The sequence below is a fragment of the Plectropomus leopardus genome, chromosome 21 (genome assembly GCF_026936395.1).
Source record: "Plectropomus leopardus strain MGB_pleo_1.0 chromosome 21, ASM2693639v1, whole genome shotgun sequence".
Lineage (NCBI taxonomy): Eukaryota > Metazoa > Chordata > Actinopteri > Perciformes > Serranidae > Plectropomus > Plectropomus leopardus.
Window position 1 is genome coordinate 26,512,511 of NC_142196.1, and position 141,811 is coordinate 26,654,321.

Genomic DNA, 141,811 nt, shown 5'->3' on the forward strand with positions numbered 1-141,811 from the left:
ACTTTGATTTTATTCTCATATTACCACTTTTTTTCGTAAGATTATGGCCTTTGTCTCAGAATATTGCAACTTAATTCTTCATAAAATTGACTTTTTTTCATAAAATTGTGACTTTATTCTTGTAAAATTAAGACTTTTTCCCGTAAAATTAGGACTTTTTATCTCATAAAACTTTAAGTTTATTCTCATAATATTACCACTTTTTTCGTAAGATTATGGCCTTTGTCTCAGAATATTACGACTTAATTCTTCATAAAATTGACTGTTTTCTTATAAAATTGTAACTTTATTCTCGTGATATTACCACTGTTTTTCTCACAAAAAACCTTATTGTCAAAGTTTAAAAAAAATGTGTTTTCCTAAAACTCCTTCGTACCATCAGGTGTATTTTACATTCCCAGTTTTAATTTGTCTCACCTCCGTGTCAAACGTCCACTTCAGAGATCTCGTGTTTCATCTCCTCTCTCTCTCTCTCTCTCTCTCTCTCTCTTCATTTCCTCCCCCTCTCTCATCAGGAGGAGTTGGTAAGATAACCTCCCTCCCTGCTCCTCCCTCCTCCTCTCACACTGACCCTCTCACATGCACAGCCCTTTTTTACTGCTGATGTCACAGAATTTAAAGCCCCTGACCTTTAACCCCTGACCGTCCTGCACTGATGGACCCTCTTCTCCCTGCACCGCCCCGCTGCTCGCTGCCCCCCCGCTGAGGACGCTCCTCTGTGTGAATATATGAATCAAATATGAAACAGCTTGAAACGTGCCACAAAGACTGAAAAAATCCTTTTTTTCTCTCCTGCTTGATTTTAAAGTTTAATCCACTCTGACACTGAAAAGTGAGGAGAAATGAGCTCGTCAGTCCTGCTGTTAAACCTTAAAACTGCCGTCCAGCGTCTTATTATAAATATATTTCCACTTCTGCTGCTCGTCCAAAATAAATTCGTCATGCTTTAAGTCACATTTATCGTCACACAGATGGATGTGGCTTTGATTAATCATTTTCTGTCGAACCAAATGTTTTTCTCCTTTTTTTATTAAGGTTATTTGTGCACTGTAACCGCAATGAAAAAAAATCTGGTCTTTTATATTTATGTTTTGTTTTGTTGATTTTGCTCATTTGGATAAATACTACTTAAAATATCACAAAACTTAAACTAACTGCAGTTTATTTAAACACTCAGAGGCCTCTTTATTTGGTACACCTGTTCTAATGCAGTCATATACACCAGCTTTATATATATATTTATTATTATTTTTAATTTTCAGCTAATTTTCTTTGACTTTTTTTGTTTTTTTTTTTATTAATTTCTTGTTAATGTTTGGGTCCTTTCTGTTTTCATTGCTCATTACCTTCTTCTCATGTTTCTGAAAGCCAGTTTGCTCAGGTTTCAAAGCCTTAAGATGCTCATAATGTGCAGTTTTTGGTAAGTTAATGTGTAAATGTACACATTAACGTCTGTACATGTAAATTCATGTACAGACGTGAGAATAATAGCGACACATCTGAATAGCAGTTTAGTGCACCATTATCTTTAGGTCGGGCCGCAATACTAAAAAATAATTTTTGAAATCAATACATTATTGGCATAATAAAAGTTGAGTTTATGTGAAAACAGTCGTGTTGCGTTGCATTAGATTATACTGGTGTACCTAATAAAGTGGCCGCTATAGATACTTGTTATATAAAAGCTGAAAAAGCCAGAATGATATTGATTTAACGCCTTCAAGTCACAATAAATAAATACACTTTATTTATAAAGCACTTTTTGAAACAAGGTTACAAAGTGCTTTACATGGTTTACCCCAGGTTTAAAATAATGCAGCATGTGAGCAAATAAATCGGACAATTTCAAGAATTACATATAAAAAAATAACATCAGTGAGGCAGAAAAGCAAATTTGTCAAGAAAGTGTGCAGAATATTTCAGCGTGGTTAATAAATCAGATCAGCAGAGGTAATTTCTCTGAGAAAACCCTTTGAGTTTTCTCTCTCTGACTCTTTCGGGTTTCCTCGCCGTCCTGCAGGACCTGACCGCGCTGGCCAAAGAGCTGCGAGAGCTGCGGCAGGGCGAGGAGACGAGCCGCCCGCCCCTCAAAGTGACGGACTACTCGTCGTCCAGCGAGGACTCTCACAGCAGCGAGGACGAGGAGGGAGAGGGCGGGGCTAACGACGGGACGGTGGCCGTCAGTGACATACCGCGCATCATGTGAGTGATCCCCCACTGGCTTCCCACACACAAACACATACACTCAGTGGCCACATTATTCGGTACTCCTATGCAACACCTGTGCAACACCTGTGCAACACATGTGCAACACCTGTGCTACACCTGTGCTATACCTGTGCTACACCTGTGCTACACCTGTGCTATACCTGTGCTACACCTGTGCTACACCTGTGCTATACCTGTACAACACATGTGCAACACATGTGCAACACCTGTGCTACACCTGTGCTATACCTGTGCTATACCTGTGCTACACCTGTGCTACACCTGTGCTATACCTGTACAACACATGTGCAACACATGTGCTACACCTGTGCTACACCTGTGCAACACCTGTGCTACACCTGTGCTACACCTGTGCAACACATGTGCTACACCTGTGCTACACCTGTGCAACACCTGTGCTACACCTGTGCTACACCTGTGCTATACCTGTACAACACATGTGCAACACATGTGCAACACCTGTGCTACACCTGTGCTACACCTGTACAACACATGTGCAACACATGTGCAACACATGTGCTACACCTGTGCTACACCTGTGCAACACCTGTGCTACACCTGTGCAACACCTGTATCTGCTCGGCACCAAACAGCGGGGGACAGGCTCAGGGGCGTTGTTTTGGCAATGTGACGGGACCTCAGGGACATCTGCTGTTAAAACCTGAACAGACACTGCGGCTCACTTTCATATTTACAGTTTGCTGATGTTTGCATATAATGTGCCACTATGAGAACGCAACAAAAGCACCTTTTATCGTCTATTTTGGTGCATAGTTCACGGACAGAGAGCAGAAATTTGTATCTTTTATTGTCAGAAATAACTTTTTACCTTTATGGCGGTTAAAGGACGTCTTCAGTACAGAAAAACAATGACGCATCTGTCGACAACATAGTGAGTCAGACAGAGCTTTATTTTTACATGAAGCTGTAAGGTTTATATTTTGGTTGCTAAATTATATTAATAAAGTGACAGAAATCTTTCTTTATTAAACAAGGCGTAGATTTACTTTTGGATAAACGGCAGAAAAGCTTTGACATAGAAAAAATATTGAGAAATAAAATAAAGTGGAAATTGAAATAACATCAAATAAAATAAAATAAAAATAAAATAAAATAAAATGCTGGACATTAAAAACTGTTGACTTGTGTCTTTCAGGCCAGCAGCGAGTCAAGGTACCAACGAGTCCTTCGGCGGGATGGGAGGTCACAACGACGCCAACGACGACTCGTACGGAAACAGCTCCCAGGACAGCACCATGATGATGCGTGAGGTGAGCCGCCGCTCAGTTTATGACCTTTGACCTCAGCCTCGCCGACACTCGAGGCTCACTCGCTGCATGCCCAGCTGTTTCCTGTTTTTGAGTGTGAATGACACACACCTCTTTCTATGAAATTTAAAGTTTCACTGTGTTTGCTATAATAATAACAGTTTTTCCATAAAGTCTGCTTTTATTATGGCAATAATGTGTTTATTTCAACAGTATGTTTTAATACTGAGGTCGTTGTTAAAGGTGATGATGCACCAAACTGCATCGTGTTCAGACACAATTTACACATTTCTAAGAAAAAGTCACCAAAAAATGCACATTATGAACTAAACCTTTGAAGCATCCAGTTAATTGGTTTGATTTCTTCCAAAAACAAAATGTCCCACAAATTGCAAGAAAGTTATTCAAAGTGAGCAGATAATGACCTAAAATACTAGCTTAAAAAAAAGAGAGAATCCTTAGAAATGTTTCCAATAACTAAGAAAAAATACCAAGAAAACTGAATTATATTATTATTATTATTATCTATTTATTTTTTAGTGTTTTTAAGATCATTACTTGTTTGGTTTTTTTTTTTTGGTAAGGCTAATTCCAACTTTTTTTTGGTAACTTTTTACTATTTCGTTCTCATTTTAGGGTCTTTTTTTATTGCTTATTGTCTGCTTTTCATGTTTTTGAAAGTTTTAAAGGGTTACGTTAAGCTTTGTTGTTGCCAGGGTTTCAGTGGAAAGTTTTAAGGCCATGTGGGGATTTATTTTTATTTTAGGAGCTTTTCCACTCAAACAGGAAACATGTGCAGGTGGAAACACTGAGGACACTTTGTGAGAAAAAGCCCCAAAAAACCAAAACAGAAAATATTGACTTTATGCAGCTTTAATTAGAAGATAACGGCGTCACTGTCGGTCTGCACGCAGCCTGTCGGTGTGTGTGCTACATGTTGATGATGATGACCTGTGTGAAGAGCGCCCTGCCCCCCCGCTCAAACCCACCTCCACAAAGCAGCCCCCCGCCCATCACCTGACCTGTCAATCACAGCCTCACCAAACAGTAGCCCGCCCCTCTCTTTTTCCAGAAACACGGGAACGGAGGCGGAGCTCTGCCGCCAGCAACTGTTTCCCCGGCAACGCTAATCTGTTCCCCGGCAACACCAATCTCCCTGATTTGGTGCAGCAAAGCACCTCCCCTGGTCTCCCCTGGTGACGCCTCTGGGGCCCAAGTAGGTGGAGAAGCACCCGAATATCGGCCCCCCAAAAATCCTCCCCTCCTGCACCTGAACCTGACAGCCCTGCACTCTGTTCACCTGTTCACCTGTTCACCTGTTCACCTGTTCACCCCGCCCACAAACCTCCACCTGCTCCCTCATCAGGGCGGGAAATTACCTGCAGCCACCAAACAAAAACACACAAAATTTAAAATCTAAAACTGTTTATTTAGCTGCTACGGACATTAACCCTTTTTAACCCTTTGAAACCAAGCTGGCTTAATTTAAAAGACCCCAAAATTAGCAAGAAAAAAAGTTATCAGAAAATTCTAAAAAGAAAAGTAATGATAATAATAATAATAATAATAATAATAATAATAATAATAATAATAATAATAACTTCGTTTTTTCTTTTCTTATTTTTTTCATTGTTATTATTAATATTATTTTGTTTTATTGTTTATGGAATTAATAATAATAATAATAATAATAATAATAATAATAATAATAATAATAATAATAATAATAATAGTCAAACTTTCAGATTGTTACTTAAGCTCACCCAAATCCAAATTATTTTCTAAAATTAGTTCATATTGACGTAAAGCTAAAAGAAAACCCCAGAAATCTTTTGGCATTTAAGAAGCCCTACCAGATTTTTTTTTTTTTTTTACTGTTTTACTATTTTGGCAGTTAATAAAGTAAGAAAATGTTAATTTTGCCAATTAGCTCATCGATCAGCTGATCATTTTGCTTCTTTATTTGGTCTCAACTTATGTTTTGTTTTTTGCATCCCAGAGCAATGTTTATACAAAACGATCCTCTGAGTATGAAAACTACAAATGGCAAAATGTGGCACCTTTAATTTCCCGCCCTGTTTTGTTTGGATCCGTCCCGCTTTGGCTCCAGAGTTTTCCTCACCCATGGATAAACTGGATTTCTTCCCTCCCTCGTTTTATTCCTCCCTCTCTCCAGCCCCCACGAAGTCCTGCACCCCGAGCGCACGATGCAGGTAGCTGATAAAATAAAAGAAACACTGAGAGTAAAAGTGTCACTTGGAATTACGCAGCATGAGGCCAAAAAGGGTTTTTCATTTTTCGTGAAACAAGAAAGAAACAGTAAATACCTGAGAACAAAGAGCGCTGAAGGTGTTTCCTCCACTGAACACACCGTGTTTCCTTTATTCCAACAGTTACCTGTTTCAGTCAGTTTTCCCAAAACTAACAAACCGTCAGACAAACATGTGACTGACGTGTGTGCTGTGTTTTTATGGTCTGCAGTACGGGATGGGAAGCAGCGGAGGCTCCAAGTCTTCCTTCACACCGTTCGTAGATCCGAGGGTGTACGGGACCTCCCCGACTGACGACGACGATAACATCTCTGCCTCAGGTACGTTTCCTTACAGTGTCAAACCTCAAACGCCCAAAATTAATCACAAGCTCAATCTAAAGGGTCTTGAGACAATTACCATAAATAAAGATTGGGCTTCGTGTAATTAGGGGCCGGTTGCACGTGGGTCCAGTCCCATGCCAAAGTTCTTCAGCGACTGTCTAAACTTCAAAAGTTTGCAAATTCGTAATAAATTATTCGTACGTGCTAGAGCTTTGCAACTTACACCAAAGTGTCAGCCCAGCTGAAGAAACTTTGTGCACTTCACTGTGCTACTAATTAAAAAATCCATCCGAATTTTATCTCAGAAACTGAATTTTTGACAGCATTTTGAAATCTGCCCTCATGTCAACTATTGCAGTTTATGGGAAAATGGCATCTTTAAACATCAGTTTTTCACTTAAGGACCAAATCAATCTTTGTAAAAACAAATGATCAACATCTCTCTGCTGTGTAGATGAAGTCTGCAGAGTCTCAGAATTTTGCCTTGATAAGTGAATTTTTGGCAGCAGTTTGAAATCTGCCTTTCCATGCACAGACAGCTGATATCCTGCCCCCTGGTGGTCGGCTCAGTCACAGTGTGATACGAAGCATTTTCATTTTAAAACTTGATAAAATTAGTTGACACTAATTAAGTCCAATAGAAGACGTTTCATACTGAAAAAAGAAATGCTTTACAATATTTTCCAGTGATTTAAAAATTTTAAAATGGGTCAAATTGACTCGCAACATAAGAGGAGGGTTACGAATTCAGGTCATTCATGATAAAATAGTTAATGCAGTCACGGCACAGAAACTTCAGGTGCAGTGAGTTCAGTCGTCCACCAGTTAACGTGTTGTGTTTATGTTTTCTACAGCGCTGTTTGCTGACGAGATGCTGAAGCAGGAGCAGGAGCAGGCGAGGCTCAACGAAGCCCGGAAGATCTCTGTGGTCAACGTCAACCCGACCAACATCAGGCCGCACAGCGACACGCCTGAGATCCGCAAATACAAGAAACGCTTCAACTCTGAGATCCTGTGTGCAGCTCTCTGGGGTGAGACTGTCACCAAAACACCTTCATATCACACTTTATCATACACATATGTGCTTTTTCTAACTTTCAGACTAGTTTTAATACTACTGCTACTAATACTACTACTACTTTTTTGCCTTTTTACTATTTATTCACCTTTGTTTAAGCACCTGCTCCAAGTTTGGATTTGATGTGCATGCATTATTTTGCTTCTGTAAACATAATTGTATAGCCAAAAAATAATGCCCAACTAAGGTCAGACAAAATTTAAAGTACATAACAACAAGAGAGAAACAATTAAAAAACAAAAATAACAATTAAAACCCATACTAATGAGAGCATATACAACTCAAAGAATATTAGCAGTAAATGCGAAATTAAACACAAACAAGATGGAATTAAAAAATATATAAAAAGATAAATTAAAAGAAAAACAAAAATAGATTAATTTAAATAGATGACACCACATAAAAGCAAGCCTATAAAAAATGCGTTTAAAGAAGTGATTTAAAAGAAGTCACTGATTGTAGCATAAGGCACATAGTTTTATATTTTTACACACTTTACACAGTCAGCACATTATACATATTTATAATTTGAAATATTTACATAAGTTCTAATTGTTTTTATTATTACTGAACACTGTGTGTGTGTGTGTGTGTGTGTGTGTGTGTGTGTGTGTGTGTGCGTGCAGGAGTGAATCTGCTGGTGGGGACGGAGAACGGACTGATGCTGCTGGATCGAAGTGGTCAAGGCAAAGTTTACAACCTGATCAATCGACGGCGCTTCCAACAGATGGACGTCCTGGAGGGACTCAACGTCCTGGTCACCATCTCAGGTTGGTACATGAGACACACAAGCAAGCAGGGACAGAGCTCGCTGTCTGATTAGAGAGGCACAGAGAAATGTGCTCCTGGTGTGAACGGTCAGGCGACTGCTGACGGGCGGCTGTGTGATAATTAACATATCAGAACACGTCAGCGTCCGATGTGTACCCGGTGTGAAAGTTACTTTTACTGGGGCTGTAAATTTGATGATAAAATTCAAAATAATAACATTTTATGAAATGGAAGTTTAACATTAACAAACAGTATTAACACTTTGAGACCTGGATTGACATCGCTTTTCTTGTTTTGTGTTCATACGCCTTTTACAAGCTGTTTAACCCTTTGCAACCTGGGCAAATTGGTTTGATTTCTTTCGTTAAATTGTAGGAAAAAAGGCAATGAAAAAAAAGTCCCACAAATCTAAAGAAATTAGTAAAAGGTGCAAAAAGCAAAAAAAAGACTTGAAAATATTTTCTAAAAAAGGGGGGGGGGGGTAAAAAAAAGAAACTATATTCATTATTATTAGAATTATCAATTTAAAATTATGTAAGAAAAAATACCTATATTTATGTCAATTTTCAGCAGTTTTGGGGGTCATTTATTGGTTTTTTTTTACCTTTCTTTTGTTTTGGTTTTTGCTTATTTTCAGGTAATTTTCTTGTATCTTTTTTTGTAAATTTGCTCATTTTTTAAAGGGTTAAGATGCCGTAACGGCAGCCCTTTCTCTGCATTCACAGGACTTTGAGCAACAGCTGAATCCTTGATTTTCTTTGTCTGTCGTTATTGATCACATATTTTAGCCTTTCTTATTGTTTGGTCGTCAGTGTTTCCTGTCTCCCTTGGTTACGCTGAACATGACAGAGATGTTTCTATTTTTGCCAGATTTGACTTTCTTTTTGTGCGTTGCCTTCTTTATGAATAAAACACTCGCTGAGCAGATTTGAATGGAAGCTGCTGCTGATGACGTATAAACTGTTCTTACACTTATGCAATAATAAGTCACATTAGACAAGTTTTATAAATGCCTCACAGAGGTGGTATGTTATCCTTATCCTTAATCACATATTTAAATTGTATTAACGAATTGTTATATTTTTAAAAAGTCGTTTTTCCAAGTCTTGCTTGCCTTGTTTTTAAATGTTTGTTTGTTTGTTTACTTTCTTTTTTTCAGTTTTTTTTAAAAAGTATTATTGTTGTTTTTGGTTGTTTTTGTTTTTAAACAATTTTCATGTAATTTTCTTGTATATTTTTTATAAGTTCTTGCAAATTTTTCCAAAAACAGCAGTAAAAACATTGATAAACAAAGTGTAAATGTAAAATGTAAATGTAAATAGTTACCTTCCATCACTGATGCCTGAGATATGAAACCTGATTTTATAAACAGATTTACTGGTGAGAAAAATATTATTTACATTAATCATTTTATTTTCATAACCAGGAAAGAAGAACAAGTTGCGTGTTTACTACCTGTCCTGGCTGAGGAACAGGATATTACACAACGATCCTGAAGTGGAGAAGAAACAGGGCTGGATCACTGTTGGAGAGCTGGAGGGCTGCGTGCACTACAAAGTCGGTAAGAAAACTGGTTTATGCACATTGTGAGGACACAAACCTATTAACACACCTGTGTTATGGGGACTCACTTGCAAATTGGGGACAAAAAGTTAGTTTGTACAAAGTTAACCATTAAAATGTGAATTATTATTGTAAATAAATTTGGATTCCCTTCTAAATATTAAAGCTTATGGTTAATTGATAAATTATTGATAGATTTTAATATTCTTTATTTCTGAATATAACGATTACAGAGCAAAAAAGCTCAGTTGTGTTTTTTAACTGTAGCTTAAACACAATTTGACATTTTTTCATGCTTTCATTCTGCTTTGCCCCTGCAGTGAAGTACGAGAGGATAAAGTTTCTGGTGATTGCTCTGAAGAACTCAGTGGAGATCTACGCCTGGGCTCCGAAACCTTATCACAAGTTTATGGCCTTCAAGGTAAGCTGAATCACAGTGCGCCTTAGGTGTAAATGAGTTAATGTGGGGAAAAGGAGCTCTTTGTTGTAGAAAACATGTGAGCAAACAAGACAGAAGCAGATGAGCAGCATGATGTGCGTTTATTTTAGATTATTATTGTTCCAGGACAAGGCCTCACTGAGATACAGTGAACCAAAAAGGGACAAAAAAAGACTTTAAAACGTCAATACATTAGGTCACTCAACCAGTAAATCAGCAAAAAAAGAAACTTTTAAAGGCGTAATTTTATTGAATGTAAATACAAATTGAGAAGAATTATGCTTTCTTTAAAGAATCTGATTTAAACTGAAAACAGGTTAAAATTTGATTTTTATTGTTTTAATTTTTTTGCATGAAAACATTTTTACTTTTTTTTTTAAGACTTTAGTCTGGTTGTTATGGTGACAGTTCTTTTTATCCCCAAAATTTTTACTTAAAAAAATTATGAGTTTTTCTTTTCTTTGGTGATGTTTTATTTTGGCAAATTTTTCTTTTTTTTAAACCTTGCACCATTTTTCTTTCCTTTTTTTCTTTTTAAAAGGTGATTTTTTTGTGGCTAATGAATCATTTTTTCTTGACCTCTTTCAGTCGTTCACTGACCTGCAGCATCGCCCTCAGCTTGTTGACCTGACGGTGGAGGAGGGGCAGAGGTTAAAGGTCATCTATGGCTCCAGTGTTGGCTTCCATGTCATCGATGTGGACTCTGGAAACCCCTACGACATCTACATCCCCTCACATGTTAGTCCCTGTGTGTGTGTGTGTGTGTGTGTGTGTGTGTGTGCATTTTACTTTTTTTAAAGAAAAATTGCATTTGATTGCATTGTTTATATTGAGTGACTGTGAGATCATAATTATATAAAGAATGAATGAGTGAGAGTAGATGAACGAGTGAAAGAGAAAAGAAAATATGCGACAGAGCAAAGACGAGAATGAATGATGGAGTAGATTTCTGAATTAGTGAACGGATACGCAGGTGATTGAATGAAGGGATAGCTGAGTGAGTGAGTGAGTCAATACAAAACGCATTGCATGGTTAAGAGGGTGATTTATTTAGGAAATAGCTGCATGAGTGAGTGAACAGTGAGTGAGTGAGTGAATAAATAAATTATTTAATGAAAGGATAAGAGGGTAAATGGATGGAAAGCCTTGTTAGTGAGTGAATAAATAAGTGAGTCGCTTAGTGAATGTATGAATTGATTGCCGAGTGAGTGAGTCATTAAATAGTTTAGTAAATGGATAAGAGTGTGACTGAATGAAGGGCAGTAATGAGTAAATGAGTAAATGAATGAGGCAATAATTAAAAAGTGTGACTGAGTGATGGGATGAATTAATGGTTAACTTTGTTAACGAGTGAGTGAGTAACGAATTAATGATTTAGTGAATAAATGTGTCAATATTTGAATAAATGAATGAATGAATGAATGGATAGCCTTGTTAATGAGTAAATGAGTGAGTGAGTGAGTCAATAATTAAACGAGTGAATGAGTGAGTGAATGAATGAGTGGATCACTTTGTTAATGGGTGAGCGGCTGAGTGGGTGAATCAGCGTCCTCCTCTAACCTTGGTCTGGTTACAGTAAGAGATGTTCGGGGGAGGGAGACGGTAACCACAGCAACCGCCTCACATTGCTTTTGGCAGTCATGAATCACGCTGTGCTCATGTCTGTTTCCATGGCGATTGCGTGGCTGAGGAGGAGCGGGAGACTCCATTGTTGCAGCAGTTTCTTCTCTCTCAGGTTGGGGACGGGGGGTTAGCGGGCGGCGGCGGCGGCGGCGGGGGCGTTCAGACCCCCCTGCAGGCTCACGGCAGCTCCTAACCCCCTGCCCCCACCCCCTCCAACCCCCTCCCGTGTGTCGCCCCGGCAGATTCAGGGTCAGGTGACCCCGCACGCCATTGTGGTTCTCCCCAAGACGGACGGCATGGAGATGCTGCTGTGCTACGAGGACGAGGGCGTCTACGTCAACACCTACGGACGCATCACCAAAGACGTGGTGCTGCAGTGGGGCGAGATGCCCACCTCCGTCGGTACGTCAACCAATCAGCTCGCTTCTCCCTGACCCCCCCCTCTGACCTCTGACCTCTATAAGCGGTCTCAGCAGATCATCTTTCACCCTCACACCTCCTCCGCCCAAGGCAGCACTCCTCTCTCTCCTCCTGCTTTCAGTCACACCTTTAAACAAAGACGCCTCGGCTGTCGTCTCACCTGTTTCATCACCTGCTCACAGGAATACAGCCGGTTTCTGGGGGGTTGAACGCACCGTTCAGCTGTGTTTGGTGAAGTGATGAAAACATCCTGCACACAGCAGGAGCCAAAATCATCCATGTGAAACTGACTGTCGCTTCATGCGAACACTTTCACACCACGCTGAATAACAACCTGCTTGGCACGCTTGTTTTGTTGAGTGAGTGGTGCAAAACAAATTTGGACAAGTGGGAATATTATCACTAGTTTTTGTAAGAATACTTTATGCATTATATCCAAGCGTTTGTACAATCACAAAAGACTTGGAAAAGTCATGGAATTTGCAAATAGCATCGTCCAGGCCTGGGAAATTTTGGAAAACTAAATGTAGCCTGAAAGTTTGGAAAAGTCATGGAAATCTGCTTCACAAACCTTTGATAAAGATCATGATGTGTGCAAGGACCATCAGAAATTTGAAAAAAAACTAAAACAATAATTTACAGTTTCTGGCTTTGATAACTTAGCAATTTGTAAAGAAAAAAAAATGCTAAAATTTTTTCTTCAAAAATAATCAAAATAATTTAAGAAAAAAGAAATTTGCTCCCCCCAAAAATCCATCCCCCTCAAAAAAAGCCCCAAAATGTTCTTCAAAACATTTTTTGTCACAAATTTTTTAAAGAAAGTTTTCTTTCTCTCTTCTCTCTCTTTCTCTTTTTTCAATTTTTTCAATTCAATGAAATATAAATGTTTAAATTGTAGTAATAGGTGATATAATGTCAAAATAAGTCTCAAAAGACAATTTTCACAGTTTATTATTGCTGAAAATGATGGATGTCATGCAGAAAAAAATTGGCAACACTAAAAATCTCTACACAGTCAAAGAATAAATAAATAAAACAGGTTTTGTGATGCACACGCGCTGCTGTAAGGCTCCAGTTTAAATTTTATGGAAACTGATAAATAAATAATAATAATAAAAAATAATAGAAAGTTTTCAGACAAATTAAAGATTTGACCTGATGGTGGTGCCAGAGGACAAAGCAAGAGCTCACAAAGTTAAAAAGTCTCATCAAAATACACAAAAAGACATTTTAGACAGCAACAACTTAAAGCTGTGGTGACAGACAGCTATGAGGTTTTAATTCAGCCTTTAGCTTTTAAATACAGGAAACCAATTTAAACCTGAAAAAAGTGTTCTCATGAGGCACAGTGGTATGGTGATCTACATGGAGGGTTTTGGTGTTTTCATCACTGAACAGATGAGTTGACCAAAGAAAGACAACCCAAAAACTCTGTGTATTTCTTTAATGTCCAGTGTTGAACATCCATCTGCTGCATGAGATGAGGACAACACGTCCTACAGAGCATTACCTCCACCCTCTGCCCCACCACACACACACACACACACACACACACACACACACACACACACACACACACACACACACACACACACACACACACACACTAACCCAGTCGTCAGAAGAAAAAGAAACTGTTGGCATTGTACGTGTCCTTACATTTATTTTACGATTCATTCTTCAAAAGTTCTTTGTATGTGAGCTGACTTTGTCCTCAGGAGGTGGAGGGGATGGGGGATGCAGTGACACCAGCTAATTTTTAGTTCCCATACATGGGTGGCATATAAGGACCCATAGCTGTTTTTCCTGTGGCTTTTTTGTTCCCAAACATGGGTGTTTTTAAAGCACCAGTGACTATCTTCCAGTTGCTTTTCAGCCCCCAAGCAAGGGTATGTTTTAGGGACCCATTGCTGTTGTACCTGTGGCTTTTTAGTTCCCAAACATACCATCAAACAACCCATGAATGTTTTATGCAGCTGATTTGAAGTTCTGAGTGTTTTTAAGACCCATTACTTGTTTCCTACAGCTATTTAGTTCCCTAAAGTGGGTGTTTTTAAATGACACATGACTGTTACTCCAGCTGCTTTTGAGGCCCCAAATATTGGTGTTTTTTAGGGACCATAGCTGTTTTTTCTGCGTCTTTTAAGTTCCCAAACATAGTTGTTTTTAAGTAGCTGCTTTTTAGCACACAAATGTATGTGTTTTAGGGACCCATTACTATTTTTCCTGCGGCTTTTAAGTTCCCAAATGTGGGTATTTTAAGCAAAAAGTTATTGTCTTTGACGGAGACAGTTTTTTTTTTTTGCCAGGATTGTGTCACCAGAGTATTTTAAACTAAAACATGATATTTTCCGAACCATTACCAAATGTTTGTGTCCAAGTTTAACCGCATTATTAAAATGTAATGTAACGTATTTGCAGCATAATAGTGTGCAAATGGTACGTATCGATGGCTTGCAGAAATGTTCAATGCCAACATTTTCTTCTGGCAATTGTGTTGCACACACACTGAACATCTTTTACTTTGAACACTCTCCTTTTTTATACACAGTTTATCTGTTTTTTCTGTGCAGGGGGAAATGCTTGCGTGTTGTTTGTCTTCTGTGTCGAGTTTCTGTCCTCTTGTTCTGTCCGTCTGTTAAATATTTCATTCCTACATTCATCCTTGATTGCATGAGCTCTAAAAACAGCTTTAAAAACAAATTAGTTATTTGTGCGATTCTGCAGACTAAAGGTTTGCAGTGCATCTAAATCAATCTATTATTTATTGGTACACTCAGTCAAACCACACGGAGAGGAAACTCGAGCGCATCAAGGATGGATCTCGGATGTTATGATCCGAGCGGATCAAAGTCTCTGTGGTTTTCCATTCGGCGTTCACTCTCTGAGTCTCAGATGTCAGTGTACAATATCCCGATTGATTAAACATGTATGTTTGACTGATTGTGTCTGTCCTGAAGCACCGGTGGTTACTGTGTGTGTCCTGCGTGTGGACATTGTCTCCCGTTAACGTGTTTGTGTGTATTTTACTGTCAGACCAGAGTTTCTCACAGCCAAGCCCGGACAAAACATAAAAGCTGCATCGTCGTAACGCCGATCTCCTTCCTCAACAACAGAAACAAACAGCTTTATTGCAGGAGGGGAAAAACAAAAAGACCTTCCACTGAACTTTATTTCTGTGACAGAGGACGCTCTCTGCTGACCCCTTTCCTCTGGTTTAGTGTCGCACACTTTAGTCGTGGCTCAGAAACCGTTCTCTATCTGCTTTTCTGTGCTCAGAAGCCCTATAGTGCCAAAACGAAATGCCCACCAGTTTTTAAACCGGTGATACTCAACTTGCAGCACTCGACAGGGTGCCGGGTGTTCTTTAATTCACAATTTAAAAAAGTGATTCACTCTGGAAATTATTTTGTACTTTTAGTATACATAAGGTGCATAAAACAGCAACAAAATAGAGTTTATTTATGAAGGAAGTGCCAGTGGAGAATCCACCACAGCCCCCGACAGAGGTCCCGGCCAAGACCCTAATGTCCTAAAATCCTAGAAATGTTCTGAAAACCTAAAAATGCCCCAAGATCCTAGAAACATCCTAAAATACTGGAAATGTTCTGAATGTCCCAAAACCCTAAAAGCAACTCAATTCTAGAAATGTCCTAATATCCCAGAACTGTCCTTAAAGTCAGAGAAATGTCCTAAATCCTAGAAACGTGCCTTCTGTCATTTTTTTAAAAGGGGCCTCCAGCTAAAGCAAGTTGAGTATCGCTGCTTTAGACAAACTGACTCGATGTTTTTGGTCCTACAGATTAAAAGGAAAGCACACCCTGCACAGCGTTCCTGGTCTTACGCCCATCAAATAGCAGCCTCACTGTTTTTCTGTTGAAAAACTGCGAATGATAACCAAACATTTCCTGCAGCTGATGCTTCACAATAAAGGTTTTCCACTGGAAGGATTTTATTGTGAAGCAGCGACAGAAACGTTGAATTTATCAGTCGTGGTGCTCAGATGATTCTTAATACACAAAAACTGACATCGACATCAATAAAAACCCAGCAGGCATCCTGTAACGCTGTCCTCCGTTATGTGTTGCTCTGACGGCGTCTTTCCTGACGCTCGTGAGGAGCTCAGAGGTCGTGGTCGTTGACATCAGAAACTGCTGCAATAATCTGCTCCCGGAGGTGAGGCTGAGGACGCCTCGCTGTGTGACTGGCTTGGGTGTGAGACTGGTGCTGAGTCTTTTCCTGTTCGATCCCCCTCTGTGTGTGTGTGTGTGTGTGTGTGTGTGTGTGTGTGTGTGTGTGTGTGTGTGTGTGCCCCCTCTCCTGTCCCTGCAGCCTACATCCACTCCAACCAGATCATGGGCTGGGGAGAGAAGGCCATTGAGATCCGCTCCGTGGAGACGGGACACCTCGACGGAGTTTTCATGCACAAGCGAGCTCAGCGACTGAAGTTCCTGTCAGAGAGGAACGACAAGGTGAGTCCGAGGTCACCTGGACGCTTGTGTCCTTCGGGGTTACGTGTTACTGTTATTATCAGTCTGGGATATGTCAGTGATTAGCAGCACGTTGACTGTGACAGGTAGTGATGTGTCTTTCCGTGTCAAGGCTTCGAAGCGTGTGTCGAGTAATTCATGAAGATTTTTGTAAAGCGCGAATCGAGGCTCGTATCGATGACATATGTGGTGACGTATGTGTACCATGTGACTGATTCAGGAAATGGTTTGCGGGTTTGGCGTAGGATTCGAAATACAAGGGGCAACAAAACGCAACAAACCTCCACTGTCCCCTCACATTTTGTTGACTTCGGACTTTATTGTGCATTTGTTTGCAGTCTATTCGAGCTTATTAATGAGTATATTATTGGTTTATTTGCATTATCATTTAAGCACAATTCAGTTCATAGCTTCACGCACCAAAGCCACGGTGTCATTATAATCACTCTGCCTGTTTCACATTTATTGTCCACTTGATGACACAAAAGAGCAAATGAAGCGCCGCGAAGCTTCGGCCGTGAGTGAACCAATTGGATGGAAAGCTTCAACGCTTCATGACACTTCATCTCGCCATCACTGGCGACAGGTCACCTAGTGGAAATAGCATGTATTTCCTCCATATGCCAAATATGGTCAAAATGACCTCATCAGGTGGAAAATAGTCAAAATGACGAATTCAGAGTCAAAAGCCCAGAATGACACCCAGAAATAATACAAGTCCTGTTTTTCTGCTCTGATGGCTGTGGGATCAAAAATGTCAGTTTGAATGGGTTTCAATGGAGCATTTTTGGACCTGAACAGTCTGAATGTAACTATTTAGTTTCCACAGTGTATTTTAGACTTATTGTAGGAGCTGAGCTGCAAATTCACTGATTACACTCAAATACACAATCTGGACTACATTTAGGACACATGCATCAACACACACACAGTTATCAGGAAATGAAGAATGAAAAGCGCCAAACAGTCTCTGAGGGTTAAACTGTAATAAATAAGTGTGACCCAGCAGAGACGGTGTTAACTTTAACCCCGTCCTCTCTGTGTGTTTCCCTCCTGCAGGTTTTCTTCGCCTCGGTGCGATCTGGAGGCAGCAGCCAAGTCTTCTTCATGACCCTGAACAGAAGCTCCATGATGAACTGGTAACCTTTCTCCTTCGACCCAAAACCCTCCTCTTCTTCACTCTGAACATCGCCCGACATCAGGAGAGAGGGATGGCGGGAGGACAGCGTGTGTGTGTGTTTACGATGTGTGTGCGTGTGTGTGTTTGTGGTGGAAAAAGCCGCCGAGTGGACGATCAAGCAACTTGAAGAGTTGACCCACAGGAGTGAGCCACCCCCCGTACGGACAGCGTCCGCCCGTAGGCGGCGCTGCAGGCCCCACGGATGGTGTGACTGCCTGCTGGTCAAAGGTGACTCCGCTCACCGACGGCGGCAGACGCCTTCGCCTTCCCTGTGGACCGTTGGATTGGGCTGATGGTTGCTCTCGAGGTACTTTAAAGGACGCTGACATCATGCCGAGTAGCCTTTGACCTCCCCGTCGGATCGAATGGGGAGCCGCGGAGAAGTTCTCTGTGTAGCACATTAACCATTTCTTACAGGGTGTTCACACTGCGAGTACGACTCGTCGTTCGACTGACGTGTGATGAAGCCAATCAGACGTCTTTTGGTGTTTTCGTGAGTAAGGTAGCATCAACGGAGGGAGAAAACTTGACTTTGCATTGATCAAAAAAGTGGGTGCAACCGTTTTTTTAGAGGAGCTTAAGTGAAAGTTTCTCGAAGTAAAAGCAACCTGGAGCCGACCAAAATGTGCATCCACACTAAACCGGCTAAAGATTTCCCGCCAGTTTGGTCCTGTGTCCACACTAAGCTGTTTTTTCTCTCACAAACATTTTAGCTTTTTGAAAACAAAGTAAATAAACCAATAATCAATCTTTCGCTTTTTGGAAAACAACTTAGCCTGATTAGACAAAGCAGCTTTCCAACACATTATCATTTTTAATTTTTTTTGCACAATTAAAATATCTGCTGCCACAAATAGATTGTCTGTTTTTTGGGGTTAAATTGCTTATTAGGTGCGTTATTGAAATACATACTGTTCAGTTATCCATTACATAAGTGCAGGAGCGCAGAGCGTACGTTAGTGCTTCAGGAGTTTTCTAGTTTCTTTTTGTCATATTTGTGTAGATTTAGTTTACTCTAGAGGGATCCGTTTTCACAAATTGTTAGAAAATGTACACAAACATAGAAATTGTTGATAAATATACAAATGCAGCATGACAAGAGTTAGTGCATTTACATACCTAATACAGACATCGGGATTTTGAAAAAAAAAATTAAAATCTTTAAAAAAAAAGCAACAAAACAAACAACCCACACTACCTAGATACCCAAGACTAAATCAAAGGATCCTACATTCAGATAATGACAAATAAATAAGTAAATAAAATGGCATTACAGTGTTGTTTTCTCCAAATATTGAATAAACTATTTCCATCAAATGATTAAATAATTTGCCCTGCTCATTTCTAATCTCAGAGAGTACTGATAACAAAGCCACTGATAATAATAAAGCCACAATTTAACATTATACAGATGCTTCTATAATTACACAACATTAGCTGACATGAGAAAGTTTTCGTCTTTGAGCAGACGTGAAGTCTGATGTCTCTGAAATATTAAATATAATAGTTTGTGGCTCAGGCTCAATTCTTGAATCGAAAAATTTCTTAAATAATGTGGAAAAAGTTGCATTAATATGTCTGCAGACTGCATATTTAACAGTTGGAATATTTTACACTTACTTATGTTAAATCTGTGCAGATTTAGTGGCTATAAAAGCTGCACCGTGCTTTACATTTGGCCCCTGAGTGTGGACACAGTCTGAATCCGCCTTAAATCACTCTGAGGCCGCTGGTCAAATATTAAATTTAGATAATATACTCGCTGCTCCTTGTTGCTGTTATCATCTAACCCACATCTGATAGTGATGACTGAATCTCAGCGGATGTTTTCTGGACTAACATCTTGTAGCAAAAATCTTAAGCGTGTGCTCTGTGCGGATGTTTTTAGAGAATTTGTCGACCCAGAGCCGACCGTGGCGGGTTTCCATTACAGATTTGTACAAAACTGAAGCGACATTTTCGAATGTGGATAAAACACAACGGCGTTGAACTCCAGTTAGTGATGTTCTTCTCATCCATCGATCTGATCAACAGATTAATCATCCAACCCACGAGTCACAAACTGCAGTCACAAACCTCCAAATTTAGAGAGGGGACACACATGGGCACCTTTTAAAGAAAACAAAAGAAAAGAAAAGTTTGGAGGAATTGTGGATTCAAAACTTCCGGATGATCCGCTCAACTTTTTAGGAGTTATGTGATGCAATAACAGCTCTTTTAGCACCTGCTGCTAGCAGGGAACGTTCCCACAACGTTGTCTAACCTACAAGTTGCAAACATGTTTTAAAGAAAATGTTTTAATCTAACGTTCAAAGAATGATTTAAGGATATTTAGCAATTCGAATAATGTTCCTGTGGCGTTTTAACTATGTTCTGAAGATGTTACAGATCAGTTTCTTTTTTAAAAAAACGTTACAACAATGTTACATGAGAACAAAGAAAGAACGTTTTCAAAGCAACATTCAAATAATGTTATTGAGGACGGAGATTACAGAGCATTTTTTAATGAAAATGTAATGTGATATGTTAAAAAAACACAAAAAACATTTTAAATATTTTTTGATGTTTACAGAAAATGTTACCATAAATTTAAGGAGAATGTTTTAGAGGAAGGTAGATTTATTTTTAAATTTGTCCCTAAATCCTGCTGCATCTTTTGCCGCAGAAGGAGGAGTTTGTGAGTTAGTTTTGGGAACTAAAAGAAAACTTGCAGCTAATAAACGTTACTAAAACATTGCGTTGTACCATTCTCAGAACGTTTTTAAAACCATGGCATCATATCAGCTATTAAAAAGCATTGCAGTTTTGCAGAATTGGCTTTTTGGAATTACCTGAAATACACATGAAAGCTTAACTTTTTTGCGATAAATGGGAGGTTTTTTTTTCTAAATTTACATGTTTCCATTATTTTATTTTCGCAGTTTCAATTTGTGCAATCTGAGGGTTAACGGAAACCCGCCTGCATGTGATCGCCGCTCTCTGGACTTGATGACGGTGTTGCTCGCAGTGTGAACGCTCGTTTTTGAGTGCTGCTGCTGAAATACCTTCTGTGTCTCTTTCCCACAAGGAGAGGAAAAATCCTACGAACACGCAGTGAGCGTCACGGCGGGGAAATGAGACTTTTTCCGCCCGTTGACGCTGCACGGCTGGTTTACTGCGGCTACTTTGTCCTGGTGTACTCTGGTACGGGAAAGGAAGGTTGTAGATATTGTATCATTGCTGCAACAGCAACACAATAACGAAATCTTCACTCCATTTCTCACACGCAGAACTTGGCGTAGAGTAGTTTTCTCTTCTCTCCACCTTTTTCTGTCCCTGCTGTCCTGTGTACTCTGCACCTGTGTAAATACTCACTTCGATGTTAAGGACAGATTTTTGCAAAAGCAGGTGAAGAAAAGAAAAACAGTCTGGCTTTTTTTGTCATTCCTCTGTAAATCTGTCCGTTTGAAATCTGTACTTTCTCTCAGATGGGAGTTGGGGTTTTTTTTCTGAGCGACGAGCCGAGCGAAGGCTTAAAACGAGCGTTTGATTTCTCAGTTTGCTCTTTTTCTCTGTGGTTCATCACTGTTTATTTAGTTGTGCATTTTGCATGGTGGCATAACATGTTTTACCCGTCGTCACTTGTTATGAATTGTAAGTTTTAAAGGCAATACACAGACTGCAGATCCTGAGAGTTTTACGTGAGGCCCCTGGAGCGTTTAATTTCTCTCAGCACTGAGCTGTATATTAAAAAATGTAAGAACTTAGGGCTTTTATCTCATGAGTCAGAGTCAGATAAGTCAAGATTGTACACTGGATAATTACACATTTATCATTACATTTATAATTTAGGCATTTTGTTGACGCCCAGAGGGGCTCTGTTTTTGACCCGCTGATGTTTGTGAGGTTGTGACGAGGCAGCGAGAGAGGCAACTGTTTCACCTTTTACTTGGTATTTCTTTCTTGTTTTTGCTCATTAAAGGATGCGACAGGTTGTAAGCGATGCCGCTTTAAGGCCAGCTGAAGCCTTTTACATGTGCAGGATGTTAGCGTTAATCAACACCCTGTGAATAAAGGTCAGGAGGCAGGGTCGGTATGAGAGACCGTAGATTAAAAAAAAGAAAAAAAAAGATATATATACTGTAAGAATTTTCGTTATGATGATATCTTACTGATCATTTTAGAGAAAGACGAAAAAATATTGTTCACTTATTAAAAGCTTAGTTGTCTTTCTACAGAATATAGAACATAGCTATAAGAATTTCTAAAAGAGAAAAAAATTACAATGTTTTTATTGTGGTATTATTTGTATTTGTATTTCAATTTTTGTACGTATCAAGACTGTGAACGTATGTACGGCTGTCAGCCTGTGAGTGTGTGTGCGCGCGTGTGTGTGTGTGTGTGTGTGTGTTTGAGTGTGTAGGTGAGCAGGTGTGCGCACAGGTGTGTGACATGCATGTGAGTGTATGTTTTCACCTCGTCTGAATCACTGAAATCAGTCAAAAGACGACCTCAATCTGGTAACACACACATCTGTGATGTTGGAAATTCTACAATAAATGTCCTCTCCTTGTACAGCAGCACCGCCGGCTCCGCCCTCTTTCTTTACTCGCACCGTACGCTCTCGTTGACAGGTGCAGAGGTAAAAAAAAGACACCTGAACGTGAAATTTCCTCCTTAAATCCTTAAGACTGTCTGTGTGAAAGAACTGGTAGTTTTAACCCTTTGAAACCTCGAATGAGATCAGTTTTCTTGTGCTACGTTCACACACCTTTGATGTGCATTCAAACCTTTGAGATCTGAGCAAATTGGTTAATTTCTTTTTAAAAATGTGGCTAAAAAGGCAACGAGAAAAATGCCAAAAATGTCCCATAAACTCCTAGAAATTAGGGAAAAGAAATGTGCTTACAGAGGGAGAGAGAAATTATTAGAAGATAACAATATAAAAAAAAAATAGTTGAACATGTCCAGCAAACAAAATTCATAATTGTTACTATTATTAATATTATTAACTATTATTCTATATATTTGTTTGAATTTTTATGTATTTATTTTTTTTATATACTATAGCCCCAGTTACTTTTTTTTTAAGTTCCTAGGATTTTGGGACATTTCTAGTATATATATATATATATATATATATATATATATATATATATATATATATATATGGTGTGTATATATATTTTTTGTGGTGTGGGGGATCTTCCTTGGGTATTTATTTTGATAAACAAGCTTTCTTTTGATGCCAAATACCAAAAGTACAAAAATAATTCCCAGTGTGAATCACTTTAGTTTTTATTGTGAATTATAAGATTGTTGGGGCTGTAAGTTCAGAATCACTGCAATAGAGTAGCCCATTGCTCGTAAAAAAAAAATAAATAAATTATTTAATAAATTAATTAATAATAGATTAGAATAGAAATACTTTATTAATCCTCTGAGGGAAATTGTTTTGTTGCAGCAGCAAATAAGAGAGCAGCGACTGAATGAAATATTCATTAAAAAGGGCAAAATAATGCAAATATATATATACACAAAGGAAGGCACTTAACATAGAATAAATTAAAATAGAAAAGAAAAACAATAATAAGATATGTACAGAAAAATAAGACAAAAAAGTTTTTATTCAATAATTATAATAGTGGTGGGTGCTCCATGAAGCCGCCTCTCTTTTGGCTCCTCTGACCTGCTGAAACCTGACAACCCTTTTTACGTGTTTCACGGATTTTAGGACATTTTTAGGATTGTAGGTACATTTCTAGGTTTGTGGGTGATTTCTAGACCTTATGACATTTCTTGGATTTTAGGCCATTAGTACTTCTGAGTTAGAGTAGGCTTAAAAAATGAAAAAAATACAATAAAAGTAAGATAAAAAGGTTTTATTTTATAGTTGTAATAGTTGTGGGTGCTCCCTGCAGCCCTGCAGAGGCTCCTGCTGGAGCTGCTCCTCCTATGGGTAATTTCTAGACCCATGACATTTCTTTGATTTTAGGCCATTGGGGGTTTAGATAGGACTTTTAAGTTAGCGTAAAGTAAGATCAAAAAAACTTGATTCAATAGTTGTAACAGTGGTGGGTGCTCCCTGCAGCCCTGCAGAGGCTCCTGCTGGGTTGCCAAGTCCGACACAGGTCTGACTGTGTCTTGGATTTTAGGCCATTGGGGGTTTAGGTAGGACTTCTGAGTTAGAGCAGGCTTAAAAAATGAAAAAAAAGTAAAATAATACTTAAATAAGCTTTTATTTTATAGTTGTAACAGTGGTGGGTGCTCCCTGCAGCCCTGCAGAGGCTCCTCCCGGGTTGCCAGGTCTGAGTGTTTTTGAGTGATCGGACCTGGCAACCCTTTCTGCCAGGCTGCCACCGGAAACCCCCCCTCCCCCCTCCTCCCCCCTCCTCCTCCCTCCTCCTCCTTCTTCCTCTACGGATGCTGCAGTAAAGTTGGCCGCGCCTGCGCAGTCTCGGTCCTCTTTTTCTTGGAAGGTAAGTGTGGCATGGCGCGTGTTTCTGCCTTGGGGGGGATAAACGGGGCTATTAACGGTTTTTTAACTCAACCCGCAGCGGATTTGCAGGTAGTAACGGCGCCGTGCGGCGGTGTGAGCACCTGCGGGGGCAGTTTGGTGGTTTCTGGGTGTGTGCGGACGGCGCTGGGTCTGGGTGTGGGAGTCCATGTTCCAGCTAACAGATTGAATCAAAGGGGACATGCGGCCTGCGGCGGCGGCGCGGTCCGCGAGAGCCGCCTGTCACCCCGTTAACGCTTTTACCGATCACAATCCGCGCTAAATTCGGCATCCCGCGTTTTAAAAGTCGATAACAAAAACGCGAAACCCGCATTTTTCGACCGCTGTCGATCCCCGCTTTTTAATCTGAGCCGAGCTGAATGGAGCCGTTAGCATCCCGCTAGCTAACGGTCGGATAACGGTATTTGTGCGGCAGGAGCGGCACGTTGGGCCGGTTAATAAACACCACGGCGGCGTTAGGAGCGACCCAACAAGTGTTGTTATTTTCATAAACGTTATTAGAAACTAAAAATGTAACGTAATTTGAGCTAATGTCGGCGTGCGTGACGTTATAGTCGGTTGGCTCCGTACCGTTATCTCGCGCTGTTGCACTTGTAAACTCCAGGCCGGCTAACCTGCTAGCTAAAATGTGTTTATGTCACATTACTAAAATTACTCCGCGTAATTCACCGTTAACTTCATGTTTATATCTTTAAAATAGCACCAACTCTCAGATTAACTCAGTCGTTAATGTTAGTTTTGATTAGTTTGTAAGTTTACTTTAGATAGTGTTTGTTAATTTAATAAAAATTAGTGTCGGATATAACGGGCGCAGCCGCCCAGCCTCGTGTTGAGCCGGACTAGTTGTCCGTGCGACACTGTTTTAACCCATTTTCATACTTTTTTTTACTGAATTTTGACTTAATTATTCAGAGTGCATTTCATGCAATCTGCGGAACAGATCATGAGGATGCCACTTTTTTCCGCCGAAATCTCGCGATATCGATTTCAACGCACAGTGGGGCCCTGCAAAGGCTGCAGAGCAAAGCCAGGGTAATTAAACTGGTGCTTAACTCGGCAAAACTAGGCCAAATTAAGTCGGTAAAAATAGGTATTTTATTATTCCATTAAGTAAAAATATTTGCATTTATTAAATCCAGCTGCAGTCCCCAAATTGTTTTTCTTTGTACTATCCTTAGGGGTGTTTTATTGCCATTTTCAGGGTTTCCACGTCCATGAGATTTCATGATCACGTTTTGCAGGCCTTGAAAAGTTAGGGAATTACATAAAATCCCTTGAAAGTTTTGAAAAAGGAAATGTATTTTCTGTTTAAAAAATAAGAGTTGTGACAATAATCTTTCATGAGCACCTTTCCAGTTAATGTAACATAATGCCAAATTTATTTTATAAGGCACAAGGTAGGTTTATTGGTCATTAAAAAAAAAAAAGAAAGAATGAAATTAAAGATATCTCCTGTAGCTGTCGACATAACGTAGCTGTAGATGCAGATTCATACTTAATAGTCATCTAAGATGTGTATTTGTTGTTTTTTTTTATAGCTGTTTAGCCGTTCTTCAGTATTTTTTCATGTTTTTTACTGAATTTTGACTTATTTAGAGTGTATTTTAATGAAATCTGTGGAACAGGTCATGTGGATGCCACTTTTCCTTAAATCGTGTGATATTGATTTAAATGCACAGTAGGGCTCTGGAAAGGCTGCAGAATAAAGCCAGGGACAGGGCAATTAATTGGTGTTTAGCCAAATTGTAATGGTTAAAGCATATTTTAATTACATCTTAAAATAATAACACCTGAACCCATCAAACCAAGGACATTTTCTAGTGGTGTTTTAGGTGTGATAATCAGAAATGGTATTTATTTATTTTAGGCTCAGTATGATTTAGTGCATAAATCAAGACACATAACATAAGATTGTTTGTATTTTAGTATGCAAGGATTAACATTTGATGCTTAACAGTAAAAGACATAATATAAAAAGGAACCATTAACAAAAGAGAACATGAAAACCAAAAACATTAGAAATCTGTTAATGTTTAGGAGTAAAGGAGCTGTGTGCCGGGTTCCCTCATTCATGGAAAACCTGGAAAAGTCATGGAATTAGTCAAAATCCCTTAGAAGTTTTGGCAAAAAAATTACTAAAACGATTAATCCAAATAGCTGCCAATTTTCTGTGGGTTGACTTAATTGTTGCAGCTCTAATCAGCATCGAGATGAGGTTTACACATCAGTGTCAGCTCCAGAATAAATCATGTCACGGATAAATTTGATTATTTAAATATTTTCAGCGTTTCAAGGTTATTAATGTGTGAATATGTTTTGCAGCACCCCTGACCCATCGCACCATGGCAGATCCCGATCTTGACTTCACGACTGGCGAGTCTGGCGCCTCCGCCACCTACCCCATGCAGTGCTCTGCGCTGCGTAAGAACGGGTACGTGGTGCTGAAGGGACGTCCCTGCAAAATTGTGGAGATGTCCACCTCCAAGACCGGCAAGCACGGACATGCCAAGGTAAACTTTTCTCCGCAGTCTGGTTATGAAATGAGAGCAGCTGTAAAGGGACATTTTAGAAATAAAAAAGCTCGACTGGTGTCAAAGATGAGCTTGGCGGCGACCTGAGGCTCAGTTTGAGGATCTCAGATTTCACATCGGTCTGATCCGAGCTGCCTCGAGTGTTGGCTGAAGTAAAGCTCCGTCTCCTTATCGTTTTCTTTAAACACCAGGGTGCTCCCACGTGGACTTTGCCCTCCTGTGGGACTCGGTCACGATAAATGGAAATTTGAGCTTCTGGTTGTGCATTTTTTAAGTTGCCTTCAGTTATTTAGTTAGATAAGACAATCCTTTATTTGTCCTACAATGGGGGGAATTTGATCATGACAGCAAAGGGATATCAAAGCGAGGTATGTACAAGATAAATAAAGCAAACAGAACAATATAATCGCTGTTTAACAGTAAATAGTTTAAAAATCGTTAATTTTAAACCTTAAAAATATGCGCAAAGCACCGTGTCTTCTTGATATTGGAATCACATTAAACCTGTTTCCTAAACGGGGAAAACATGGTTTATTTCATGATTCATGATCCGTCCAGAGACCACAGGCGGAAAAAAGCCTTGTGGTGCAGTTACAGCAGCGATAGTTATTTTGCACTGTCCCTGTTCCACAAGTGACCTGGTGTTTTTACAGGAAGTCTGCAGGTCTGAAATTCAGTTTTATTTAGTTAGTGTTTATTTCAAAGGGACACAGCATATGGATGAGCATCAGTATGAGACACAGGTGTAAATGTCAGTTAGCAGAACTGCAATTTTACATCCGTAGTCCCATGGCAAATAAAGAACGATAGAAATACCAAAGAAAAAGGGGCCAAAACGACATATAAAATCTCTGAAGTCATTAAATAGTATTATATTTTAATTTGTGAGGTCTTAATTGCCACAGTTGTTTTATAAAAAAAAATTCTGTCCTAATTTTTTAAAATCCTCCTGAAAAGTGTGAAAGCATTAAGTGTCTGATACCAATAAATAAAAAAAAATTAAAAATGTAAATAAAATTCCTTAATTTTAAATCACATCTTGGTTCAGCTGGAAATGCATCGTCATGATTGTGGTCTAAAGCTTTTCTTTTTCCATGTGTCGCGTGCTGATTTCATGAACACAGTTTCATTGTCTTTGGCTCCCTGCAGACATTTTTCTGCACTAAAACACTGTTTTTAATAAACTGAATGTTCCTCTGCAGGTTAACCTGGTTGGAATCGACATCTTCACCAACAAGAAGCATGAAGATATGTGCCCCTCCACCCACAACATGGATGTCCCCTCCATCAAGAGGATAGACTACCAGGTACGCAAATTATTATTAATTTATTAACAAACGTTTGCGTAACTCTGTAAGAACGGACGTGTGACGGCCGTGTTGGAAACTCGCTTTTCTTCAGCAGCTTCAGACGCTGCAGCCTGTAAATGTGCCACTCAATCTGATCGTGTGTTAAATTATTGCCGATGGCAGGAATATTTGATTATTAATACTAAAAGGAAAACATTTTCCCGTGATGACTGAAATAACGACTTTAATTGTGCCTGTGATCCAGTATGATCTGTCAGTGGAAACAGGAAATATAATGTGTACACAGCACTCTGACTGAGAACTGAGTTAAATTAGGGATGCAAAGTGTAAACATTCTCCTTAATCAGTTATTGGTAAAATTAGCGATTTGATTAATTGTTAATTGGAAAAAACTTTGCTTATTTCAAACAGCAAATGTATTTCTTCCATCATCAAGCTCAGAGCAGCATACTGCGTGGCACAGCCTGTTGATTAATCGATTAAATTCACATATTTGATTAAATTCTTAACGACTAATTCATAGATGGATTAGTTATCATCCCTAATTTAAACATAATTAAGTGAAGTGGAATATGTCAGATTCAGTCAGACATTTTTGCAACACGTGGGAGTGTCTTTCCTGCTCTGCCATTCGAGTTTTGAGGTTGAAAACTGAAAATTATCCGACCAAGCGGCAACTTCGGGTCTGGGAAAAAGAAAAAAACCAAAAAGCCAAAAACTGCAGTTCCTCTGATGTCCTTTTGAGGCCAAAACAGTCGGTCCGAACCCAACGTCCCAATGTTACAGCGCCGAGCCGAAATAAACACGTTTACAGCCTGTAGAGAGAAATGTTTCGGTCTCTATTCCTAATTTCTACGTTCATGATATCAGTTTTTGGTGAGAACTTTTAGATAACTCGCCTGTTTATCAATGATTAAAGTTACGTATATTTTCAGTGACAGGCGAGCGCCGTCTGCTGAGGTAACGAAACCGCGTCACACCCTCAGATTCAGGGCGAAGGCTCGGTTTTCTGTACGTCAGTGTGATTTCAGTTAATTCATATAATTAAAACACTTTAGTCGCCTGAAAAAGTTGTTCTTTGTTTATTTGTACTAAAATTGAATTTTAAGTTTTTCTGGTTATTGAAGTTTGTTTTTATGATTTCTCACCAGTGAAAATGATTTTTAGCATCAACTTTTCTCAACTTATCAGACCGTTCTACTTGTTTTATTATTGTTTGATTTTTATCTACATTACTGATTATTGATCACCTTTTTTTCACCCTTTTGGTCAAATCAGGTCACTTCTTGCTTCATTTTATTTTCTCTGGCAAATAAAAACGTAAAAACGGTGTTTACTGATTTGAAGTTAAAAGTCTGCGCTCGTGTAAACGTCTGTTTCCTAACGTGTCCTCTCGTTCCCAGTTGGTGAACATCAATGACAGCTACATGTCCTTGATGAGCGACAACGGCGACATCAGGGAGGACCTGCGTGTCCCCGAGAGCGAGGTCGGCAAGGAAATCGAGGCAAAGTTCGAAGCCGGCGATGAATTCATGGTACGTGTGAAGTAATTTGTGCAGCGGGTCAAAACAGAGCTACGTTCCCGTGTATGAAACGACTTTTGAGGGTTACGAAATTCTTTGAATCGTGTCTTTTAGTCACGGAGCCGGTAAATTCGGCTCCGTACGGTCAGGACAAGCAGAAGGTTTTGGGAAAGTCATGGAAATCTGTTTCACAAACCTGTAAGGAGTTTTCAAGGACTGTTGAAATACTGAAATTCCAATGATAATTTCTGTTTGTTTTTTTTTAAGTTTCTGGCTGTGAGAAACGGTGTTATTTTGGTGATCTTCTAAAATAACTGTAAATATATACTTATAAATATTGATTTTTTTTTTTTGTTTTTCCAAGACAGTTTTCTCCAACTTTCTTGTCAATAATTTTCTAATAATTTTCTTTCTTTTCTTTCGCCTTTTTGCTCAAAGCTGCTAAAATTTGCATCTGAAAGCACCAGGAAAGAGAAGTTTAAAGAATCCCACTTTTCTTTAAATATTATCACAAGTAGTAGTAAAAATGTTTTATTTTATTTATTTATTTTTGCTTTATCACCCAAAAATGTTAATAATAAAGAGGCCTTTTTTCCCCAAGAAAAACCTCCAGAATTTAAAATTTTCCTCAAAGTTATGGAAATTAAAAGGCAAAAATCACTAAAAATGTATATTTAAAAAAACAAATTGCCCATTTTTTCTGGAATATACACAAAAATATTTGATGAAAAAAACAAATGACTGAAAATTTGGGTTTAGAAGACAAGTTTTCTTAAAGTCGGTAAATGTTTTCTCCTAAAGCCTAAAGTCTGTATCGATGGGCGTTTCAGAGGTTTGATCTTTAAATTTTTCCTCAGTCGTGGAAACTAAAATGTGTAAATGATGATGGTAAATTTTTGACTTTAGCGGCATAAAAAAGCATCTTGAGCCAAAGCTGTTTGTGATTTTTCACTCTGCTGAGCGCGCCGGCTCTCGGTCCTGATTTAGAGCCGAACGTTTTCACACGGCAGTTCGAATGTTCGGGGGTGCGAGCTCCGTGTGTAAAGTTTCAGATGATTGACTCGAGCGTGTGTGTGTGTGTGTGTGTGTGTGTCTGCAGGTCACTGTCATTTCTGCCATGGGGGAGGAATGTGCTGTCGCTACCAAGGTCCTGGCCAGCAAATAGGGAGACGGACTTTGCTGCCCAGGCAACAAGCACCACCCACAACCAGTCTCTTGCATTCTCATTGGTTCAGTCACCAAAGCGTCGGCCTTCACAGACAACCTCAATCATTCTGTTGTGATTTCTCATCATTGATCTTTTTTTTTCTCCCCTTTTCGTTTCTCTTTTCCATCGCTGTTTGGGATAGTTCGGCGTCGGCTCGCCGCGTGGTCCTCCGCCTGATCACTGAGGTTTCGTTTGGTTAACAATCTACTTTATATATAAAAAAACAACTTCAAAAATAATGATCGGTCGCTCATTCCTGCTTATTTTTGCCTTCAAAGTGTTGGTTTTGCCACTCACATTCCTGAATGTTTAAATAACAACGGGATTCAGCTTTTGTATGATTATTTTTTTATATTCTTGAATATAGCGGGTCTAAAGCCTTTTAGAGGGAGGGGGAGGGGAGGGGGGCAGTTTTTTCAGTTAAGCCGTGGGAGGGAGGGGTAGCCCCTGTAGATGCTAAATTCTGGTTTAGGCCGTCCCTCTAGCAGCCATACCGCTTTCCAGCATGGCCTTCGCTCCGGTTCCTGCGTGGACTGGGCGCCACAAGGTCCGATTTTTCCTCCCAACCGCTGGGATTGGTGGTGGCGAGCACTTGTGAGCACTTGAGGTCCACCCCAGCATGTCAAAGCTCTAAAAACCAAGAAAAGAGAAGCGTTTTTTTTTTTTTCTCCCCTCCAAGAACAACAGAAACAAATTTCAGTGATTTAACCCTCGTGATGCCAGTCTCTTGTCTGTGTAGAAGTTTGAGGGGGCGTGAGGGTCCTGTGCGCTCACGCCTCTCGTCCAACCGGGGCGGTCGAGGGCTCGCCCCGCTGCCCCGGCCATCCCCCAATACAAAAGGAGTGTTATATTTTGTTTTGAGAGGCATGAGTGTGTAGCGGTGTGGGCCTCCGAAATGTGGGAGGCGGTTTGCAGTGAGGCGTGTGTTTCTTTTCGAGGGACTCGATCGGGTTGGGGAGGGTGGTAGAGTTGCAAACTTTTTGTTCACTCGAGGCCTTTGTCACCTGACTGGAGATGGCAAAAATAAAACGATGAAACAAATGGACAAAAAACTGCAAACGATGTCTGGTTTTCTGTCTCTAACACACACGATTCACTCGCTCGAGGGAAATTTCTGGAAAACTAAACGCACTTCGGATGTTTTTGAAGTCTGTGAACACATCTTGTGTTATTACACGACGTCAAAAATTTAAGAAATTCAACAATAATTTCTGTTTTTACTGATTGTAGCTTTGATAAATTGTCATTTTGGTGTATTTAGAGGAAAACATGCAGTTTGAAAGGCATGTTATAAAGAAATACAGATATATCTTAACAAAACGGCCAAAATATTTTTTGTTTAAAAAATTGCCCCCCAAAAAAAGCTTTTTTTCTTTAAAAAAAAATGCAGATTTTTTTGTTTTTGTTTAATAATTTGCCAAATATAACAAATGTTTTCTTTAAAACATAAAAACACATATAAAATGTTTAAAAGTCACTCAAAATGTAAAACTGTGTAAATTTTTTTTAAAAAGTTTTTTTTTCAAAAAAAAATGGCAAAAATTCACTTGAATGTTTTGTGAAAATCAATATTTTTTAAGAAAATCTTAAATCTTAAATTTAAAATAAGTTTCCTTTGAAATGACCATATTAAAAAAGAAAACATAAACATCTGCATTCTGAATATCAAAGTGAAGTTTGGTTCGTTCAGTCTTCAGCCGGAGGAACTGAGATCTCTCCAACCTTAAAAACAGCAGCACACAAACCTGATGATTTACAGCCACGCAGTACACGGAAAGAAGGAATAATTCAGATTTGATCCTGTTCAAACATGAATGTGTTCAGAGTAACAAAGATCACAAATGCAGATTTTGTTTTGAATAAAACTTGAGTCACAGAAAACCACAAACAGGTTTGTTCTTGTCTCGTGATCAGTTCCTCCCACAGAAATAAATGCAGTTAGTCATCGATGCGCGCATGCGCTCGCTCTCTCTGGGTTCAGATCCTCAAAATTTTTCGGTCATGTGGCTGCCTGCAAGTTTTCGCAATAGTTTGTTAAAAATGACTCAGCATTTTCACGAGGATATTATGAAGCAGGCTACTTTACACACAACTGAAGCAACCCTGAATACAATCTGTGTTATTTTAATTAGTAATGGGGACGCTTTGGTTCAAAATCAAATATGGTTGATCGTATATTTAGGATGAATATTATTTAGCTCGCCTCTCCAACCATTTTCTAATTTAAACCAGAAAATAAAGTGATTGACACTGAATTGATTTTGTACTTCTAGTATCAAGAAGGCATCAGAGAGCATAAAAGAGCCCCTGACAGAGGTCCTAACTAAGACCCGAATGTCCTAAAATCACAGACACGTCCTAAATGTTCTAAAATCCATGAAATGTCCTAAAATCCTACATTTGATTTAAAGTCCTTGAAACATCCTAAAATCCTGGGAACGTCCTTAAATACTCAATTTGCCCTCAAATCCCAAAAACATCCTAAAATCCGAGAAATATCTCAAATCCTAGAATTATTGTAAACTACATCCTAAACTTCCTAAAATATTAGCTTTGTCCCAGAAATGTCCTCAAAAACTAAAAATGTCCTAAAATCATAGAAACATGTATGGAGCTGCAGTAACTGGCCCCTGGCCCCCTGTCTTTTTGTAAAAGTGGCCCCTGATCAGAGGAAGTTACGTATCCCTGCCATTCACTCTGTTCTCTCTGTAAATGTGATTTCTCTTGTGCGCTGAAGCTTCTTTTGTCGCGTGTTTGCGTTTGAAGTCACGGCAGCAGAGACAGACTCAGACACACCCTGCCTGAGCGTCCCCAGTGGTAATGTAACGATGACTCCTCTCTCGTGCACGTGTGCACACCGAGCCATAAACAGCACCACAATGGAAAGAAGGATGCACGTTAACCATCTGACCAGTTATGGTTTCTCTGAGTCATCAGGACCCATTTTATTTTCTCCCTGTGTGTCTCTGTGCTCAAACAAACACAACTGAATGACCAGGGCTCTGTGTGTGTGTGTGTGTGTGTGTGTGTGTGTAGGCTGTGAATGATTGACCAGGCTCAGCAGGTTTATTATCAGGGTGTGTTTGGGCTGCAGTTGACCTTTGGACCTGCATCATCCCTGCACAAACAAAACTTCACTATAAAATCATTTGTTTTAAGACAAACCTGTGTAATATTTAAATATAGCGGTTGATATTGCGGGTAAAATAAAGTCCAAATAAACATCTGATAGTTATTTAAGAGTTCGGCGTGGTTATCAGTCTCCGTTACTCGTTAATGGCGCTATTTTCCCAAAATAATGTGCTTATATCTGCAGCGACACTAAGGTTACCATATTTGGTAAGGGCGTTCCACGCGGCACGATTTACGTCATTTCTGCGTCACTTCCGGATCTCCCTTTCCCTTCCGATCTCTCAACATGGCGCCGGTAAGTCCCAGCAGCTCCAACGAAATGTGAGCAATTTAATGGAAATTCCTTCGCATTTCCTCCATTTTCTGTCTCGTTATGTACTGAAATAAAACAAAGCTTTGACCGTAAAGCTGCGTGTTAAACATCGAGCGCTTTTCTAGTGAAGAAGACCGAGAGCTAGCAGAGTTAGCATTAGCTCGTCGTAGATTTGACGTTTTCTGACACGTGCTTCATTCATTAGTCCGGGACAGGACGCCAAAGTCCACACAAAAAATGTGGTTTTATCTCATTTCAGTGTTTTTCTTCCGCTTAACTACTAAATCTGATGTGTCAATGTGCTGTATAAATCCCTCATAGCAGTTCGGCATAACTTTGACATTAGTTTTCTTTCTATTAGCCCAAAAAAAGCTTAAATGAAACGATGTTTATATTAATGCTGCTCATTCAAAGATCAGACAGAGCAAATTGGCATCATTGTCTTATCTTAAAAAATTAACGTAACAAAAATGAGCTGAAATTATCAAGACATTGGTAAAAAAAAAAAGAAAAGAAAAAAATTAGCAAACAAAAATGGAAATTATCTGAAAAAGTGTTAAAATAATACATATAATGTTAATATTAAATATGAAAAATAGAGTAAGATTAGTATAAGAAAAGTTTTTATTTGGCAAATATCTGAAGGATTCAGAAACATTCAAATCATTGCGACAGGCGTCTTATATGTTTACCAGCAGGTATAATCAGTTAAAAACTATATTGCTTTCTTTCACAGTAAAGATGATGAGTAATAGCTTGAGTTTTTAGACATAATTCACCAGTCAGCAGTTACAATTCTGTTATGTTTGTTATATTTAACCCTGTGTAATAGTCATCTATTTAAGACATTAATTCTTTATGACACTTTAACTGTGCAACAATTACAGTAATAATCTGTTATTCAGCTGCAGTCTACCTTTAACATGATGCACATATTGTATATATTGCTTATCTCGACTTCTGTATTTATTGTGTTGTATATTTTAGCATATTGCACGTTTTTTGTACTTATTAACATACTTATAAACTTTTACGTATTAATTTGTATGTCGTTATATAGCATGAGGCATATTTTATTGTTTACATACTCAGAATATTAGACATATTTTAAGTGTGTTTCATACTGGTGTGAAATTGAAGCAAAGTGCACATATTTTATTAACATTTTTTACTTATTTTGTTCTTTATTATTTATACTAAATGTGATTTTCTATGCGTTACGTGAGAGCGTCTAACAATTATACATTTTCTCACAGGGTTCAATAAAATATTTGAATTATAACTTTTAAAATGAGCAGAATCAGATGAGATGAGCAGCTAAAACCTGACGTCACTGACTGTGGCTTATTTTTACTTATTTTTAAATTTGGCAGCTCAAACAAAAGAGACCAGCTGTTGGCAAAAAGGCCAAAAAAGGAGCTTCATGGAAGTTCACGCTGGACCTGACGCACCCCGTGGAGGACGGGATCCTGGACTCTGCAAACTTTGTAAGTCTCAGTGCACGCGTCAGCGCCTTTATGGGTTCAGAGACTTTAATTAGAAATTAGGAAAATTTGTCAAAAATCCAGTTAAATGTCTTGCAGGTTATTTATTTCAAAATTAGATCCTGAAAAGGGTTAATGCAGTGATCTCTGCCGGCAGCTAACGTCATGTCTGGACTAGGGTCCTCTTCCCTAGCTCCCGGTATACTAGGGTCCTCTTCCCTAGCTCCCGGTATACTAGGGTCCTCTTCCCTAGTGCGTCACTGTGTTGTGTCCGACAGGAAACCTTCCTCAAAGAGAGGATAAAGGTCAACGGAAAGACGGGGAACCTGGGAAACATCGTGCAGGTCGGCCGCATGAAGAACAAGATCAACGTCACGTCGGAGAAGCAGTTCTCCAAAAGGTGAGCCGGAGAGATGTGCTGCAGAGCGTTTTAAGATTAAATATAACCTGAAAGTTCTGGAAAAGTCACGAAATTCTGTTCAACAAGATTTTATCATTACACAGTGTTTTCAAGGACCGTCAGAAATGTGGAAAATCCAACAATAATTTCTGTTTTTACACGTAATTCAGTGTTTTTAAACAAAAACATGCCTTGAATAAGAGAAAAGCAGCATTATTATTTGCTTTAAAATTGACAAAACCTTTTTTTTTTAAGAAAAAGAGTATTTAAAAATATTGAAAAATGTACCCTCCCAAAAAATAAAGAGAAAATCAACAAATAATTTGAAAGAAAAAGTTACAGTTTTTTTTCAATTTACATTGACAAAACATTTTAAAGAAAAAAATAGCCAACATTTAGAAAAAATAAAAATACAAAAAAACATGCTTTTTAAGGCCCATGAGTTTGAAAGCACATTTCTTTAAAAATAAAATGATGATGATAATAATAATAATAATAATAATAATAATAATAACAATAACAATAATAATAATAATAAATGAAAAAACACCTTTTTTTCCAATAAGGAATATATATATATATATATATATATATATATATATATATATATATATAAAATAAGATACAGTCGTTTTGAAGCTGAACCGCCTCCTCCTCTTACAAATAACAAACAGTCCCTAAGTTGTATTGAAATATTCAGTTCTAATGCTTTTCTGAATTCATTATTTTTTAAAAATAAATATTTAAAAAAGCTTTTATAAAGTCATAAACTGAGTAATAATATTGATGGTTGTTTATTTGGTCTCTAAAATCTGCCTAAAAGTCCTGGAAATTAATTGGTAAAACGCATTATGAACCCTGATTATAATAATTAAAACTCAAATGTTTCATTCATCAAAAACAAAAATGCTGTTGTGTATGTGCACCTTTTTCACGAGAATAATTTGTATTTTATGTAAATTTGTGGGACTAAACGACCCCTCGTCTCCCTCCAGGTATCTGAAGTACTTAACAAAGAAGTACCTGAAGAAGAACAACCTCCGTGATTGGCTGCGAGTGGTGGCGTCCGACAAGGAGACGTATGAGCTGCGGTACTTCCAGATCAGTCAGGACGACGAGGAGTCGGAGGCAGACGAGTAAACAGCTGTCCGTGTGTCAGGAGAATAAATGTGGAAAACGACTTTTCTATCTTGTTTTTTAATTCATTTATTTTTAATTCTGCTGTTTTCTCAAAAATAACCTAAATGTGTGTCAAAAGTGTCGTTTACCGCTGCTGTTTTTAGTAACGTCTCTTTTTACACACATTGTTTCAACTATATGAACTATATATATAGTTAAGGGTTAATTTATTGAAAATCTGCAACAAAGTCAAACCATGAAATACAAGTTTATTCAAAGATGAAAAAAACAAAATATTTTATTTTTATGGAGTACAGCAGATGTCTTTACTGCACAAAATGCCTCCTTCAAAGTCAAGCTTTAAAAAAAATACATCAGTATTTTCTACTTTAATTTATTTTAACCAACATCAGTCCTAATCATAATTATCAAATATTCATTCATTTAAAGATTTTTAACCTTTAAATGCCTTTTTTTATGATGCCACTATGTTTATATATATATAAAGTATATATATGGAAATAGCATGTATTTCCTCCATATGCCAAATATGGTCAAAATGACCTCATCAGGTGGAAAATAGTCAAAATGACAAATTCAGAGTCAAAAGCCCAGAATGACACCCAGAAATAATACAAGTCCTGTTTTTCTGCTCTGATGGCTGTGGGATCAAAAATGTCAGTTTGAATGGGTTTCAATGGAGCATTTTTGGACCTGAACAGTCTGAATGTAACTATTTAGTTTCCACAGTGTATTTTAGACTTATTGTAGGAGCTGAGCTGCAAATTCACTGATTACACTCAAATACACAATCTGGACTACATTTAGGACACATGCATCAACACACACACAGTTATCACAACAGGAAGAGTGAAAAGCACCTAAAATGCACCAAACAGTCTGTAAGGGTTAATGAGAGAATGTAAACATCTTACTGGTGTGATGTTTGCAGGTGTATCTGGAGATGGCTGTGTAGTAGTTCTTTAAATACACACTAGGTGGTGCTACAGATACTTTTTTATCACAAAACTGAATATTATGAAGAGAATAGAGACTCGGCTGGTGCATCGAGGTACCAGATATGTCACATAAGATAAAGTTTAAAGTAATCTGGACTTAAATCTGACATTAAGTCCTTTAAAGTGTGGGTCAAAAACACTGCATCCATAATTCTGTTTCTAAAGTGTCATTCTTTGGCAGATTATTCTTCAAATTTTGGAAATCTCCAAAAGACAAACAGCTGTTATCTCAGGCAGAGCAGCGCTCTTTATGACGTAAGTTTGATGTGTAAAATCAAACATATTAAACAAGTTTAACATCCGCAAACGTAATAAACCACAAATGTAATAAAGAATATTTAAAGTACCAAATATCAGCCCCAATAATCAGCCAGACTGATGATCTGTTGACCTTTAATACAGATGTCTTTTGTGGACATTTGAAGGTAATTTCGTATTACGTTTGTGGGATTATTGCATTAAAAACTGCAGATTTGTATCATATTTATGGTTTATTACGTTTGCGGGTGTTAAAAGACATTTATACAACGTCCAGAAAAGACATCGTTATGACATAACTAGTTATAGATGTCTTTTGTGGACATTTGAAGGTAATTTCGTATTACGTTTGTGGGATTATTGCATTAAAAGCTGCAGATTAAAGTTGCGTTTGCAGGTGTTAAAACAAGTTTGTAAGGTTTAAATGTGTGTGAAAGGCGTCTGAACGCAGCACAAGAAAACTGATGTCGATCCGGGTTCAAAGGGTTAACAGGCAGACGCTCGTTTTTCTGCTTTATAAAGTTGAGTCTGTCCATCTTCTCTCCTGTATGACGCCGCAGGCCGCCAGCGAAAACCTTTATTCCCTTAAACAGAAAAGGATGTTTTGCTGCTCTGTCTGAGTGTGTGTGTGTGTGTGTGTGTGTGTGTGTGTGTGTGTGTCTGGATTCACTCCCGTGTGCTCATCTGTCTCGTATAAAGCACGTATCCTCAGGAATGCGTCCACCTTCAGCGGCTGGTAGCGTCTCAGACCTTTTGTACAGACTCACGGAGAGATTTGGGTTTTTCTAACACGTTGACGCTGAACGTTTGACTGTTAGATTTAAACATTAAAAAACACGGAGGTCCGATCGTTAAATTAGGAGAAAATATGAAGACTAAGATAAAGTCCCCACATCTTACTTACTGGTATTGTGTATTTAGGTATTTTCCGAATCACGGCGTCGGTATTTTTCACTTTAGGTCGTCAGAACCACAAAAACACGAGTTCCCGTGAGGTGTCTCTGATGTTTACATCTCAGGTTGTCATGGGAACCAGCCTCTCGTCCATGAGTAGACGATGTTGGGAGGTTTCATTTGAAAATGTGCAGGGGGACTCAACTGGCTTTGACCGGGGGCCACTTCTGCTAAATGACTGGAGGCCAGGGGCCAGACGCAGCGGCCCCAAATGTGTTTCGAGGATTTAAGGATGTTTCGAGGATTTTAGGCGTTGCTAGGATTTGAGGATGTCTATAGGATTTAAGGATGTTTTCAAAATTTTAGGGCATTTCTAGCATTTTAGAACGTTTCTACAATTTCGAGACAATTCCAGGATCTGGATCTGATTATTACCACCATCAAAGCTCCTCTGAATCTGGCAGTCACATGACGCTGCTCACGTTTGCTGCTGACGCCAAAACACGCTCAGAGTGAGCTGAGACTCGGGGTGGGTTCACTGTTTTCCCCCTCAAACCCTCCTGCAGAGCAGCGTCTGCAGGGAGCAGCTGAGTGTCTCGTTTTGGCTGTTTTGGGCCGGCATGTTGCAGGTCTGCGGCTGTAATCGGACTCTGTGTATCCGATTACACCTGCAGACAACAATACAACACGCACAGCCACACATCATACAGTGTGTGTGTAATGTAGCATGTTTTCTTACTGTGTTGTCATATTTGTGTGTTTTCTTAATGTTAATGTTCACAGTGCAAATGCTGTGCAGGTGTCACAAAACTGATGATGTTTTCTTGATTTGCTTTTTGCTCTTTTGTGTTTTCAAAGGCCGTGGCCTGTTTGCCCCCAAAAAGGGAGTAAACTGCTGACTCACACCCCGACACTGGAACCCTATCCACGCGTTTTATTTATCAGCTTTTATAGGCTGATTATTAAGATTCATGACCGAAAACTGCCCCTGCAGCTAGAAATGTGGAAATAGGAGATAACTTTCCATGACACACACGCACACACACGCACACACACACACACACACACACACACACACACACACACACACCTGGTCAGTTCTCAGCTCTGCATACAAAGAGTAAAGAAACGTCACCTGTGGCAGCTGCAGCACAAACTTAACTCACAGCAGCTATTATATCCTCCGTCCTATGAATGAATGATGACACACACACACACACACACACACACACACACACACACACACACACACACACACCTGTCCAGTCTCAGGTGCTGAATAATGAATCAGCCTGATCACATGGTGTCAGCTCTGCAGCATTAACGCTGTCGTCCCCTCTCGTCTCCTGTCGTCTCTGTCTCCCTGCAGGTCTGCAGAGGACGAGGACTCAGACCTTCTTCAGGAAAACACACAGCCAGTGAGTGTCTCACCTGTCTGCTCAGGTGCTTTTCTTTTACCTGCATGTTTTATCAGCCTAATAGCCAGAAACCGTCTGTGTGTTTGAGTCTCTTGAACCTGTTGATCAGGCGTTGAGTTCAGGTTTGTAAAGTCTGTCTGCGGTTCAGTTTTAGCTCCTAAAGTCGTGTCTTTCCGTCGTGAAAGTGGATCCTCGTTCTTCATGAATGTTTCAGAGCGGGAGTCTCGCTTGAGTGAGTGACGGTGATCATCACCTGCTGCCTCACATCTCACATGCACAGATAAAATATATTGACCTTTTTATCATTTCATTGTTTATGTATCGAAGGATTGTCACGTTTTCTAAAATATGGCATTATAGAATCAGTTTTCCCAAATTATACGAAAACATCATTTTCCTTTTACCTTTTTTTTCGAGCTGATAGTTTCAGTTTTATTTGTTTTATTTTTGGAAGTTTCCACCTCAGAACCAAATCGAAGTCAGTCAGTTGAAGCAGTTAAAAATCATAATAATTTGTTCTACTGAGGACACAAAAATAAGTAAAATCACAGCTGAAAACCGTTTGTATAGTTGTGTGTATAGAATTTTTTTTATTGTATCATTGATTACTTTTACTTTAGTTACTTATCTGAATACTTTTTTCCACAGAGTCCGTGTCCTCCGTCTGGATCTGTGGCTCAAACGTAAAGGATGAGGAGAGCGATGATGAGAGGATGATCGAGGGAGTCACAGAGAGAAGTTAAGAGTCAAAAACACATCAACAGGTGATTAACTATGGAGGACTGAAACCGACAAAATCTAAAATAAATGAATAAATGAATAAAAATGGCAAAATGTATTTACTGTCCTATTTTTTAATCAATATTATCATTTTCATATTTATTTGCTTATTTATCTATGAATTATTTTCGACTCTATTTATTTAATTTACCATTTTATTTTCCATTTTCCACATTAATTTATTCATTTTAAAATGTGTTTATTTGTATAATTATTTATGCATTTATTTATGTATTATTTTCCCCATTTGCCTCCCCCTCCATTTAGTCCTTAAACATATTTACCTTTTCTCTTTTGCACCCACATTCCCACCTCATTAGGCGAATGAGGGCGGCTGGTCTGTGTGCAATGGCGGCGTCAACTTTTCACCTATTGGTTGACAAATTAATAAATCGAATCGCTCAAATAAATTGATAAATAAAATGGATAATTACAAATATTGCCGTTTTTTTGCATTTTCATTTATTTCTTTTTGATTTTGTCGGTTTCAGTCCTCCTTATTCAACAGGTGCGGCGATGGCGGCATGGCTGAGCCGGCTGTCTCTGGGCGACGCCTGGTACAGCATGTACTCCCGCCTGCTGCGGACCAAACCCGTGGGCTCCATGGCTCACAGCACCGACGACCTCACCGAGCTCGGGGAGGGGGCGGCGGTCGGGCTCGCCAAAGTCCTGACCACCGTGGACCTGGTGTCGCTCGGAGTGGGCAGCTGCGTCGGCACGGGGATGTACGTGGTCGCCGGTTTGGTCGCCAAGGCGATGGCTGGACCAGGAGTCATCCTGTCTTTCATTATCGCAGCATTGGCGTCCATACTGTCAGGTGAGACAACAGGAAGTGACACAACAGAGCATTGTTTAAGGGACTATTTTTAGCAGCGGATTTATCCAGGTTTGATGCTTGATTGAGTTGAACTATACGACAGTGTGTGAGTTTTTGGACACTCTACTGCAGTAATACTCAGCTTACAGTCTGGGGACCATTCTGGGCCCTGACAGGGTGCCTGGTGGCCCCCCAACCCATTTATAATATATAAAATATATAAAAATTTAAAAAATCCTAGAAATGTCCCAAAATCCTAAAAACGTCCTAAAATTCTAGAGATGTCCTAAAGTCCTAAAAATGTCTTAAAATTCTAGAAATGTCCTGAAATCCTTAGAAATGTCATAAAGTCACAGAAATGTGCAAAGTCCAAAAAATATCAAAAAATCTGAGAAATGTCCTAAAATCTTAAAAATTTCCTAAAATCTTAAAAATTTCCTAAAATCTTAAAAATTTCCTAAAATCCTAGATATGTCCTAAAATCTGAGGAACGTTCTGAAATTCAAGAAACGTCCTAAAATCCCCAAATCGTCCTAAAATGTTCGAAACATGTATGGGGCTGCTGCCACCGGCCACTGCAGTTCTGTCATTTTGCAAAATTGGTCCCCAAAGAAATCAAGTTGAGGCTCCCTCTTCTATTGTAATCCTAAAAGACGTCCGTTGTCTCACTGTCCTGTGTGTATTTTTGTCTTCAGGTGTGTGTTACGCAGAGTTCGGTGTCCGGGTCCCGAAGACGACCGGCTCGGCCTACACCTACAGCTACGTGACAGTCGGGGAGTTTGTGGCGTTTTTCATCGGCTGGAATCTGATCCTGGAGTACCTGATCGGCACGGCGGCGGGGGCGTCGGCCCTCAGCAGCATGTTCGACTCTCTGGCCAATCACAGCATCAGCAACTACATGATGACGCACCTGGGCACGCTGCGAGGACTCGGTCAGTATGAACAGAAATTCTATTGCCATCAAAGAGTGGGGACATTTTCGTGGACGGACAGAAGGGGCTTTAAAGCTGATGCTGAAGCCAATAATTGCCGCTGTTTGTCTGCGTGTCTCAGGTAAAGGTGAGGACACGTATCCGGACCTGCTGGCCCTGTTCATCGCCCTGCTGGTCACAGTCATCATCGCTCTCGGTGTGCGCAACTCCGTTGGCTTCAACAACGTCCTCAACGTGGTCAACCTGGTGGTCTGGGTCTTCATGATCATCGCCGGACTCTTCTTCCTGTCCGCCAGCAACTGGGAGGGCGGCCAGTTCCTGCCCTACGGCTGGTCGGGGGTGAGATCCTCAACCGCTCTGGTGTTTTAGTCGCTTCTTTAAATCAATAAAACCGACCGTAAAAGTAAAAAATGATCTCTCGTTGCTGATCAGGTGATGCAGGGTGCTGCGACTTGCTTCTACGCTTTCATCGGCTTCGACATCATCGCGACGACGGGAGAGGAGGCGAAGAACCCAAACACCTCCATCCCGTACGCCATCACCGCCTCACTGGTCACCTGCCTCACTGCATACGTGTCGGTCAGTACGCCGTTTCATGTACTTTGGAAAGAAGCCACAAAATCTCTGGCAACAGTTGCGTTTTTTGCTTTCTGTCGCGCCTCTGCTAAAACACGTCAACAAATTTTTTTGCAGCCCACAACTGTCTTCCACATTCTTGCATCGAAGCTGCTACTTAATAGGAATTGTTTGCCATTTTCAGCAGTCAAATGTGACTTTTCTGATGAAAATGTGGCGTGCCCCCTTTATGTCACGTAAAAAAGCACGAATAGTTTCAGTTTCTGAAGTTATTTTGAAGCTTGGAGCCAGAAAATGAAAGAATGGAGCCAGGGCTGAACTGTCATTGGAGGGTCGACCTGTCAATCAAGCAAACGCAGCGTCAGACATTTACAGTTTTATATAAAAGATTATGTATTTTTAAAGTCCAGGTTTAGTCGGACTAACACAATAATTGAAATTTTTTGCATTGACTGTGGATGGTGAAAAAAGATCTCAGGGTGAAAACAGGCCCTTTAATCGATGATCTCTGAAGTTGTTAACCCTTTCCTGTGTGCAGGTGAGTGTGATCCTGACTCTGATGGTTCCCTACAACCTGATCGACGGCTCGGCTCCTCTCATGGAGATGTTCGCGGTGCACGGCTTCCTGTGGGGGAAATACACTGTGGCAGTCGGCTCCATCGCCGGACTCACCGTCTCTCTGCTGGGCTCCTTGTTCCCGATGCCCAGAGTCATCTACGCCATGTCCCGGGATGGCCTGCTGTTCAGGTGAGAAGGCACAAATGTGGGTAAAGTAAGGTAAGGTAAAGGTAAAGGTAAGGTAAGGTTAAAATAAGGTAAGGTAAAGTAAGGTATAGTAAGGTTAAGGTAAGGTAAGGTAAGGTAAAGGTCAGTTAGGTTAGGTAAGGTAAGAGTAAGGTAAGGTAAGGTTAAGATAAAGTAAGGTAAAGTAAGGTATAGTAAGGTTAAGTTAAGGTAAGGTAAAGCAAACAAATGGAGCTTACAGTCGGGTAAGGTAAGCTAAAGGTCAGACAGGTAAGGGTAAGGTAAAGGTAAGGTTACGGTAAGGTAAGGGTAAGGTAAAGGTATGGGTAAGGTAAAGGTAAAGGTAAAGGTAAGGTTAAGGTAAAGCTAAGTGTAAGGTTAAGGTATGGTAAGGGTAATGTAAAGGTAAGGGTAAGGTAAGGTAAGGGTATAGTAAAGGTAAGGGTTATGGAAAGGTAAAGGTAAGGGTAATGTAAGGTTAAGGGTAAGGTAAAGGTAAGGGTAAGGTAACTTTACGTAGGTAGATTTCGTCCACAGCGGGTGAGTTGGACTCCTTTTCACGCTCACCATCAACAGCAAATAAATAATAATAACAAACACAAATAAAAGCCAGATAAAAATAAGAGTGAACCATGAGTCAATAAAAATAGTAATAAAAGCAAGAGAAAAAAAAACACCAATCAGTAAAAACGTGGTAGGTAAAAAACACGACAGGGATAGAAATGGAAAAGTAAAAACAGGGTTTGAAAGTTCAAAGATCAATAAATAGTCAATAAATAATCCTGAATTTGCTCCTGCGTGATCAGAGCGGTGTTGCAGGACGTCGGATGATTTTTCCTCTTGCTTCTGCAGGTTTTTGTCTCACGTGTCTGCGGTCACACACACTCCCACGGTGGCGTGCGTGGTGTCGGGGAGCTTCGCGGCCCTCCTGGCTCTGCTGGTGAGCCTTCGGGACCTGATCGAGATGATGTCCATCGGCACGCTGCTGGCGTACACTCTGGTCAGCGTGTGCGTGCTCTTACTGCGCTACCAGCCGGACGACCAGACCGACGCGCACCAGTACGACGCTGAGGAGGACGTGCCCGGCCTGAAGCTCCAGGACGACGTCGCCGTTCCCACCAAAGACGACCAGATGCTAATCGGAGACCCAGATGGCGACGGATCAGCGTCTTACCACGCGGGCGGGGCTGAGGGCGAGGGGGGCGACTCTGAGTTCCACACAGGCCCCGCCTCACTGCTGAAAAGGCTTCTGGGAGGTCATTACTACACCCTGCGGCTGCGGCTGGGAATGCCCGAAGCGTCGGCCCGGCCCACCCCCGCCACCGGCCGTATCGTGACCCGGTGCACCCTCCTCTTCTTCTTCACGTCCTTCTTCCTCTGGTCCACGGTTTTGTTCGGCGTGGAGCAGGGAAGCGGCGCCGGGGCCGTGTTTTCAGGCCTCATGGCCACGCTGATGGCGGGCTCCTTGGCGAAGCTTTTAATCATGATCCTACAGCAGCCAGAGAGCGGGAGGAAGCTGCCCTACATGGCGCCCTGCGTGCCCTTTGTCCCCGCGGCGGCCATATTGGTCAACAGCTACCTCATGCTTAAACTGTCGTCCCTCACCTGGGCCAGGTTCACCGTGTGGTGCCTCGTCGGTGAGTGCAGTAAAAAAAGTTCTGTCCATTTTCTAACGTCATAACTCATGACTGATCACTGATGTTTCGTGTTTAACCGTCACGTTCGTCCATCCGCAGGTTTGTTGATCTACGGTTGTTACGGAGTGTGGCACAGCACGCTGGAGCTGGACGCCCGGGAGCAGCAGGCGCACGCCAGCTCCTACCAGCGCTACGATGACCACCTCGACGACGACACCTTCTCCCCCGACGACAGCCTTTACCCCGAGGAGAAGGACGACAGGCCGTACCAGGGCTGGTCTGCCCCGGAGGAGAGGGGATACCATCAGCAGCGGGAGTATCAGCGTGATGGAGAGCCGCATCAGAGCCAGTACGAGGACGATGGTGACCAGTACGGATACCAGTCTGGACCGGGAGGCCAGTCTGCGAGCAGAGGCAGAGGAAGGACCAATCATGGCTTTGATGCAGGTGAAGAGGACGACTGAGCGGAGGATGTTTCCGAAATTATCATCCACCGAACAAAACTTTGGAAGTGCCGTCTAAACGAGATCCAAAATCACACCGCAGGATTTTATTTCAATATTTTCCGCTGAATTCCTCATCTGTCCGCTCCGTGTAAACCCGGTCCGGATATCAGAGGAGGAGGTACACGAGGACACGATGGACGCCTCCCATCACAGATGTCTCACCGCGTCAAAGCTGCCGCAGCTGCAAGAGCTTCAGCTGATTTTCGTGTCTTTATTGTAACGGTGAATCTCCTCCAGCATCCGTCCTGGTTTTTACCTTCAGCCTTCAGCGTAAAAAACAGCGTAAACCTTCCCCCCAAAAAAGCGAAGATCTAGTGCTCCTCATCTTCCTCTAAAGTTTTAAACACTGCGCTTTAAATCAGTGGTTACCCACAAATCCATGGCACAATTATGCTGCGTTCAGACCGACTTTAAACGCTTTCTACCTGCAAAAAGTTGGAAAATCCTTCCGTTAGAGTATCGCACACCTCGATCAGCTCTTTAATGAACAGATCTACTCCTCCAAATGGATTTCTTGGATCTGATTTCATCGTCTTATGGGTCCATGAAATAACAGACCTCCGATAGTGTTTTTGACGTGAATATCTTCTTACAGACAGATTGCTTAAAGATCAATATTAACCCTTTAAAACCTGGACCTTGTACTGCAATCAGATGCCTTCCGCAGGCATTCAAACCTTTGAAACAAATTGGTTTGGTTTGTCCCACAAACTGCAAGAAATTTGAGATTAGAGATTAGATTTGCAAAGTTATTATTAAGCATTTTTTGGGTAATTTTAACTTTTTTTTGCTTTTTTTTTCCTGATAACTTTCAGGTAAGTTTCTTTGTACTTTTGTATTATTTTTTTTACTAATTCTGTGCTCATATTTGGGTCATTTCTTCTGAAGTTTCTCACTCTGTTCTTCCCAAGACAGCCAATTTGCTCAGGAATTAAAGGGTTAATCAGGTTAAACAAAAAATGTGATCAAAACACCCACCCTAACTTTTGAACAAGCCCTCCTGGAGCGTTGTGTGATGGATCCATTTGGAAATCTCTCTGTTTGGGTAACAAAAAGTCAGTTTTCCAACATAAATCTGCAGGTAAACGAGAATTTAAATGATGTTTTTTATCTCTGCTTCCTGTGGTCGTCTCACGGGCGTCTGGTCGCCTGTCACGCGGCGTTCGTCGCCTGTCTGGCGGCTCGGTCGTCTCTCACGGGCGTTCGGTCGTCTCTCTACGGCGGCTCTCTGAAGCGCTGAAAGTTGTGTTGGTGTTGTTTTTTCTCGTTGGTGTGAACGGTGTTTACAGTGAAAGACTTTTAGCTCTTTTTAGTGTCTGCAGCTGCAAATCGTGTTAGTGAATAAATGTCTCATTTTGAGTGAAATTATTCATTCTGAGACTCTGAGACTAATTATTGAAAAACTTTTATTCTTTGAAGTACCAGCCAAAAATCTGACAATACAGTTGAAACATATTGGATATATTACACGTCAAGCTTAAAATTGCAAAAGGTTATACAGTTATGGTACATTAAACTATCTAGGATTAAATGAGAGCAGATTATTTTAGTCTTTGCTCAAAACTTTAATTCTCTTGACTTCAGGTGATATTTTGGAAATGTGTTTTTGCTATGAAACTTGCTTGAAACAGGTTTTTCCCTGCTGAGAACAACAGCTGGTTGATGAGTTTAAGGTTTGTTTTCACATCATTTCTGATGGTTTATCTGGTCATTTCAGCTTGTGATGGTCACTAACTGGTTTATCCGTTGAAGTTCCTGTAAAGTTGAAGACAAATCGGTGTTTCGGGTCTGGAAATAACAGGAGACGCAAGGGATGAGAATGAAAAGCAAAAGTACATAAATCAGTTCAATTTCTGTCTTTTGTTATGCATGAAGATAAACGTGTGCAGCTAAACAGGCCGGTCACACCAGCTGTCAAACCATCAAAGACCAGCAAGAACGGTGTCAGGACCATCTCAAACCATCAAAGACCAGCAAGAACGGTGTCAGGACCATCTCAAACCATCAAAGACCAGCAAGAACTGTGTCAGGACCATCTCAAACCATCAAAGACCAGCAAGAACTGTGTCAGGACCATCTCAAACCAGCTTGGGCTGGTAGCTGGTTGAGTTGGTTTCAGCTGCGTAGTGAAAGCGAGCCTTAAAGGGCACCAATCAGATGTTGTCGTTATTCTGAAGTCATTATTGTGCGATCAAAACTTACTTTGTAATGATAACTTAAAGCAAAAAACGTTTCTCTCGTCGTCTTAAAGTCTAAAGTTCTAAAAAAGCAGAAGCTCATCAACATATAAAAAAACAACTTTTGCTAAAAGACAAAAACTCCACCTATGAGATTAAGCTAAATGTAAAAACTGCACATAAAACACGGGCTCCGTCCTCCTCACACCCGTGCGCTCTTGGCGTGGTTGGCGGGGGGGTCGAGCGGCGTGGCGGTGCCCCCCTGCCTGGAGTAGTAGAAGCTGTTGTCTCTTCGCGGGGTGCCGGGGTCGGCGCCGTGGCAACACAAGATGATGACGCCGCCCAGGAGACAGAGAGCGGAGCCCACCCAGCCGGCGTACAGAGAGAAGCCGAACGACATGAGACCCTCCGCTTGGTGAGCGCCGATGGGGAACCAGACGGTCGATATGATGCCACACACAGCTGGAAGAGACGGGAAGACATTTATGAAGACAGACACGTTATAGAAGAGACGTCACGTAAACTTTCTTTGGCCTGAAGTTTTATCTGGATTCACTGTCTAAAGCAGTTTCTGTTTGGTGTCCATGTGGCTGTCCGTCCCTGAGGCTGCTGCGGGAAAGTACCTGTCATGTCTCACAGGAAGGACGCCGGTCTGGCAGAGGAACCCGGTCAGGATGAGGCCCAGTCTGACAGACCCTGACCCTCCTTTGCACCCATCCTCCCTGCTGCAACAGCTGGGAAAGACCCGAATACTCAACATCCTAAAATCACACCCAGGACCTGCTGCCTGCAGGAGCGGTGCTGCTCAGGCGCATCTCAGCTGCGGCACGTCAAGAGAAACAGTCTCGCAAGCAAAAACAGACAGTGAGCGTGCTGTTTAGCACTTTGTACTAAAGTTTCAATCTGTCACAAGGCAGGTTTCCAGTACAGATTTGCGCAAACTGATAACATCCCAGTAACCATGGCGATGGATGTTCAAAACATTAGCAGCTTTATTTCTATTGCAGCCACCAAACTAGCCGTCATTATTTCCAAATCCAAGGCCACATAGGTGTGTTATGGAACCGTGATGGAAAGGCGAGCCCCTTATACGTGGGAGCGGCCATGTATGAGGGTTTTCTGGGAGATGTAGTCCACGATTTCACAGAGGAATTGTGGATTTAAAACTTTCTCAGAGTTATGTGATGCAATAACAGCTCTTGTAGCTCCTGCTGCATCATGAGGGAGCCAGTTCCTACTGACAAGCACATAGACACAGCATCATGTGACCTAGAAAAGACTAAAAAGTGTTTCCACTGCAGTTTTGCAAAACATGTTTTTTCTGAATCGCCTGAAATTCTGTATTTGAATTAAATTAATTAAATCTGTATTTCTGAAGCACAGCATCAATGGGTCCAAAAGACAGGACTTGCATAAACTATAATTGATTGAATATGTTATATGCCATGTCTTTTTGTATTTGTGTGTGTGTGTGTGTGTGTGTGTGGGGGGGGGTCTCCTCTCACCCATGAGGATGAAGAGGACGCCTCCCACGCGGGCGCGGCGCTGTTTGATGGCGGAGTTGTCGTTCTGCAGCCGCACGCACGGCATCGACATGAGCACGAGCAGCATGGCGGGGAGCCCCAGCAGACATGCGCAGATCATCAGGGCACGAGACACCTGCACGTAAGCTGAAAGAGAGAGAGACAGTGTGTGTGTGTGTGTGTTCTTTATAACTGAAACGTGTGTTAGATTGAAATTTTTTGGTAATAACCGACCTGGTATTGTAAAAAATTAGTTTTTAAAAATTAACCTGTAAATGGATTTTCAAAGAGGGGGGTGAGTATCAGTAAATTATCAAAAAAGGGGATATTGTCCAGACAACGATATTTATAACTGTATATGTAAAGTTACATAACAAAAATATATACATGTGTGTTAGTAATCATTTTTTTCAGGTCATTTTCTTGTTTGTTTTTATTTTTTAAGTAAATTATTTGCTTATTTTTAGTTAATTTACTTATTTTTATTTTTAATTCAATTTTTTCTTCTAAATTTCTTTTTTTTTTTTTTACTAATATTCTGTTAGTTGTGGGGCCATATCTTACATTTAAACTCTTTGAAACTTTAACAAAATGCCTCGATTTCTTTCAGAAACATGGCAATGAGCAACCAAAGAAGACATAATCCAAAACATACAATTAAAATGAAAATAAAACCAGATTTTCTAAAAAAAAAAAAAAAAAAGAAAAGAAAACATTACAAATAAGAAGACCAGGGAAAGTGCTTAAAATTATAATTCTGCAACATAATTTAAAATATGTATATCATAATTAGCAATACATGTATTTCCCCCTGAAGATATGTTTTCCTAATTTATTTTTATTTTATTTTTTTAAGTAATACAGTCATTTATGAATGTGAAATTATATTTTATCCCCCGGTCACGCTTCTGTCTGTGTCTCGCTCTCTTACCGGGCAGGGTGAGGATCTGGTTGAGGGCCACGCAGTGATACAGCGCCGGAGAGATGACGCACTCCGCCCACAGGCCCCGGGAGCCCAGCTCGTCCATGCGGACGCAGGTGGCCACGGTGTAGTCGCAGGTCCGGACCCAGTCGTTAGTGGCCGTGGCGACGATGATCCCGACCCAGCCCGCACAGCTGGCCGCGCTGCCGGTGACCTGCCTGCACATGAGCGCCATGGAGCCGTGCGTATTTACGCGCGGAAAAAAATCACTTTTTTTTTAAGTGGGATTACAGTTTACAGTTTTAATATTTTTCTTTTTCTGTTTTCACTTGTATGATTTTTTTTTAAAAGTCGTGTTTATTGTTCAATTTTATTTATAAAAGATGAAAAGTGTAGTCTTCCGAAAGATCTCCGCAGTCCTCACTTGCAACAATTACGATATTGTTAAAAAAATTATATTTCATATAAGAATCCGAGTTAAAAAGTAGAAATGAAAAAGTAATCCTGCGGCGTCCCGTTAACGCGCTCCGGGCTGATCCGCAGAAAAATGCCTCGAATAAGATTTATTACAGGGTGTGGTGAACACATACCCCTCACTCCAAACTTTGAGCCAATCGGAGCGCATGTGAGCTCCTAACCCAAACCAGATACTGAGAGACGGTAAGAAAAACACAAATCCAGGAGAGAAGCATCAGACACAGACTGACCTGGAATATTTGGCACAAATTTGAGGTTTTGGATCTCTGGAAGGAACTTTGTGACATGAATTCAAATCAGTTTATTTTATAAAACACAGATTTCCCCTCATATACACTGTAAAACCTGAAAAACTGATTTTATGTTAAAAAAAATTCCAGGAAACCGATTCCCTTGAAAAAGTAATTATCATTATTAGTCTTAATTTATGTTAACTTCATATCTTAGTGTTAATTACATGTTAAGTACATTTAAGTTTATTTAATTTTGCGAGGTTGTTGAGGCAAAAAATGACAACTTTAATCAAATCAATATTTTTAAGTTTTAGCAACTTCAGTAAACCAAGTTTACTGTGCTATATATTTGTATATTGCTCTTTGCAAACTAGTCAATCATATTTGTATTTTTCCTAAAAAATTAATTAAGTAAACAGAAATGGCAGCTTTCATCACTGAATAAATCCTCTTGATCAAGTTGAGTCAGAATAACTTGGTTTACTAAAATTGCCAAAAAACAAATTAATTTCACTTGACATTTTTAAGTTGCAACAAATTCACTAAATTAAGTAAATACAGCAATAAAAAGAGAAATGATGCAAAAATAAGTAAAAAAAAAATCATAAAGGTAATAACTTGGAAAAAGTCCTTAAAATCTAATAATTTTGGACATTATTTAAATATTTACTTATCATAGATAGCAGTGAATATAGTTTCGCCCTAGCTTTTTTAAGACATATAAAAATACTTGGTTTCCATGTTTTTTAAGATCAGCTTATTTTAGTGCATCGCTCACCTGCTTCACTGCCACCTGCTGGTGTAAAAACGCCTTCTCATTTCAAACAATAACATAAAACAACCGCTTTGATTAATTATTCATTTATTAAATAATTTCAAGCATGATACCATAAAAATGTGACGATTAAAGACACCAGTCTCTACCCTGATAGTGACTCCTTTTTTTTTAATCCACAGACATGTTTTTGTCCAGAATATAGTGATATAAAACATTAAACTTTCATTAATCACTTACAAAGTCTACGTATTATTTTTTTTTTTTTTTACACACACCGGTTATGTTAGCTACTGGATAGATTTGTCGTTGACGTCACGTTCTAAAAAAACTAAATAGACAAATTTTATATATTAAATGTTCAAAATCCTTCATGAAATAGCTCAAATGTACACTCTCCAGCGGCATGTAAAATGTACACAAAGTTACAAAAATCCCCCCGCTCTCCTGCTACAGTCCGAGGGCCCAAAACGGATGAAATTTCCTCTGGACTCTTCACGCTTCTGTTCCTGTCTCCTAAGGCCACACCTCGATTTATAATCTCATAAATTACCATGAAATCTCTTTTTGTGACTTTTTTCTGTCATCCTTGGTGTCAGCTTTTGTTTGTCGTTAAAAAACTCCGTCTTTTTTCTCCTCGGACGTCTTCTATTCCTGTTTTCCAGCATCTTTGTAGTCACTTTTCACGCCCCTTTGTTTTCCTCGGCATCAGTCTGATTTTTCTCTTTTTCTCTCTCATTGGTTTTTCAGTGCGTTGATGTGAGCGCAGATTTTAAGAGCCGGTCCCAGTTTGATGTTCATGCTGGTCATCAGGTGGTCCTCGGTCAGCAGCAGCAGAGCCTGCCCGTCGATCTCCTGCAGGCGGAAAGCCTCGGCCACGTCGCCGCAGCCTGAAACACAAAGATGACGTAAGATGACCTTTTAAAATTGCAAAAAATTTGTAGATTTAGAGAACGATTTTTAAAAAGATAGGGAAAACTTTAAAGGAAATTATTATTATTATAATTATTATTTAACATTTTTATCACATTTTCCAGGTCATTTTTCTTTCTTTTTTTAAAAAAATATTTTTCCAAGTAATTTTCTTCTTTCATGTACAATTTCTTGCTATTTTTTTCAGTCATTTCTTGCAAAAGCAAAGAGAAAAAAGCAGTGAGCAACACGGCAAGAAATGTCTTATAAATTGCAAGAAATTAGTAGATTAGTAGAAAACTGCCAAAAAAACAAGGAAAAAAAAGCATTCAAAGAGCTATGTTTCTAATTATCAAAATTATATATTAAAATTTATTTTTACAAAATTATTATAATTTTTTTAAAGGTCATTTTATTTTTCATTTTTCTGTGTTTTTTAATGCTATTTTTAGTTGTTTTTTTTTTTAATTTCTTGGTAAATTCTTCTTAAAGTGCTTATCGCCTCCTTCCCATGTTTTTGAAATAAAAAAAGCCGATTTGCCCAGATTTCAAAGGGTTAATCAGCTTTGCGTCCGAATGTGCAGATATTGACAGATTTGAGTTTTTCTTCCAGATGTTTGGTGGTGATGTCACTCAGGCTGACAGCTGGGTGGTTTTTGCACGTCACCTCAGTCAGCGGTTAATTTCTGCGTTTTGCGAAACACTTAATTGGCTGAAGCTGCGAACGAGCCTCCGTCATCTGCTCACCATTAACACGCTGCGAGCGTCTCTATAAATCAAACCGACACGTTTAACCGACGCTGGCGGTTCACACGGCGTCGCTCCACATGTGAGTATTTACACGTTTATTTATACTGAGACGCATCCATCAGACAGAGACAGGGGGACACTTTTGACTGTCTTTGTCTGGGGGACACTTTTGACTGTCTTTGTCTGGGGGACACTCGACTGTCTTTGTCTGGGGGACACTTATGAAAAATGACAGGAGGCCAGCGGCCAATCACAGCCCCATACATGTTTCTTGGACTTCAGGATGTTTCTCAGATTTTACAACATTTCTTGGATTTTAGGGCATTTTAGGGATTTTTCAAGGATTTTAGGATGTTTCTAGATTTTAAAACATTTCAAGGATTTGAGAACAATTTTAGGACTTTTCCAGGATTTCAGAACGTTTCTAGGATTGCAGGGTTTTTAGATCTTTTGTAGGATTTTAGGACATTTCTCTCATTTTTAGACATTTCTTGATTTTCGGGGATGTCTGGGGTTTTAGGAAGTTTCTAGACTTTTCGGACTTTTCAAGGATTTTAGGATGTTTCTAGATTTTAAAACATTTCTAGAATTTGAGAACGATTTTAGCACTTTTCTAGGATTTTAGGGTTTTTCTACAATTTTAGGGTATATCTAGAATTTTTGAACATTTGTAGGATTTTAGGACATTTCTCTGATTATCAGACATTTCTTGCATTTTAGGGCATGTCTGGGGTTTTAGGAAATTTCTAGACTTTTAGGACATTTCTAGGATTTTAGGGTGATTTTAGGACATTTCTCGGATTTCAGAACATGTCAAGGGTTTTAGGAAGTTTCTAGACTTTTAGGACTTCTCAAGGATTTCAGGATGTTTCTAGATTTTAAAACATTTCTAGAATTTAACAACGATTTTAGGACTTTTCTCAGATTTCAGAACGATTTTAAAGTTTTTCTACAATTTTAGGGTATATCTAGAATTTTTAAACGTTTGTAGGATTTTAGGACATTTCTCTGATTTTCAGACATTTCTAGGACTTTGGGATGTTTTTTGGATTTTAGGACACTTTTAGGTTTTTTAGACGTTTCTGGGATTTTTGGACATTTCTAGGATCACAGGGCATTTTCTTGAATTTTGCGACTTTTCTTGAGATTTTAGGACATTAGTGTCTTATTTAAGTCCTCTGTCGGGGGTGTGGGGGATCCTCCTCTGGCTCAAGCTCTATTTTGATGCTTTTTTTTTGCACTCTGACGTCTTATGGAGACTAAAAGTACTGAAACAATTCACAGTGTCAGTCACTTTATTTTTTTGGGGAACCGTAAAACGGTTGGGGGGCCACCGAGCACCCTGTCAGGGGCCAGATTTGTCCCACTGGCCACATGTTGAGCATCACTGAGGTTACCTGGCAGCGTGTGAATGAAGGCAGTTACTTCCTCCACACTCCACTGGGACGGCGCCGGTTTGAACGTGGTTGTGGGCGTGGAGGTGGTCAGCGCCGGTGCGGACGCCCTCCTCGCTCTCCGCGCCGCCCTGCGCTCCATCCTGGCTGTCATGGCAACAGCAGGATCCTCCTCCCCGCCATCTTCATCCTCCTCCTCCCCTCCTCCCTCCATGTCCTCCTCCTCCTCCGCGGGCGCTGCCTTCTCCTTCCCCTCCTTCTCTCGCCTCCAGAGGTCGCGAGGCTGCAAGAGGTCGAGAGGAGACGACAGGTGAGGTCATCGGTGACACTTTAACCTTTAACTCTGGCGCCTGGATCGACAGCTGCTCTTTTTCACGAGCATTTAAACACTGCGATGAGCAACTGATGGCAAGAAATTAGGTAAAGGTGATAAAAAAATCCAATTTAAAGAGAGAGAGAGGGAGTTTTTAAAATTAAGTTTTATTCTATTTTATATATTTTTTAAAACTTTTTTAAAAAAATATATATATTTTTAAAACTATTTCAAACTTATTTTGTGCTAATTTTGAGTCATTTCTTGATAAGCTGCTTCCTCACGTTTTTTTAAAGAATTTAAGCCAAATTATTTAAATGGTACACTGATAGTTAATCAAAAAACATTAAATCCGAACTTAAAATAGAGATATTTGCTCAAAATCACTTTTTTAATTTGTCTCTTTTAAAAAATATGTTTTCTTTTTTCTGTAACAGAATTCGTCTGGTTTGATTTTTTATTATAATGCTACCTCTATTTTATTTTATTTTTTATTTATATTTTTTTGCAGCATCATTTCCACTATTGCTGGTAATATCCATCTTTTTTCTTTGTGTATTTATTTCTTAATTTTTTCTGTATAGTTTTCTCATGTTAAATAAAGTTTTAAAAAAATGGCTGCAAGGCCTCAAAACATCCCTCCAAACTCCATTTCCCATAAGCCACTGCTGCTTGTGAAGGCCTGTGTGAGAGGCCTGAGATGTGATTTGTGTGTTTTGGTGAATTTGAGACAGTTTGGAGCGAGCTGAGCGAGCAGGTGGACAGCAGAGACGTGGATTAAACTGCAGGAGACGTTTGAGGACTTTCTGTGGACGTTTTGGGAGCTTTTACTTTGAAAAAAAGGAAGCTAATGTGAGCCGAAGACAAACTGCAAACTTTCTACAGCCGACTTTCCTCAACAGGTGAGTGTTTGACCATCAGGGATACAAGTTAACACGAGACAAACACGACAACATGCTAAACTTTTACACGTTTGCATGTCAGCATTTTAAAATCCACATAAACAATGCTGCTTCACAAGCTAACTGCTACACTTTTAGTATTTTTTTGTTTAATTTCTCGTTTTGTGGCTTTAAATGGAGATCAGGATTAATGCTGGCGTTATAAAACGGATTTTTTTAAAATTAATAATCAATATAAAATTTAACAAATTGTCCTAAAAATATTTACTGAAGGTCAACTTGTTAGTTTTTTTTGTTTTGTTTTTTTTTATATATGTTTTTTAGCTTTTAAAGTATTTTTGAGGTCCTTCTTTATAGTCAATTATTGTTTCTAAAGTCTATAATAACTTTATACCAGCCTCTTTAATGTGAGCATTTGCAGCTTCTGTCTGTCTGATATCATTTTAAACTAAATATTTATGTGTTTTAAAATATTTGTCGGATAAAATGAGCGACTGCTTTGTATCTTAACCCTTTGATATCTGAGCAAATTGGCTTGATTTCTTTGAAAACAAAAATATTGGCAAAAATGTTAAGACTGACAGATTTTTTTTCAGTTTTCAGCTCTTCATTTGGATCATTAATATTATTATCATTATTGACACAGAATTTTTAAACGGGGGGAAATAAAAAAAATAAAAAAGATAAATATATATTTAAAAAAATATTATAATGATATATTTTATATTTAATTTTTGTATTTATTTTTCCCCCCAGTTTTCAGCTCTTTGTTTCAGTCATTTCTTGTTTTTGTTTTTTTCCCCTCTTATGTATTTATTTATTTATTTTCAGGTCCTGTGACTTTTTTTTACTAATGTCTTGCTAATTTTTGGGTCATGTCTTGTTAAGTTGCTCGTTGCCTTCTCCCCATGTTTTTGGGTTATTACAGATATATATTTAAAATTATGTCACAGAAAAAACATATATATTTTCAGTTTTCGGCTCTTAATTTGAACATGTCTTCTTTTTTTCCCCTCATTTTATTTTTTTCTTATTTTCAGGTATTTTCGTGTGCTTTTTTTAAACTAAATTCTTGCAAATTTTTGGGTCACGTCTGATTGAGTTGCTCATTGCTTTCCATGTTTTTGAAAGAAAACGAAACTTAAACTCCAGGTGTTAGTGCAGTGAGGGATTTTAAAGTGTTTCGGGCTGACGGTTAGTTGAGCGTCCCTACCAGTCTCAGTAACAGAGGCTTCCCGGGGACGGACTCGGCCCTGTTCAGGGCGGGGCGGGGCCTCTCTGACCGGCTGCCTGCACTCAGAGCCCGCAGACGCTTCGTCAGACGGACGTTGAAGCTGCCAGAGACACAAAAAGACAGAGGTGTCGATGTCTCCTCTCACTGCTGCTTTGATTCACACTCATATCTGCAGATCACACCTGTGTGTGTCTGCACAGGCCACACACACCACATCCTGTCACAGAAACACACCGCTGCACAACAGAAATAATGTCTGAAGGTCGCAGCTTCAGCTGCTCGCTGTCTGAGCCGCTGGTCTCACCCGCGTGCACAGGAAGTGGAGCAGAAGCGTTTGGACCGCATGAAGTTGTGCGCGTGGCCTCTTTTCCCACAAAACTGGCAGTGCAGCACCGTCCTGTCCCTGTGAGACGACCCTGAGAGACAGAGAGGGACAAACACGGGCGACTTTCAGAGCCGTTAAAGATGCACATTTATTTCTAGAAATACACAAAGTTACCAGGTGCAAAAGTCTAAACCCTTACCAACTGTTTGTTTTACTTTTCATCCTTCATGTTGTGATAATTGTGTGTGCGTTCACGCATATCTCCTAAATGTAGTCCAGATTGTGTATTTTAGTGTAGTGAATTTCCTGCTCAGCTCCTACAATAAGTCTAAAACACACTGTGGAAACAAATACATAAATAAATAAATATCCATCAATTTGATGATGATCCTTTTGGCTCTGATAAACTGGGATTGTCAATTTTAAAGGTTAACCTAAAAAATGCTGAAAAGCTGAATTTTGCTGCCCTCTCTGGTCAACAGTTTAAACTTGTTTCAGGCCTGAAAGTGTTGAGTGTGATCACAGGTGTGCTCTGTACACCTGTGATCTTACAGTGCCGTCACCGGCTCCCACAGTACACCTGTTCGTCTCTGCAGCAAGGTGAGACGTTTAACCACTGGAGCTCAGCAAAGGCCAGATATTCAGGTGTTTTTAGGTTCGATTTTAAAGACTTTTTAACATTTTGTGGATTTATGAAAAACATATTTATTTATAATGAAGTTGTTTTCATGTCATCTTTTGTTTCTCAGAGCTGAAAACCCCTGAAACAGGATGACGGCTGTGCGGTTTAAAACATCGCTCATGAGAGTCTTACTGTTGGCGGGGTCATCGGTGTCTCCGCCCTCGTCCCCCTCTGACTCCGTGGAGTGCTCTGATTGTTTACTTGTGTCCATCACAGGCAACGCCACGCTCCCATTGGTCCCGTTCACTTCCTCTGGTTTGGTCACCTGCTCTGGAACCAGCAGCGATGAGCGGTTCACCTGCACGACGAAAAGGTACGTAAACACAACAACCTTTGGCTGTACATGATTCTGATTCTTCCATTCTGTGTTATAAGTTATTTTAAGTTTTTGAGTTTTGAGTAATGACCAAAAACATGTTTTTTTCAGGTCACAATGACCTTGCCATCAAATTCTAATCAATTTGTCCTTGAGTCCAAGTAGACGTTTGTGCCAAATTTGAAAAAATTCCTTCAAAGCGTTCTTGAGATACATTGTTTACAAGAGTGCCACAGATGAGGTTACAGTGACCGTGACTTTTGACCTTGGACTATGAAAATTATATACAGTTCATCCTGGAGTCCAAGTGGACGTTTGTGCCAAATTTTTAATTCAAATTTCCTCAAGCATTCTTAAGAAATCATGTTTACGAGAATGAGATGGACGAGGTTACAGTGAACTTGACTTTTGACCACCAAATTCTAATCACTTCATTATTGAGATCATGTGGACGTTTGTGCCAAATTTGAAAAAACAAAACAAAAACATGCCCAGCATTTTTGAGCAATAACGTTCACAAGAATGAAACAAATGCAAGGTAACAGCATCATTGTCCTTTGACCCTAAAATTTTATCATATCATAAGTAAATAAGTTTATCCCTGAGTCAAAGTGGACATTTGTGCCAAATAAAAAAAAAAATCCCTCAAGGCCTTCTTGAGACGCTCACAAGAGTGCAATGGACACAGTGACCTTGACCTTTGACTATCAAATTCTCATCAGTTTATCCTTGAATCCAGGTCGATGTTTGTGCCAAATTTTAAAGAAACTGCATCAATACATTCTTGAGATTGCGTTTATGGGAATGCAACAAATGAGGTCACAGTGACCATGATTTCTGACCACTGATCATCAAATTCTCATCACATTTCTGTCAAGTTCAAGTATACGTTTGTGCCAAATTTGAAGAAATTGCATCAATGCATTCTTGAGATACCAGATTCAGGTCACAGTGACTTTTGACCACCAAATTCCGAGCAGTTCACCAATGAGCCCAGGAGGACGTTTGTGCCAAAAAATTCCCTCAAGGCTTTCCAGAGGTATTGCATTCACAGGAATGCAACACACAAGGTCACACTGACCTGGAATTTCGACCACAAACTATTAACTTTTCATCATTTAGTCCAAGTGGACGTTTGTGCCAGATTTAAAAATACAAATAAAACCTCAATGCATTCTGTGCTATTTCGACTTTTACTAGAATAAAATGGTCACTGTGACATTGACTTTTAACCTTTGACCACCAAATTCTGATCATTTAATTTTCAAGTCCAAGTGGACGTTTGTGCCAGATTTAAAGAAAATCCCTCAAAGCTTTTTTTGAGATATCCGTAAATGAGAGTGGGCTGAACGGATGACCCGAAAACATGAAAAAAGGAGACCTACATTAGTATTTTAGGTCTGAATTCAATTTAGATAAATTCAGAATTTCTGTAGAATTTACGGGTTTAAACTGTGATGTTAAACAAATACTGCGTGTTCTTAGTCTGTGTGTGTGTGTGTGTGTGTGTGTGTGTGTGTGTGTGTGTGTGTGTGTGTCCGTACAGGAAACGGTTGGAGCCCCTCCTGGATGACGAATCCCTCCACCAGGTGAGTCAGAACCTGTCGGCCCTCAGGCCACGCCCTCGGCTCCCAGGGGCTGCTCAGCGATTGGCCGAAGCTCTCCGACTCGTCTCCCGATTGGCCGAGGGGCTCCGGCTCCGTTTCAGCCTCGGCCGGCTGCGGCGACTCGGCCGGCTGCGGCAACTCGGCCGGCTGCGGCGACTCGGCCAGCTGCGGCGACTCGCCAAGCGTTTTGTTGTCGGCTTTCTCCGTCTGTGATAGGCTGAGGTCGGTGGGGAGGGCGGTCTGAGCGGGGAGGAGCGGGGGAGGGTTTTCTGCCGAGGGGGTGATGAAGGGCGAGGAGGGGGGAGACTGGGAGGAGAGGCTGGACAACGCTGGGGGACGAAACACAGCGACCGGTTAATTTTGTCAGATACACACATGATGTCCACAACACTTTGCGTCTAAGTTTTTGTCAGCAGTTTGTGTTTGTCTCCTTAATGTGCAATATCTTTAAAATTAAAAATAAATAAAAACGCAAGTTGGTGAGAAATATTCAAGAAATTGTAAAATTGAAATTGAAAGTTGTGGAAAGTTTTTGAAATTTCGTCATGAACGTGTGTGTGTGGGAACCCTGGAATCTGGTGTGTGTGTGTGTGTGTGTGTGTGTGTGTGTGTGTGTGTGTGTGAGTGAGTGTGTGTGTGTGTGTGAGAGTGAGTGTGTGTGTGAAGCTACCTGACTGGTTGTCGGACTGCGTCGACATGTTCTCACAGAAGTCCTCCTGGCCGACCGGCTGCAGCTCCCGCTGAGACTCTGGGAGCCTCTGACTGTGGACAGAGACCTCCGGGACTGGAGCTGGGACTGGGACACTTACCGGGACACTTACTGGGACAGTTAGTGGGACAGTTACTGGGACAGTGAGTGGGACAGTTACTGGGACAGTGAGTGGGGCTGGAGCTGGAATGAGACCCAGGACGGGTTTGGGCTCCAGGCTGGAGTCTTTGCCAGGTGCGGGGACAGGGTCTGTGTTCTGGTTCTGGTGGAGAATCTGACTGGTCAGGCTCTCAGACTGGTCCATGGCGGTCTCTCCTTCCTCCTCCTCCTCCTCCATCCTCTCCTCCTCGCCTCTGTCTGCCCTCTGACCCTCCTCTGTCACCTCCATCTCCTCCTCTCTGCCTGTTTGCGCCTCCTGCTCCCTCTCAGGAGGGAGTCTGTGTTTCTCCTCGTTCACTTTCTCTCTTTGGTCGTCTCTGTCCCCCCTCCCGTCCTTACTCCCCTCCTCTCTGCCTCCCTGTCTCCCCCCTCGTCCTCTGTCCCGCTGCTCCTCGCTCTCCTTCCCGTCTCCTTTCTGCGTCAGAGTTTGAGGACCGGCCTGACTCGGAGGGGACGCTGGGCTCAGGAGGGACGGAGGCGAGGGCAGAGGGGAGGAGTTTTTTGGCAGCGAAGGGTTCAGAGGAGGAGGGAGCGCGTCTTCGCCGCTCAACGTCCTCTTTGATTGGCCGGGCAGCTCGGGCGACTCCACGGCAGGAGGCTGCACGGCGTGGGTGTACGTGCAAGGTTGCGTCTGGCGTCCCGAGGAGAGGGCGATGATTTGCAGCTGCCGGGCTGCAGACGGCGAGCGCTCGAAGTGCGAGGAGGCAGACATGGCGTTGGTCGCGGGTAACGAGCCATGCTGTGATTGGCCGGGCCCCAGCATGGCTTGAGTTAACGGGCAGCTCTTGAGTCCGGCCAGCGGTCTGCTGATGGGGGAGGCCTGGCCGGCGGGGGCGGCAGCGATCGGTTGGAGGGTTGAGGTTTGCCGTGGCGACGCCGCTCTGTGGCCGTTTGGAGAGTGAAGTCTGGGTCTGAGGGGGACGGCTCGGACCGGAGAGTACAGAGCTGAGAGACGGAGAGAAAAAGAGTCAACCAGTGAAGAAACACTGACACACTGTGGTCAAAAAGAAAGTGTTTTACTCAAGGATTTTCGTTTTATTTTTAATTTTCAACTTTTCATTTTAAATTTTCAACTTTTAATTTTTTAATTTTCAACTTTTAATTTTTTAATTTTCAACTTTTAATTTTCAACTTTTAATTCCTAATTTCTATATAGAAATTTTTAATTTTTTAATTTCTAATTTTATTTTAATTGTTTTTACTTTATTCTTCAGCTATCAGAGGTAAATATTTTACATTTACCTCTCTACATTTATCTGATGGCTATTACACAGTAAACTAAGTTACCTGACAGTAAATGAAATAAGTAAATTAACTTTGTCAGTTAGCAATTTTTAATAACATTAAATAATATAAGCTGCTTGCATTAATACTAATGATCAAATGTTACAATATATAAAAACTAACAATGCCTGGCCTGAGGACGCTTCTAGGATCTTAGGACATTTTTTAGGGTTTTAAGACGTTTCTAGAATTTTTGGACGTTTCTTGGATTTTAGGACATTTTTCAGATTTTACAATGTTTCTTTGATTTTAAGACATTTACAGAATTTTAGGGCGTTTCTAAAATTTCAGGATATTTCTAGGATTTTAGGACATTAGTGTCTCAGCTGTGTCCTCTGTCGGGGGTGTGGGGGATCCTCCGCTGGCACTTTTTTTCTTAAACAAGCTCTATTTTGATGCTGTTTTATGCACTCTGACACCTTGTGGACACTAAAAGTACAAAAACAAATGTGAATCTTTTTATTTTTATTGTTGCCACACAGCACCCTCTCAGTGGGCAGATTTGGCCTTTATCATGCTGGACCCTGTTTGTAAAATGTTTAGTGTCTGAGCGACTAATAGAGAGGACAGTTTTTAGACGCTGCGTCAGTATTTGGAGAGAGTGCTGCAGCTGGCAGCGGTTAAACTGGCAGTAAAATAATCCCCGAGAGGAACTGTGCACTGACAGTTCAGGTGCACAAAAAGCGTGTTTGTCGCTGACAGGCTCAGATTGTTATTTTATGTGTCGGACAACATTATGGAAAAGATCCTACGCTGTTTGTTTACATATCTCTGCTTTGCTGTGTTTGTCAGTGTCTTGCTGTGAAAGACCTGCAGGGGAGAAACTCTGATTCAGCACATTGGCATCTCGTCCTGTAACGTTATTCGTGCCTGTCGCTTCATGCTTTTTTCCCAGAGGTTGTTTTTATGAGAATGTTTCTCGGTTCAAAAGAACTAGAAAAGCCAGGAAGTAAAACAGGAGCGATGATAAACGGTGATGATCACACCCAGAGTCAGTCTCACTCTGGGGACCTACTTGGAGGAGGGACGGACAGGTGGCGGTTGGGCGTGGTCGAGGTCTCCGTTGCCGTGCTGCTGGGCTGCGGTCGCGGCCTAAGAGGGGGGAAGAGGGGGGCGTGAGGGGGAGAGAGGGGCGGGGCCGAGGAGGGGGGCTTCAGGCGGAGGGAGGGCGGGATGGTGAGAGCCCCGGGGGGAGGAGGCCTCAGGGTGAGACTCTGGAGCTGCAGAGGAGAGACGCAGAGACAGATCAGTTAGATCCCCAAAACATCACTTTTTTCTTCTAAATCAAGGTTTAAACAGACGGATCCCAAAATAAATTACACTCATTATTCTCTCAGGCTAAAAACATATTTCATTTTTAAGCTTTTAGTAGGTTTAATGCTTAACGGGTCAAACTTTTATTATTCTCAGTATTTTTAGTATCTACAACAGAGGATTAAATAAAAAAAATCTTCAATTTCAAAAATGAAGTCATAACATTACACATTTGGCAAAATTTTGAGAAAAAAAAGTCATTACAAGAATAAAGTCAAAATTTCAAGATAAAAGTCACATAACATTATGAGAATGCAAAAAGGTCATAAAATTACAGGAATAAAGTAGTAATTTTAGGGAAAATCTGTTATTATAAATATTAAATCAAAATTTCAATAAAGTTGTGATGTTACAAGAATAAAAAGTAATAATATTACAAGAATAACATTGTAATTTTAAGAAAAACTTGAATTGTTACATTAAAAAATGTCATAATTTAGCAAAAAAATATATTACGTAATGCATCATTTCTCATAATTTTGAGAAATGACGCATTACTAAAATAAAATACAATTTTCAAAGAAAAACTCATAATACGAGAATAAAGTCATAATATTACAAGAAAGAGACGTGATTTTGAGAAACAAAAACTCATTATACAAGCATCAAGTCAAAATTTCAAGCAGGTAGTCAAAATATTATGACAATAAAATTGTAATTTCGAGAATTAACTCATATTACAAGAATAAAGTACAAATTTAATCAGAATAAAATTTAAGATTATATTATAGCACATATTCTCAAACTCTAAGATTTTTTTTCTGTCCCCAATCCTCTGTTGTAATTATCCACTTTTTAATAATAATAATTATAATGATAATAATAATTATTATAATAATAATAATAATAATAATAATACAGACGTATCTTCTTTTAGCTGTAATATTATATTATCTTTTTATATATTAAATACTTTCTGGTTTGGTCATGCACGTTGAGTCTTGGCCTGTTATAGGTGTTAAAAAAATAAACTTGACTTGACTTGAACCTTTCCCGCAATCAGCAGCCGTCCAATCAGAGCGTAGCGGCTGTTACCGGGCAGAGCAGGTTTGTCAGGCTGCAGAGCTGCAGTCGCAGACGGCCAGCTACACCCAGTTTTGAGGACTGTGTTTTTTGGTTTTTTTGCATTTTCAAACCAAAACCCGGAAGTGAAAAGTGTCAGGACCGAATTTATCTGTGTGTTTTTCTTCTCTGCTGGAAGCTGCAATCATAAACACGTCCGACTAAGGACCAAAAACTGACAAGCCGGCCGGTCGTCATCGTTTGTTCAAGTGCAATTTTTTGGCTGAAATTCGGGGACGTGAGGCAACACGACGGTCGGCCTCCGTCTCTGCTAGTTCTCTAACGTGTTTTTTTGTGTCTGTGCCTTATCTCTCCTCCAGAGAGGAAATAACGAATCTCTGAAGCAAAAGTTTGACATTTCAGATTGAAGAAAACAAATTCATACAGAAGATAAATTCTGGCAAAGCTGGAAAAATCCAGTTGTTTTAAATAAGAAGCTCCTTTTTTTCAGACCACTTGTTTAACCCCTTGAAACCTGAGCATATTGGTTAGATTAGATAAAAATTAGTGAAAAATATAAGAAAAAATTACCTGAAAATAAGCAATAAGCAAAATTATATAAAAATAAATATATAAAATAAATAAATATCATAAATATAGTTTTCAGGACACTGTTCTCTATTAAAAAAAATATCTAATAACCTCCCCATTAATCTGTGCTTGTGTGTCTGTGTATGAAAATGATGGAAAGAAGGCACTGAGCAAATTTACAAGAGATGGCCAAAAATTAGGTAAAAATTATTTTTAAAAAAAGAAAAGACAGAAAATGACCTGACAATAATAAATAATATATATAATAAATAAGCAAACGCACACAAAACAAAACAAAACGAGGTAATGGTGTTAGTAATGTTTTATATGTAAGAAATTATAATTTTTTTTTCTTAGGTTTCAGAGGTTTTAAAGGCGTGCGAAAGGCGTCTGCGCAAGATGTCGATCCAGGTGTTAAAAAAGGGTTAAAAAATAATAAATTTTAATGCCGTCTTTTATCTTTGTAAACTGCTGATGTGCAGCGCCACAACAAAAAGCCTGACAGTCATGCAGCAGCAACTAACAGGTGGGGCTCAGCCAAACAGTCGACATGCAAACACCACAGGGGGGATTTCCTCGGCTGCTCACCTGAGCGGAGGCGGGGTTAGAGGAAGGAGGAGAGGAGGAGGAAGAGGAGGAGGAGGAGGAGGAAGAGGACAGGGCAGGTCGCATAGCAGATGTAAGAATCAGCTGCAGGAGGAAAAGGAGAGGAAACAGGAGGAAATAAAAAGAGGAATATTATTTCACTATGCACCAGTGTGCAGATGCCGCTGTGTGTGTTTTTCTGTTTTTCTGCTCTGTTCATCAAACTTTACGCTTTAACAGAAGACGTGAAACACGTTTCCAAGTGTCCGGCGTTTACTACTTCACCTGAATGTATCGTCACTCTGATATTTGCACTTTCCGTTACTATCTCATTTTAATACTGGTCATCTTTTCTGCAGCTGCACTCTGCTGTACGTACAACTGTGTGTGTGTGTGTGTGTGTGTGTGTGTGTGTGTGTGTGTGTGTTTACCATCTGAGCTCTGAGCAGCACCTGGTCTTGGCCAGACCCTTTGAGACCTTTCCCCAGGAGCAATGTCTGCTGGGAAACCCTCTGCCTGACGGGGGAAGAGCTCTGATTGGCTCGCACAAGACCAGGTGTGCCCACAGGATGAGCCTGGGACACCTGGAACAAAGAGAGGAGGAGAGGAGAGGAGAGGAGGAGAGGAGGAGGGGAGGATGGGAGAGAGGAGGAGAGAGAGGAGAGGAGGGAAGAGGGGAGGAGAGGAGGAGGGGAGCAAATCAGGAGGAGATTTAGAGCGAGAACGTCTTGGTACATTTCCTAAATGAAAGACAGTGGTGTGTGTATGTGTGTGTGTGTGTGTGTGTGTGTTATTACAAGACTCAAACAGACAATGTCACAGTGACCTTGACCTTTCACCACCAAATTCTAACCAGTTTGTGGACGTTTGTGCCAAATTTGACAGAATTCCCTCCAGATGTTCTTGAGCTATTGTGTTAATGTAAATGAGACAGATGCAAGGCCACAGTGACCTTGATCTTTGACCTCCAAATCAGTTCCTTGCTGAGTCCAAGTGGACGTTTGTGCCAAATTTGAGAAACCTTCCTCAAGGTGTTCTAGATATATCGTGTTCACAAAATCAGACAGGCGAGGTCACAGTGACCTTTCACCTGTGACAACCAAAACCAAATTAGTTCAAAAACGTGCCAAATTTAAAGAAGCTTTCTTGGGATATTGTGGCACGGACGGACAACCCAAAAACAAAATGCCGGCGTTGAGGCATAAAAACCTTGTAAAGGAATGAAAAGCACCAGTTTTAATCTTAAACAGCACTTAAATAACTTTATCTGCCAGTAAAATGATCATAATTTCTATTTCAGTGGCGGTAAAACACATAGCAACGCCGGTACACCTGTGTGTGTGTGTGTGTGTGTGTGTGTATTCATGTGGCTGAGGCGGCTCACAGTTCAGCTAAATGTTTATTCACAAAGCAAACAAAGCGAGACACGTGTAACCTGAGGATGTCAAACGAATGAAAGCAAACACAGAGGAAACTGTAACCTCCAACAGTCAGTCAAACACGGACGTAGACTTTATCGTGACAATAATTTATTTGTTTGACATGAGCTAATACGCCCTTATTTTAAACGTAATTATCAAACGTAGTATCTCCGAAAACTCTGACGCGCTTTTTAAGATGCTTTATCGGCCGTCACGTGTTTGTTTACGCTCTGAAAAGTCAGCAGTGAGCAGGATTAAGGTTCAGATAATCTGAATCAGGAGTACTTTTTAAGATTTGTTTCTTGGATTTTAGTACATTTCTAAGATTTAACACGTTTCAGGATTTTAGGGCGTTTGTTGGATTTTAGGATGTTTCTAGGATTTTGAGACATTTCTCTGATTTTAGGACATTTTGAGGATTTGGGGAAATTTCTAGAATTTTAGGACTCTTCTTGGATTTTAAGATGTTTCTACGATTTTAGGACTTTTCAAGGTTTTTTAGGACCTTTCTATGATTTTAGGACATTTTGAGGATTTGGGGACATTTCTAGAATTTTAGGACATTTCTAGGATGTTAGGACATTTTTAAGATTTTAGGACATTTCTAGGTTGTTAGGACATTTTTGGATTTTAAGATGTTTCTTGGATCTTAGGACATTTCTAGGATGTTGGGACAATTGTAAGATTTTAGGACATTCTAAGATTTTAAGACACATCTAGGATTTTTAGAGCATTTTGAGAATTTTGGGACATTTCTAGAATTTTAGGACACTTGGATTTCAAGGGTTTTGGGACATTTAAGGATGTTTCTAAGATTTCAGAACATTTCTAGTATTTTAGATAGTTTCCCTGATTTTTGTATGATTTAAGGATTTTAGGACGCTTTTCAGATTTTAGGACGTTTCTAGAATTTTAGGACATTTCTTGGACTACGATGTCTCCAGGGTTTTTGGACAATTTGGGAATTTTAGGACGTCTTGTATTTTTTTACATTTCTAAGAGTTTATGATGCCTCTATCATTTTAAGACTTTTCTAGGATTTTTGGACATTTCTGAGATTTTACGATCTTTCTAGGATTTTAGGACATTAGGGTCTTATCTAGGACCTCTGTTGGGGGTGTGGGGGATCCTCTATTGGCTCTTTTTGACTAACAAGCTCTATTTTGATGTTGTCTTCTGCACTCTGGCTCTGGACACTAAAACTATAAAAACAATTCACAATGTGAATCACTTTATTTTAATTGTGACTTGATTTGGCCTGCGAGCCGTAGGTTGAGTATCACTTTTATAAAGTGAAATGTGGTGTAGTTGGACGGAGGTCAGTGCGAGTTACCTGTCTGCCAGGTGGACTGGCTGGTGTGTGGAAGGGCGTGATCGGTGTGGAGGTCGGCGTGGATACCGGCCGTGTGTTCCCGTTGGTCAGGCTGGCGGAGGCCTTGGTTGACGGGGTGGTGCTGCTGTGCGTTGCAGAAGCGGAAGAAGAAGAAGAAGAGAGGAGGGGCGAGGTGGTGCTGGCTGCAGAGGAAGAGGAGGAAGAAGAGGTTTGTGTGGTGGGAGATGTTTTGGAGACGCCCGTCGGCGAGGGGAGGATCGGGCGAGAGTACGTGCGGAGGGCGGGGGTGGCAGTGGAGGTGAGTTTCGGGGGAGCGGGGACGAGGATGTGGGGAGAGGCGGCGCCGGCTGTAGTTGCTGCCACCTTGGGGACGTGGGCTGCGGAGATGGAGGGCGCGGGGGTGAGAGGGGAGGAGGGAGGAGGTGGTGGGCGTCAGCGTGGGGGCAGGGGAGTCCAGGAGCATGGGGTTGGGGGTGAGGCGAGGGGGTGGGGTTGTGGGGTGGAGGAGTCGGACGTGGCGGTGGACGTCTGAGGGCTGGTTCCATTGGTGGCCTCGCCGTGCTCCGATTGGCTCTGACGAAGCAGCTCCCGCTCCATCCTTCAACACTTCTGCACACTGTAAGACACAAAACACACACAGTAAATTATTATTTTGCCTGTATGCTGTGTGTCTCCGGTTATGTTGAATCTGCAGCTCCTCTCTGCTTCACAAAGATTTACTCTGAGTTTTTTAGAAAATTGTTATTCAGTTCTTTCCACACCTCTGTTCTGGTTCTGGTTCAAAAAGCCCAGCCCAGTCGCAGTATGTAACATCTGCACCTTTCATACGATATCTCCGTATTGGCTTAGTAAACAAGCTGAGACCACAGTTAATGACCACAGAGACACTCAAAAAGACTACAGCGGGATGCAAAATTGCTTTAAAGCGATGAAAACAATACAAAAATACACAATATGATTACAAGAAGACACAAAATATTCTTTCCAAGAAACTGAAAATGACTACAAAGGGATGCAAAATTTCAACCACAAAATGTCTCAAAATGACTACAGTGGGACAATATTCCTTCAAAGAGACAGAAAGCAACTACAGAGAGATTCAAAATGACTACAAAAACACGAAAGACAAACACAAAGACACTCAAAACAACAACAGTGAGACAAAAAGCACCCACAAGGATGCTCAAAGGGGATGCAAAATTGCTTCAGAGAGATAGAAAGCACTTAGAGACTCAAAACGACGAAAGAGAAGTAAAGAAAGCTGGACTTTGTCTCTGCAAAATCAACAGAAAAATGAAGTTTTGGAGCCCCCCCCGCAGAAGGAGGGCCACCTTTTATCACTACACTGTAATTTACTGAAGCTAGGGTGCACGCACATAACAGCGGGTGCAAAATCCCACCAGTCTGGTTTAAGTGGGGTCCCAGTCTGCAAGCCTGAACTCTGCTAACATCCCCACGCGGACAGGTGCCGCTCCACGCGCAGCGGGCAGATGCTGACATCTGGCCCGCAGCCTGTTAACTGTTGCCAGCGTCACTTTCTTTGACTCCCGCAGACGACGCTGCGATAACAGAAATGAGTCACCGCGGTGACAGTTAGGCCAGAGATCATGCATGTGACTATCAAAAAAAAAAGAAAAAAAGATGGAGACAGGCCTTCACAGTGGAGAAGTCTCACGATAATAACATTTTTTGGGAAACGTCCGCGCTCTGCGTAAAGCGCTCCGGTCACCTACCCCCTGAGATCGGCGTCGTCCTGCAGCTTATTCCCGCTGTCGTCCATCCGAAAGTGGCCGCATGTTTGTGAAGTGTGTTGCTGCTGTGTGCTGAGCGGGTCCGGGCTGTTTTAGCAGGGTCGACAGGCTGAAATGGGCGTGTGTGAGGCTTCACTTCCTCGTCTGACAGCGCAGGGGCCGCTGCGAAGTGCGCGTCACCCTCCGCGAGACAATAATTTGAGCAGCCTCACCTCTGCTTTTCTGCCTTCAGCCGCTGCTCAGAGGCCAAAACGCAAAGTTGCACTGCAGACAGGCCCGTTTATCATGTGCACGGGCTTGTGTGTGTGTGTGTGTGTGTGTGTGTGTGTGTGTGTGTGTGTGTGTGTGTGTGTGTGTGTGTGTGTGTGTCGCACTTTGATTAGGATTTCATCACATCCCGGGGCTTTTTCCCGCGGAGCAGTCCGTGAATCCGGCAGCCAGAGGGGATTATGGTGCCCGCCGTCCTCCGGTGAACCGCCGCCGTCACACCTGCCGGGTCTGCGGTGGGAATCAGCCCGGCTCGGGGCCACCGTGTAGCGGCTGCGAGGGGCCTGGTTAGTCCGCTGCTGGAGAAGTGCAATGGAAGGCAGTTTGTAGAGAGCGACGGAGGCGAGACAGCACCACTCAGAGCTCAGGAGGACCGCGGAGACTCCGAGCGTGCAGCAGGCTGCACACTGAAGGACGCACAGCAGCAGTACAAGTACCTCCGCACAAAATACTCCAGTACCATGCACTACTGCGTTAGTAAAAGTGCACACAGGCCGGGTCTGTGCACGGGCACGGGGGGAGCAGTGACCCCCCAAAAATGCTCCTCCTTCCCCCTTAACACCAAACATCTTTAGCCGCCAGATATCTCACTTCGAGGATACTCAGTTTGTCCATATATGTTTGTGGCATTTTAGGACGTTCCTCGGATTTTAGGAAGTAGCTCCGATTTTAGGATATTTCTTGGACTTTGGGACATTTCGAGGATTTTAGTAAATTTCTAAGATTTAAGGACATTTCTTGTATTTTAGGACATTTCCAGCATTTTAGGACGTTCCTCAGATTTTAGGACTTTCTTAGACTTTGGGACATTTCTAAGATTTAAGGATGTTGCTTGTATTTTAGGACATTTCTAAGATTTTAGGACGTTCCTCAGATTTTAGGAAATTTCTTGGACTTTAGAATATTTCTAGGATTTTAGTACATTTCTAAGATTTAAGGAAATTTCTTGTATTTTAGGACATTTTTAGGATTTTAGGACATTTCCAGCATTTTAGGATGTTCCTCAGATTTTAGGACATTTCTTGGACTTTGGGACATTTCTAAGATTTAAGGACGTTGCTTGTATTTTAGGACATTTCTAAGATTTTAGGACGTTCCTCAGATTTTAGGAAATTTCTTGGACTTTAGAATATTTCTAGGATTTTAGTACATTTCTCAGATTGTTGGACATTTCTAGGATTTTAGAACATTTCTAAGAGTAAAGGACATTCCTTGTATTTTAGGACATTTCTAGCATTTTAGGACATTCCTCAGATTTTAGGACATTTCTTGGACATCAGGATATTTCTAGGATTTAAGGACGTTTCTTGGATTTTAGGATGTTTCTCTGATTTTAGGACATTTCTATAATTTTTAGGACATCTCAGATTTTAGGACATTTCTAGGATTTAAGAACATTAGAAGGATTTTAGGATATGTCTAGGATTTTAAGACATTTAGGATTTAAGGACATTTATAGGATTTGAGGACATTTCTTTGATTTTAGGATATTTCCAGGATTTTAGGACATATCTTGGATTTAAGGACATTTCTAGGATTTTAGGACATTAAGAATATTTCTAGGATTTTAGGGTATTTCTAGGATTTTAGGACGTTTCTCTGGTTTTAGGACATTTAGGACGTTTCTCTGGTTCTTGGATTTTAGGACGTTTCTCAGATGTTAGGACATTTCTCGGCCTTTAGGACATGTCTAGGATTTTAGGCAGGATTTGAGGACGTCTTGTGGATTTTAGTACCTGTTTAGTTGTGTACATAGCTTCCAAACATCACAAACAAAAACCTGAGAGCTTAAATCTCTTCTTCGGGTAATTTTAGCGTTGCTTCCTTTTTATTGTAACTTTGAACAATAAAACATAAAGTTTATTATAGTTTGTTTTCGCGTGCTTGCAAAATAAAGTAAATACCCAGGTATATTTAGTCACATATTCTGTGTTGCAGCCTATAATCTGGTTGTATGTGGTCACGTGAGCTGTGCAGAGTCGCGTGTCAGTAATCGGATGAGCCTCGTCGTTGGCACAGTGGACACAGTGGACTTGGCTCAGCGCGCCTCGGACACCCACCGACAACAAAATACTCTGCTGCGTCACCGACTTAAACCTGCAGCTGCGTCAAAACACCACAGACAGGCAGCACCTCACCGGAAACCAGCCCGCACCGCCTTCACAATAAAATGTAGAAAGGCAACCGCTCAATCGACTAAAACTCACTGAAGGCAGAGAAATAATGGCATAAAACACGTGAGTCATGTTGAGTCGGTTCATAGCTTAATCATTCTGCATGTTTAAACGTATGGTGTCATGAATGTTTGCTTTTATGCTGCACTATATATATATTTATAGCTGCTGTGTGTGTCAGAGGCAAAAAAACCCCGTAAAACATTAGAAATTGTCTGAATAACTGATGTAGCCTAAATGTCAATGGACTATATTAAATAGCTAAATAAATAGATAAACAAGTAAATATTTGGATAAAAACATTTGAAATGTTAATGGACTATTTGGGCTGCAGCTAACAATGATTTTGATAATCAGTTAATATTACAAACATTTTCTTGATCGATCATTTGGTCAAAAATATGTTACAAAACAGCTGAAATTATTTCATAAAGCACTTGTTAGAATTTGGAGGCTCTTGCACACCTTCAAATATGTGCAGACAGGTGTGTAGGAGGAAGGCAAAAATAAAAGAAATGTCCCGCATAATATCCTAGAACTTGCAATAAACTTTGTTAAGTTTAAATAAACAATTTTGAATAAATTTTTAAAAAAAAAAACAACAACAACAAAAAAAACCCCAAATACACGGATGGCCATACTGAGTTTTACTCATCTACTTGGCCTATATATTTATATTTTTAGTCTTTTATTGTGAAAGTTCGCTCCAGAACTTCCACGCTGATCTGTGAGTCTTGGCGCTTCAGTTGCTAGGGTGAGAGCTCCATAGCAACCGCACCACTGAGAGGAAAAGTTGAGATTTTTGTATTTTTATCTGAAGGATGCAGAAGATGAAGTTTATTTTCCTTAAAGACGGATCTTTCACATAAAAAATGCCAGCAACAAAAGTGATAAAGCCAGAACCGGTGGAGGCGACGGGAAAGACCCCGGAGAGACCTAAACCGGTGAAGGTACGGACGGTTACCGGAGCGCAAAGTGAGCTCAGAGTGCCCGCTGTGCGTAAAAGCCGCGCGTCGAGCTGCCCGAGGTGTCCGCCGCGGGGCCGCTGTGAGCGGCGCGCCGGCGCGCAGGGAGCCGCTGTCCAGAGGAGCAGCGAGAGGAGGACCAGGTCCAGCTCCACGCACCCCAGGGCCGACCAGGACCACCGGACCGCGATCCACGCTGCTGTGAATCCGAAGTGCCGGGACACGACGAGCAGCTCTCTGAGGGAGCAGAGGGGGGTCCGGACCGAGACGAGCCGCGCGAGCCAGAGGTGAGACAGCAGACAGGTGTGCAGAGCAGGATGAAGAACCTGAGAGCCACACTTTTATAAAAGTACAGATATCTTATCAGAAAATGATTGAGGTTAAAGTCATTTTAAGATTTTGTTACTAAGTTACAGTGGCGTTTTTAGCGTATTTGGCGCCCCGGACGAGCCCCCCCCCCCCCAAAAAAAGCTGCAAAAAATGACATAAATCTAATTTACATTGTGCTAATTTGCCTTCAGTACTGGTACTGTGTTTAACAACCAAATAAATCAATAAATGATAATAAGTTAAATAAAAATTTGCAACAAAAAATCCTACAAATTAACTTAATCAAAAGTCAATGTGATAATGTAAATTAATAATAAGACCAAATTAAAGTAATTTTAGAATATTAATACTAAGCAGTGGCAGTTCTAGCATATTTGGTGCCCCAGATGAGCCCCCACCCCCCAAAACACCTGCAAAAAAAAATCAATAAACAACCTCTCCAACAATAACATTATATGATAATTTGCTTTAGCAATGTGTTTCTAATAATTCAATAATCTAAATAAAACTTGCCAAAAAAAAATAAAAATGAAGTTACGGAACAAAAGTTCCTATGCGATAATTTAAGATAATAATTAAAAGTACAAATTTATTTTATAATTTTATAAAATGATGGGCATGCATCGATGTTAGTCCAGAGTGAAAAGACACAAAAATCAAATATTTAAATATATAAAATATTTTCAGTCTGATTTCACGCTGACGGGCTCCTTCAGCACCTTTAGGGAGCGTTTGCTTTCAGGTAAACTCTGAAGTATCGACGTCCTGCTGCCGCCTGCAGCCATCTGTCGCTGTGGATTAATCCCACACGCTTTACCTCCCACCGACATGACAGACCTGCAGGTGAGCTGCAGCCAGGAGCCACGAGTACTGGAGTACTCTCAACTGTAGTACACCATGTGATAATCAGGTTTTTGCAACAATTTATTTGGGAAACGTAACATGCAACATCGTTTTAACCTCCGTTCATCTGTGCTCCTGAGAGTGAGCTTCGTTTCTGTGGAGCATCTACTGACGCAACGAGGTTCAGAAAATTCCAGCATCGTTTCCAAAATCTCGTTCTGTTATTCCTTAAACAGTTCACTGTTTAATACACGCTACATGGAGAATAAAGTAGTAAAAAATGGTGAAGAAATCGCTGAGTGAAAGCCAAAAAGACACGACCATGGACGGGCCGAGCGTGATGTTTTGACGACGTGTTTTTGTGTGCAACGCACCACAAGGGGTTAAAAAAGTAGCCGTTAGTGGTTAGTGGCTTTTTTTTTTTCAAAATAGAAGAAAATCTGTCATAAATGTCCAAAAATTGGGAAAACAGTAAGCGGGTTTCCGTCACAGATTTGAGCAATATTTTTTAAAATGTCAATAAAACGCAATTGTGAGCTGACTGTTTCCACTGAGTGATGTTGTGCAACTTCTCTAACATCCCAGTAACCATGGCGACGGATGTTCATAACATCAGCAGCTTTATTTCTATTGCAGCCACCAAACTAGCCGTCATTATTTCCAATCCAAGGCCACGTAGGCGTGTTATGGAGCCGTGATGGAAAGGCAAGTCCCTTATACGTGGGAGCGGCCACGTACGAGGGATTTCTGGGAGATGTAGTCCACGATTTCACAGAGGAATTGTGGATTTAAAACTTTCTCAGAGTTATGTGATGCAATAACAGCTCTTGTAGCTCCTGCTGCATCATGAGGGAGCCAGTTCCTACTGACGAGCACATAGACACAGCATCATGTGACCTAGAAAAGACTAAAAAGTGTTTCCACTGCAGTTTTGCTAAATATGGCTTTTTGGAGTCACCTGAAACATCCCCTCGTGTGTATTATTATTCACGTGTGTTTTTTGTGTTTCAGTCACAAAGCTTTCACCATCATCCCGCCGAACCCAAAGAGAAGAAGAGAGATCCAGAGAAGTGAGTCGTCATGATCACGTGGTGTGTGAATCAGATTGATATCGCTGCTTTTTTTGTGTTGAATTAATTATGTGACGTGTGATTGGTGGAGCAGAGGCGGAGGCGGAGCTTGCCGCTTTAGAGGAGCTTCGGCTGAGCAGAGCGATGGCGTACGTCTCCATCAACCCCAGCAGTGTTGGTGAGGAAGAGTTCTCATGTTTAATATTTGTGTTGTTTTACGTGAATCTGATCTGACTGTACGTGTGTGTGTGTGTGTGTGTGTGTGTGTGTGTGTTTACAGGTGGCTGTATGAGTCTGGAGGAAGTGCGCTTGAAGCAGCAGCAGGAAATGATGCAAGCCAAGAGGAAACCCAAAGTGGTCAGACATCTTTCTGCTCACTTACATTCATTTTTAAAAATATTTTTAACATTTTAAATGTTTCAAACATTTCAAGTGTAAAAAAAATGAATAAAAATGACGAGTGCACAACAAGCATTTATTATAGCCACAGTCATTCAGATATTTTTAACAGTTAAGTTAGTTTAGTTTATTTTTTTCACAAAAAATATATAAATGTATATATATATATATATATATATATATAACAGAAGCAGACATACATCTATTTGTTTTATTGGAGCTTTTTTTCCACATTATTTTAAGGAATTTTATAGTTTTAAAGCCCTGATGAGCTTAATTGTACTGACCTAAAGGCACAAGAATTAAGAATTAATATAAATCAGAATTAATATCAAAACATAATTAAAGTACCAAAAGTAAAAGTATTTGAATGCAGAATGATGCATAGTAGTACGAGATATTGCATTTATGTTTTCTTCTCCTTCATGTTAGATAAAGTTCATTTTAATCACTTTATATATTTTGCTTGGTAGTTTAATCTGTGATAATATATAATGTTTCATTTTCTGCTAATGTTGTTCATTCAAAATTTGGATCTATAAAGTAACGGGTGAAATTATGTAGTTTAGTAAAGTAATATATCCTTCAGAAATGTAGTCAAATAGAGTAAAAAGTAGCAAAATATGGAAAGGCTGAAGTATTTGAGTAAATGTGCTGAGTTAGTTTCCACCTCTGAACAAATATTACTGTAACAAGCACACTTTTTTTAAAAAATAATTAAAAATCGAGTGTTTTTCCTTGTTTCAGATGAAGAAGCAGGTGACGGAGCAAACATCGGTCCTGAACTGCTGAGCGTCACTCCTCCGCCCGTCTCTGCCGGCAGCTCCCAAAACACGTGGTTTCAAATATTTCTATACAAAGTGAAGTATATATTTACATTATTTGTACACAGAGCATGATGTATCTATAGCTTTAGTAATACTATATGTTTTCTACATAGTTTTTTAGTATGTCATACATTGTGTATTTTGTATATAAAATGTATCTCATATACAAAGCATACAAATTTCAGAAAAAAACAACATCATTTCAGCTCTTATTTTCTCACTGACCACTTTGAATATCTGGACTTTTTATTTTTCATAAACTGGCAACCGAAATGTTTTTTATTTTTATTTTTGAATTAATGTTTGGAGGCATTGCTAATGCACCGATAAACAAAGCCATTACTTAAATCTTACAAAGCCTTATTATCAGAAAGTGAAACCCTCGTTTGATTTCAGAATTAATTTGAGACTTTAACCCTTTGAAACCTGCATCAACATCACTTTATTTGTGCTGCGTTCAAACGCCTTTCACAAGCTATTTAACCCTTTAAAAACAAGGCAATGACCGACTTGGCAAGACACGTCCCACAAATTGTAAAAAATTAGTCAAAGCTGACAAAAAAAATAAAACTTTTGTTTCTACAAAGGGAGGAGAATTTTTAGAAAGTAAGATAACAAACTAATAAATAAAATAAAGGAAAAAATGCCAGTAATATAGCCACAATATTAAGAATAATTATTATTTTATATGTTACTGAACAAATAAGTAAACATATATTATTTTAAATTTTCATTACTTTTACAAACCATTTTCCTTTTTGTTTATGGCTTAGGGTTTTACTTTTCTATTGCTGTTTTTTGTTTGTGCTCTTTTTTTTTATTTTTAGGCATTTTTCTTGTAACCTTTTACTAATTTCTTGCTCATTTTTGAGCCATGTCTTGTTAAATTGCCCATTGCCTTTCCCCCGTGTTTTTTTTTTTTTTTAAAATAACATAAACCAACTTCCTCTGGTTTCAAAGGGTTAAAGAGATATATATTTAATTATAACCTTAACTCATAATGTTATTTAACCCCTTGGACAGATTTAGATTAAGTTGTCTGTTTTGAGATGTTTGTCTGTTAGATTTCTGTTTCATGGACTCCACACTTCCAGAAATGATATTCTGTTTACTTTAGATCAGAAAAACAATAAATTTGATTCACGTCAGTGGCGTCTGACATCATGTCTGTGGTTGAAGTTTTTGGAGGCTTCTGCAGCTGTTGGTGGGGCTCGTGGGAAATGTTTCGCACCATTTAAAAAACCGAAAAAGAGCAGATTTGCAGCGGCTGAAAATGTATTCAGACATTTAACTTTTTTCCCAACCCTGGTGTGTGTTTGGTGATGCTCAGGAGCCCGCTGGCCCCGCCCTGTCTCACAAACAAACAAACAAAAACATTGGTAGCTATGGGGGGAAATTAAAATATATATATATACACACACACACACACACACACACAAATGTTTACTTACTATATCAAACATAGCTTGTAGATAAATACATATCTATGTGTTTGATATAATAACTATGTAAACAAAACAAAAACAACAGTAACATCAAGTAAGAAAACAACAACAAAGGACGGAGGGGGATTAAAACTGATTTTCTTTACTTTTTCGAATACTTTTGAGTTTTGTGGTTGTTTTTCTAGTTTTTTAATTTTGAGTTTTAGGGGTGGAGTTTTTTTCTTTTCACTAATAATTGTAAGGTTTTGGCATGTTTTGGTTATTTATATATCTATAAATAAATTTTTAAGATAAAATACAACATGGCAACATTTAAAAACAAAATATACAAGTAATAAAATAAAACGGCAGGATCAATACTTTCATGTTATTCATACAACATTTGTTGGCCAAGAAGGACATAAAAACATATTTCTGCTTACCTTTAATAATATTTGTCAGCTTCTCCAGCCCAAAACGTGATGGTGGTCCTACATTTTTCCAACATATTGCAGTAATTTTTTTTGCATGGAGAAGTCCAAATCAATCATTTTTTGTTTGTCTTATTGTTCTGTTAAAGTCCTTGTGGTATTTTCCAAGTATACAAATTTTTAGCCTCAGTGGAATATTAATGCGTGATAAACATTTAACAACATTTATTATCATTATCATTATTATTATTATTATTATGACATTTCAGAAGTGACCCTCTCTGCTCTGGTGTTGGTCCTCATCAGTGACAGTGTTGTGTGTTTGTGTGATTGTGTCACCCGCCAGCAGAGGTCGTTTCCTGCCTGTTGCAGAGGCGCGGAAGGCGCGCGCAGGAACAGAGACGATGAGCACACGGCAGGTTGTGTAAATGATGACTGACGTCTGTTTGGGGAACAGCTGGCTCTCTGCAGGAATGACACATTCAAACGAAATTATGCTTTTACAGTCAGAGCAGAGCGATGCAAAATGCAGAGAGATGAGGTCACATCATTGGACAAATATCTTTGTTTTCATTGGGATGACTCTAAAGATTACAGTCTTTGCACAACACACACACACACACACACACACACACACTAAAGGACGGACAGCTAAATGTCAGCGTCGTGCGTCCGTCTCAGGCATGCATAATTAAAATGTCATATTAGGTGACTGAACATACAACTGCGCATGCGCCAGATAGATATTGCAATATCTGTAGTTGAAGCAGCTGTGATTGTTTTGTGCAGCCATGTTTGTAGTCCAACGGCGACGCCATTCGGTGACGCTGATGATGCGTTCAGGGAGTCCTCGCAAGCTCCGACGTTTCAATACCTGGAGAGGTGGAACTGGTATATTATGGGTTATATATTAAAAATCGCATAGACTATAAATTAAAAAATATTTAAAAAATCAATTTTAGTTTTTCATAATTCAAAATGTTGATTTTTTTCCCTCTTTTTTTCTAAAACAATTTTCAGGGGTTTTTTTGGGGGGTGGTCTTATTTTCTTTTCATTAACCAATGATTTTAAGGTTTGGTGTTGTATTTTTTTTTAGGATTTTTCTGCATTTGGTATACTTTTAATTCTTGAAATATGTTTTCCCAATCATACTTGTTTATTTACTTACTTGGTTTAAGTACTTTTCTATAAGTAAATGATCTGAACACTTCGCCCACCACTGTTTTCATTGTTTTTTGTTTGCTCTGTCTGTAGTGAGGTCTATATTTCTGTTTTTCTTGTGCTCTGTCTGTGGTGAGGTCTGTATTTCTGTTTTTCGTGTGCTCTGTCTGTGGTGAGGTCTGTATTTCTGTTTTTTGTGTGCTCTGTCTGTGGTGAGGTCTATATTTCTGTTTTCTGTGGTGAGGTCTATATTTCTGATTTCTGTGGTGAGGTCTATATTTCTGTTTTTGTGTGCTCTGTCTGTGGTGAGGTCTGTATTTCTGTTTTTGTGTGCTCTGTCTGTGGTGAGGTCTATATTTCTGTTTTTCGTGTGCTCTGTCTGTGGTGAGGTCTATATTTCTGTTTTTGTGTGCTCTGTCTGTGGTGAGGTCTGTATTTCTGTTGTCTGTGGTGAGGTCTGTATTTCTGTTTTCGTGTGCTCTGTCTGTGGTGAGGTCTGTATTTCTGTTGTCTGTGGTGGGGTCTATATTTCGGAGGGGCCCTGAACGCGGCATGATTCGGTGGCTGTGAGCTGATCTTTGTGAGCGGCGGAGCGGTCGCAGTTAGCAACGCAGAGCAAACACACACACACCGAGAGGAGCCGAAGACGGCGGCGGAGACAGCCTCTGGACCCCCCAAAATCACCAATACAGCGACTGAACGGTGACAGCGACAGCATTAAAATGGTAAGAAGACATTTCATAGCTGTGGACGTCACACCGTGGCGCTGTTTTTTAATGACAATCAATCTAGCCAGGAGCTAGCTGGCTAATGCTAAACGGCTAGCGGAGTGTTTTCCTGACTCATTATTGAGCAGCCCGAGAAGCTAGGCTGCCATTTTACACCAACAACACAAGCTGGTAGTCTCCTCCAACCGCTGCTGTTAGCTCAACCGAGGCGGCGTCTATCTTTAATACACTCCCAACACCACATATGTATCTAAACGACTTAAAGAAACGGCCCAAATTGAGGCTGTATTTTGATTCAATCCGCGCAGCGCCAGGTAGCCGAGCTACTTACAAGCTAACAGGCTAATCGAGAAGCTAATGATAGCTAGCAGTGTTGCGTAGCTGTGTTTGACTCCCTTCGCAGCTCAGCGTTGGGAAATCTCAACGTATATTTAAAAAAGCGGCAAATGTGAAGCTGTATTGTATTTATTGGCATGATTTTAGAGTCCCGAACTAGCTGACGGTGCCACGGTTTGTATTTAATCCGAGCAGATCGGCCGTCTGCCGCTGTGGAGCGAAGGGTAGTGATTTCTGACACGGACACAGGGCTCCCACACTCCTGGAATACCTGGAAAATACCTGGTGGACGCCACAATATAGGCCTTAAATAGTCTGATAAATAGGAAGGAAAAAAGGGACAAGTTTTCATCAAACCCAGGGTGATTAGTACCTGTCTGCTGGTGGAAAATATTGTCATTTGCTGGCTGTTTCTCTCATTTCTCTTTGGTTTATTTCGGGAAAACAAACAGTTGACATACCTGGTACAGGGTTCCCACAGTTATGGAAAACCTTGAATAGTTATAGAAGTTCATTAAAAGTCATGGGATTAGTAAATATCACTGGTATTTTTGGAAAAGTCATGACACACTGTTTGAGATTTTACTCCTGAAAATGTGCAGGAACTCTACTGGTATGCCATGGTTGTTATTCATATTTATTGATTTTTGTTAAAGTCCTTAGTAAATGCTTGACATTGTTGTGGAAAGTTGATAAGGTGTGGGAGCCCTGCAACTAATGTTTTATCATTTTTAGTTTTTTTCTTTAACTTTACACCTGTTTTCAATTATGTATCGACAGTTTTCTAAGACAGAGATAGAGTACTTAACAGCCACCTCATAATGTAATTAAGGGCTTGCATTTTAAGTAAGTTAAAAAGAACAGCATAGTGAGAATAGTTTTATACCAACATTGGCTGATTATGATAGATCTGAAACTCAGTTTTGAAACTTGAACAGGGCTCCCACTCTCCTGGAGTACCTGGAAAATACCTGGTGGTCACCAAAATTTAGGCCTTGATTAATAACATAAATGGGAGGGAAAAAAGTTTTTATAAAGCTTAATGATAAGAGTCCACCAGCAGGTGGAAAATATTGTCATTTGCTGACTGTTTCCCTCATTTCTCTTTGATTTTTTTAGGGAAAACAAATGGTTGGCATACCTGGTACAGGGTTCCCACAATCATGGAAAACCTTGAACTATTATAGAATTTCAGGAAAAGTCATGGAAGTAGTAAAATGACTGGAAGTTTTGGAAAAGTCATGGCATTTTTAACAGACAAAACTATTAGAGATTAAGATAAATTGCTGTTAAGTTTTCATACAATACTTAGCATTTGGAGTAAAGTATACAATACTATCTAATCTAATATTGTTGTATACTGCTTGTGCTTTAGTTTCATAGCAACACTGGCTGATAAAAATCATTTTGTGATGTAATTGGCAGTTGATTTAAAAAAGTGAATAAATTGCAATATATCACAGTTTATTATGTTGCAATACTCAGCGTGTTGCTACACTTGCAAACTCACAATAATATTGTATCATAACTTCTGTACAGAAATGATGTCTTATTGTGGGGCCTCCAGTGATTCCCGTCCCTAATGAGAAAATAGAAAATATTGTCGCTTTCTGACTGTTTCTCATTTATTTTTGATTTATATTGGGAAAACTCAGAGCTGGCACACCTGGTTGTTATAGCAATTGTTTTTTGGGGGGCTTTTGTAAATGCTTGACATTGATGCAGCATTTATTGAAAGGTGACATAGTATAGGAGCCCGGCAACTCATTAAAAATTGTGTTTTATCTGATGTTGTGTTTTTCACGTTTTCAATAATGTTTCTTCTTTTTTGTTTCCCTTGAATGATCAGGACTCCTCTTTTGGTTTCGGACTGTCTGTGTTGACAGTTAAGATATTATTTTCCTAAATCTTTTAGAGAAGTAAACAAAACAAACATTGACGGCTGGCATAGGTGGTTGTCTTTCATCGTTGATCAGGTGTAGAAGAAGGAGGCATAATTTAAGTCATTTTTTTAAGTATTTGTGCAGCTTTTTAACACCAAAATGTTGTCATTCTACACTTGTACAGGAAGTAATTGATATCTACGTCCCTATATGCACTGTTTTTAAAGTTGAAAGAAGTTGAAATCTGATATTTTTCAGCAGTATTGCAGATAAAGATACAAGGCCTAATACAAACACTGGCACAAACAATGTGAAACTTTTCAGAAGTTAAGTTTAGCTGATTTGAAGTAACATATTATGTTTCCAGTGTGACTTGTGACACATTACGAGAGGAAAAAAGGTTGCACTATATTTGACAGTCAAACAGAAGTAATTAAAACCAAGCTACAACTCTATAATATTGCTTTTTCAAGCTAATTTAAAGCTAACATTTGAAATTTCCCCCAATGGGGGATCAATAAAGGAATATTCTATTCTATTCTATTCTATTCTATTCTATTCTATTCTATTCTAATGTAACCCAGTATTGATTCAAAGTTGTGAGATCCATCAAATTCTATAATACATTTGGAAATTGTAGGAAAATGAGCATATGGAAACTTTAAATCTTTTAAAGTGAAAGTCAAGCCATTTGAGAAGAAAACTTGTTTTGATCTTCCTCGTTTGGACTAAATGTGACTTATGTTAATATTGTGGCACCTGAAATAGCATCATTTTTTTCCATTTGGCCTTGTCAGCTGCAGTTGCCACTCTTTTTGGAAGTCACACTGTTTATATTGAGATATGAGGTTTAGTTGTACACATGTAGACACGTCTTATCATGTCAAAATCAACCTACTTGATTAGGAATGTCTGTGTGTGTTAATACGCATGTGTGCTGGGTGGGCGAGTGTTGGTATTTAGAGTATTAAAGAACATCTGCTGTCCGATGATAATTTTGCATACATACCATGATAAAACAGCTGCAGACTTGTCCAATCTTGCATAGTTAGTTATTCAGCGGCTTAAAGACAACATTCATATCCTCGTGTAAATTTTCTCTATTATATCTCAGGGAATTTGTCAGTTTGAGGAGAAGCATGCATGTCAACCTTTATAGTGTAAAATAACAAAAAATACCATCTGCACCTCTGGTTGTCTTTTTATGGCAGTTTTATTTATGTGGAGACAAAGGTGTTTTATTTGTCTTGTGGAGTTGAGTAGAATACTGCATTTTTGATTTAGTGGGGAATGTCTCTTTTATTACTTTACTGATGTTTATACTACACGGAGCACATGTTGCACCTGATATGTCCTTTCGCAACAGCTCACTCAACACATGCCCAGTCTAGTAGACGAATCTTTTCTTTGCTCAACATCATACTGGCATGCATCAGTCTGCATTAGTGTTTGGCAGCGTAAAATCACTAGTGCTCCTTCCAGGGCAGCTCTATTGGCAAATCAGCTGTCTGTAAACATGCTGAAACAATGTGGTTGTAGGGCTGCACGATTATAATCCAAATTATTATTCTGATCAATAGTGAGATCACGGTTATTTATCATGATTATTCAAAAGCAAAAATACAAAATATTTTTAGTCAGGGATCCTTAAAAAGTCTTAAAAGTCATTGATTTCAATAATTTACAAATAAGGCCTTAAATTGATATTGAAATGTCTTAAATAAGTCTTTCAATTTTTTTTTAAATTGCTATGAAATGGAAAGTAGATTTTAAAAGATTTTTTAATAGTGTTTTCTGACTTTGCAAATTAAAACCTCACAATAATGTGTCTCTCCTCTTTAAAAAAAAAGAAAAACTGAATGCTTCTAGCAGTAATGCCACACAGATAAGGATAGATTAACCAATATCAGCACTGTCTGCATTCACTGTGAATGACATTAGGAAGTGCATTTTTAACTAAAACTGCCAGTCAAGTCAATATTACAAGGTATACAAGGCTAAGTGTAATTTATGCACACAAAAAAAACTTTGCTATCAGCAAGAAAAATGGCCAACAAATTTCCCAATTCTTTTCAACGGTTTGATGGAGAAAAAAAGTTCTGTTTACATAATAAACATAAGCATATGTCCTTAATCCAGAGTAACTGATATCAGTTGCATTTTGTTTCTTTGCTAAAAAAATTGCCAAAACTTTTAATCTAAAACATGCCTCCCCCCCCAAAATTAGTGGTGAAATAAATTGAAATTACAGTCATTTAAAGTTTTATACCCCTCCCTCAGCGCTTAAAAAATTATTTGACATGAGCTTCCTGAGCTGTATTTAAATATTTAGTTCTAATTCTGTTGTTAATTCATATTTTGATAAAATAAATATATTTTAAAAAGTTATAATGTAGTGATGAAAAAGAATAAGGAGTTTCAGTCATCATGTCAGAGGATGCATGGTCTTTCATGGTCTCTCCTGAGGATTTTAAGTGATATCCGCCATGACCGAGCTGTCCTACCTCCTTCTTTACCTGGTCTGACCCGTCCAGGTCTGTCTGCTTAATATGTGCATGGTGCTTTGATGTGACGGCGCTGAGGGCAGTCATTGTAAAGCCAATCCAACGAGGCAGTGACTCCCTGCTTTGGCTGGTCGTCTGAATGCTGAGCAGAGCGACAGAAATCAAAAGCTGCTTACACTAATGAAATATCCTCCCTCGCTGCCTAACCCGGCACACGATCGCTTTGCGTGCACACACAAACACACGCACACCTTACAAGCATGTCAGTGTTGAAGAAGTGCTTGTGATTCATCTGGAGCTTCATTGTTCCTCGTGACTCACCCTCACAGTTTGATGGTTTTGTTTTGGTCACTAAACTCAGATTGAAGGGATGGAGATCAAAACCAAGGTTTGTGTTTGTGTTTATTTTGCTGCATTCAGGGTTCCCACAGTCATGGAAAACTTGAAAAGTCATGGAACTACCAAAAACCCTTGCAAATTTTGTAAAAATAATGGAAATGTGTAGTCTGTAACACATTGCATAATATAACATAATGATGAAATAATTACATGTGGTTGCCAGTGAAATGTAGCTGTAATATTTTGTCGATGTGTGCCAAGGTTTTGTTTTTAATTATAGTTCCCTCATTTTCTTCCTGTGTCCGTCTCTCCCCTCGTGAATTCCTACTATGCATGTCAAATAATTTTTTAAGCCTTTTTGGCTTTCAGAGAGGTGCACACAACTTTAAATGTCTGTATCTAGTATTTATTTTGCTGTTGATTTTTTTAATAGGCAAATCTTTAGCTTTTTGGGGGCTATTTTTTTTTAATGAAACTTTAAAAATTGAGATTTTCTTTCTCTTTTTAAAAAAATGGGAGATTTCATTTCTTAATTTTTTTTTTGAGAAAACAGGATTCCAAGGAATATTTTCTTTAAAAAATGTTTTTTTTTTTTTTTTAATTTTAGGTGACTTGTTTTCCTTTAAAAAACTTTGCTGATTTTTTAAAAGTAGAACTTAATTAATTTTTTCCCGTAACGTATAAAAGACGCTGTGGGACACTGAAATTATGCTTGAATAGAGTTTGAATCTTATATGTTTGAAAAATGCCGGGAAAATGGTTAAGGGGGAAAAAATCGGGGTCCTTTAAAAGCCTTGGAAAAGTTTTGAAATTTTGTCCATGACCATGTGTGGGAACTCTGTGTGTAATTGTTTTTGTTGTAAATGTAGGGTATTAGGTTGGCGAGTCCGGTCAGGACACACGGTGACCAGGGTAATCAGATTTACCAGGCTGAGCTGCTTTTTTCGCCCACGAGCACCGCTCTCTCTCTCCGTCGCTCTCCGTCTCTCTCCACCACTCCCTGCATCCTTCCCGTGCAGACACACTCTGGTTCCTGAGTCGTAGCAATACCTACTGCACCAAAGCAGGATTCCCACGGTCACGGGAAGCCAGGAAAAATCATAGAAAAATTTTGAAAAATCATTGAAATGTGTGTAATAAATTAAATTACATTAATGTAGAACAACAGTGAATTAAAAAAAATGAAAAGAATTCTTTAAAACGTTAAAAATGATTATATTTCTTATTTTTAACAACAAATTTTTAGTAGAAAAGACATTTGCTTTCTTTTTCCCCCCAATTTTGGCCATTTTTCTAAAGAAAAAATGTATTAAATTTATTAAATAAAATGTGTTTGGGTGTTTTTTTTACCTTCCAATGTTAACTGCTACCAACCTATGTGTTGGTCAAACCAGTAGATTTTTTTAAACCCCTTTTCCATTCTTGTTATTATTTAAATTGCTCTGTAATAATAATAATAAGACCCGTTTATGAGTCACCTGTCACTTCAGAGACTTCAGTTTGTATCATGTACTTGCAAGACTGCCGCCATGCCAAATTTTAACTTGTGCATTCTAGAAAGATACTTATATAAACATGTAATACAAATGAACAAACAGAAAAAGATGAAACTTCAACAGAATGACAATAACAAAAATAGATGATAACCTAAACTCAATGAATAGATTCAAATTAGCAACAAGAATTTGCATCTTACGTGTTCGAAAAGGAGAAGGAGAAGGAGGAAGTATAAACGTATTATTTCCTACTTTTTCTCAGTTAATTTGTGAACTTCATCTCCAACATGCATTCAGGAGAAATGGTCACAAATGCAGTGATTTTGTTAGAGTTCTGTAATGAATGACAAGAAAAAGTATCTAATCTTCACATTTTTGAAGCTAAAAATCTGTGTGAATTGGATTTTTGTTTGAAAAATGAATTAAACCACTTAACAGTCATCAAAATAGTTGCTCTGTCTCAGTGACTGTGTTACTCGTCCAAAGTGTTTCTTAAATATATTCATAATTTCAAGATTTTGTGAAGTTAAAAGAATAAAATAGATGTTTTGCTTCTCCCAGCTAACTGACTCAATCATAAACATAAACAGGTCCATTAGTGTGTCAGCAGCACTTGTTGACAGACACATATAAGCTAGTCGTTCCCCGAAAAGAGCATGTTCCCTGAAATGAGTCACGACCTTTAAACTTTGTCGCCTTCCTGCCGCGTGTGAAGGAGAAACGTGCCGACCATGGCGCCGCTGACGATGAAGACAGGAGTCCTGTTTCACAACAAACTCTCTAGAAACCACTCACCAAGCCTCCCTCTTCATCCTGACTGTAGGTCAGACTCTGTAGTGAGACTCACATCTGAAACCTTGTGGTGTGGGAATCTGAAATCTGATCCCGGTGCTGCCGTGAAGGCCACCTTTCTCCCCCACCAGAGAATAGACACACAGGAGACACAGAGAGTGAACGCCCTACCTTCCCGTAGTCAAACGGCTACTTGCAGGTATTGTCTGCCCCAGTTGCCATGGTAACACCTCAGGTAGGGTTGCCTTTTCTGAGTTTTCTGATGAAGAGGAGCGGAGGCAGGTCTAGAGTCTGGGCCGAGCTGTGTGAGCTCGCTGCTGACAGGTCAGGCATCCTGATACTGATCAAGCCGGTGCGAATGGGTTTAACGTGGCAAGTTTTTTTACCTGAGATTGGAAATTGGTAGTTGGACGATTGTGGAACTGGAAGTTTTGTATGTCCGACTCTCAGCTGTTTATTTACAATAACTTCAGGGTAGAAAACAGCTGCTTTACACACATACATACAATCGAGCGGTGCTGAGCAAACACCAGACTCTACCGCAGCCTCCATCAGCTTCTGTAGGAGGCAAAGAGGAGACAAGATTCAAACAGAGTACACTTGAACTTGAGTTTTATTTAAGGTGGTTAAAATATGTTTTGCTGTGACCTCGTCCACAGCAGGACATCGCTTAGCTTGTGTGCCAGTGTTGTGGGACTGTACTTTATTTATCAGAGGAGTGGGGTGGCTGGGGTGTGACTTTTTTTATTTAAAATAAATATACTACCCTTTTAAGTCATATGTCCCTCACCTAAGCCAAAATTAAAAACTCCAGACCCTCCTCAGTGCTTATATATATATATTTTTTTAAAAATGCCTGACCTGTTTTGCAGCACCCTTTCCCCTCTCATACGTGACGAACTGTTCCTATCTGTAAACAACAATGGAGGCCGGGCGGCGTCTAGGAGCACGCGCAGGGCAGTCCAGTTAAACTGAGGTGTTTATACGACGGAATAGCTCGATTTCCAACTCAATTATCTGGGTGTGTTAGTCTGATTTCGAGATATTTGATTTAGTCCGATTTCAGTCGGACACACATGTTAGTGCGTTTTGAAAGTCCAGTTTTTATCGGACTAACAATAGTTTGACTTTTTCTAACATCATGTAAATGCATTGACTGTGGAGGCCTTGTGGTCTTTAAAGAAAGTGAACTGGTTGCTGATTAGATGTTTAAACTGGCTTGAGATTTTGTGCTCTCCAGTTTCAGCTTGCAGGGAGACCTGTGTGTTGATGTTGCCAAGAACTGCTGTTAGTAGACACATTTGGAAGTCTGGCTTTGGTTAAAAAGTGGCAGATTTCTTTGTAACCAAGACTTTTTTGATTGTGATTGTTGCAGCAGGTGAAGCAGAGATGTAGTTTTGCGTGTTGTAGTTGGTGGAGCACAGTGGCAGCAGGCTGCAGCTGCAGTGATGTGGTCAGTCTGTGGCAGCGGGGGGAAGGGATGCTGGAGACGGAGGCTGGGCGTGGAGAGGACGACAGATTTCAGTGACTGATGAAGGCCCGGTCTAAGTCTTGATGTGCCCGAAGCTTACTGCTGTGTCACGGCTTTCCCTCTGCCTCAGTGCTTCTCTTTATCATCCTGCCCACAGTGTTGCTCGGGGAACTCAAAGTAGAACGTGTGCTGCAGCATTTGATGTGAAAAATCGTACCGTGCAAGAGTTTTTCTACAATGGGTAATCATATTTTGTAGTTTTTGAGAAATAGTTTGGCAAGAAAATGAATGTAGACAATTTTTGTCGTTGAGAAAACAGGAGGGTGCACGGGGATAACATGTCGACTGCTGAAACTAAACTGAGTTTTTTCATAATCGTTTGTCATTTAGTTCCCAAAAATGTCAGACACTCACTGGTTTAATATTTATGCTGGTGACATGCTGATATTATTGTGACAGGGTCGAATGGTGAGCAGCCGGGAAAAAACAATCGATATTAACTGAAATTTTCTCCTTTGGATCACAGGACCCTTTATTGAGTCAAATCACATCATAGCATGGCAGACTTTGTGATATTAAAAAATATCGTACTGTTGTCCAAAGAATCAATATATCATATTATGATGAAAGAAGTGATTCACACCAATATTAAGGAAGATTAGTACGTTTTGTGTTTGGGGAAGATTGTTTGGATAGGACAACAAAAATGGTAGAAAGCAGAGTGGAAATGATTTGATTGATCGATTGGGGAAAAGAATTGAATCAGCAACTACAGTGCTTTGTTGACGAGTTTTTCAATTTGCTCCTTCATATTGCCTCATGATAGTAAATTGTATATCTTCTAAACATTTTGTTCTTACCATTTTTATAATGTTTTTCCTCAAACAAGATCATTGCTAGTTGTGTTTTTTGTTTTTCTGAACATGCCATATGAATATCCAAATATAGTAAAAATGTTATGAGCAACAAACGCACACATTTGCTGTCTTATTTAAAGACCCACATTTCAGTTTCTTGTCTTCCCACGTCTCTATAAGCGGCAGCAGATCTGTAGCTGCCGTATCGGTGAAACCGCTCACACGTCTCAAGTGTTCATTCATTGTGCGGCGTCAACAGGGACAGGAAGTAAACAGAGCAGGTCACTCAGCTTCCTCCCCCTTCCACCAACAGACTATTGCACTTGGGTCACGTCCTGAGTCTCTGGCCCTAATAGCTGTGAACGTCCAGAGACGGGCAGCGCTGCATGCCTGGTGCTTCTAAATATAGCAGCGCTGCCTACATGTACACAGCAGTTTCTACCGCTACACCCTGCCTTCAGATTCTCTGCTTCTTTCAGGCTGTTTTTACACAGCGAGACCTTTGATTTTCTCTTTTTTATGACTGTTCTCAGTTGATCTGGGATATTAAAACAAACTCGCAGTGAAGTTTTAGCTGTGTAATAAAAACAACAGTGTCATATCTCAGTTTGGTACCTGCATGTTTTAAACACAATATGAGCCCTTAAATATTAATGTGTATCTCATTATCAGCAATTTTTTTGTTTTCATGTAGAGAGACCAAAATTATCACAGTTATAAAAGACATAAAGTCTAATTGCTGTCATGGCATCATTGGTTGATTTGAATTGGATTTGCAACTGATGATATTTTTTTTAATCATTATTCATTTCATTAATCAACCTTTACAAATATTTTTTGATTCGAAATAATGTAAGAAAACATCAAAAATATGCCCCATAACTGAAGGTGACAACTTCAAGCAGTCAAAAAACCCACAAACATTCAGTTTTAAATGAACTAAAATAGAGGAAAGCTTGTATGTAAAGATTGTATGTATGGTATGTAAAAGCTGATATGATACAATTACTGTCTCTCTCTGTCCGCTACTTAATTAAGAACAGATTGAAGATTTTTACTTTGAACTTTTAAAGAGTTTACTGACTGTTGATCAGTGTCCAGAAAGCCTAATTGTTTCCACTCTGCTTCAGTTTATTAAAACAATAAAACATGATCAAATACACAGTACCAGATTTTTTATTGGTACTTTGTTCACAAATAAGATATCCCTGCCTGGTGTGAAAGTCTTTTAGTCTTTTCTCTCTCTTTTCACTCTGTGTGTCTCATCTTTCCTCTTTCTCTCTCTGTTGCTTTAAAGATGTCGATGCTTCAAACTGTGGCGTTCATTTACCTTCTCCTCTTGTCTCAACTGCGGGGATGAAATTACAGCTTCAGGTCTTTCAATTGGCCTTAATGATGTGGCTTCCTTAGACTGTCATCAGTGTCACCGGTAAACCGGCTACGTTTACTCTTGTGATTGTGACCAAACGTCACATTCGACGGGTTGGGGGATCAATTCACAAATGAAAAAAAAATATTTTTGTTTATTGTTAAGAAAATCATATTGAAAACAGAATTTAGATGCAAAAGCACCAGGGATTTCCATTCATTCATATATTTGTGGCCGCTTACCATGATCAAAACATCTGCTAATATGTAATTATTTTATATTTTTATTAGGAGCACAATTAGAATATATACATCATTCAGGCATTCTTTGCACCCCACTGTTGGAGCGCAGAGTGTATTCTGGGCACAGATGGAGCAACAGAACGTCAAAGAAAGTGAGAATGAAACAGAGAAACTGGGTGCAAATGTTTGTATTCCATTGATCTGATCAGCAGCTCTGGCTGAATCCACACAGCAGAATTAGAGACTCCAACTGCTGCTGAAGAAAGAGGGTGACCGACTTCTGGTATAAAGCCTCGCTAGCGTGAATGGCGGTCTGAAGTCTTTCTGGGCCCATGGGCATCACATGGCCGACTTGGACGGTGTAATGCCACTGTGTAAAATTTGCATCGGAGCCTGACGCACCTCCTTGGGGCTTGGGACGCATACACAAAGATAAAAACAAACAAACAAAAAAACAGTTAGCTGGAATTTTGAACATGATATCTTAAAGATAACATTTTCATTCATTCAGGTATTTTGTGGCTTGTTTGTAAAGAACACACACTTCAGCTTTTGTTTCTAGATGAGGCTTTTGGACGAATGCGTCAAAGTAAAATTGTCGGTTGGTGTCCAGAATGGAGCTTTGTGGACTGGGCGCCGTCCTGACTGGACTGGTGCAGGCGTTGAAGTGGACTAATCTGTTATTAGCTGGGTGACGTCAGGGTGTGGTCAGCACTTGTGTGGACAGGGATCAGAGCCAGGTGTCAGCACATAAGACCTTAGGAGTGACCTGGCTTCCTGCTGACACACTGCTGAGGAAGCTAAGGATTCCCTGAATTTTGATTCTGGGATTTTAAATAAATCCGATGAATCACGAGTCCTCTTCAAATTTTTATGTAGGTTGTTTCTTTGTTATAAAGGTTTTTAATCAGAATGTGTTTTGTCTCCGTCTTGTTCTGTTGCAGGTCATCTGGTGAGGGGTGCCAAAGCTTTTAGCTGGAGGAGTGGCAGACACCGCCACCCAGGCGTGCAGAGTGGGACTGCATCCCGCCTTGTAACCGACGACCAGCTTCCCGAAGCGCTGCCGCAGCTGCCAGATGGACTGCGCACTCTGAGAGCAGAGCGAGCCAGGTCACCGAAACCAACAGAGGAGAGGAGCCGGGGGGAGCACGCCCACCGGAGCAGGAAAGGGAGGGCATTGTTCGGCAGGGAGAGGAGAGGACGAGGGGCTCCACGATGTCGTCAAACAGGACCCAGAACCCCCACGGACTGAAACAGATAGGCCTGGACCAGATATGGGACGACCTGCGGGCTGGCATCCAGCAGGTCTACACGCGGCAAAGCATGGCTAAGTCACGCTACATGGAACTCTACACGTATCCTGTCAGAGCGGGGAGGTTGACGCTGTGAAGCTGTGATTGTGGGTTTGAATGTTGGGTGGAAGGATTACCTGATGAATCTGATGAAAATACTGTGATTTTTGCGTGCAAAATGCAGAAAATTGTTTTGGTTTGCATGCACAAAATCTGCTATTAAAAAAAGTTAATCAAAACATATCATATCACATCCAGACACGAAAACACAACAGAAGCTACGTTAACCCTTTGAAATATGAGTTTATAGCAACTAGCTGAAAGAGGGCATACCTCCAGCTGCGGTGGTGGAGTCGAACAGACTTCATCCTGTGACATTTTGGATGTGGCACAGCAAGGGGGGCACTTTAAAACATTCATCACCCCACACCGTGGTGACACAGAGCTGGTTGAAAATCGTTAAAGTGTGTCTTTAATAATAATAATAATAATAATAATAATAATCACAAGTAATTTGCCAGTTGTTGAGTCGGTTGCCTCCGTCGCTTCTTGTTGTCGTTTACTTTGTGACACTGGCTCGCTGCTTCCTTCTCTGTAAAACCAAACCTGTTTTATAGTTGTTTGCTCTGATAATGAGTTACAACTAAAGGACACCCAGCAGGCCAGAGTCCTAAATACAGGAAGCAAACCTTTGCTTCAAAGAACCATCTACATAATCACTGATCCCAGAGGGTTTGAGTCTAAAATTTATTTCATTTATAAAAAAAGGGAAGTCAAACTTCTGGATTTTTGAGCTACCAGACTAACATAATCCTCCTGTAAACATGCAGACTGCACAGTGTGCATGATGTGAGTGTAAAGGACATGAACAGATGATTTTCTCTGAGGGCACATTTTGTTGTTTGACAACCTCGCTTCCTGTTACGCACCTTTCCCAGCGCTACAGGATGTCATCATTTCCCTAAAGTACAAAACGCACCCAGCCATATAATCTGAGAACTGTAATCCCATCCCGTCAGGCAGAAAGAACAACGCTCATCTAAACTTTATACAAGCCACAATCTGCGAAGGCAATGATCAACTTGGCAAGAAATGTCCCAGAAATTGCAAGAAATTAGTAAAAGGTGATGCGAAAATTACTTAAAGAGGAGAGAATTATTAGAAGATTCTCCAAAAAATAAAAAAAGACAATGATACATAATAACAGGAAAAAAAAATATTATTATTATGTTTTTATTTTTTATTTTAGTTTTTTTATTAGTTTTAAAAAAGAGTGGGTAGGGGGATATCAGTAAATTATCCCAAAGAGGGAAAAATGTCCATAAAATTATATTTATAAATATAATAATTTTATATTCAAAATTTTTTTACAGAAAAAAATATATGACAAAATATCTAAAATAAAAATGTTTTTTAATTTTTTTTTTAAATTTTAGTTTTTTAATTTTTATTATTTTTATTATTAGAAAATTATCCAAAAAATAGGGAAAGATCTCCATAAAAGCTATATTCATAAGTATAATGTTATATTTTTGAATTATAGTACAGAAAAATTATGAAATACCTAAAATGAATCCTTTTTTCAGCACCTTATTCTGGGACATTTTTGTGTTTGGTTTTAACTTTTTTTTTCTTTTTTGTTCATTTTCAGGTCATTTTCTTGTGACTTTATTTTTTTAAACAAATTTTCTTTTACTCACTTTTGAGCCACGTCGTTTTAAATTGCTCATTTCCTTTTTAAGAAAAGAAAACAATTTGTATCCAAATGTGTAAATGCTCGTGAAAGACATATGAACACCGCAAAAGAAAGCTGATGTGGATGGAGGTTGACCTCAGATTTTTGCAACACGTTAGTGTGATGTGTTACCGTCTCTGTTTATATTCCTTAACCCTCCCTGCAGACATGTATATAACTATTGTACCAGCGTCCACCAGTCCAGCCAGGGCCGGGGCTCCGTGCCTCCAGCCAAGCCCTCCAAAAAGTCCACCACTCCAGGTGGGGCTCAGTTTGTAGGCCTGGAGCTCTACAAGCGACTCAAAGAGTTCCTGAAGAATTACTTGACCAGCCTGCTCAAGGTGAGTCCAAACACTTGAGGAAACTTTAAAACTTCACACTGCATTTGACCAAAAATCTCCTCCTGTCCTTGTTTTGACTTTCTCCTCTGTTTTTCACGTTAGGATGGTGAGGATCTAATGGACGAGTGCGTGTTGAAGTTTTACACCCAGCAGTGGGAGGATTATCGTTTCTCTAGTAAGGTCCTCAACGGGATCTGCGCCTACCTCAACCGCCACTGGGTCAGACGAGAGTGTGATGAGGGACGCAAGGGAATCTATGAGATTTACTCGGTACGTCTAATATCAGCTTCTGCAGGTGCTTTTGAGGTCACAGCACTTTATTTTATGTTGCATTATATGACAAAAATGTAGCAAATATTTACAATACTGCAATAGCTTTTCACAGCAGTGTAAATAAAAAAATACAGAGGGATGGACTGTTAAATATAAATGCAAAAAATGGAATAAAAAAAATTTAAAACATACTTAGGGGATTTCTAAATACCCTGGTATACCGTAATACCACCCAAATCTATGTTACTTAAATCAGGTGATACATATAGACCATCTATACATATATGCAGATACATTTTATGCAGCCTCTTATTTGACCTTTATTTTTTAAGATATCTTGGATGCTTATTTTCAGACAAGGTCACAAAACAGTTATTTTCCAGGTCCATAAAGTAAATGTTTGTATACTACATAAATAATGTCATGGATTTGGGGTTATTTGAAAAAAGTGTTCTAAAATGTAAGAATTTGATGCTTTTATTTGTCATTCATTATAATAAACTGAATAGCTTTGGATTTTTGGTGTGATGGTCTGATAAAACAGACCAGTTGACGTCACTTTGGGCTCTGGGAAATTACTCAGAGTTTTATTGACAAAACAATTAATTGAGAAAATAATGGGCAGATGAATCGATAATGAAAGTAATTGCTAGAAGCAGCACTAATCACAGTGGAGGTTAAGTGAATGCTGGAGGTGAGTTTGGATGTAAACAGGTATTTTTAGCTTCTAATCTGAAGACTTAGACATGCTGTTTAAAAGAAGTGAAATTCATTTTTGTTTTGTTACAGAGCAGGAAAGACGCTAACATCCACCCATAACTGCGTCTCTCTGTATTAGTGTCCAACCAATCTTGTTTTTTGCTTTTTGCATTTATAGTAAAAATGAAAATCTTACTGTTAATATTTAAAATTTGGAATATAACAAACTCCAACACAAAACTTTATTTAAATTCCTTTAGCTAATGTTTTATTAAAACTTAAACTTTCAACATCATATACAACAAATTTAGCAACTTTTTCTTTAATAAAGTCAAGTGAAAATTTAAATTAAAGAATGAATAAATAAAGATAGCTCCCTGAGGTTTTACACTTTCTTTAAACTTTTTAATGAATTAATCTTATCGGTGATCATTAAAACAAAATGCAGATACAGATAATTAGTTGGTTATAATGTGGCAAGCGTGGATTCCCAATAAGTGCAGCCAAATTTCAGCCTCCGAGAGCAAAAATGACATAACTAAAATCTCTGAGGTTGAAACTTAGACTCGTCGACTTGTCTAAAAAATTGAGCACAATGTAATCCTTAAGTTAAATAAACATTGTCTGAAAATAAATTATGAGCCATTTGAATTTAAAACCTATTTCACCAGAATATGATGAAGTTAAAGAGAACAGAAAGAGGCCTTTGTGATTTCTGCTTTTTACCAATAATATGACACAAAGATTCGCCCTGCAGGACCTTAAAAGTCACTTAAAACTCATTTAATTTGGGCTGATATGGATCATGCTGATGAAAGGGAACAGAGACGAGTAAACACGCGGCCTGAAGTCTTGACCTTTTGTTAACCGTCTCATTCTTCTCTCCTCTCCGGCTCTGCTGTTTCCTCCCAGCTGGCACTTGTGACCTGGAGGGAGTGTTTATTTCGACCTCTCAACAAACAGGTGTGTTTAGTTTCTTTTTATAGAAGTGGAGTGAGAAATACCAAAGATTCAGATCACCAAACTGAGTGTTATTTTGTTGTTGTTCAGTTTTGTTTATGTGCTTGAAAGTTGCCTTTAAACCTTTGAAACCTGAGCAAATAGGATTGATTTCTTTCAAAAACATGTGATGAAGGCAGTGAGCAAATTAAGAAGATGACTCCAAAATTAGCAAGAAATTTGGAAAAAAAAATAAAATAAAATAAATAAATAAAGTTAAATAAGTAAAAAAAAAAGTACAAGAAATTTACCTTACAAAAAATAAAAATAAAATAAAGATAGAAATAAAATAATTATGTAATATTTAATATAGAATCATCTCCATAGAAATACACTTTTCTGATTTATCAGATGATTAAGTGAATGCTTTATTTCTTTGGATCATGTCGTTTCTGAAATAAAATATAATGAGGGGAAAAAGGATGATACTTTACTTTAGTAAATCTTTCCCTAGCTTAAGAAAATAAAAAATCTAAATCTACTAATTTCTTGCCATTTGTGGGATATTTCTTGCCAATTTGATCATTGCTTTTCCCCGTGTTTTTGAAAGAAAATCAAACTAATTTGCTCCGTGTTCAAAGGGTTTAAATCCTTGTGAAAGGCGTGTGAACGCAGCACAAGAAAAGTGATCTATCTATCCTGGTTTCAAAGGGTTAAACTTTATTACGGCAGCTAACAGGAGCTAATGGAGTCTCTGTTTCCCAGGTAACAAACGCCGTGCTGAAGCTGATAGAGAGAGAGAGGAATGGGGAGACCATTAACACCAGACTGATCAGCGGTGTGGTCCAGTCTTATGGTAGGTCAACAAGTACAGAGAAGAAATACAGAGAAACGACCAGCTGTCGCTGGCAGACACAAGATAAAGCAGGAAGTCGTAAACTTGTTGCTTAGCTTTCATGTCGGACTCCAGCCGACCGACGTGTAACACGCTGACAATGAAAACGTACCGAATTCACCTGTAAAAACCCAAGATTTTGTTTGGCGAAGCTGTGAGACGACGTTTAACGTGACTTGATCAGCTGAAAATGTATTTTAATACTGAAGTTTGTTTTTACTGTGAAGGTTTTGTGAGATGTTGAATATCACTAAATATTGAAAGTCAGTCAAGGTTTTCCAAAGAAGTTGCGTTTTACTCTCATGACCAATGCAGTTTTTGAAAATATTCAGTTATTCCCCTTGACTATGAAATTATTAGATAGAACCAACTTGAGTGACTGAGGAGGTAACATCACAGAGCTCGTCATTAATACCTGTCCTCCCTCTGCAGTGGAGCTCGGCCTGAACGAGGAGGACGCCTTCGCCAAAGGCCCCACGCTGTCCGTGTACAAAGAGTACTTTGAGTGTCAGTTCCTCACCGACACAGAACGGTTCTACACGCGTGAGAGCACAGAGTTCCTGCAGCAGAACCCCGTCACCGAGTACATGAAGAAGGTAGACGCTCTTTTCACTTCACCTACACGCAGCTACCGGTGAATGAATGAATGATGAATCAGGCTTCCTGTGGATCGTTAAAAAGCCTTTAAAGGCACTGAATTAATTAATGTTAAAAAAAAAGGCCTTAATTTAACTTTATTTAAGTGTCTATAATGTTCTGGTTACATTACGCAAACATACGTACACAATAATAATGACAATAATATCTACAATATTCTGATCTTGCTACATATACTCATATATGCATACATGCACCCACACACACACTTTCATGTGTTATACATACATATTTACACACATGCACGTAATAATAATAATAATAATAGTAGTAATAATATCTAAGTATACTAATAATACATATACCATACACACGCATATATTCATATATACATACAACATTTGCACATCTTGGGTCTTGAATAAGAATTTGATTGGTATTAAAATATGTGAAATTTATCTGTAAAAATGCTAAGACATGGGAGGAAGACCTTTATGAATCGTTTTGTTTTCTGATGTGTTTTAAAATCTCAAAGGTTATCGGTAACATCAAAAAAATATCATATGCCTCCACATCAGTGTCTCCAAAAATCACAATTTATGTTGCAATTCACATTTTACAGTTATGAATGAATGAATCAGAGTTCCTGTGGATTTTTAAAAAGTCTTAAAAGGCATTGAATTCATTAATGTAAAAATAAGGCCTTAATTGGTATAAAAATGTGTTAAATTCATCTGTAAAAAGTCCTAAAAATGCTAAGACATGGGAGGAAGGACTTTTTGAATTTCTGATGTTTTATTGCAAAATCTCAAAGTTATTGGTCAGCTCAAAAAATGCCTCCACATCAACATCCCCAAAAATCCTGATTTATGTTGCAATAAAAACTGCGACAAAATTCTTTCCTACCCTCAGTGATTGATGTCAGTTATGGTTTTTGAAAAATTGGTTTAAAATTTCATTCCGAGTGGCATTAAAAAGTCTTAAAACTCTGAAACTTCACTAATCTGCAGCGACCGTGGAGCGTATGAATGAAACTCAGCAGGGTGGATTTTCTGAGAGAGTTGCTTGCAACATTCAAACTATGAGCGCGGGTGATTATGTTGTCAAATTAAAGATTTTTAACCCTTTAGGCGGAGGCTCGTCTGCTGGAGGAGCAGCGGCGTGTGCAGGTTTACCTCCATGAATCCACTCAGGACGAGCTGGCCAGGAAGTGTGAGCAGGTCCTCATAGAGAAACACCTGGAGATCTTCCACACCGAGTTTCAAAACCTCCTGGATGCCGACAAGAATGAAGGTGCCATTTTTATTTTAGTGTTTGCGTGTCGTCACGTTATTTGTTCCTCAGATTAAACCGTAACATCAAGGCTTCAACTCATGATGACAAACCCTTTGAGACTGAAGCAAACTGGTTTGATTTCTTTCAAAACGTGGGAGGAAGGCAATTAGGAGAAATGACCCAAAACTGATAAGAAATTAGTAAAAAGTGAACATTTAGTAAACCTCTCACTCTGGTTGTCTCACTGTGTCTCTCCTGTCAGACCTGGGCCGGATGTACAACCTGGTGTCGCGGATCACGGACGGTCTGGGCGAACTGAAGAAACTTCTAGAGACTCACATCCACAACCAGGGCCTGGCCGCCATCGAGAAGTGTGGAGAGGCCGCGCTCAACGTACGGACCGCTTTTTTACCTCATGCTCATAGTTTATTTTAAAACCTTTGAAAACTAAGCAAATTCGCTAGCTTTCTGTCCAAAAAAACAGGACAAGAAGAGACGAGCAACTTACCAAGAGGTGGACCAATCAAGAAATTCGTAAAAAGTTGCAAGAAAATTATCAGTAAAAAAAAAAAAAAAAAGCCAAACAATATTTGCATGAGTTTAAAGCGACAAGAAAATTAAAATAAGAGACAAAAACTATATATAAATGTAGTTTTCTGTGGAATTGTCCCTGTCTTTAGATAATATCAAATAATTACCCCAAAATAATTTTCTAGTCAAGTTTTTTTGGTCACCTTTTACATATTTTTCTTGCCAAGTTGCTCATTATATTTGTTTCTCTTTTCTGGTGATTTTAATGTTTTTAATGAATCTGTTTGAGTATTTTTTGAATATCTTCAGACAGCTGTGAGGAAAAGATAATGAAGCAGCAAAAACAAACATGAACTCAGAGTTTTGTCTTCACCAGGCTGATCGCTCTCCAGAGACACAGTGATTTCTTTTTTTTTTATTAAACATTTAAATGTCAGTATGAAATAGATGTGCTGCTGCAGAAAAGACGGTCAGGAAAGAGCTGGGAAAATAAGTTCCCACAAAAGAAATTAATATTATATTATTATGCCATTTGCCATATTATAGGCTGGGAAGGTGCGAGTAGTGAAGGTGTAAAAGGTGATCTTTTTCTTTTAAAATAAAGGAAAATGAAGGGAATTAATACAAATAACAGGGTTGCAACAAGTCCTTAAAAAGTCTTAAAAGGCAATGAGTTCATTAATATATGTTATTAAAAGGCCTTAATTGATATTATTAGTATTTCAGATGCTCAGAAATGGCTAGTATTATTTTATGAGTCATTTTTTAAAAATGTTGAACTGTAAAATTTCAAAATAAATGGTAAAAGCAAATAAATTTATTTATTTTTGAAATAAAATTCACAAAGAAAACTGGGTAACACAAGCCAGATATTTACCAGTTCTGACTTTTTTAGCTGGGCTGGAGTGTTTTCTGGAACAAACATTTGTCAAAATTGTCCTCAACCCAAAGGGAGTTTTTTTTCTTAAATCTTTCGTTACTGTAAAATTGGTTTTAGATTTCATACCTGGTGACATTAAAAGTAATTTTATATATATATATATATATATATATATATGTAAATGTAAAGCCGTGTGTTTTTTTTTCCAGGACCCCAAAGTGTACGTGCAGACCACCCTGGACGTCCATAAGAAGTATAACGCCTTGGTCATGTCTGCCTTCAACAACGACGCCGGCTTCGTGGCGGCACTCGATAAGGTCAGTGATTCCTCTGAGGTCAACTCCTGATCTGTCCACGAGACATCAGACATGTCCAAATATCTGAGGACTTCACTTTACTGCCGAGACGATGAGCTCGTCTGCCAGTTCAGTACCATCACGATGCTGGGGTTCAGTATGTGTTGCAACATATGACGTTTTTATGATGTTTTTTTAAACGACCGTGTTAATTTAATTTTTTTTTTAGACGGCTTATCATGCTGTCCTGTTTTGATGATTATTTTTTGAGCAAGATACTATAGTATGACATTATTCCGATTTTTTTATAACTACATACTATACAATGACTTAAAATTTTTTAAAAATAAATTTAAAAAAGTGAGATACTATACTTTGACTTTTTTAAAAATTATTATTTTTAAAGATATACCATATTATGACTTTGAATGCATTTTTGATGGACATACTAACAACGTTTTTAGAATTTTTTTGACATACTTTAACTTTTTTTTTTTTTTTTAATGAGATACTATCGACATTTTTAGGATTTTGTGAGGGGTGTTTTCCACTGTGATGTTTGTATGATTTATTATCAACATAGTATACTGTTATGATTTTTTTTTCACCGACATACTATACCATGGTGTTTTGAGTTTTTCGATCAGATGGAGGTCTGTCATTGGATCGCCATCTTGCTTCTGCGTTGTTTTTGTTTTTTTTATGACTCCACAATACTGGTTTTCACAATAAAAGCGGCAGCTTATTTTCACCTCTGCATTTAAATTACATCAGCCATTAAAACATTCAGAAAATTGCAATATTTAAGTGAATCAGTTTTCCCATCCCTACCTACAATAGCTGTGTTATTTTTGTCAGATCTTACTCTAACGCGTTGCTCCGTCTTTCACAGGCGTGTGGTCGATTCATCAACAACAACGCCGTCACCAGGATGGCTCAGTCCTCCAGCAAATCTCCCGAGCTGCTGGCCAGATACTGCGATTCTTTACTGAAGAAGAGGTCAGTGACGCGTCCTGTGTGTGTAACGGAAATGTGAATAGGATTTATCTTACAAACAGATGTTTGTGAGGTTTTGTATTGTTGCAGCTGATTATTTATTAATGATTGAAGGGGCTGATTTATCCTGCAGCACTTCTTCTGTCAGTCTGAGCTGTCCGCCCCACCTGAGGCACAGTGAAATATAATAAACTCTGTGCTTTTATTATTCAGCTCTAAAAACCCAGAGGAGGCAGAACTGGAGGACACACTCAACCAAGTGGTGAGATACTTTGACCCGTGTGTTTGCACAAATGTACACATTTAGAGCTGCAGTTGTACTGTTAAAAAACACCATAACCACTGACCCAGATACTCCTGTTTTATTTGTTGCAGGCGTAAAGCTGCAGTAAAGAACAGCTGCTTTTGTTTCATATAAGAGAATCAAACAATTGAAGCAGAAAATCTGTATATAAACTCCATCGTTTTCTTTCATTACTAGTTTTTATTTTATCAGGCTGTATCACTGTAGTTCAATAAGTTTCAGACGGGGACAAAGGTCTCTGGAAGGACTTCTTAATCCTTATTAATGCATCTCTAAATGCACATCCTAGTTTTAAGACAAAAAAAATCTGTACAAAGAAGAGAGCCACATTATAAAGGACAAGTGTGTTAGATTTTAGGACATTTCTAGGATTTCTGGATGTTTCTAGTATGTCAGGACGTTTCTAGGATTTTAGGACATTTCAAGGATTTTAGGTCTGTGGATAAATAAGCTCCTGTTAACCTCCTAAAAAATGAGAATTTGAGGAATTCTAACCCGTTCAGCTGGTTGCAATCTGCAATCTTTATGACTAGATGCTAATAAATCCACCTAAATCTGATACACTGAACCTCTGAATGCATTTTTTTTTGTTAAAATACACAAACATATAGTATGTATGTATAGTATGTGCAGCTTTAGTGCAGTATTCTGGTACAGGTGTATTTTGGTTAGAAACACATTAAGGTGATTTTTTGTCTTTTCTCAGATGGTTGTGTTCAAGTACATTGAGGACAAAGATGTTTTCCAGAAGTTTTATGCTAAGATGCTCGCCAAACGTCTGGTCCACCAGAACAGCGCCAGCGATGACGCAGAGGCCAGCATGATCTCTAAACTCAAGGTGAGACTCGCACCTGTCTGGTGCTGCATGCAGAGCGCCCACACAGCCTGCGTGTGCCCGAAAACATCCTCAATAACACTAAACTGTCGGTTGGAGCATCCTCAGAGCGTCACACTGAATCAGTTTTTTTTCTTGTTGTCGAGCAGCAAGCGTGCGGGTTTGAGTACACGTCCAAACTGCAGCGAATGTTCCAGGACATCGGTGTCAGTAAAGACCTCAACGAACAGTTCAAGAAGCACCTGACCAACTCTGAGCCTCTGGACTGTGAGTCAGCGCGCACACACACACACACACACACACACACACACACACACACACACACACACACACAGAGTTAATCATCATGCCTCTTCAGTGTGTGATTTTAAAAAGTGTGTCAGCCTTGCAGAAGCAAAAGTGGCATAACAGGCGTGATTTTAAACACAACAGCGTCAGTCACTAATGTAGACGCCAGCAGCGCTTTTTAAACAATGACAATGGCAGAACATGATGATAACAATCATATTTTGGTCCAGTTGGCAGTTGATCTCGATTCGTCGCTCTGCGTGTTAGCTGACGCACAGAACAGGTTATGACGTCTTAGTTTGGAAAAGTTAAAATTTTGGATTATTCACGTTGCCTCCAGTCAGCAGTCAGAGGTGTAATACAGCAGTCCTGCAGTAAATCCCCCATCCACGAAGGCTAGTTTCAGCCGAGTGTACCTCATGCACTTGCTGCTAAATATATATTAAGATTTTTCGGATGAATAAACACTGCATTTATAATCAAACTCAAATGATTGTTTGGGATCTCACTTCAGTATTTGTGTGAGTTATGAGAGGATGATTGTGCTTCCAGGGGAATGCACAAAATAAGTTCAGTTTAAAGGAGGGACGCTGGTGTGTTACAGCGCATTAAACCCTCCTGTTTGATTGAAAGTGATGTGATTTTTCTGTTTTTTACAGTGGACTTTAGTATCCAAGTCCTCAGCTCGGGTTCTTGGCCTTTCCAGCAGTCCTGCACCTTCGCGTTGCCCTCTGAGGTAAGACCTTTTCCACGTATAAACACTTTTAACACTGATGTGTTAAATCTATTGTCTGATTTGAAATCCAGAACATGAGGCTTTGTTGTGCTCCTGCTTTGGGAGGAAAATGTGTGGTTGTGGTTCAGTTCAGACGTGTGTGAGCGTTTCGACCTGCTGCAGCTGCTGCAAATGCTCATTGATAACATAGTTAAACCCTCTTCATTATACAGAAGACAGCTGCAGTTTGTTTTTCTCCACAAATCTAAATGACAGTCATAATCTTAAAGCTCACGATGAGTCTCCAGTGGTGATGTTACAGCACTTAAATTTGCAGTCTTATTTTTTGTCCTTGATTTTGATTTTAAAATATGGAGCTATTATCATTGTTTATATGCATATGATATTTATTTTGGGGTGATTCATTGTTATTTGAGTTATTAAAAAAATAGAATATTCAAAAAATTAGTCGTTTAGAAAAATAATTAGATTAATTGAGATAAAAATAATCAGTAGGTGCAGTTTAAACACCTTAAATCCTTCACTTTTCTTCTCCTCTGAATTCTCTTCGTCTGTCTTTGCAGCTGGAGCGAAGCTATCAGCGCTTTACAGCGTTTTACGCCAGCAGACACAGCGGCAGGAAGCTGACCTGGCTCTATCACCTGTCCAAAGGAGAGCTGGTCACCAACTGCTTCAAGAACAGGTGAGTGTGCTGTGACAGTGCGTGCAGGTAGAAGGCGCCGTGTTACAGAGCAGATAGGTAGAGGGCGCTGTTTCACAAAGCACACAGGTAGAGGGCACTGTGTCACAGTGAAAACAGGTAGAGGGCACCGTATCACAAAGTGCACAGATAGAGGGTGCCGTGTCACAGAGTGCACAGATAGAGGGTGCCGTGTCAGAGTGCATAGGTAGAGGGCGCCATGTCAGACTGGACAGGTAGATGGCACCGTGTCAGTGCATAAGTAGAGGCCGCCATGTCAGAGTGCACAGGTAGATGGCGCCGTGTCAGAGTGCACAGGTAGAGGGCGCCATGTCAGAGTGCACAGGTAGAGGGCGCTGTGCCAGAGTGCACAGGTAGAGGGCGCCATGTCAGAGTGCACAGGTAGAGGGCACCGTGCCAGAGTGCACAGGTAGATAGTGCCATGTCAGAGTGCACAAGTAGAGGGCGCTGTGCCAGAGTGCACAGGTAGAGGGCGCTGTGCCAGAGTGCACAGGTAGATAGTGCCATGTCAGACTGCACAAGTAGAGGGTGCTGTGCCAGAGTGCACAGGTAGATAGTGCCATGTCAGAGTGCACAGGTAGATGGCGCTGTGTCAGAGTGCACAAGTAGAGGGCGCCATGTCACAGAGCTCACAGATAGAGGGCGCCGTGTCACCGAGTCTGAACCTGTTGTTGTTTCAGGTACACACTGCAGGCCTCCACCTTCCAAATGGCCATCCTGCTGCAGTACAACACGGAGGACAGTTACACCGTCCAGCAGCTCACCGACAGCACACAGATCAAAACTGTGAGAAAAACATTCAAACACGTTCTACATGTTTTAAATTTCAGTTTTGATTAATAAAATTTAAAAGTAACCTTTTATGACATGTGGAGGCTTGTAATGAAGCTCTCCATCTAATCATCTAAATATGAGATATTTTGAAATGTTTATTTTTTTCTCTCATTGACATTTTCTTTATTTTTTTCAGGACATTTTGGTTCAAGTTCTCCAGATTTTGTTAAAATCAAAGCTGCTGGTGAGTAAAACCGACAGTTAATCTGATCCTGTTTCTGGTCTTCTCCTTCTCTGTCTCTCATGTTTTTCCTGATTTCAGTTTTCAGTTTTCAGCGGTCATAAATCAGTTCAGACAGTACAATATAAAGACATTTAAACTCCCTCAGACACGCACTCCGTTACATCTATCTGATCTGAAGTCATTTCTAAAATGTATTTCCCTTCTCATAACCTTAACGTGTGAAACATTTATTATAGGATTAAAATCACAGATGTCCTTTGTAATTATAACAAATTACTGGCGTTCCCCACAAGAAGAATTATTCATTTATATATATGTATTTTTTTTTAAGGCTAAAAAAAGAGATATGTCATGACAGGTGTTTGTAATGCCAGTTTTGAACACACGAGGGCACCAAATAACAGCTTAATGTGTTTCTGGACAGAAAATTCATCTTTTATTCTCAGAAACTGATGTTTACTTTTCCTCACACTGCTGTCAAAAATAATGTATTCAATCAGCAGCAAAGGTTATAAAATCCCACTTAACCAGCGAGTGTGTTGCTGTGTTTTAGTGAGAATTTTCTTAATTTTTCTTGTCTTTACTTTTTTGTCCGCGGTGTATGAAAGGTGCTCTAGAAAAAAAGCCGAGTTGTTGAAAAAATTAAGTTTTATTTGTAGGACGGAGACAGTTTTTGTGTGTTTTTTTTAAGATATTTCTGATCAAATCACTTACGAGCTCTGTGTGTGTGTGTGTGTGTGTTTGTGTTTGTTTGTTTGTGTGTCCGACAGGTGATGGAGGATGAGAACGCCAACGTGGACGAGGTGGAGTTCAAACCCGACACCGTCATCAAACTTTTCCTCGGATACAAGAAGTGAGAAAATCAGTGCACACGAGCAGAAACTCAAAGACTCACAGGAGACATTCTGATGGAGACAGACGGCGTGTTTGATGGCGTTTTCTTTAACTTGATTTTGTTTGTGCTCGGCAGTAAGAAGCTGAGGGTGAACATCAACGTCCCGATGAAGACGGAGCAGAAACAGGAGCAGGAGACGACTCACAAGAACATCGAGGAGGATCGAAAGCTCCTCATTCAGGTGACTGTTTACACCTGCACACCGAACATGAACCCTCAGGGACTGTTCGGTACATTTTGTTTTCATTCATTCAGATAATTGTGTATTTGAGTGTAATCAGTGAATTTGCAGCTCAGCTCCTACAATAAGTCTAAAATACACTGTGGAAACTAAATAGTTACATTCAGACTGTTCAGGTCCAAAAATGCTCCATTGAAACCCATTCAAACTGACATTTTTGATCCCACAGCCATCAGAGCAGAAAAACAGGACTTGTATTATTTCTGGGTGTCATTCTGGGCTTTTGACTCTGAATTTGTCATTTTGACTATTTTCCACCTGATGAGGTCATTTTGACCATATTTGGCTTATGGAGAAAATACATGCTATTTCCACTAGGTGACCTGTCACAGTCAATGTAGCTGCTGATCACTGACAGATCCCAGACTGTCAGCAGCTAAAAAAAAAAAAAATCATCTTAGTATATAAAATATTGAAAATAATTATTTTTAAAATTTTTTTTTTCTTTCATCTAAAATCATAGTGGCACCATGACTTAAAATTCTGAAAAATATTAAATATTTTCTGTTTATGATTAGGACTGATAATAAAAATAAAAAATTAAATCAAGTCAATGAAAGTAGAAAAGTCATGTTAATGTAAAATATTTTACAGCCTGATTTTGAAAAGCTCATTTTATGTGCAGAGCGGTAGTAGTATTTGACACCGCACAAAAAATAACGTATAGAAATCAATGTTGCTGCTAATTATTGACATATACCAGACTGTGATAATAAAAAATCTACTTAGTGTGTTGTATATTAAAAATAAGACTTTGTTTTCATCTAAAAACATAGTGGCATCATGACAAAAACCTGAAATTTAAAGGGCTAAATTTGGGGGAAAAAATCAATATTTCATATTTATGATCAGGACAGTAATATTAATGCATGTTTTTGGAAGCTGGATTTTGAAAAGTGGATTTTGTGCTCAGTGAGATACGAGTGTGTTATAGTAATGTGGGCTCTGAGTAAGGTAAGGTAACTTTATTTATACCTGTAGGTAGATTCAGTTTACAGTGAGTGAGTCGAACTCCTGTTTACACACAATCAGCAGCACAAGTCGTGGATTTACACGATAAAGTGACGACCCTCAGAGGTTAAAGGTTAAAACTCATCTTCACTCTTCACTCTTGCTGAGTTTACACAGTCAGGATTTTGTAGTGTTGATTTTTGTGGCATCTTTGCCTTTTAATGATGATGATGATTTTGGGTGTGCAGGCTGCCATCGTGAGGATCATGAAGATGAGGAAGGTCCTGAAGCACCAGCAGCTTCTGGCCGAAGTTCTGAACCAGCTGTCGTCCCGATTCAAACCCCGAGTCCCCGTCATCAAGGTTAGACACACACACACACACACACACACACACACAATAATGGTTATGTCTTATATTCAGTATATTTTTTATCGTCAGCAAATACCAAAACCATTTCAGTCATACACATATCAGTGAGATTTTATCCGCATCCTAATTTTAGCCAAAATGGGCCCAAATATCACCGTGTTTGTAGCTGATGATGCGTGTGGTGATGTCAGTTAAGTTAACCTCAGTAAGTGACCTCACGTCCTCCTGACTGCGCTCGCTGCGTGCTGCAGGAGGACGGGCAAAAATGTCCAAAAAAATGCTGAGTATTTCAGAAAGTATAAAAGCTTTGAAAAAGTTGAATACAAGCAGTCATGTCCTAATTGAATATTTTAATGTTTGAATGAAGTTTTTATTTTTTAAAAATGCAGCAGGATAATAATAACAATAAAGACATTTTTCTCAGAAGAACAAAGATGTGAAGCCAGATATTGTAAATGCAAGAAAAGTTTTTAAAAAGATAATGTTTTTAAAACTACATTTTAAAAATCGCTGACTTCTTTTAAATCTTTTGGTTAATTTATTTTTTCAATTAATTCTTTCTGTCTTGAACCTGCTTAATTTAATTATTATTAATTTTCTGTTTACTGCTTTTATTATTTACTCGTATTTACTTTTATTGGAATGAGTTTTTATTTTATTGTTTCTATTACTTTTTATCATCTTTCTTCTTTGAAATGTTTTTGGCTCAGAGCTCGTTAAAATTTTACCCTAATTTCTGTCTGGTCTCAGTTTTGTAGTTTTCGTAGTTATAGTGTAGCTGCAAAATTTCATTGTTCATTGTTCATGAAAGCACTTTTTGAACTTTATCAATAATAATAATAATTACAACTAACTTATAAAAGTCACAGTTACCTCTGAATTTCACCGGGTCCTCTTGTCAGTGCTCATTATTCCACCGGGTGTGTCTCAGCAGCGTCCCAGACGCGTGACTCCCCACTCTGCTCCGTGGAGAATACGCGCCGTGTCCATTTTTTGCTGAACATGGACAGCAACTGTGTGACGCTGCACAGATCAGACCGTACCAGGCAGTCAAGCAGTGCTGCATCCGGTCGATTTTCACAATAAAACGCCGGCCGGACTCGGGATCATGTTTAACTTAACAAACGTTACATCAACAGTATCTGCTCCTTCTCGTCCCAGCAGCCCTCTGAACTCTGTCCAGCAGGAGAATTAAGGCTCCTGCTAACAGCCAATGTGCGTGAAATAGACAGAAAGTAGATCATAAATAACAACAGAACTGTATTTTTTGCCAAAATAAAAAAATAAGTCATAAAAATCAAGAAAAAAACAACCATATAATAAAAAAAAGACCACAAAATCCAAGAAAAAAAAACGAAACAAGCGCAATTTTAGCAAGTCCACAGTATCAGCCGGCAGGACGCTGCGCTTCTGAAACGCTCCCGGTGGGATATAGAGTCGCATGGAGGACGGAGCAAAGCGGTCATCGACATGCTGCCGGTGGAATTGAGGCGTTAGTGTTTAATGGCTTTTTGTCATTGTGAAGTCCTGGTCCTGGTCTCACGTCTGTGTTTTGTCTCCCTCTTGTGGACAGAAATGCATTGACATCCTGATAGAGAAGGAGTACCTGGAGCGAGTGGACGGAGAGAAGGACACGTACAGCTACCTGGCCTGAATGTCGACCTCCCTCCCTCCCGCCCGCCGGCTCTCCTCAGTTTTATTTGTTATCTTCTTTTTTTTTTTTTTTTTAAATTTTATGTCTGAGTAATAAAGTGAGGATCCCTCTGAGCGGCGGACATGTTTGAGTGTGTCGCTGACCGTCCCGATATGACAACGAGAGGCGGGAAGGAGAGGAGGGCGAGAACTTTTCTGCTCTCCCTTCAGCGATGAAGGAACAAAAACACCCCTCCTGTCGAGACTGGGAAACCCCGTCTCCACGCTCGCCTGTCCCGTCCCATCCGTAGGACTCAAAAACACACACACACACACACACACATACACACACACACACACACACACACACACACACATACATACACACACGCACACTTCCTTGTTGTCATTATGTAAATAACAACCACAGACTCTAAGAGGAAAAAAAACAACCCTACTCCCTTCTTTAAATAGCTCAAACGTAATGAATTAGCCTACAGCCAATCAGAGGAGAGCCGCATCCAAAGGTTTCTGCATGCTACTGCCTACCTGCACCACAGTGACCACGAAAAAGATTAAAGAGTAAAAATTAAAGTCGAGTCACTGGGCAGCCGACGCAGTCCACCGTACGATGACGCGAAATCGACGCCGGTCCTGTAATTAACGTCTGCGACTGAACCGGAGGAGAAGGAGGTGGTGAGTTCGGAGCCGCCGCGATGCTTCTTTATCTGCTGAAGTTGTCTCAGTTTTGGTTCGAGGTCGGTTGGGTTCATGCAGGAGGCCTGTTTCATTACTGAACGGTGGACATTTGTATAGTGTGGTTCATTTTCTAAATGTGTGATAAATAAAAACAAGGAAAGATTTCTCTAAACGCTCGCTTCTCCCTGAGCCTCTGTTCAGACCTCAGACACGCACACGCACATTTACACACCTCGCGTCATCTGCCACTTTATTTAAAACGGCGTCCTGCTCAAAAATGAGCTGGTTTTTGGTTAACGAGAGTTGTGATCTGAATTAACGGGAAAGTTCACACAGATCAAAGACACGTTTTTCCTCTTAACTTTACAGCCATTTATCAATCAAATGTGACGTTTTGAGATTATTCACATATAATTTGAAGATAATAATTATTGAAATATTGTGACAGATTTTACAAATGTTCTCATCACAGTTCTTCTGATGCACAATGCTTTGATTTTAAATGGTTTTATGCTTTTTTGAACGACATACTGTAATATGACTTTTTATCGCAATTTTGGACGACATGCCAAAGTAAGACTTTTGTATATGATGTTGGACGACATGCTATGGTGTGACTTTTTTGTTTGGACCACATGCTTTAGACTGACTTAATGGAGAAATTTTGGAACAAATACTATAGTATGACTTTTTTTTTTAAGTTATTTTGGACGCCATGCTATAGTATGGCTTTTTCGGGTGATTTCTTTAGCTTTTTTTCTGACACTGACGAGTACTATTGGTGTTTTTGGCGATTTTTTGCACATGCTAAATTATAAGGTTTTTGGCCTTTATTTCCACTTTATATGTTATATGTCTCTGCAAGCTATAATGAGACCTTTTCAGCCATTTTTTTGACATGTCAGATTTTGACGTTTTTGCCTTACTATAGCCTTAAATTTTGGGCCATTTTTTTTTCAACATACTATATTATGGCGTTTTTGGCTGTTTTTGCAAGTTTCTATGCTATGGCATGTCTCTGCACTTCATTTGAGGTGGTTTTCAACTGTTTTTAGCACTTTTTCGGAGGGGTCAAATTTTGACATTTTCGCCTTGCCTTGCATTTTCTGTCATTTTTTTCGACATGCTATATTATGGTGTTTTTGGCGTCTTTGCAACCTTCTATCCTACGGCTTGTGTTGGCACAGTGTTTTAAGTGGTTTTCAATTGTTTTCAGCAGTTTTTTGGAAGGGTCAAATTTGGACGTTTTTGCCTTACTATAGCCTTGTATTTGGTCATTTTTTCAACATGTTTTATCATGGTATTTTTGGCCATTTTTGCAACTTTCTATGCTATGACGTGTCTCGGCATCCTATTTGAGGTGGTTTTAAACTGTTTTCAGCTGTTTTTGGGAGGGGTCAAATTTTGACGTTTTTGCCTTACTATAGCCTTGCATTTTCGGTCATTTTTTTCGATATGCGATATTATGGTGTTTTTGGCAGTTTTTGCAACTTTCTATGCTATGGCGTGCCTCGGCAAGCTATTTAAAGTGTTTTAAAACTGTTTTCAGCTGTTTTTGGAACAGGTCAAATTTTGACATTTTAGCCTTACTATAGCCTTGCATTTTCGGTCAATTTTTCGACACGTTATATTATGATGTTTTTGGACGTTTCTGCAACTTTCTATGCTATGGCGTGCCTCGGCACGCTATTTGAGGTGGTTTTAAACAGTTTTCAGCTGTTTTTGGGAGGGGTCAAATTTTGACGTTTTTGCCTTACTATAGCCTTGCATTTTTGGTAAATGTTTTGACACGTTATATTATGGTGTTTTTGGCCGTTTTTGCAGCTTTCTGTGCTATGGTGTGTCTCGGCACGCTATTTGAAGTGGTTTTAAAGTGTTTTCAGCTGTTTTTGGGAGGGGTCAAATTTTGACGTTTTTGCCTTACTATAGCCTTGCATTTCGGTCATTTTTTTGACATGCGATATTATGGTGTTTTTGGCCGTTTTTGCAACTTTCTATGCTATAGTGTGTCTTGGCACGCTATTTGAAGTGGTTTTAAACTGTTTTCAGCTGTTTTTGGGAGGGGTCAAATTTTGACGTTTTTGCCTTACTATAGCCTTGCATTTTGGGTCACGTTTTGGACAGGCTATATCATGATGTTTTTGGACGTTTCTGCAACTTTCTATGCTATGGCGTGCCTCGGCACGCTATTTGAGGTGGTTTTAAACAGTTTTCAGCTGTTTTTGGGAGGGGTCAAATTTAGACGTTTTTGCCTTACTATAGCCTTGCATTTTGGGTCATTTTTTTCGACATGCTATATCATGATGTTTTTGGCAGTTTTTGCAACTTTCTATGCTATAGTGTGTCTTGGCACGCTATTTGAAGTGGTTTTAAACTGTTTTCAGCTGTTTTTGGGAGGGGTCAAATTTTGACGTTTTTGCCTTACTATAGCCTTGCATTTTCGTTGATTTTTTTCGATATGTGATATTATGGTGTTTTTGGCCGCTTTTGCAACTTTCTATGCTATGGCGTGCCTCGGCAAGCTATTTAAAGTGGTTTTAAACCGTTTTCAGCTGTTTTTGAGGGGCGTCAAATTTTGATGTTTTTGCCTTACTATAGCCTTGCATTTTGGATCACGTTTTCGACATGCTATATCATGATGATTTTGGACGTTTCTGCAACTTTCTATGCTATGTCGTGCCTCGGCACGCTATTTGAGATGGTTTTAAACTGTTTTCAGCTGTTTTTGGAACGGGTCAAATTTAGACGTTTTTGCCTTACTATAGCCTTGCATTTTCGTTGATTTTTTTCGATATGCGATATTATGGTGTTTTTGGCCGCTTTTGCAACTTTCTATGCTATGGCGTGCCTCGGCAAGCTATTTAAAGTGGTTTTAAACTGTTTTTAGCTGTTTTTGAGGGGGGTCAAATTTTGATGTTTTTGCCTTACTATAGCCTTGCATTTTGGGTCATTTTTTTCGACATGCTATATTATGTTGTTTTTGGCAGTTTTTGCAACCTTCTATGATACGGCTTGTGTTGGCACACTATTTTAGGTGGTTTTCAATTGTTTTCAGCAGTTTTTTGGAAGGGTCAAATTTGGACGTTTTTGCCTTACTATAGCCTTGCATTTTGGGTCACGTTTTCGACATGCTATATCATGATGTTTTTGGACGTTTCTGCAACTTTCTGTGCTATGGTGTGTCTCGGCAAGCTATTTAAAGTGGTTTTAAAATGTTTTCAGCTGTTTTTGGAAGGGTCAAATTTTGACGTTTTTGCCTTACTATAGCCTTGCATTTCGGTCATTTTTTTCGACATGCGATATTATGTTGTTTTTGGCTGTTTTTGCAACTTTCTATGCCATGGCGTGTTTGGGCATGCTATTTGAAGTGGTTTAAAGCTGTTTTCAGCTGTTTTGGGGAGGGGTCAAATTTTGACGTTTTTGCCTTACTATAGCCTTGCGTTTTGGTCATTTTTTCGACATGCGATATTATGGTGTTTTTGGCCGTTTTTGCAACTTTCTATGCTATAGTGTGTCTTGGCACGCTATTTGAGGTGGTTTTAAACTGTTTTCAGCTGTTTTTGGGAGGGGTCAAATTTTGACGTTTTTGCCTTACTATAGCCTTGCATTTTCATTGATTTTTTTCGATATGTGATATTATGGTGTTTTTGGCCGCTTTTGCAACTTTCTATGCTATGGCGTGCCTCGGCAAGCTATTGAAAGTGGTTTTAAACTGTTTTCAGCTGTTTTTGAGGGGCGTCAAATTTTGATGTTTTTGCCTTACTATAGCCTTGCATTTTGGGTCATTTTTTTTGACATGCGATATTATGTTGTTTTTGGCAGTTTTTGCAACCTTCTATCCTACGGCTTGTGTTCGCACACTATTTTAGGTGGTTTTCAACTGTTTTCAGCTGTTTTTGGAACGGGTCAAATTTTGACGTTTTTGCCTTACTATAGCCTTGCATTTTCGGTCATTTTTTTGACATGCGATATTATGGTGTTTTTGGCCGTTTTTGCAACTTTCTATGCTATAGTGTGTCTTGGCACGCTATTTGAAGTGGTTTTAAACTGTTTTCAGCTGTTTTTGGGAGGGGTCAAATTTTGACGTTTTTGCCTTACTATAGCCTTGCATTTTGGGTCACGTTTTCGACATGCTATATCATGATGTTTTTGGACGTTTCTGCAACTGTCTATGCTATGGCGTGCCTCGGCACGCTATTTGAGGTGGTTTTAAACAGTTTTCAGCTGTTTTTGGGAGGGGTCAAATTTTGACGTTTTTGCCTTACTATAGCCTTGCATTTTCGGTCATTTTTTTCGACATGCGATATTATGGTGTTTTTGGCCGTTTTTGCAACTTTCTATGCTATAGTGTGTCTTGGCACGCTATTTGAAGTGGTTTTAAACTGTTTTCAGCTGTTTTTGGGAGGGGTCAAATTTTGACGTTTTTGCCTTTACTATAGCCTTGCATTTTGGGTCATTTTTTCGACATGCTATATCATGATGTTTTTGGACGCTTTTTGCAACTGTTCTATGCTATGGCGTGCCTCGGCACGCTATTTGAGGTGGTTTTAAACTGTTTTCAGCTGTTTTTGGAACGGGTCAAATTTTGACGTTTTTGCCTTACTATAGCCTTGCATTTTGGGTCATTTTTTTCGACATGCTATATCATGATGTTTTTGGCAGTTTTTGCAACTTTCTATGCTATGGCGTGCCTCGGCACGCTATTTGAGGTGGTTTTAAACTGTTTTCAGCTGTTTTTGGAACGGGTCAAATTTTGACGTTTTTGCCTTACTATAGCCTTGCATTTTGGGTCACGTTTTCGACATGCTATATCATGATGTTTTTGGACGTTTCTGCAACTTTCTGTGCTATGGTGTGTCTCGGCAAGCTATTTAAAGTGGTTTTAAACTGTTTTCAGCTGTTTTTGGGAGGGGTCAAATTTTGACGTTTTTGCCTTACTATAGCCTTGCATTTTCATTGATTTTTTTCGATATGTGATATTATGGTGTTTTTGGCCGCTTTTGCAACTTTCTATGCTATGGCGTGCCTCGGCAAGCTATTTAAAGTGGTTTTAAACCGTTTTCAGCTGTTTTTGAGGGGCGTCAAATTTTGATGTTTTTGCCTTACTATAGCCTTGCATTTTGGATCACGTTTTCGACATGCTATATCATGATGTTTTTGGACGTTTCTGCAACTTTCTATGCTATGTCGTGCCTCGGCACGCTATTTGAGGTGGTTTTAAACTGTTTTCAGCTGTTTTTGGAACGGGTCAAATTTTGACGTTTTTGCCTTACTATAGCCTTGCATTTTCGGTCATTTTTTTTACATGCGATATTATGGTGTTTTTGGCCGTTTTTGCAACTTTCTATGCTATGGCGTGCCTCGGCACGCTATTTGAAGTGGTTTTAAACTGTTTTCAGCTGTTTTTGGGAGGGGTCAAATTTTGACGTTTTTGCCTTACTATAGCCTTGCATTTTCATTGATTTTTTTCGATATGTGATATTATGGTGTTTTTGGCCGCTTTTGCAACTTTCTATGCTATGGCGTGCCTCGGCACGCTATTTGAAGTGGTTTTAAACTGTTTTCAGCTGTTTTTGGGAGGGGTCAAATTTTGACGTTTTTGCCTTACTATAGCCTTGCATTTTGGGTCACGTTTTCGACATGCTATATCATGATGTTTTTGGACGTTTCTGCAACTGTCTATGCTATGGCGTGCCTCGGCACGCTATTTGAGGTGGTTTTAAACAGTTTTCAGCTGTTTTTGGGAGGGGTCAAATTTTGACGTTTTTGCCTTACTATAGCCTTGCATTTTCGTTGATTTTTTTCGATATGCGATATTATGGTGTTTTTGGCCGCTTTTGCAACTGTCTATGCTATGGCGTGCCTCGGCAAGCTATTTAAAGTGGTTTTAAACTGTTTTCAGCTGTTTTTGAGGGGGGTCAAATTTTGATGTTTTTGCCTTACTATAGCCTTGCATTTTGGGTCATTTTTTTCGACATGCTATATTATGTTGTTTTTGGCAGTTTTTGCAACCTTCTATGCTACGGCTTGTGTTGGCACACTATTTTAGGTGGTTTTCAATTGTTTTCAGCAGTTTTTTGGAAGGGCCAAATTTAGACGTTTTTGCCTTACTATAGCCTTGCATTTTGGGTCACGTTTTCGACATGCTATATCAGGATGTTTTTGGACATTTCTGCAACTTTCTGTGCTATGGCGTGTCTCGGCAAGCTATTTAAAGTGGTTTTAAAATGTTTTCAGCTGTTTTTGGAACGGGTCAAATTTTGACGTTTTTGCCTTACTATAGCCTTGCATTTTCGGTCATTTTTTTTCAACATGCTATATCATGATGTTTTTGGCAGTTTTTGCAACTTTCTATGCTATGGCGTGCCCCGGCATCCTATTTGAGGAGGTTTTAAACAGTTTTCAGCTGTTTTTGGGAGGGGTCAAATTTTGACGTGTTTGCCTTACTATAGCCTTGCATCTTCATTTATTTTTTTCAACATGCTATATCATGATGTTTTTGGCCATTTTTGCAACTTTTTTATGCTATGGCGTGCCGCGGCAAGCTATTTAAAGTGGTTTTAAACAGTTTTCAGCTGTTTTTGGGAGGGGTCAAATTTTGACGTGTTTGCCTTACCATAGCCTTGCTTTTTCGTTGATTTTTTTCGTCATGCGATATGGTGTTTTTGGGAAGGGTCAAATGTTGACATTTTTGCATTACTAAAATAAGATAAGATAAGATAAAACTTTATTGATCTCATACCGGGGAAATTCACTCGTCACAGCAGTTCAAAAAATAATTTAAAAATATTCACATATACCGAAAATATACAATATAAATTACTAAATACACACAAGACTTTTTATAGTATATACACCCATCACTTGTGCATACATATAGGAGAATTATGGATGTAAATGCACAGAATATTAGCAGCAGATATTGCATAGAAATAAAAAACAGTGTAAACATACAGTATTGCACGAGGTAGGAAAGTAAAGAGTTATACAGCAGACATAACAGTTCTACATCAAGTCATGCTGTTGAAGAGTCTGACAGCTGATGGGATGACAGACCTGCAGTAGCGTTCGCTCTTGTTCTGTGGGTGAAACAGCCTGCTGCTGAACGAGCTGCTCAGTGGGCGCACAGTCTCATGAAGGGGATGAGAGGTGTTGTCCATGATAGATGTAAGCTTGGTTACCATCCTCCTTTCACCCACCTCCTCGATGGTCTTCAGAGGACAAAACAGGACCGAGATGGCCCTCCTCACAGGTTTGTTCAGTCTTTACCTGTCCCTCTCAGTGCTTCCACAGCCCGAGCGGACCAATGCGTAGAGGATGGCAAACGCTACCACAGTGTCATAGAAAGTCCTTGGCCATATCCTACAAATGCCAAAAGATCTCAGTCTCCTCAGCAGGTGAAGACGACTTTTGCCAATTTTGACATTTTTGCCTTACTATAGCCTTGCATTTTCGGTCAATTTTTTGACACGTCATATTATGGTGTTTCTGGCAGTTTTTGCAACTTTCTATGCTATGGCGTGTCTCGGAACGTTATTTCAGGTGGTTTTAAACTGTTTTCACCTGTTTTTGGGAGGGGTCAAATTTTGACGTTTTTGCCTTACTATAGCCTTGCATTTTCGGTCAATTATTCGACGCGTTACATTATGGTGTTTTTGGTCGTTTTTGCAACTTTCTATGCTATGGTGTGTCTCGGGAAGCTGTTTAAAGTGGTTTTAAACTGTTTTCAGCTGTTTTTGGGAGGGGTCAAATTTTGACGTTTTTGCCTTACTATAGCCTTGCATTTTGGGTCACGTTTTCGACATGCTATATCATGATGTTTTTGGACGTTTCTGCAACTTTCTATGCTATGGCGTGCCTCGGCACGCTATTTGAGGTGGTTTTAAACAGTTTTCAGCTGTTTTTGGGAGGGGTCAAATTTTGACGTTTTTGCCTTACTATAGCCTTGCATTTTGGGTCATTTTTTTCGACATGCTATATCATGATGTTTTTGGCAGTTTTTGCAACTTTCTATGCTATGGCGTGTCTCAGCACGCTATTTGAGGTGGTTTTAAACTGTTTTCAGCTGTTTTTGGGAGGGGTCAAATTTTGACGTTTTTGCCTTACTATAGCCTTGCATTTTCGTTGATTTTTTTCGATATGCGATATTATGGTGTTTTTGGCCGCTTTTGCAACTTTCTATGCTATGCCGTGCCTCGGCAAGCTATTTAAAGTGGTTTTAAACTGTTTTCAGCTGTTTTTGGGAGGGGTCAAATTTTGACGTTTTTGCCTTACTATAGCCTTGCATTTTGGGTCATTTTTTTCGACATGCTATATTATGTTGTTTTTGGCAGTTTTTGCAACTGTCTATGCTATGGCGTGTCTAGGCATCCTATTTGAGGCGGTTTTAAACTGTTTTCAGCTGTTTTTGGGAGGGGTCAAATTTTGACGTTTTTGCCTTACTATAGCCTTGCATTTTGGGTCATTTTTTCGACATGCTATATCATGATTTTTTTGGCAGTTTTGCAACTTTCTATGCTATGGTGTGTCTCGGGAAGCTGTTTAAAGTGGTTTAAAACTGTTTTCAGCTGTTTTTGGAACGGGTCAAATTTTGACGTTTTTGCCTTACTATAGCCTTGCATTTTCGGTCATTTCTTCGACGCGTTACATTATGGTGTTTTTGGACGTTTTTGCAACTGTCTATGCTATGGCGTGTCTAGGCATCCTATTTGAGATGGTTTTAAAGTGTTTTCAGCTGTTTTTGGGAGGGGTCAAATTTTGACGTTTTTGCCTTACTATAGCCTTGCATTTTCGGTCAATTCTTCGACACGTTATATTATGGTGTTTCTGGCAGTTTTTGAAACTTTCTATGCTATGGCGTGTCTCGGAACGTTATTTCAGGTGGTTTTAAATTGTTTTCACCTGTTTTTGGGAGGGGTCAAATTTTGACGTTTTTGCCTTACTATAGCCTTGCATTTTCGGTCATTTCTTCGACACGTTACATTATGGTGTTTTTGGTCGTTTTTGCAACTTTCTATGCTATGGCGTGTCTCAGCATGCTATTTAAAGTGGTTTTAAACTGTTTTCAGCTGTTTTTGGGAGGGGTCAAATTTTGACGTTTTTGCCTTACTATAGCCTTGCATTTTGGGTCACGTTTTCGACATGCTATATCATGATGTTTTTGGACGTTTCTGCAACTTTCTATGCTATGGCGTGCCTCGGCACGCTATTTGAGGTGGTTTTAAACAGTTTTCAGCTGTTTTTGGGAGGGGTCAAATTTTGACGTTTTTGCCTTACTATAGCCTTGCATTTTGGGTCATTTTTTTCGACATGCTATATCATGATGTTTTTGGCAGTTTTTGCAACTTTCTATGCTATGGCGTGTCTCAGCACGCTATTTGAGGTGGTTTTAAACTGTTTTCAGCTGTTTTTGGGAGGGGTCAAATTTTGACGTTTTTGCCTTACTATAGCCTTGCATTTTCGTTGATTTTTTCGATATGCGATATTATGGTGTTTTTTGGCCGCTTTTGCAACTTTCTATGCTATGGCGTGCCTCGGCAAGCTATTTAAAGTGGTTTTAAACTGTTTTCAGCTGTTTTTGGAGGGGTCAAATTTTGACGTTTTTGCCTTTACTATAGCCTTGCATTTTGGGTCATTTTTTCGACATGCTATATTATGTTGTTTTTGGCAGTTTTGCAACTGTCTATGCTATGGCGTGTCTAGGCATCCTATTTGAGATGGTTTTAAAGTGTTTTCAGCTGTTTTTCGGAGGGGTCAAATTTTGACGTTTTTGCCTTACTATAGCCTTGCATTTTCGGTCAATTCTTCGACACGTTATATTATGGTGTTTCTGGCAGTTTTTGAAACTTTCCATGCTATGGCTTGTCTCGGACGTTATTTCAGGTGGTTTTAAACTGTTTTCACCTGTTTTTGGGAGGGGTCAAATTTTGACGTTTTTGCCTTACTATAGCCTTGCATTTTCGGTCATTTCTTCGACGCGTTACATTATGGTGTTTTTGGTTGTTTTTGCAACTTTCTATGCTATGGTGTGTCTCGGGAAGCTGTTTAAAGTGGTTTTAAACTGTTTTCAGCTGTTTTTGGGAGGGGTCAAATTTTGACGCTTTTTGCCTTTACTATAGCCTTGCATTTTGGGTCATTTTTGACATGCTATATCATGATTTTTTGGCAGTTTTTGCAACTTTCTATGCTATGGTGTGTCTCGAAGCTGTTTAAAGTGGTTTTAAACTGTTTTCAGCTGTTTTTGGAACGGGTCAAATTTTGACGTTTTGCCTTACTATAGCCTTGCATTTTCGGTCATTTCTTCGACGCGTTACATTATGGTGTTTTTGGACGTTTTTGCAACTGTCTATGCTATGGCGTGTCTAGGCATCCTATTTGAGATGGTTTTAAAGTGTTTTCAGCTGTTTTTGGGAGGGGTCAAATTTTGACGTTTTTGCCTTACTATAGCCTTGCATTTTGGGTCATTTTTTCGACATGCTATATTATGTTGTTTTTGGCAGTTTTTGCAACTGTCTATGCTATGGCGTGTCTAGGCATCCTATTTGAGGCGGTTTTAAAGTGTTTTCAGCTGTTTTTGGGAGGGGTCAAATTTTGACGTTTTTGCCTTACTATAACCTTGCATTTTGGGTCATTTTTTCGACATGCTATATCATGATTTTTTTGGCAGTTTTTGCAACTTTCTATGCTATGGTGTGTCTCGAAGCTGTTTAAAGTGGTTTAAAACTGTTTTCAGCTGTTTTTGAACGGGTCAAATTTTGACGCTTTTTGCCTTTACTATAGCCTTGCATTTTCGGTCATTTCTTCGACGCTACATTATGGTGTTTTTGGACGCTTTTGCAACTGTCTATGCTATGGCGTGTCTAGGCATCCTATTTGAGATGGTTTTAAAGTGTTTTCAGCTGTTTTTGGGAGGGGTCAAATTTTGACGTTTTTGCCTTACTATAGCCTTGCATTTTCGGTCAATTCTTCGACACGTTATATTATGGTGTTTCTGGCAGTTTTTGAAACTTTCTATGCTATGGCGTGTCTCGGAACGTTATTTCAGGTGGTTTTAAATTGTTTTCACCTGTTTTTGGAACGGGTCAAATTTTGACGTTTTGCCTTACTATAGCCTTGCATTTTCGGGTCATTTTTTCGACACGTTACATTATGGTGTTTTTGGTCGTTTTTGCAACTTTCTATGCTATGGCGTGTCTCAGCATGCTATTTAAAGTGGTTTTAAACTGTTTTTGCAACTTTCTATGCTATGGTGTGTCTCGGGAAGCTGTTTAAAGTGGTTTAAAACTGTTTTCAGCTGTTTTTGGAACGGGTCAAATTTTGACGGTTTTGCCTTACTATAGCCTTGCATTTTCGGGTCATTTCTTCGACGCGTTACATTATGGTGTTTTTGGACGTTTTTGCAACTGTCTATGCTATGGCGTGTCTAGGCATCCTATTTGAGATGGTTTTAAAGTGTTTTCAGCTGTTTTTGGGAGGGGTCAAATTTTGACGTTTTGCCTTTACTATAGCCTTTGCATTTTCGGGTCAATTCTTCGACATCGCTATATTATGGTGTTTCTGGCAGTTTTTGAAACTTTCTATGCTATATGGTGTCTCGAACGTTATTTCAGGTGGTTTTAAATTGTTTTCACCTGTTTTTGGAGGGGTCAAATTTTGACGTTTTTGCCTTACTATAGCCTTGCATTTTCGGTCATTTCTTCGACACGTTACATTATGGTGTTTTTGGTCGTTTTTGCAACTTTCTATGCTATGGCGTGTCTCAGCATGCTATTTAAAGTGGTTTTAAACTGTTTTCAGCTGTTTTTGGGAGGGGTCAAATTTTGACGTTTTTGCCTTACTATAGCCTTGCATTTTGGGTCACGTTTTCGACATGCTATATCATGATGTTTTTGGACGTTTCTGCAACTTTCTATGCTATGGCGTGCCTCGGCACGCTATTTGAGGTGGTTTTAAACAGTTTTCAGCTGTTTTTGGGAGGGGTCAAATTTTGACGTTTTTGCCTTACTATAGCCTTGCATTTTGGGTCATTTTTTTCGACATGCTATATCATGATGTTTTTGGCAGTTTTTGCAACTTTCTATGCTATGGCGTGTCTCAGCACGCTATTTGAGGTGGTTTTAAACTGTTTTCAGCTGTTTTGGAGGGGTCAAATTTTGACGTTTTTGCCTTACTATAGCCTTGCATTTTCGGTCATTTTTTTCGACATGCTATATCATGATGTTTTTGGCAGTTTTTGCAACTTTCTATGCTATGGCGTGCCTCGGCAAGCTATTTAAAGTGGTTTTAAACTGTTTTCAGCTGTTTTTGGGAGGGGTCAAATTTTGACGTTTTTGCCTTACTATAGCCTTGCATTTTGGGTCATTTTTTTCGACATGCTATATTATGTTGTTTTTGGCAGTTTTTACAACTGTCTATGCTATGGCGTGTCTAGGCATCCTATTTGATATGGTTTTAAAGTGTTTTCAGCTGTTTTTCGGAGGGGTCAAATTTTGACGTTTTTGCCTTACTATAGCCTTGCATTTTCGGTCAATTCTTCGACACGTTATATTATGGTGTTTCTGGCAGTTTTTGAAACTTTCCATGCTATGGCGTGTCTCGGAACGTTATTTCAGGTGGTTTTAAACTGTTTTCACCTGTTTTTGGGAGGGGTCAAATTTTGACGTTTTTGCCTTACTATAGCCTTGCATTTTCGGTCATTTCTTCGACGCGTTACATTATGGTGTTTTTGGTCGTTTTTGCAACTTTCTATGCTATGGTGTGTCTCGGGAAGCTGTTTAAAGTGGTTTTAAACTGTTTTCAGCTGTTTTTGGGAGGGGTCAAATTTTGACGTTTTTGCCTTACTATAGCCTTGCATTTTGGGTCATTTTTTCGACATGCTATATCATGATTTTTTTGGCAGTTTTTGCAACTTTCTATGCTATGGTGTGTCTCGGGAAGCTGTTTAAAGTGGTTTAAAACTGTTTTCAGCTGTTTTTGGAATGGGTCAAATTTTGACGTTTTTGCCTTACTATAGCCTTGCATTTTCGGTCATTTTTTTCGACATGCTATATTATGTTGTTTTGGACGTTTTTGCAACTGTCTATGCTATGGCGTGTCTAGGCATCCTATTTGAGATGGTTTTAAAGTGTTTTCAGCTGTTTTTGGGAGGGGTCAAATTTTGACGTTTTTGCCTTACTATAGCCTTGCATTTTGGGTCATTTTTTTCGACATGCTATATTATGTTGTTTTTGGCAGTTTTTGCAACTGTCTATGCTATGGCGTGTCTAGGCATCCTATTTGAGATGGTTTTAAAGTGTTTTCAGCTGTTTTTGGGAGGGGTCAAATTTTGACATTTTTGCCTTACTATAGCCTTGCATTTTCGGTCAATTTTTCGACACGTCATATTATGGTGTTTCTGGCCGTTTTTGACACTTTCTATGCTATGGCGTGTCTTGGCACGCTATTTGAGGTGGTTTTAAACTGTTTTCAGCTGTTTTTGGGAGGGGTCAAATTTTGACGTTTTTGCCTTACTATAGCCTTGCATTTTGGGTCATTTTTCGACATGCTATATCATGATTTTTTGGCAGTTTTTGCAACTTTCTATGCTATGGTGTGTCTCAAGCTGTTTAAAGTGGTTTTAAACTGTTTTCAGCTGTTTTTGAACGGGTCAAATTTTGACGCTTTTGCCTTACTATAGCCTTGCATTTTCGGTCAGTTTTTCATTACGCGTTATATGATGGTGTTTCTGGCAGTTTTTGAAACTTTCTATGCTATGGCGTGTCTCGGCATACTATTTGAGGCGGTTTTAAACTGTTTTCAGCTGTTTTTGGAACGGGTCAAATTTTGACGTTTTTGCCTTACTATAGCCTTGCATTTTGGGTCATTTTTTCGACATGCTATATCATGATTTTTTTGGCAGTTTTTGCAACTGTCTATGCTATGGTGTGTCTCGAAGCTATTTAAAGTGGTTTTAAACTGTTTTCAGCTATTTTTGGAACGGGTCAAATTTTGACGTTTTTGCCTTACTATAGCCTTGCATTTTCGGTCATTTCTTCGACGCGTTACATTATGGTGTTTTTGGACTTTTTGCAACTGTCTATGCTATGGCGTGTCTAGGCATCCTATTTGAGATGGTTTTCAAGTGTTTTCAGCTGTTTTTGGGAGGGGTCAAATTTTGACGCTTTTTGCCTTTACTATAGCCTTTGCATTTTCGGGTCAATTCTTCGACATCGCTATATTATGGTGTTTCTGGCAGTTTTTGAAACTTTCTATGCTATGGCGTGTCTCGGAACGTTATTTCAGGTGGTTTTAAATTGTTTTCACCTGTTTTTGGGAGGGGTCAAATTTTGACGTTTTTGCCTTACTATAGCCTTGCATTTTCGGTCATTTCTTCGACGCGTTACATTATGGTGTTTTTGGTCGTTTTTGCAACTTTCTATGCTATGGCGTGTCTCAGCATGCTATTTAAAGTGGTTTTAAACTGTTTTCAGCTGTTTTTGGAGGGGTCAAATTTTGACAGCGTTTTGCCTTTACTATAGCCTTGCATTTTGGGTCACGTTTTCGACATGCTATATCATGATGTTTTTGGACGTTTCTGCAACTTTCTATGCTATGGCGTGCCTCGGCAAGCTATTTGAGGTGGTTTTAAACAGTTTTCAGCTGTTTTTGGGAGGGGTCAAATTTTGACGTTTTTGCCTTACTATAGCCTTGCATTTTGGGTCATTTTTTTCGACATGCTATATCATGATGTTTTTGGCAGTTTTTGCAACTTTCTATGCTATGGCGTGTCTCAGCACGCTATTTGAGGTGGTTTTAAACTGTTTTCAGCTGTTTTTGGGAGGGGTCAAATTTTGACGTTTTTGCCTTACTATAGCCTTGCATTTTCGTTGATTTTTTTCGATATGCGATATTATGGTGTTTTTGGCCGCTTTTGCAACTTTCTATGCTATGGCGTGCCTCGGCAAGCTATTTAAAGTGGTTTTAAACTGTTTTCAGCTGTTTTTGGGAGGGGTCAAATTTTGACGTTTTTGCCTTACTATAGCCTTGCATTTTGGGTCATTTTTTTCGACATGCTATATTATGTTGTTTTTGGCAGTTTTTGCAACTGTCTATGCTATGGCGTGTCTAGGCATCCTATTTGAGATGGTTTTAAAGTGTTTTCAGCTGTTTTTGGGAGGGGTCAAATTTTGACGTTTTTGCCTTACTATAGCCTTGCATTTTCGGTCATTTCTTCGACGCGTTACATTATGGTGTTTTTGGACGTTTTTGCAACTGTCTATGCTATGGCGTGTCTAGGCATCCTATTTGAGATGGTTTTAAAGTGTTTTCAGCTGTTTTTGGGAGGGGTCAAATTTTGACGTTTTTGCCTTACTATAGCCTTGCATTTTGGGTCATTTTTTTCGACATGCTATATTATGTTGTTTTTGGCAGTTTTTGCAACTGTCTATGCTATGGCGTGTCTAGGCATCCTATTTGAGATGGTTTTAAAGTGTTTTCAGCTGTTTTTGGGAGGGGTCAAATTTTGACATTTTTGCCTTACTATAGCCTTGCATTTTCGGTCAATTTTTCGACACGTCATATTATGGTGTTTCTGGCCGTTTTTGACACTTTCTATGCTATGGCGTGTCTCGGCACGCTATTTGAGGTGGTTTGAAACTGTTTTCAGCTGTTTTTGGGAGGGGTCAAATTTTGACGTTTTTGCCTTACTATAGCCTTGCATTTTGGGTCATTTTTTCGACATGCTATATCATGATTTTTTTGGCAGTTTTTGCAACTTTCTATGCTATGGTGTGTCTCGGGAAGCTGTTTAAAGTGGTTTTAAACTGTTTTCAGCTGTTTTTGGAACGGGTCAAATTTTGACGTTTTGCCTTACTATAGCCTTGCATTTTCGGTCAGTTTTTCGACATGCGTTATATTATGGTGTTTCTGGCAGTTTTTGAAACTTTCTATGCTATGGCGTGTCTCAGCTTACTATTTGAGGCGGTTTTAAACTGTTTTCAGCTGTTTTTGGGAGGGGTCAAATTTTGACGTTTTTGCCTTACTATAGCCTTGCATTTTGGGTCATTTTTTCGACATGCTATATCATGATTTTTTTGGCAGTTTTTGCAACTTTCTATGCTATGGTGTGTCTCGGGAAGCTGTTTAAAGTGGTTTAAAACTGTTTTCAGCTATTTTTGGAACGGGTCAAATTTTGACGTTTTTGCCTTACTATAGCCTTGCATTTTCGGTCATTTCTTCGACGCGTTACATTATGGTGTTTTTGGACTTTTTTGCAACTGTCTATGCTATGGCGTGTCTAGGCATCCTATTTGAAATGGTTTTAAAGTGTTTTCAGCTGTTTTTGGGAGGGGTCAAATTTTGACGTTTTTGCCTTACTATAGCCTTGCATTTTCGGTCAATTCTTCGACACGTTATATTATGGTGTTTCTGGCAGTTTTTGAAACTTTCTATGCTATGGCGTGTCTCGGAACGTTATTTCAGGTGGTTTTAAATTGTTTTCACCTGTTTTTGGGAGGGGTCAAATTTTGACGTTTTTGCCTTACTATAGCCTTGCATTTTCGGTCATTTCTTCGACGCATTACATTATGGTGTTTTTGGTCGTTTTTGCAACTTTCTATGCTATGGCGTGTCTCAGCATGCTATTTAAAGTGGTTTTAAACTGTTTTCAGCTGTTTTTGGGAGGGGTCAAATTTTGACGTTTTTGCCTTACTATAGCCTTGCATTTTGGGTCACGTTTTCGACATGCTATATCATGATGTTTTTGGACGTTTCTGCAACTTTCTATGCTATGGCGTGCCTCGGCACGCTATTTGAGGTGGTTTTAAACAGTTTTCAGCTGTTTTTGGGAGGGGTCAAATTTTGACGTTTTTGCCTTACTATAGCCTTGCATTTTGGGTCATTTTTTTCGACATGCTATATCATGATGTTTTTGGCAGTTTTTGCAACTTTCTATGCTATGGCGTGTCTCAGCACGCTATTTGAGGTGGTTTTAAACTGTTTTCAGCTGTTTTTGGGAGGGGTCAAATTTTGACGTTTTTGCCTTACTATAGCCTTGCATTTTCATTGATTTTTTTCGATATGCGATATTATGGTGTTTTTGGCCGCTTTTGCAACTTTCTATGCTATGGCGTGCCTCGGCAAGCTATTTAAAGTGGTTTTAAACTGTTTTCAGCTGTTTTTGGGAGGGGTCAAATTTTGACATTTTTGCCTTACTATAGCCTTGCATTTTGGGTCATTTTTTTCGACATGCTATATTATGTTGTTTTTGGCAGTTTTTGCAACTGTCTATGCTATGGCGTGTCTAGGCATCCTATTTGAGATGGTTTTAAAGTGTTTTCAGCTGTTTTTGGGAGGGGTCAAATTTTGACGTTTTGCCTTACTATAGCCTTGCATTTTCGGTCATTTCTTCGACGCGTTACATTATGGTGTTTTTGGACGTTTTTGCAACTGTCTATGCTATGGCGTGTCTAGGCATCCTATTTGAAATGGTTTTAAAGTGTTTTCAGCTGTTTTTGGGAGGGGTCAAATTTTGACGTTTTTGCCTTACTATAGCCTTGCATTTTCGGTCAATTCTTCGACACGTTATATTATGGTGTTTCTGGCAGTTTTTGAAACTTTCTATGCTATGGCGTGTCTCGGAACGTTATTTCAGGTGGTTTTAAATTGTTTTCACCTGTTTTTGGGAGGGGTCAAATTTTGACGTTTTTGCCTTACTATAGCCTTGCATTTTCGGTCATTTCTTCGACGCGTTACATTATGGTGTTTTTGGTCGTTTTTGCAACTTTCTATGCTATGGCGTGTCTCAGCATGCTATTTAAAGTGGTTTTAAACTGTTTTCAGCTGTTTTTGGGAGGGGTCAAATTTTGACGTTTTTGCCTTACTATAGCCTTGCATTTTGGGTCATTTTTTCGACATGCTATATCATGATTTTTTTGGCAGTTTTTGCAACTTTCTATGCTATGGTGTGTCTCGGGAAGCTGTTTAAAGTGGTTTAAAACTGTTTTCAGCTGTTTTTGGAATGGGTCAAATTTTGACGTTTTTGCCTTACTATAGCCTTGCATTTTCGGTCATTTCTTCGACGCGTTACATTATGGTGTTTTTGGTCGTTTTTGCAACTGTCTATGCTATGGCGTGTCTAGGCATCCTATTTGAGATGGTTTTAAACTGTTTTCAGCTGTTTTTGGGAGGGGTCAAATTTTGACGTTTTGCCTTACTATAGCCTTGCATTTTCGGTCATTTCTTCGACACGTTATATTATGTTGTTTTTGGCAGTTTTTGCAACTGTCTATGCTATGGCGTGTCTAGGCATCCTATTTGAGATGGTTTTAAAGTGTTTTCAGCTGTTTTTGGGAGGGGTCAAATTTTGACATTTTTGCCTTACTATAGCCTTGCATTTTCGGTCAATTCTTCGACACGTTATATTATGGTGTTTCTGGCCGTTTTTGCCACTTTCTATGCTATAGCGTGTCTCGGCATGCTATTTGAGGTGGTTTTAAACTGTTTTCAGCTGTTTTTGGGAGGGGTCAAATTTTGACGTTTTTGCCTTACTATAGCCTTGCATTTTGGGTCATTTTTTCGACATGCTATATCATGATTTTTTTGGCAGTTTTTGCAACTTTCTATGCTATGGTGTGTCTCGGGAAGCTGTTTAAAGTGGTTTTAAACTGTTTTCAGCTGTTTTTGGAACGGGTCAAATTTTGACGTTTTGCCTTACTATAGCCTTGCATTTTCGGTCAGTTTTTCGACATGCGTTATATTATGGCGTTTCTGGCAGGTTTTGAAACTGTCTATGCTATGGCGTGTCTCAGCTTACTATTTGAGGCGGTTTTAAACTGTTTTCAGCTGTTTTTGGGAGGGGTCAAATTTTGACGTTTTTGCCTTACTATAGCCTTGCATTTTCGGTCATTTCTTCGACATGCTATATCATGATTTTTTTGGCAGTTTTTGCAACTTTCTATGCTATGGTGTGTCTCGGGAAGCTGTTTAAAGTGGTTTTAAATTGTTTTCAGCTGTTTTTGGGAGGGGTCAAATTTTGACGTTTTGCCTTACTATAGCCTTGCATTTTCGGTCAATTATATTATGTTTTTTCAGTTTTGCAACTTTCCATGCTATGGTGTCTATTTTGGTTTTAAACTGTTTTTGGGAGGGTCAAATTGCGTTTTTTGCCTTACTATAGCCTTGCATTTTCGGTCAATTTTTGACATGCGTTATATTATGGTGTTTCTGGCAGTTTTGAAACTTTCTATGCTATGGCGTGTCTCAGCTATTTCGGTTTTAAACTGTTTTCAGCTGTTTTTGGAGGGGTCAAATTTTGACGTTTTGCCTTACTATAGCCTTGCATTTTGGGTCATTTTTCGACATGCTATATCATGATTTTTTGGCAGTTTTGCAACTTTCTATGCTATGGTGTGTCTCGGCAAGCTATTTAAAGTGGTTTTAAAATGTTTTCAGCTGTTTTTGGAACGGGTCAAATTTTGACGTTTTTGCCTTACTATAGCCTTGCATTTTCGGTCATTTCTTCGACGCGTTGTATTATGGTGTTTTTGGACGTTTTTGCAACTGTCTATGCTATGGCGTGTCTAGGCATCCTATTTGAGATGGTTTTAAAGTGTTTTCAGCTGTTTTTGGGAGGGGTCAAATTTTGACGTTTTGCCTTACTATAGCCTTGCATTTTCGGTCAATTCTTGACATCGTTATATTATGGTGTTTCTGGCAGTTTTGAAACTTTCTATGCTATGGCGTGTCTCGGAACGTTATTTCAGGTGGTTTTAAATTGTTTTCACCTGTTTTTGGGAGGGGTCAAATTTTGACGTTTTTGCCTTACTATAGCCTTGCATTTTCGGTCATTTCTTCGACGCATTACATTATGGTGTTTTTGGTCGTTTTTGCAACTTTCTATGCTATGGCGTGTCTCAGCATGCTATTTAAAGTGGTTTTAAACTGTTTTCAGCTGTTTTTGGGAGGGGTCAAATTTTGACGTTTTTGCCTTACTATAGCCTTGCATTTTGGGTCACGTTTTCGACATGCTATATCATGATGTTTTTGGACGTTTCTGCAACTTTCTATGCTATGGCGTGCCTCGGCACGCTATTTGAGGTGGTTTTAAACAGTTTTCAGCTGTTTTTGGGAGGGGTCAAATTTTGACGTTTTTGCCTTACTATAGCCTTGCATTTTGGGTCATTTTTTCGACATGCTATATCATGATTTTTTTGGCAGTTTTTGCAACTTTCTATGCTATGGCGTGCCTCGGCACGCTATTTGAGGTGGTTTTAAACTGTTTTCAGCTGTTTTTGGGAGGGGTCAAATTTTGACGTTTTTGCCTTACTATAGCCTTGCATTTTCGGTCAATTCTTCGACACGTTATATTATGGTGTTTCTGGCAGTTTTTGAAACTTTCTATGCTATGGCGTGTCTCGGAACGTTATTTCAGGTGGTTTTAAATTGTTTTCACCTGTTTTTGGAACGGGTCAAATTTTGACGTTTTGCCTTACTATAGCCTTGCATTTTTGGTAAATTTTTCGACATGTTATATTATGGTGTTATTGGCCGTTTTTGACACTTTCTATGCTATGTCGTGTCTTGGTACGCTATTTGAGGTGGTTTGAAACTGTTTTCAGCTGTTTTTGGGAGGGGTCAAATTTTGACGTTTTTGCCTTACTATAGCCTTGCATTTTGGGTCATTTTTTCGACATGCTATATCATGATTTTTTTGGCAGTTTTTGCAACTTTCTATGCTATGGTGTGTCTCGGGAAGCTGTTTAAAGTGGTTTAAAACTGTTTTCAGCTGTTTTTGGAACGGGTCAAATTTTGACGTTTTTGCCTTACTATAGCCTTGCATTTTCGGTCATTTCTTCGACGCGTTACATTATGGTGTTTTTGGACTTTTTTGCAACTGTCTATGCTATGGCGTGTCTAGGCATCCTATTTGAAATGGTTTTAAAGTGTTTTCAGCTGTTTTTGGGAGGGGTCAAATTTTGACGTTTTTGCCTTACTATAGCCTTGCATTTTCGGTCAATTCTTCGACACGTTATATTATGGTGTTTCTGGCAGTTTTTGAAACTTTCTATGCTATGGCGTGTCTCGGAACGTTATTTCAGGTGGTTTTAAATTGTTTTCACCTGTTTTTGGGAGGTCAAATTTTGACGTTTTTGCCTTACTATAGCCCTTGCATTTTCGGTCATTTCTTCGACGCATTACATTATGGTGTTTTTGGTCGTTTTTGCAACTTTCTATGCTATGGCGTGTCTCAGCATGCTATTTAAAGTGGTTTTAAACTGTTTTCAGCTGTTTTTGGGAGGGGTCAAATTTTGACGTTTTTGCCTTACTATAGCCTTGCATTTTGGGTCACGTTTTCGACATGCTATATTTTGATGTTTTTTGGACGTTTCTGCAACTTTCTATGCTATGGCGTGCCTCGGCACGCTATTTGAGGTGGTTTTAAACAGTTTTCAGCTGTTTTTGGGAGGGGTCAAATTTTGACGTTTTTGCCTTACTATAGCCTTGCATTTTGGGTCATTTTTTTCGACATGCTATATCATGATGTTTTTGGCAGTTTTTGCAACTTTCTATGCTATGGCGTGTCTCAGCACGCTATTTGAGGTGGTTTTAAACTGTTTTCAGCTGTTTTTGGGAGGGGTCAAATTTTGACGTTTTTGCCTTACTATAGCCTTGCATTTTCGTTGATTTTTTTCGATATGCGATATTATGGTGTTTTTGGCCGCTTTTGCAACTTTCTATGCTATGCCGTGCCTCGGCAAGCTATTTAAAGTGGTTTTAAACTGTTTTCAGCTGTTTTTGGGAGGGGTCAAATTTTGACGTTTTTGCCTTACTATAGCCTTGCATTTTGGGTCATTTTTTTCGACATGCTATATTATGTTGTTTTTGGCAGTTTTTGCAACTGTCTATGCTATGGCGTGTCTAGGCATCCTATTTGAGATGGTTTTAAAGTGTTTTCAGCTGTTTTTCGGAGGGGTCAAATTTTGACGTTTTTGCCTTACTATAGCCTTGCATTTTCGGTCAATTCTTGACCACGTTATATTATGGTGTTTCTGGCAGTTTTGAAACTTTCCATGCTATGGCGTGTCTCGGAACGTTATTTCAGGTGGTTTTAAATTGTTTTCACCTGTTTTTGGAACGGGTCAAATTTTGACGTTTTGCCTTACTATAGCCTTGCATTTTTGGTAAATTTTTCGACATGTTATATTATGGTGTTATTGGCCGTTTTTGACACTTTCTATGCTATGGCGTGTCTTGGTACACTATTTGAGGTGGTTTGAAACTGTTTTCAGCTGTTTTTGGGAGGGGTCAAATTTTGACGCGTTTTGCCTTACTATAGCCTTTGCATTTTGGGTCATTTTTTCGACATGCTATATCATGATTTTTTGGCAGTTTTGCAACTTTCTATGCTATGGTGTGTCTCGAAGCTGTTTAAAGTGGTTTAAAACTGTTTTCAGCTGTTTTTGGAACGGGTCAAATTTTGACGTTTTTGCCTTACTATAGCCTTGCATTTTCGGTCATTTCTTCGACGCGTTACATTATGGTGTTTTTGGACGTTTTTGCAACTGTCTATGCTATGGCGTGTCTAGGCATCCTATTTGAAATGGTTTTAAAGTGTTTTCAGCTGTTTTTGGAGGGGTCAAATTTTGACGTTTTGCCTTACTATAGCCTTTGCATTTTCGGTCAATTCTTCGACACGTTATATTATGGTGTTTCTGGCAGTTTTTGAAACTTTCTATGCTATGGCGTGTCTCGGAACGTTATTTCAGGTGGTTTTAAATTGTTTTCACCTGTTTTTGGGAGGGGTCAAATTTTGACGTTTTTGCCTTACTATAGCCTTGCATTTTCGGTCATTTCTTCGACGCATTACATTATGGTGTTTTTGGTCGTTTTTGCAACTTTCTATGCTATGGCGTGTCTCAGCATGCTATTTAAAGTGGTTTTAAACTGTTTTCAGCTGTTTTTGGGAGGGGTCAAATTTTGACGTTTTTGCCTTACTATAGCCTTGCATTTTGGGTCACGTTTTCGACATGCTATATCATGATGTTTTTGGACGTTTCTGCAACTTTCTATGCTATGGCGTGCCTCGGCACGCTATTTGAGGTGGTTTTAAACTGTTTTCAGCTGTTTTTGGGAGGGGTCAAATTTTGACGTTTTTGCCTTACTATAGCCTTGCATTTTCGTTGATTTTTTCGATATGCGATATTATGGTGTTTTTGGCGCTTTTGCAACTTTCTATGCTATGGCGTGCCTCGGCAAGCTATTTAAAGTGGTTTTAAACTGTTTTCAGCTGTTTTTGGGAGGGGTCAAATTTTGACATTTTTGCCTTACTATAGCCTTGCATTTTGGGTCATTTTTTTCGACATGCTATATTATGTTGTTTTTGGCAGTTTTTGCAACTGTCTATGCTATGGCGTGTCTAGGCATCCTATTTGAGATGGTTTTAAAGTGTTTTCAGCTGTTTTTCGGAGGGGTCAAATTTTGACGTTTTTGCCTTACTATAGCCTTGCATTTTCGGTCAATTCTTCGACACGTTATATTATGGTGTTTCTGGCAGTTTTTGAAACTTTCCATGCTATGGCGTGTCTCGGAACGTTATTTCAGGTGGTTTTAAATTGTTTTCACCTGTTTTTGGAACGGGTCAAATTTTGACGTTTTGCCTTACTATAGCCTTGCATTTTTGGTAAATTTTTCGACATGTTATATTATGGTGTTATTGGCCGTTTTTGACACTTTCTATGCTATGGCGTGTCTTGGTACACTATTTGAGGTGGTTTGAAACTGTTTTCAGCTGTTTTTGGGAGGGGTCAAATTTTGACGTTTTGCCTTACTATAGCCTTGCATTTTGGGTCATTTTACGACATGCTATATCATGATTTTTTTGGCAGTTTTTGCAACTTTCTATGCTATGGTGTGTCTCGGGAAGCTGTTTAAAGTGGTTTAAAACTGTTTTCAGCTATTTTTGGAACGGGTCAAATTTTGACGTTTTTGCCTTACTATAGCCTTGCATTTTCGGTCATTTCTTCGACGCGTTACATTATGGTGTTTTTGGACTTTTTTGCAACTGTCTATGCTATGGCGTGTCTAGGCATCCTATTTGAGATGGTTTTAAAGTGTTTTCAGCTGTTTTTGGGAGGGGTCAAATTTTGACGTTTTTGCCTTACTATAGCCTTGCATTTTCGGTCAATTCTTCGACACGTTATATTATGGTGTTTCTGGCAGTTTTTGAAACTTTCTATGCTATGGCGTGTCTCGGAACGTTATTTCAGGTGGTTTTAAATTGTTTTCACCTGTTTTTGGGAGGGGTCAAATTTTGACGTTTTTGCCTTACTATAGCCTTGCATTTTCGGTCATTTCTTCGACGCATTACATTATGGTGTTTTTGGTCGTTTTTGCAACTTTCTATGCTATGGCGTGTCTCAGCATGCTATTTAAAGTGGTTTTAAACTGTTTTCAGCTGTTTTTGGGAGGGGTCAAATTTTGACGTTTTTGCCTTACTATAGCCTTGCATTTTGGGTCACGTTTTCGACATGCTATATCATGATGTTTTTGGACGTTTCTGCAACTTTCTATGCTATGGCGTGCCTCGGCACGCTATTTGAGGTGGTTTTAAACAGTTTTCAGCTGTTTTTGGGAGGGGTCAAATTTTGACGTTTTTGCCTTACTATAGCCTTGGATTTTCGGTCATTTTTTCGACATGCTATATCATGATGTTTTTGGCAGTTTTTGCAACTTTCTATGCTATGGCGTGTCTCAGCACGCTATTTGAGGTGGTTTTAAACTGTTTTCAGCTGTTTTTGGGAGGGGTCAAATTTTGACGTTTTTGCCTTACTATAGCCTTGCATTTTCGTTGATTTTTTTCGATATGCGATATTATGGTGTTTTTGGCCGCTTTTGCAACTTTCTATGCTATGGCGTGCCTCGGCAAGCTATTTAAAGTGGTTTTAAACTGTTTTCAGCTGTTTTTGGGAGGGGTCAAATTTTGACATTTTTGCCTTACTATAGCCTTGCATTTTGGGTCATTTTTTTCGACATGCTATATTATGTTGTTTTTGGCAGTTTTTGCAACTTTCTATGCTATGGCGTTTCTCGGCACGCTATTTCAGGTGGTTTTAAAGTGTTTTCACCTGTTTTTGGAACAGGTCAAATTCTGACGTTTTGCCTTACTATAGCCTTGCATTTTCGGTCATTTCTTCGACGCGTTATATTATGGTGTTTTTGGACGTTTTTGCAACTGTCTATGCTATGGCGTGTCTAGGCATCCTATTTGAGATGGTTTTAAAGTGTTTTCAGCTGTTTTTGGGAGGGGTCAAATTTTGACGTTTTTGCCTTACTATAGCCTTTGCATTTTCGGTCATTTCTTCGACGCGTTATATTATGGCGTTTTTGGACGTTTTTGCAACTTTCTATGCTATGGTGTGTCTCGGCAAGCTGTTTAAAGTGGTTTTAAACTGTTTTCAGCTGTTTTTGGGAGGGGTCAAATTTTGACGTTTTTGCCTTACTATAGCCTTGCATTTTTGGTAAATTTTTCGACATGTTATATTATGGTGTTATTGGCCGTTTTTGACACTTTCTATGCTATGGCGTGTATTGGTACGCTATTTGAGGTGGTTTGAAACTGTTTTCAGCTGTTTTTGGGAGGGGTCAAATTTTGACGTTTTTGCCTTACTATAGCCTTGCATTTTCGTTGATTCTTTTCGACACGTTGTATTATGGTGTTTTTGGACGTTTTTGCAACTGTCTATGCTATGGCGTGTCTCAGCTTACTATTTGAGGCGGTTTTAAACTGTTTTCAGCTGTTTTTGGAACGTGTCAAGTTTTGACATTTTTGCCTTACTATAGCCTTGCATTTTCGGTCATTTCTTCGACGCGTTATATTATGGTGTTTTTGGACGTTTCTGCAACTGTCTATGCTATGGCGTGTCTAGGCATCCTTTTTGAGATGGTTTTAAAGTGTTTTCAGCTGTTTTTGGGAGGGGTCAAATTTTGACGTTTTGCCTTTACTATAGCCTTGCATTTTCGGTCAATTCTTGACATGTTGTATTATGGTGTAATTTGCCGTTTTTGACACTTTCTATGCTATGGCGTGTCTCGGAACGTTATTTCAGGTGGTTTTAAAGTGTTTTCAGCTGTTTTTGGGAGGGGTCAAATTTTGACGTTTTTGCCTTACTATAGCCTTGCATTTTCGGTCATTTCTTCGACGCGTTATATTATGGTGTTTTTGGACGTTTTTGCAACTGTCTATGCTATGGCGTGTCTAGGCATCCTATTTGAGATGGTTTTAAAGTGTTTTCAGTTGTTTTTGGGAGGGGTCAAATTTTGACGTTTTTGCCTTACTATAGCCTTGCATTTTCGGTCAATTCTTCGACACGTTATATTATGGTGTTTCTGGCAGTTTTTGAAACTTTCTATGCTGTGGTGTGTCTCGGGAAGCTGTTTAAAGTGGTTTTAAACTGTTTTCAGCTGTTTTTGGAACGGGTCAAATTTTGACGTTTTGCCTTACTATAGCCTTGCATTTTCGGTCAGTTTTTCGACATGCGTTATGGTGTTTTTGGACGTTTTTGCAACTGTCTATGCTATGGCGTGTCTAGGCATCCTATTTGAGATGGTTTTAAAGTGTTTTCAGCTGTTTTTGGAACGGGTCAAATTTTGACGTTTTGCCTTACTATAGCCTTGCATTTTGGGTCATTTTTTCGACATGCTATATCATGATTTTTTTGGCAGTTTTTGCAACTTTCTATGCTATGGTGTGTCTCGGGAAGCTGTTTAAAGTGGTTTTAAAGTGTTTTCAGCTGTTTTTGGGAGGGGTCAAATTTTGACGTTTTTGCCTTACTATAGCCTTGCATTTTCGGTCAATTCTTCGACGCGTTATATTATGGCGTTTTTGGACGTTTTTGCAACTGTCTATGCTATGGTGTGTCTCGGCATGCTATTTAAAGTGGTTTGAAACTGTTTTCAGCTGTTTTTGGGAGGGGTCAAATTTTGACGTTTTTGCCTTACTATAGCCTTGCATTTTGGGTCATTTTTTCGACATGCTATATCATGATTTTTTTGGCAGTTTTTGCAACTTTCTATGCTATGGTGTGTCTCGGGAAGCTGTTTAAAGTGGTTTTAAAGTGTTTTCAGCTGTTTTTGGGAGGGGTCAAATTTTGACGTTTTTGCCTTACTATAGCCTTGCATTTTCGGTCAATTCTTCGACGCGTTATATTATGGCGTTTTTGGACGTTTTTGCAACTGTCTATGCTATGGTGTGTCTCGGCATGCTATTTAAAGTGGTTTGAAACTGTTTTCAGCTGTTTTTGGGAGGGGTCAAATTTTGACGTTTTGCCTTACTATAGCCTTGCATTTTCGGTCATTTCTTCGACGCGTCACATTATGGTGTTTTTGGACGTTTTTGCAACTGTCTATGCTATGGCGTGTCTAGGCATCCTATTTGAGATGGTTTTAAAGTGTTTTCAGCTGTTTTTCGGAGGGGTCAAATTTTGACGTTTTTGCCTTACTATAGCCTTGCATTTTCGGTCAATTCTTCGACACGTTATATTATGGTGTTTCTGGCAGTTTTTGAAACTTTCCATGCTATGGCGTGTCTCGGAACGTTATTTCAGGTGGTTTTAAATTGTTTTCACCTGTTTTTGGAACGGGTCAAATTTTGACGTTTTGCCTTACTATAGCCTTGCATTTTTGGTAAATTTTTCGACATGTTATATTATGGTGTTATTGGCCGTTTTTGACACTTTCTATGCTATGGCGTGTCTTGGTACACTATTTGAGGTGGTTTGAAACTGTTTTCAGCTGTTTTTGGGAGGGGTCAAATTTTGACGTTTTTGCCTTACTATAGCCTTGCATTTTGGGTCATTTTTTCGACATGCTATATCATGATTTTTTTGGCAGTTTTTGCAACTTTCTATGCTATGGTGTGTCTCGGGAAGCTGTTTAAAGTGGTTTAAAACTGTTTTCAGCTATTTTTGGAACAGGTCAAATTTTGACGTTTTTGCCTTACTATAGCCTTGCATTTTCGGTCATTTCTTCGACGCGTTACATTATGGTGTTTTTGGACTTTTTTGCAACTGTCTATGCTATGGCGTGTCTAGGCATCCTATTTGAAATGGTTTTAAAGTGTTTTCAGCTGTTTTTGGGAGGGGTCAAATTTTGACGTTTTTGCCTTACTATAGCCTTGCATTTTCGGTCAATTCTTCGACACGTTATATTACGGTGTTTCTGGCAGTTTTTAAAAAACTTTCTATGCTATGGCGTGTCTCGGAACGTTATTTCAGGTGGTTTTAAATTGTTTTCACCTGTTTTTGGGAGGGGTCAAATTTTGACGTTTTTGCCTTACTATAGCCTTGCATTTTCGGTCATTTCTTCGACGCATTACATTATGGTGTTTTTGGTCGTTTTTGCAACTTTCTATGCTATGGCGTGTCTCAGCATGCTATTTAAAGTGGTTTTAAACTGTTTTCAGCTGTTTTTGGGAGGGTCAAATTTTGACGTTTTTGCCTTACTATAGCCTTGCATTTTGGGTCACGTTTTCGACATGCTATATCATGATGTTTTTGGACGTTTCTGCAACTTTCTATGCTATGGCGTGCCTCGGCACGCTATTTGAGGTGGTTTTAAACTGTTTTCAGCTGTTTTTGGGAGGGGTCAAATTTTGACGTTTTTGCCTTACTATAGCCTTGCATTTTCGTTGATTTTTTTCGATATGCGATATTATGGTGTTTTTGGCCGCTTTTGCAACTTTCTATGCTATGGCGTGCCTCGGCAAGCTATTTAAAGTGGTTTTAAACTGTTTTCAGCTGTTTTTGGGAGGGGTCAAATTTTGACATTTTTGCCTTACTATAGCCTTGCATTTTGGGTCATTTTTTTCGACATGCTATATTATGTTGTTTTTGGCAGTTTTTGCAACTGTCTATGCTATGGCGTGTCTAGGCATCCTATTTGAGATGGTTTTAAAGTGTTTTCAGCTGTTTTCGGAGGGTCAAATTTTGACGTTTTGCCTTACTATAGCCTTGCATTTTCGGGTCAATTCTTGACCACGTTATATTATGGTGTTTCTGGCAGTTTTGAAA

The 141,811-nt window shown here is 39.5% G+C and overlaps 8 protein-coding genes and 1 long non-coding RNA gene across 20 annotated transcripts in view; 6 read left to right on the forward strand and 3 right to left on the reverse strand.

Annotated features, from left to right (window-relative positions):
* The window catches only part of tnikb (TRAF2 and NCK interacting kinase b), a 67,560-nt gene extending 45,347 nt beyond the window's left edge, over positions 1–22,213 (forward strand). For 8 of the 9 annotated variants that reach the window (XM_088071754.1, XM_088071756.1, XM_088071757.1 and 5 more), the window contains 11 exons: positions 2,021–2,202; positions 3,386–3,500; positions 5,979–6,087; positions 6,945–7,121; positions 7,795–7,938; positions 9,366–9,500; positions 9,823–9,923; positions 10,530–10,679; positions 11,807–11,966; positions 16,317–16,456; positions 17,534–22,213. In XM_088071754.1, coding sequence (XP_087927880.1) covers positions 2,021–2,202; positions 3,386–3,500; positions 5,979–6,087; positions 6,945–7,121; positions 7,795–7,938; positions 9,366–9,500; positions 9,823–9,923; positions 10,530–10,679; positions 11,807–11,966; positions 16,317–16,456; positions 17,534–17,617 — 1,497 coding nt within the window. In that variant the 3' untranslated portion in view covers positions 17,618–22,213. The remainder of the gene's footprint in view (positions 1–2,020; positions 2,203–3,385; positions 3,501–5,978; positions 6,088–6,944; positions 7,122–7,794; positions 7,939–9,365; positions 9,501–9,822; positions 9,924–10,529; positions 10,680–11,806; positions 11,967–16,316; positions 16,457–17,533) is intronic. The other variant, XM_088071759.1, reaches the window with a different exon arrangement.
* A 1,807-nt stretch (positions 22,214–24,020) lies between these two features.
* Positions 24,021–31,780, forward strand: LOC121960719 (eukaryotic translation initiation factor 5A-1-like). Its single transcript, XM_042510560.2, has 5 exons — positions 24,021–24,112; positions 26,473–26,660; positions 27,884–27,988; positions 29,395–29,526; positions 30,614–31,780. Exons 2-5 carry the CDS (start codon positions 26,493–26,495, stop codon positions 30,677–30,679), a joined length of 471 nt encoding a protein of 156 aa, XP_042366494.1. The 5' UTR covers positions 24,021–24,112; positions 26,473–26,492; the 3' UTR covers positions 30,680–31,780.
* A 2,202-nt stretch (positions 31,781–33,982) lies between these two features.
* Positions 33,983–37,230, forward strand: rpl22l1 (ribosomal protein L22-like 1). Of its 2 annotated transcripts, none has more exons than XM_088071987.1 (4): positions 33,983–34,174; positions 35,540–35,653; positions 35,929–36,050; positions 37,046–37,230. In XM_088071987.1, the coding sequence occupies exons 1-4, from the start codon at positions 33,998–34,000 to the stop codon at positions 37,188–37,190; spliced, it is 558 nt and encodes a 185-aa protein (XP_087928113.1). In that variant the 5' UTR covers positions 33,983–33,997; the 3' UTR covers positions 37,191–37,230. The 2 variants fall into 2 exon arrangements, with proteins under 2 accessions (XP_087928113.1, XP_042366389.1); XM_042510455.2 differs by having other exon boundaries at positions 34,024–34,148.
* Positions 37,231–37,376: 146 nt separating this feature from the next.
* On the forward strand, positions 37,377–47,887 carry slc7a14b (solute carrier family 7 member 14b). Of its 3 annotated transcripts, none has more exons than XM_088071985.1 (10): positions 37,377–38,613; positions 38,779–40,758; positions 41,407–41,522; positions 42,030–42,355; positions 43,051–43,287; positions 43,409–43,626; positions 43,720–43,866; positions 44,402–44,610; positions 45,460–46,244; positions 46,344–47,887. In XM_088071985.1, exons 4-10 carry the CDS (start codon positions 42,055–42,057, stop codon positions 46,706–46,708), a joined length of 2,262 nt encoding a protein of 753 aa, XP_087928111.1. In that variant the 5' UTR covers positions 37,377–38,613; positions 38,779–40,758; positions 41,407–41,522; positions 42,030–42,054; the 3' UTR covers positions 46,709–47,887. The 3 variants fall into 3 exon arrangements, with proteins under 3 accessions (XP_087928111.1, XP_042366334.1, XP_087928112.1); XM_042510400.2 differs by having other exon boundaries at positions 37,377–38,443; positions 40,710–40,758; XM_088071986.1 differs by having other exon boundaries at positions 37,377–40,783.
* Positions 47,888–48,139: 252 nt separating this feature from the next.
* cldn11b (claudin 11b) lies at positions 48,140–51,940 on the reverse strand. Its single transcript, XM_042481298.2, has 3 exons — positions 51,382–51,940; positions 50,433–50,597; positions 48,140–49,389 (listed from the first exon to the last, which is right to left on the reverse strand). Exons 1-3 carry the CDS (start codon positions 51,605–51,607, stop codon positions 49,130–49,132), a joined length of 651 nt encoding a protein of 216 aa, XP_042337232.1. The 5' UTR covers positions 51,608–51,940; the 3' UTR covers positions 48,140–49,129.
* Positions 51,941–52,927: 987 nt separating this feature from the next.
* Positions 52,928–70,301, reverse strand: phc3b (polyhomeotic homolog 3b). Its single transcript, XM_088071668.1, is given in 13 exon segments — positions 52,928–53,747; positions 55,917–56,196; positions 58,342–58,462; positions 58,667–58,778; positions 59,502–59,667; positions 61,230–61,621; positions 61,963–63,105; positions 64,460–64,664; positions 66,940–67,041; positions 67,368–67,520; positions 69,691–70,108; positions 70,110–70,191; positions 70,194–70,301. Coding segments are annotated over 13 exon segments (3,423 nt in total). The 5' UTR covers positions 70,288–70,301; the 3' UTR covers positions 52,928–53,592.
* LOC121938018 (uncharacterized) lies at positions 59,591–79,245 on the forward strand. The gene is made up of 7 exons (XM_088071669.1): positions 59,591–59,682; positions 61,232–61,274; positions 71,825–75,134; positions 77,032–77,090; positions 77,185–77,268; positions 77,371–77,447; positions 78,237–79,245. Exons 3-7 carry the CDS (start codon positions 74,755–74,757, stop codon positions 78,279–78,281), a joined length of 645 nt encoding a protein of 214 aa, XP_087927795.1. The 5' UTR covers positions 59,591–59,682; positions 61,232–61,274; positions 71,825–74,754; the 3' UTR covers positions 78,282–79,245.
* Positions 79,092–79,511, reverse strand: LOC148186100 (uncharacterized). The gene is made up of 2 exons (XR_015775288.1): positions 79,256–79,511; positions 79,092–79,214 (listed from the first exon to the last, which is right to left on the reverse strand). It is a non-coding gene; the product is annotated as an uncharacterized LOC148186100 (long non-coding RNA).
* A 2,378-nt stretch (positions 79,512–81,889) lies between these two features.
* LOC121960512 (cullin-1) lies at positions 81,890–112,941 on the forward strand. The gene is made up of 22 exons (XM_042510250.2): positions 81,890–82,058; positions 94,295–94,705; positions 96,544–96,718; positions 96,821–96,988; positions 98,603–98,653; positions 99,395–99,485; positions 99,957–100,120; positions 101,252–101,414; positions 101,659–101,789; positions 103,017–103,124; positions 103,996–104,102; positions 104,313–104,361; positions 105,110–105,241; positions 105,388–105,505; positions 106,186–106,262; positions 106,826–106,944; positions 107,643–107,748; positions 107,933–107,980; positions 108,751–108,833; positions 108,951–109,056; positions 110,316–110,429; positions 112,012–112,941. Exons 2-22 carry the CDS (start codon positions 94,566–94,568, stop codon positions 112,090–112,092), a joined length of 2,331 nt encoding a protein of 776 aa, XP_042366184.1. The 5' UTR covers positions 81,890–82,058; positions 94,295–94,565; the 3' UTR covers positions 112,093–112,941.
* Positions 112,942–141,811: the final 28,870 nt, after the last annotated feature.

Bases quoted from the DNA above. Each gene is read 5' to 3' on its own strand.
- cldn11b (XM_042481298.2), bottom strand. From the start codon at position 51,607: ATGGCGCTCATGTGCAGGCAGGTCACCGGCAGCGCGGCCAGCTGTGCG. The intron at 50,598-51,381 runs GTAAGAGAGCGA...TCTCTCTTTCAG, and splicing joins CCAGATCCTCACCCTGCCCG to CTTACGTGCAGGTGTCTCGT. The intron at 49,390-50,432 runs GTGAGAGGAGAC...CGTCTCTTCCAG, and splicing joins CGTCCTCTTCATCCTCATGG to CTGTGTGTGGCATCATATCG.
- rpl22l1 (XM_088071987.1), top strand. From the start codon at position 33,998: ATGGCGCTATTTTCCCAAAATAATGTGCTTATATCTGCAGCGACACTA. The intron at 34,175-35,539 runs GTGAGCAATTTA...TAAATTTGGCAG, and splicing joins CCCAGCAGCTCCAACGAAAT to CTCAAACAAAAGAGACCAGC. The intron at 35,654-35,928 runs GTAAGTCTCAGT...TGTGTCCGACAG, and splicing joins TCCTGGACTCTGCAAACTTT to GAAACCTTCCTCAAAGAGAG.
- LOC121938018 (XM_088071669.1), top strand. From the start codon at position 74,755: ATGCCAGCAACAAAAGTGATAAAGCCAGAACCGGTGGAGGCGACGGGA. The intron at 77,091-77,184 runs GTGAGTCGTCAT...TTGGTGGAGCAG, and splicing joins AAGAAGAGAGATCCAGAGAA to AGGCGGAGGCGGAGCTTGCC. The intron at 77,269-77,370 runs GTGAGGAAGAGT...GTGTGTTTACAG, and splicing joins CATCAACCCCAGCAGTGTTG to GTGGCTGTATGAGTCTGGAG.
- LOC121960512 (XM_042510250.2), top strand. From the start codon at position 94,566: ATGTCGTCAAACAGGACCCAGAACCCCCACGGACTGAAACAGATAGGC. The intron at 98,654-99,394 runs GTGTGTTTAGTT...TCTGTTTCCCAG, and splicing joins TTCGACCTCTCAACAAACAG to GTAACAAACGCCGTGCTGAA. The intron at 106,263-106,825 runs GTAAGACCTTTT...CTGTCTTTGCAG, and splicing joins CCTTCGCGTTGCCCTCTGAG to CTGGAGCGAAGCTATCAGCG.
- LOC121960719 (XM_042510560.2), top strand. From the start codon at position 26,493: ATGGCAGATCCCGATCTTGACTTCACGACTGGCGAGTCTGGCGCCTCC. The intron at 26,661-27,883 runs GTAAACTTTTCT...GTTCCTCTGCAG, and splicing joins GCAAGCACGGACATGCCAAG to GTTAACCTGGTTGGAATCGA. The intron at 29,527-30,613 runs GTACGTGTGAAG...GTGTGTCTGCAG, and splicing joins AAGCCGGCGATGAATTCATG to GTCACTGTCATTTCTGCCAT.
- slc7a14b (XM_088071986.1), top strand. From the start codon at position 42,055: ATGGCGGCATGGCTGAGCCGGCTGTCTCTGGGCGACGCCTGGTACAGC. The intron at 42,356-43,050 runs GTGAGACAACAG...TTTTGTCTTCAG, and splicing joins ATTGGCGTCCATACTGTCAG to GTGTGTGTTACGCAGAGTTC. The intron at 43,288-43,408 runs GTCAGTATGAAC...TGCGTGTCTCAG, and splicing joins GGGCACGCTGCGAGGACTCG to GTAAAGGTGAGGACACGTAT.